General features: G+C 45.4%; 3 protein-coding genes and 1 pseudogene across 3 annotated transcripts; 2 read left to right on the forward strand and 2 right to left on the reverse strand.

Moving 5' to 3' along the window:
- Nucleotides 1-9,034: 9,034 nt before the first annotated feature.
- LOC8033954 (actin-like protein 6B) lies at nt 9,035-46,945 on the reverse strand. The gene is made up of 13 exons (XM_029971300.4): nt 46,781-46,945; nt 43,873-43,949; nt 42,061-42,241; nt 39,685-39,785; nt 38,566-38,758; nt 37,040-37,146; nt 35,243-35,332; nt 29,245-29,306; nt 24,010-24,124; nt 21,636-21,716; nt 15,846-15,941; nt 10,965-11,051; nt 9,035-9,244 (listed from the first exon to the last, which is right to left on the reverse strand). Exons 1-13 carry the CDS (start codon nt 46,803-46,805, stop codon nt 9,164-9,166), a joined length of 1,296 nt encoding a protein of 431 aa, XP_029827160.1. The 5' UTR covers nt 46,806-46,945; the 3' UTR covers nt 9,035-9,163.
- Nucleotides 46,946-47,317: 372 nt separating this feature from the next.
- On the forward strand, nt 47,318-48,445 carry LOC8033953 (protein TSSC4). The gene has a single exon (XM_002406920.5). The coding sequence runs from the start codon at nt 47,479-47,481 to the stop codon at nt 48,295-48,297; it is 819 nt and encodes a 272-aa protein (XP_002406964.3). The 5' UTR covers nt 47,318-47,478; the 3' UTR covers nt 48,298-48,445.
- A 4,956-nt stretch (nt 48,446-53,401) lies between these two features.
- Nucleotides 53,402-67,864, forward strand: LOC115312494 (annotated as a pseudogene).
- A 21,440-nt stretch (nt 67,865-89,304) lies between these two features.
- Nucleotides 89,305-135,401, reverse strand: LOC8051914 (kinesin-like protein KIF17). The gene is made up of 15 exons (XM_042289562.1): nt 135,327-135,401; nt 127,778-127,933; nt 121,137-121,428; nt 119,934-120,161; nt 117,574-117,963; nt 116,791-116,816; nt 113,712-113,861; nt 112,437-112,555; nt 105,829-105,873; nt 104,744-104,859; nt 101,953-102,062; nt 100,113-100,374; nt 97,942-98,039; nt 93,641-93,716; nt 89,305-89,737 (listed from the first exon to the last, which is right to left on the reverse strand). Exons 1-15 carry the CDS (start codon nt 135,399-135,401, stop codon nt 89,400-89,402), a joined length of 2,481 nt encoding a protein of 826 aa, XP_042145496.1. The 3' UTR covers nt 89,305-89,399.
- Between the last annotated feature and the right edge of the window lie 8,778 nt (nt 135,402-144,179).

The raw sequence follows: 144,179 nt of genomic DNA on the forward strand, positions 1-144,179 counted from the left end.
TCTATCGTCTCAATGACCCAGGCTAAATGATCCATGACCCAGAACGGTCATGCTGCATTCTTAGTTATTGGCCTCGAGATCGACCTAGAGGTGGCGCTACGGTCGCGCTATCATCATCAAAGCGGGGATAGCGTTCGCGCGCGAGACGGCGTAGATTCTTGCATTTATTTTGTCGCATACTATCGGTGGGAAAACAATTCTAGCGGAAAAGGATGCGGTACTGTTCGGTGCTTCAGTGAAGATCGAATCGTGTTGCCAGCGTGCGGCCTAAATTTATATAATCGCTTCCGTGGATGCGTCGTCTGCTCTAGGCAGACGACGCAGCTTCAATGCCTTTTTTTTAACTTCTAGCTTTTGCAGTAATATATTTAGAATGAAGATAAGTTAGCGCTGTATTGGAAATTACCATGCTACTGAGTTCCTCTGCCCTTTTACTGTGCCATTGTGTGGGTAAGTATTTTCGAGTCTGAACAAATCTACTGCATTGCGATGAAGAGAGTGTCTCTTCTAGTTAAGATCTGCAAACTGCACGGTTGGCAGGACAAGTGGAACAAACTGCTCTAAGATATCTGCCGTGACTGTAATAAACGGGTGTAACCGAGCAACGCAGCAATATTCCTGCTATTAAATGCTTTTCTCGGTAGTGTGGGTTCACCCGCTTCAATTTGCTTGGTGAGGGCCGCGGATGTCAAGAGGCCAATACTATAAATTTCTGGCTAAATAATTTTGTATTCAAACACAGTAGACTCTGCAACCCCAACAAACGACGCGCACCACGACAGACATCAGCCAGTGATACTCTTTTACTGATGAGGTTCGATTGATTGGGGTTTTATGGCGCGAGAGCAACTAGGCCTAAATGCGCCAGGTGCATACATTATTGCAGGAAAAGGGTTAGGGAGAAGACAGAGCTATAGTAACTGGTGATGCAATAAAAGTATGAACATGGATCGTGTAAAAGGATATGAATTTCAGGTAAGTATAAAAGATATCATCAATAAGGAATTATCTAAAAATAAAAAAAACACACGGTGAAAAAGGAGGGGTTATAACAGGTGTAGATAGCCTGTTATTTTAAGAAATTGCAAAACTTTACTGAAAGGTACAAGAGGTTCATTTCCTAGCAAAAATTTGGGATGAAATGTAAGATGGGATCTAAAAATAGTGGAAAAACATACTCATCGTTTTTGATCCAAGAACCTACAGTGCCACAGAATATGTAGGACAGTCAATGTTTTGCCACAATGCTCACAGCGCGGGGTATCATCATTACAAAGTAAATATAGATGCGTTAAACAAGTGTGTCCAATACGCAAGCGGCACATCAAGACCTCGTGGAACCGGTTCCTCTGGTGGGAACTCTCCCATAATCCTAAACTAGGTTTGATATTATGTAGTTTATTGTCTGTTTCTTGATTCCATTCTAACTCCCAAAGTTCATAAATTGATTTTTTAATAACTGGTTCAAAATCCTCATAGGGTAGGCCGACCGATGCTTTTAGGCCACCATTAACAGAGGCAGCCAATCTATCTGCTGCCTCATTACCTGGAATACCTACACGACTTGGCACCAGCATAGTTTTATATCAGGGCCAAGTAGGAGAGCGCGATTCATTTGGGCCCGCGCTTGTTGAACGAGGCGATTCTTCGTAACGGCAAGAGAACATACAGCCAGTAGAGCACTCTTGGAATCTACGAACAAAATAGCCTTCCTCACACGGTCTTCTAAGATGTGTTTAAGCGCCATGAGCACAGCGTAAAGCTCAGCAGTGAAAATATTTGCAACACGGTCAATACGTCTCGCACTACTGAAGTGTTCCGAATAAACTGCGCAACCTACGAAAGACGAGCTTTTGGCCCCGTCAATAAAAAATTTCAGTCTTGATATTTCTCTTGTAATGCAAGAAATTCCTTGTGAAGAACCTGGGCTGATGGTTAACTGACCTTTTATTATATTTTGTAAGCGACCAGTCGCATGACAATCTTACTGCCTTCCAAGGGGCAACAGTCTGTGTTTCCTTGATCAAGTTACTTTCAGGAAAAGCCAGCTGCAGGGAGGCAGAAATGCTCTGAAGCCGGAAGCTTAATGGGCGTATTATGCTAGGTTTGTTTTCAAAAAGCCGCAAAAACATGGAGGTGTGAACCGAATTGTTTGATGGATGCATAGGATCAGATTTCACTTTGTACCCATAACACAAGCTAAGATATTGTCTGCACATCTCTAGTGACATTTGATGTGTATCTACATACAGGCTCAAAACAGGCGATGTCCGAAATGCTCCTGTGGCAAGTTAAAGGCCAAGGTGATGGACCGGATCCAGCATTTTTAAGACAGATTGCCGTGCTGATCCGTACACAATTGCACCATAGTCCGGACGAGAACGGACCAGCGAGTTGTACAATCGGATGAGACATCGCCTGTCAGACCCCCAGGATGTGTGAAAGCACTTTGAGAATGTTAGACGACCACAAGCATTTCTGGTTCAGCTCCTTGACGTAAGCCAGAAAGGTAAGTTTCTTGTCAAAAACAACCCCTAAAAATTTGTGCTCGTATTTTACATGTATTGTAGCACTATTGAGCTGCAAACAAGGATCAAGCAACAGACTACGACATAGTGAAAAGGGCACACACACTGTTTTTTCAGATGAAAACTTAAAACCATTTTCATCGGCCCAATTGCTCATTTTGTTTATTGAGAGTTGAAGCTGGCACTCGCAACTTGAGAGATTGCAGGGCGAAAAGGAAATCTGCACATCATCTACATATAATGAATATGAAACTGATGGAGGTATCACTGCAGCAAGGCTGTTTATCTTCACCACAAACAAAGTGACGCTCAATACAGTCCCTTCAGGGACGCCATTTTCCTGAGGAAAACATCCGAAAGTGTGGAACCAAGCCTAACCTGAAAAGTTTGGTTAGTCAAAAACTCCCTTATGCAGCACAACATGCGGCCACGGACACCATGTGTGTATAAGTCCTTTAAAATCCCGTAACTCCAAGTAGTATCATATGCTTTCTCTAGGTAAAAAAATACCGAAACGCAGTGCTGTCGTTGAAAAAATGCTTCACGTATGAAAGTTTCCAGGCGAACAAGAGGATCCAATGTTGATCGCCCCATTCTAAACCCACACTGATTGGGATCTAAAATTCCCTTTGTCTCTATAAAGTGTACTAATCGTCTATTTATTAGTTTTTCATAAGTTTTCCCAAGGCAACTGGTCATTGCAATGGGACGATAACTTGCTGGTAGAGTAAAGTCTTTACCGGGTTTTAGGAGAGGAATTATATGTGCCCGCTTCCAGCACTGAGGAAAGGCAGAAGCCATCCACAAATGATTAAAAAAGGTTAACAAATGGCCTAGAGATTCAGGAGACAAGTGCCACAACATTTCATAGTGGATTTTGTCAGGACCAGGTGCCGACTGCTTTTTTGACCCAAGGGCCACCTCGAGTTCGCACATTGTGAAAGGCTGGTTGTATATAAAGGCCTGTTCACACATACAGTGGAGCGCTAAGTTAGCGCTACGTGAGCGCTCCAAGGAGCGCTCATGTGGCGCTTCCTGGCGCGTGACTTAGTTCTAACACAGCGCGAGATTAGCGCTTCTGTAGCGCTTTGTTAGCGCTCCAGTAGCGCCTTGTTAGCGCTCGAGTAGCGCCTTGTTAGCGCTTCAGTAGCGCCGTGTTAGCGCTTTAGTAGCGCTTCTTGTACCGCGGTGCTGCGGATTAGCGCGTGCACTGCGGTTCCGGTTCCTGTGCTTGGGTGTGAATCAGCAGCACCATGGCGGACATGTGGGATGCGGAAATAGAAATGCGACCAATGCTCTATACATACGCGATTAGTGCATATGTGTGTGGACGGCTTAACGCCCAGAAGAGCCTTCTGGGTGCGCGACATCTTTCGCCACCGAGATACCGACAGGTACCTAGTGAACCTTGTTCCTAGGCTGAGGGACCGAGACACAGAGCTCTTTCGAAGGCGGTTATTTTTAACTGCGTGTCTTTGAAACCAGGGTCACGCATATCGAATAGAAAGCGATGAGGTCGTACCCAATCAATTAGTCGCTCAAAGTCCATGACTCTGGGTCGCCTGCCCGACCCTTTGCTTGGAGAGCGGCTGTTTTACTTCCTCTTCTTTCGATGCCAGAGGAAAAACAACAACAAAGGAGTCGCCGTGCACGCGCTGTTCCGCAGCAGCAAGCACGGCACAAGGAGCGTGCATGAAAGCGCTAACAGAGCGCTAACAAAGCGCTTCTGTAGCGCTAACAGAGCGCTAACAAAGCGCTTCTGAAGCGCTAACAGAGCGCTACTGAAGCGCTAACCAAGCGCTACATCACGCGCTAGGAAGCGCCACATAAGCGCTCCTTGCAGCGCTCACGTAGCGCCACATTAGCGCTCCGCTGCATGTGTGAACCGGCCTAAGAGTGTCTGATCCTGACATAGCAATTGGCTGCTTTTCTGCTACAGCTTTGAACTTCTTAAATTTTGCCGAATAATTAGATGAGCTAGACACTTCACAAAAATGTTCTGCAAGAACATTTGCCTGGCCTTTCAAGGCTGGCGAAGCCGAGGGAAAAAGAGGCGTCCTAAAAGAGAAGTAGTTACCCCCAATTTTTCTGATTAGGTCCCACACCTCCTTAGTAGTGACAAAACTGTTCACCTTGGAAACATATTTCATCCATGAGCTTTTCTTAGCTCGTTTCCTTGTCCAACGAGCCTTTGCTTTACATTTTTTAAACTCTATCATGTTCCAGACCACTCGGTAGCGGCAGAAAGTGCCCCAGGCCCTGTTTTGACGTTTAAGCGTAACAGAACAGTTTTTGGTCAACCAAGGCTTGCAGCGCTTAGGAAGATTTCCCGATGTTTGTGGAATGGAGGCAGAAGCAGCATTTATGACATGGTCAGTAACATACAAGGTGGCATTTTCCGGAATCATAGCTAAAATTTAGTTCAGTTGGGTCAAGCACTGCTTCCAATGCAAAAAGAGCCGAGTCAGCTTTGTCTAATATCCACCTGGGGATACGTGTTGAAAGTGAAGGAGGATCTACAGTACTTTCTAAAATAACAGGAAAATGGTCGCTCTCAAAAGGGTTATCTAAAACCTTCCAAGAAAAACAGGGAAGTAAAGTTGGGGATGAAAGAGACAAATCGATGGAACTGAAAGTATTATGAGCTGCACTAAAAAAATGTAGGATCATGTCCATTTAAAAGGCAAAGGCCGGATGACAATAAAAAACTTTCAATGACACCACCACAGGAGTCTTGGCGAGCACTACCCCACATGGGGTGGTGGGCGTTAAAATTCCCCAAGATTAGAAAAGGTTGCGGAAGTTGCGCTACAAGTCCATGCAGGTCATGTAAATGCAGTGAATATTTGGTGGCAAGTAGTGAAACAAGCATAAGGCAGTCAAGAAGAATACGAACTGCCACTGCTTCTAGAGAGGTTGTGAGAGGAACAGAAGCACAGGCAATACCACTCTGCACATTCACAGCTACTCCACCAGAGGGATTGCCATGGGATGCCCGGTCCTTTCTAAAAATTTAGAAAGAAAAAATTAAAAAAATTATGTCATCAATATTAGGGAAAAGACCACGGCAATTCCACTGCGTAATACTATAGTTCTTTGCCATTTGGAGACGAAAAAAATATATATAAGAGGGACCTAAAAGGGAGATCCGTTAAGGTTTAAAATCTATTTTTACACGTGGGGGTACTCTGCTTTTTTGGAGGATCTTTCTTTTTCCAAGTGGGGTCACTGGCGACAGAGAGGCGACTCCGATCCTGAGAGGGGAGCATCCTCCTCGAACCTGGGCCCACTTACGTCCATGGGCTCGTCTGTTGCCGCCGGCAGTTGACCCTTGGAGGTCGACTGCATTGGCGGCTTCCCGGGCTTCCTCTGTGGAGCAGAGGTGTGAGGGGGTAGGCCTCAGCCTTTAGGGGCCGAAGTGCCAGGTGGAGCAGGGGGGGCGGGGGGGGGGGGGGGGGGGGGGGGTCAGCCCCTGCCCCGAGGTGGATGCTGAGGAGGCAGCATCCACCTTGCGATTCGAAAGTGGTGTCACTGGCACCGCTCCCGGGGACGCCAGAGATTTCGACGGGAGGCGCAGATCGTCTGTAGACGTCCGTGTTCCAGTCGAAACCATTGGCTGCACCGGTCCCCTATGTACGGCCTGGGCATAAGAGCCTTTGGAGACAAAGGCAAAACGCTTTTTTTGCATCAATGTAGGAAATGTTTTAACCTTCAAGGTGAGAATTTCTTTTTCTTGCTTCCATAACGGGCAAGATCTGGAGTATGCTGGATGTTTTCCATTACAGTTAGTGCACTAAGCTTCGTTCTCACACACATCAGCAACGTGCTTCTTACTGGAGCATTTGGCGCAGGTCTCGCTGCCCCAACAGCTCCGCGACCCATGGCCGAACCTCTGGCACTTAAAGCAGCGCTGAGGGTTCGGCACATAAGGCCGGACACAGCACAGAAGGTAGCCTGCCTTTACATTAGTGGGTAGAGTCGCGGAGTCGAAAGTGAGAATAACATGCCTTGTTGTGCGTTCTACGCCGTCTCGACGGATGGTAATGCGTCGTGCTGCAACAACTCCCTGTCCAGAGAGACCCTCAAGCAGCTCTGTATCTGTCAAGTCGAGCAAGTCATCATCAGAGATGACCCCTTGGATGGTGTTTTAACTTTCGATGAGGGGTCACACTGACCTTGTAGTCTGAGACGGAGTTCAGGGCTAAAAGTGAGTCACTTTGTTTTTTTGTATTTACCTCCACAAAATGGCCTGATGCCATCTTTTTGGTGCTAAAGTTTGCACCAATAACACCTTCAAGCACTTTGGAAACTAAAAAAGGAGAAAGTTTTGCCAGTGGCTTTTCGTCCACAGAGTGCAGAACAAGAAACTTTGGAAATTTGAAAAGATCAGGGGTCTTAGTGAAAATGTCAAGGATTTCGGTGCGAGTCCTTTTCAGGGCCCGATCAGTTGGTTTAGTTTTGGAACCCATAAAGATGGGAAGGAATTTCAGTGCCCGGGTGCACCGCCCACCATGGAGCCCAAGGGGGTAGGTAATGTGCCATAACAAGAAAGGCTTGGCTGACACAATTAACAGTGCTGCCTGGGCACTATAACCGAGTGTAGATGCAGGGACAGGACCTGTTTCCACTCAAGGTTAGCCCTTGCCGCCTAAGAAGGTAAAAAAGGAAGCAAAAGAGTGCAGAAGAAAAGAGAAAGAGGTGGAACGAAAAGTGAAAGAAAAAAGAAGAGGGTAGAAGAGGCGACTGACAGAATCATTTTGGTCGGGCCAAGCCAGGACACCAGTCTACGAGAAGCAGGGGCCAAAGCGGTGTATTGTCTCGCCCGGGGGGCCCCGAAGGGTCCAAACAAACCCCGGGCTCAGCTCAACCACCAGGGTGCCCTTTTCCCAGGACACGGGTACACCACGCACAGCCAGACGTGGGTGGGCGAACCCACATGGCTCAGGGTTCGTAGTGATGCCACTCACCAAGCACCTACTAAAGTAGGTGCCCCCTGCGTGCGGGTATGGTGGCCCACGTGGCTGGGGTCCGTGGTGATACTACTTACCAAGCACCTAGCACCTATGGTGCAGGCGCCCCTTGCGGGGCTCGGGATCTGTGGAGACGCCACTCTCCAAACACCTGCTTTCACAGGTGCCCCCTGCGGGGTTGCTGATGAGGGCTAGCAACCTTCACGAGACTTTCCGATCACCCTCCGCGCTCACCTAATGCATATCGGGACTGGGCAGTTCAGATGAATCAAGTAATGCTTTAATTGCAAATTTTTTTTTTTGCCGGTTAATTGGAGTCTTGTGCTGGAGAAAGTCAACAAGGAGTAAAAAATGCCTGCTTTAATATTTTCGACGTCTTTATTTCTTTTGCGACACAGGCTTGCACGGTAAACCACTTCAGCGTGCTTGTCATTTCACCGAGGGTGATTTTACTGTTTAAATAATAACTTAAAAAATACTTCATCCTAAAAGGCTTCCCGTGTTCATATTTATGTAGGACTCATAACGTGAAGTTTACAATGGGAATGCAATATGCCATTTATGACATAGTAAAACCAGTAAAAAAAATGTGTGGTTTTAACGTCTTTCACGCAATATGACCGACGAAAAAAATCAATACGGATTTATTGATTGATTAGTCTATTAAAAATAGCAATCAGTCGGGTTAATTTTCTAATCAAACCACAGACCCACTCAACATTCAATGCTTTATGAAAGCCACGGTTTATGCGAGATAACTAATACGTGGGACCAGCGATTGTATACAAACCAACACACTAAGATTATGGAAGCTTCCGACTTAATAATAATCGCTTTGCTGAATTTCTACGCATGGGAAATGATACAACACAACCTTTAGTAAGAAGAAACGGCAACAAAAACATAAAGCATTTAATAAGGAATGTCAAGCTCAGCCTGAAACGGGCTTGCGTCGTCGAGATCCATGCTTCTGAGCATGCACTCGTAGCAGACGACGCATGGCAATATCCCCACTTTCGCGCGTTTTCAATTTCGGCCGCACGGTGGCGACACGGTTCGATCTCGAGGCGAATAGCAAGACCACAAGAAAGGCATGGCACACGGCCGGCTGTACTTTTACTCCTCCTTAAGTCTAGGCCAGGTCCGTGTTTCAAAAGGGACTCTCACGAAAATGAATGGATGCGATTCCAGCGAGCGCCGACTTTATTTTTATGCAGTGCCGAGATGCACTACTTCATCAATGGGTCAATCGAAATCAAACCACACCACTTCTCTCCATGTCTAAGAGATCCCATGATGCAATGTGCAAAGTGTTGCATGAAGGATTTTTGAAGTAGTCAATTGACAATTTTACTGCTGTACATTTAATTTTCTTACACGGCTTTCTAACTTTTCTTATTTCCTCAACATTCCAACGTTGTACCACTCCTTGTACGGCTTTCAGTCCAGAGCCGCAGTATCGCTAAATAAATAAATAAAAATCTATAAACTTCATCGCTCACTTATCTCCAGGTAACACAACCGGACATCTGCAGAGAAGCTGTGGGAGCGGGCATGCAGATGCCCATACTTTATTTAAGGGAATTGCGTCGAGCTTCGCTCTATGTACAACTAAAACCGCCGTCTGCGTGTTTGTCTCCTTCCAGGGTCGGGAAAGCGGAACGCTCAGGGACACTTCCTCTCGACCTGCGACTTCCCTCCCTCCTCGTACTCCTGCTTCGAGATCCACATCTGCTGGAAGGTGCCCTGCAACACACAAATTTACAACAAGAATTACTATATTTTCAGACAAAAATAAAAATCACCTGACTTAGACATTGCATCAAGTGCAATACAGGTATGAAAGCACTTGATGGAGGTTTTAACGAGCAGCACTTCCTACTGGAATGATGTGCTACGTGACATATGCCGAAGGCACTGTGAATGTACAAGGGCCAATTGAAAAGTAATGAGACTGATATTTTTATACAGAATTGGATGACTTTACAGGCTCCGATCATTTATTTTTTTCAAAGCAGCATCGTTTGCATTCAATATACAGTCAAACCTCAATGTAAAAAGTCCTATGTAACGAAATCCCCGACATAACTTTTTCTAACCGCAAATGCATGCACGCCATGTATTTTTGACCTCTATGTAAAGAAGTCCCGTTTGTTAAAATTTCAATGCAACGAAATTTCATGGAAAATTCGGCACAAACTTTTCGGTCCCAAAGGAGATTTTGAGAAGCACACGCGCTGAAACAGGCCCCCGATAAAGCGCAAAGGGTGAAACGGGCCGCCCAACTGGCCCACCTGGCCCAATGCTGCGAGGGTGGCCTCTGGGGACAAGTATGCGAATCTCGATAACACCAGAGCCGCCGCCATTTCGTCCGTCGGTTTCGTTCACGCTGCGTAGATTGTTTCGAGGCCTAACTACAAGCGTGCGTTTCTCGTTGCCCAGGTCAGCCCATGCTTTCTGCTTTTGAGGTCTAGTGACACTTTTTCGTGTATTAGTGCTCTAGCACGTGGGAACTCACAAGACGGGGACGACAGCAAGCCTGACGAGCAAGACATTTGCGATGTGCCCCACAACCGTGAAGTGGTGGACGTGATTGATGTCTTGAGGCAGTTCGCAAACATACAGCAAGACGAAGACGTGATGCAGGCCGTCTGGCTATGCGGACGTAATGTGACGCCAATAATAATGTAAAGAGTGGCCCAGAAAAAAGTGTCAGACTACTTTCAACAGAAATAAAGGCGTCCTTGGTGAGCTTTTGCGCACCCGGGAAACATTTATGTAAACTTTCTTTAACGTTAGCCCCGAATTTCTATGTAGCGAAATTTCAATGTAACTTCGTTACATCGAGGTTTGACTGTATTGACTAAATTTTTCAAAAAACAATTCAAAGAAATGTAGAAGGATGCTTTGCAACCGCACTTTCAGTGTTGCAGCTGCAACTTTGTTTACTTCATTGTATGAAGCAAACATCTTTCCGTGCAGGTTTTCTTTTTTTTTTTTTATTATTGAAAATGCCCACATTTCACACGGTGAGAAGCCCGAACTATAATGTAATAAATAAAAACAGCAGATGAATGAGAAATTAAAAATAAACGTTTAATGAGGCAAACTTGTGCCTACAAACTTAAAGAGAAAGGTACAATGCATCTTGCGTCGGCGAAGGAAGGGGGACCACACCAGAGTAGCGCGTTATCGCTGCTTTTATGCACATGGCGAGTTGAGGAATGTTCTGAACCAGAACACTTGATGACAGAATGGTCTGGAACTTTCCGGGAGAGTGCAGAATTACAAAAGAAAGTTCTGGGCCAAGTCGGGTTAAACCCTTTTCCTCAGTTGATTTTTCGTATAAACACCGAAAAATTTATGATGTACATAAAGCACGTTTCATGTTAAAAAACTGCATGGTTACCGTAAAGATGGCAACTGGAGGACAAAGTCTCGTGTCTTGATAAAGTTCATGACTTACCAAAGAGGCCAGGATTGATCCACCAATCCACGCCCCGAATCTTCGTTCCGCGGTTCCATTGGTGCTGATGATCTTCAGGCGCATGCTCTGCGTAAAAGCGTATGCATGCATCACTTCACTACAACACTCGAGAAAGCAATCGCCAGCAGTTAAATCCTTGTCTCGCCCTACCAGCTGCAGACAGCTACCTGAGAGTGATGCAAAAACATTTGGCACATTAAAGGGATGCTGACAGGGCATTTATGCTAAGGTTTTTATTTGTACATAACATACAGGAGCCCTACTACTCCCAACACAATTTGTGGCTCGAAATTTGTTTTCTTTCCACCCGAAAACCGCCCATCAAGAACCGGCCGGTTCGAGTCTCGCTCACTCTCTTTTTCGTGGCTACGCACAGTTTTCTATGGTTTAGACACAACCACCAAAGATAATTAAAGTCGTGGGCCAGCAAAGGCACACACTCAATACTAAGAATAGACGGAAAATATGATACCTATTTTTTGTGGCTTCTAAGAAACTGCAAATAAGTATGTTGACTGAAAAAAAAAGAATATTGCACAGTCACGTGATTTTTTGTAACTTTCTCCTCCTCTATAATTTTTCTTCCTCCCCAGTCCGGTTTCGGTTTCAAGCAGTTGCGTTTCTTGACCTTATTCAAGATATATGAGACGCTGTAGCAAAATATTGATAGGGTAGTCTTCTGACACCACAATAAATCGCCAGGCAAAAAAAAAAAAAAAAAAAAGAAATTGGGGGCTTGTTAGTGTTTCTTTAAAGGGGCACTGACACCCCAAAGGTCGCATTTATTTTTATTGTCTAAAACGATGCAAGTTGCAGTCATAGACACGCAAAAAAAACCGCATCGCAAAAAAAAATTTTCCCGCGCGCGCCTTTTTATTTTTGGCGTTTGATTTTCCCGCCTTTCGCTTCCTCGCTTGTTTTGATCGGTGACGTCAAAAATCAGGAAATTTAGAAGCTTTGTAGGCGACATCTCTATAACATTTAATTACGGCAATCGTAAAACATGTTTTTTAACGCAATTGCGAACGCACTACGGCCCTTCTTTTTGAAATACCAAAAATCGGGAGTTTGTTGTGGTGCCGTCTCCTGGATTTGTATCCTCCAACGGAAAACAGGCGACACCGCTCAAAACCGGTCCGCCGTAACGCCGCCGCTCACTCCTTTCCTCCTCGCTTTGGGTCGCCATGGCAACAGCAGGGAGTGGTGAAAGAAAGTCGACTCTTAGGTCTCCGCGATTTTTGACGTCAAGGCACCGGCGCCGATCGCGCGGGAACTTCGAATTCGGCATTTGGAAATTGTTTTTTTACTTCACAAATACTGAACTCCCAAATTTCAAATTTTGAGGGTAATGTCCCGGCATCGTTTTCAATCGTTTCGGATAATAAAAAAAAAAATTATTTTGATGTGTCAGTGCTCCTTTAAAGAAACCATGCAAAGGGAAAAAAAAATTTTTTAAACAGTCTAGATGAAAGAAGAATACTATAAAATAAATTTAAAACGAAAATTACTTTTTTTCAAAGCTATTGGCCTCGAGATTGATTTAGAGGTGGTGCTACTGTCGCGCTATCATCATCATCAAAGTGGGGATAGAAACATGGCCGCCACCATAGGCTCTCCACGTTCGCGCACGAGACGGTGTAGATTCTTACGTTTATTTTGTCGCATACTATCGTTGTGAAAACAATTTTAGCGGAAAATGGTGCCGTACTGTTTGGTACTTCAGTGAAGATCGAATTGTGATACCAGCTTACGGCCTAAATTTAAATAACCGCTCATGTGGACGCGTCGTCTGCCCTAGGCAGGCATTGGGAAGCATGCATCACCACGATAGATGCCTGTCTCCAAGTTAACTGCACTATTTATGTTAATAATTTGTTTCTTTTAAAATAGATAGATCGGTTCACCAGCGGGAAAATTCAACAATACAATGAATTCCAATCCATAATACTGGTACTGTGGGCTGTGAAATCGCAGGTTCTATGCATTTTTTTTTTTTTTTTTTCACTTTTAGCTTTTGTTGTAATATAAATACTTTGCATGAAGAGAAGTTAGTGCTGCATTGGAAATTACCGTGCTATAGAGTTCCGCTGCAGCCGATGTTTCCCTTTATTATTGTGCCATGGTGTGGGTAAGTTTTTCGGAGTCGGAACAATTCTACTATGTTGCGATGAGGAGAGAATGCCTCTTGTAGTTACGATCCGGAACATATTCGTTGGCAGGACAACTGAAATAAGTGAAACAAACTATTCTAGTATATTTACCGTGGATGGAACAAACAAGTGTAACCGAGCAACGCAGTAGCGTGCATGTTATTTGATGCTTTTCTCGGTAGTGTGGGTCCACCCGCTTTTATTTTCTTGGCGAGGGCCGCAGATGTCAAGAGGCTAATATTACCAATTTATGGCTAAATAATCTTCTATTCAAACATAGTAGACTCTGCAACTCCAACAAACGACCTGCACCACGACACAGACAGCATCGGCCGCAGCGACACTCTTTTACTGATGAGGGCTAGCAACTCTCATGAGACTTTCCGATCACCCTCTGCCCTCACCTAACGTAAGACTGGGCAGTTCACCGATTAACCTTCAGATTATTCGAGTGATGCTTTAATTGCGATATTTCTTTTTGCCGTTTAATCGGAATCTTGTGCTAATTAAAGTCGACAAAGAGTAAAAAATATCTGCTTTAATTTTTTGACGTATTTCTTTCTTTTTAAGATACAGACTTGCACGGTAAACCACTTCAGCATGCTTGTGATTGTCATCGAGGGTGATTATACTGTTTAAAACGTAACTTAAAAATCACGTCACTTTAAAAGGCTTCCCGTATTCATATTTCTTTAGGCATCACAATGTGAAGTTTAAAATATGAACTTTTGGAATATGCCATTTATGACATAGTAAAACAATGTGTAGTTCTAACGTCTTTCATGTAATATGACTGGAAAATAAACAAATATTGGATTTATTGATTGATTAGTCTATGAAAAGGTGGCGATCAGTCGGATTAATTTGGTAATGAAGGCCCAGCTCCAATCAAGATTCAACGTTTTATGAAAGCTATGGATTGTGCGAGATTACAAAAATATGTAAGACCAAAGGTCCTACAAACCACAGCACTAAGATTATGGACGCATCCCACTTAATATTTATTGCTTCATTGAATTTCCACGCATGTGAAACGATAGAACACAACCTTTAGTAAGAAGAAACAACAACAAAAACCTCAAATATTTAATAAGAAAGGTCCCGCTCAGCTGAAAACGGGCTTGCGTCGTCCAGACCCATGCTTCTGAACGTGCGCCCGTAGCAGACGACGCACAGCGGTATCCCCGCTTTCGCATGTTTCCAATTTCGGTCGCACGGTGGCAACATGGTTCGATCTCGAGGTGAATATTTACGGCTCAAAACGAATTTGCAGTTGGCGCCTGCAGGAGCCGCAGCGGGTCAAGTGGTACACCTGTGCGCCATCGCACGGTGCCGTTGCCGCCTCAAAGTCACGCTGCCACCGCACGCCAAGCGTGGCGCGCCACCGGTTCAACGAGTTTCACCACGCCGCTGCCGCCGCCGCCGCCATCTCACTAGCGCACAGGTCTATCACGTCTGCTTGCACTTTCTCAGAAGCTTCCTTTGCTCTCTAAAAGTTACTTATAAATTTTCGTTTTTTGTTGCACTTCAAACGAAGATGAATAAGTAACTTTTAGAGACCATAGGAAGCTTCCGAAAGGACACAAGCCCCACGTGACAGGTAGCGGCCAATTTTTCGCGGCGCCCGCGGGCGCTAGCTACAAATTTGTATCACGCCGTAAATATAGCTATAAAAATTTTATTTTTTCGTAGTAAATTTGTTTTATGACTTCCTTTTCCCAACCAGGCTGTTTACAAAAATGTTTCTTTTTTCCTTTGCATGTGTCCTTTAAGGCGAGACACTACCCAAAAAATTCAATGTTTAAACCACATGTCTGATTTAAATGACATTTACAGAGCTTGTTTCTGTTGATGTTGATGTTGAGAAAATTTCTACCAAATTTTGTTAACCTGGGTGAAGTACAAAAAAATTGTGAATGTTCAAAGATGAAAGTGGGCGTGTCTGTGTAAGAAAACTATCGTTTTGAAATTACTTATAAATTTGTCGTTTTCATGTGTTATATTGCTTTAGGACGGTTCAGAGCAGATAACTATCAAGCTATATTTCTATATTATACAACCTTTCATGATAAAAAAGCGACATAAACACAAATACTGTTTTATAGATTTCTATCCTTTGTCCAAAAGTTTAGTTCTTGAGCATGAAAAATGACAAAAATAAAAAATACAAGCTCATAGCTATTTTTGTCTTAAAATTTCACCCCAGAAAAGCTCATAAAAATGAATCCAAATTACGTAATCAGAAAACAATAGTATTCCTGAAGTGAAATTTATGCTAAAAAGTGGAATGAAGAAAAATGTGTTCAAAGTGCTCCAACCTCTACCTTTTCTTTAGCATCGGTGGACCGAAAATAATTTATAAAAAAAGTAACTATGCAGTGTAAACTAATGAAACTTTCTGGGAGTACTCCCTACATGTTGGTGGATGTGTAAATATGACATTTTTCAAATCAACTTTTTTGCTAAAATAGCTTTTTGTGGGTAGTGTACCCTCCAGTCCCACGGTTTAGGATCTTCAATGAGCACGACCGCATGCCGGTACGACGCGTATCCAGATTGAAATGGGCAGGGGTGGGGATTGAGCCCGGGTTCCCCGAGTTCTGCAGCGCGAGCTTTCGCTCGACGTGCTCCGAGCTGCTGTGCGCTAGTCCACTTGGCTACCGACCCACCCCCCCCTCGCAGTGGCAGGGGGTTTGTAAAGAGCACTTACGGGAGGCGTCTTAGCAGAGAGGTCACGGTTCAACCGCTCCGTGAACCCTTGGAGCAGGGTGTTGCCTCCTGTGATGGTCACGCTGCCGTACAGGCTCTGCAAGAAAAGAAGGAACTCAGAAAAGCTAGATCTTAATTCTTTCTATAAATGTGGGAGACACGAACATTATACTATAAATGTGGGAGACACGAACAAGGTGGAAGAGCTAGAACAGTATATGAGATCTAATAACTTGGAGATCAAAGGTGCCCCTGTAATGGGCAACCCAATCGACATCGTAAAGAAAATCGGTGAACTGGTGGGTGAACCTGTTGAGAACACAGATATTGACATTTGCCATCGGGTTCCCACCCAAAGAAATGAAAAAAACATCATAGTACGCTTTGTTCAGCGATCCAAGCGAAATTCGTTGCTTGAAAAATGCAAAAAAAAGCGACTGACGACCTCAGATATTGATGCACTGGGATCCGAAAATCCTATGTATGTAAACGAGCACCTGACGAGGCAGAATAAGCAGCTACTTGGAGCGGCAATCGCCCGCAAGCGCGAGACTAGATGGAAATTTGTCTGGACAGCAGGAGGGAAAGTGTATGCAAAGAAAGATGTTACGTCGGCTGTCATCAGAATCGCGAACCAAAGTGATATTCAAAAAATGATCGCGTAATCGGACTGTCCCAAAACAGTTCCGATAAGCGTTGCTCTTATCTCATGACTTCCACTTTTACGGAAGGCTGTGTCTACTATGACGAGTCATCATTTAACCGAACATTTCAAAATACCAAAAATGCCTTTTCTTTAATTCATTTTAATACGAGAAGTATAATCAACAAACAAGATGACCTTAATTTGTTTTTCAATTCATTATGTCTAAATTTTGATGTCCTTCTTTGTACGGAGACTTGGGTCCCTCAAGATGTAGAACCGCCTGGTTTTGTTGGTTATAAATGTGCGAGCTTGGGAAGAAAAAATAAAAGAGGAGGTGGTGTTGCCATTTACCTTAATGATGATATATCGTGGTACGTACTTGATGAGTTTTCTATGATCACCTCTGATGTAGAGTGTCTCGTCGTTCATGCTGGAAGCGTCCTTATTAGTGTTGTGTATAGGCCCCCCGCGGGAAGTAAGTCTGTTTTTCTCTCGATTTTTGAAGACCTTCTTGATTTTCTCGGTTCGACTGCTAAACCATTTTTTGTTATGGGCGACGTAAATATAGATCTACTTGGAAATGAAAGTGACTCTATTGAAATAAAGAATGTCTTGGCTGCTTGTGGGTGTATAAATACGGTGACACTGCCTACCAGAGTGACTTCTGAACGGTGTAGCTCTATCGATGTTTGTATAACAAATCTAAATACTAATGAGGTCTCATCAGGTGTTTTTGAACATGATCTCAGCGACCACTTACCTATTTTTTGTCTCTCGGCTCTTCATAGAAAGATTGGTGCCTCTTACAATGAAACTTTCAGTTACAGGAAAATAGATGAAGAATCGTTGAGAAGGTTTCACGACAACATTTCTGTCATGGACTGGAACAGTGAATATTTAGAAGAAAACCCGAATCTTGCGTACGCCAGTTTCCTAAAAAAATTTCAACATTGTTACGACAGAGCTTTCCCACTGAGACAAATTAACAAGCGGAGAAATAAATTTCGCAAACCTTGGATGACTCCCGATTTATACACACGCGTTAAAGAAAAAAATAAAATGTACCACGACTTTCTTAAGTGTAGAGACCAAGAACTTCTTGCTGCATTCAAGAAATATAGAAACAAACTAACCTCTGATTTAAAAAATGCCAAACAAGAATACTACTTGCACCTGTTTTATCTCGTTCAGAGTGACCCCAAGAAGATATGGGAAGCCGTAAACACCTTAACAAATAAGCATAGTCATTCCCGGGATATAAATCACGTGATTATTGATGGGAATCATGTGAGCGGTATAGAACTATGTAATTCGATGAACGAGTATTTCGTAAATGTTGGTGCACCTTTAGAATCCGACAATGAGCCCTTACGCGGTGGCATAATGACCACGCACTCTATAACCAATTCGATAATGTTATCACCAACCACCCCACAAGAAATAGAAGGTCTTATAAATAAGATAAAAAATAATGTAGCCCCTGGCGTAGATGAAATAAAACCCACTCCCATTAAATACGTTTCTAAAATTATAAGTAACATCTTATCCCATATAATAAACTGTACTCTAGAATCGGGTATATTCCCAGACGCCCTAAAAATTGCTAAAGTTACCCCTGTCTTTAAAGGAGGGAAACCGTATCTACAAAATTATAGACCTATATCAGTCTTGCCAATATTTTCGAAAATATTTGAGGGAGTTATACAAAGCCGATTATATCAGTTTTTTATAAAGCATGATGTCATAAACAAATCACAGTATGGTTTCCAAAAGGGCAAATCATCAGAGCAGGCACTTGTTGAGACGAAAGATAAAATAATATATAACATGGAAAATAAATTATACACACTGGGAGTTTTTTTAGACTTTAAAAAAGCATTCGACACGATTCAACACCAAATTTTGTTAAGTAAACTTCAACTGTACGGAATACGAGGAGTAGCTTTGGCTTTAATAAAACACTATCTAACAAATCGCCTTCAATTTGTCAAAGTTAACAACTCTCTCTCAACCACGTTGGAAGTAAAATATGGTGTCCCCCAAGGTTCTATCCTAGGCCCCTTGTTGTTCCTCCTTTACATAAACGACATTACTGCTATTCCTAGATCTCCAGAACTGATTATATACGCAGATGATACAAACGCATTTTTCGCCTCTGCCTCCAAAGCATCCCTAGAGTCAATGGCAAATAGCTATCTCGCTGAATTAGCAGTGTGGCTCAATAAAAATAAACTGCAACTAAATTCTAAGAAAACCAAGTATATAATTTTTGCTCCAATAAACAAACATGATAATACTCCAATAACTCTGTATTTCGAAAACACGATTATAGAGCAAGTCTCCGAACAAAAACTTTTAGGCGTTTGGTTTAACCAGGAGCTTAGCTGGAATGCACATGTAAATAAGTTGACTGCTGAGCTTTCTCAGGCAGTTGGATGTTTGTATAAAATAAGAAACCTGATTCCTACATGGTTAAAAAAACAAATTTATTACTCTCTTTTTTACTCAAAGTTATGCTACTGTATTTTAGTATGGGGCACCACCACGCTCACAAACTACAATAAGATTCTTAAATTACAGAAGAAAATTTTGCGGTTATTTGAAAGTTACACGGGAAATATGCAAGACCTTCCAACTGAGCCACTCTTTAAAAAACATGGTATACTCAAGGCTAACCAAATTTATGATTTCAAGTTAATGCAACGTATCAAAACTGAGAAACTTTATGATAAAAATACAAGTGATGTAGAGCACAGATACACCTTTCGGCACTCTTTAAGACGACCCCCACAGATTCGAACAAATTACGGAAAGCAAACTAAAGATTATCAGGTGACCAAATTATTAAATTCAATTGGGACCTTCGTGGATTTTAATAACTCCTTTTCTAAATTTAAAAAAGAGCTGAGGACACTTTTGGTGGGCAGTGACACTGTTTTATAGCCATTTTTATACATGTACAATTTGATGGTTCTTATTTTTTGAACTTGTGAAAAAGTTTCTTTCACAATCTATATTACTAGTTTGCGATCCTCATGATGATGTATTATAAAGCTATGACATTATTTGAATTGCTGATTGTTCTACAACTGTATGAGTGTTTACTATACAGTGTACCGTATGTACGAACTGCAAAGGGGACAGAGACCTTCGTCAGGCATTTTCTGCCTTTAGTCTCTGTTCCCCTTTCGGTTGATCCGAAAGAAATAAAGACTTCAATTCAATTCAATTCAATAAATCTATCTCCCAGCACTCAAACGTCTGAAGGTAGTGCCACATTAAATAGATAAAAATATCTGTATTCCTTCCTCCATGGGAAATTTACGATTAGCGTCGAAAAATACATCTCCTTTTTGTCTACCGGATTGTTGAGTATCAATCCCACCAGACCAACCGAACAATACGGATAAAGCTTTTGAATATTAATTTCCGCCCAAGTAATACAAAACTAGAATTGATAATTTTTTCAATTGAAAGCTTTAATGCTTTCAATAGAATGACACATTTTCTTAGACTGCTTCTTGTATGCTCATGTTTTGCTTTGTGTTTATAACATTGTATACCCCTTCAGCCATGGCTTTCAGTGAAGCCTGCAGTATCTACATTAATACATAAAAATCGGTGCGGTCGCTACGCTGACTCTCGATGCTCGATGAACTGCGTCGGCATTTAGTGCGGGGGTTCTGACCCATCGAAGGATGGGGATGCCATCTTCGCAACAGTCCGCATACTGTTGCTTTCGGTCGGAGACCCAATCTGTCCTCCCAGGCGTCGGCGGTTTTGCGCAACCGGCGCCGTCGCTGCGCCTCGGTTTTACATTATCGCGTACGACTACGGCCACTCGATCCCCTCCTCTCCCGCTCCAGCGGAACGTCATTGGAAGAGGGCCAGAAGACTTTTTCTTCCTTATAAGAGAGAAAGTGGATCCAACGAGCGAACGAACGGAGTGAAAGAGCATGGCGGGAACTGCGAACCGCACCGTGGCCTCACCAAACCAGTCCCGTTTGGTCCGGTTCAGTGCAGTCCAAACCACAACAGTTCAATGAAAGACGACAGCATGCACCGGGGCAATAAATGCTAGCGCATCCAAAATATATATATATATAAATGTGCAGCAGGACGTGTACAGTTCTCTCCCCATAACTAACTATAAAAAAAAGACCTCAAGGTGGTAAGATAACAATAATAAAAAAAAAAAATCAAAATTTAAAAATATGCCACAGAATGTGGCAGACCAAAGTCTAGTTGTCTGAATTCAAACTATTGCTATGGCATGTTTTAACAACGGACAACAAATGTCTGAATGAAACGAGCCAGCTGAAGCGAATACTTCCAAAGGTAATTATGGATTTTAGGTCATTCACTTACTAGTTGTCACATTAAACCCATAATCTGACATCTGCTGCAGTTCAAAACATTATTTTGCAGGAATTGTTTCTTTATTTCTGGCATCATCTTTAAGACTATTTCCCCTCTTAGAAAAACTTATCTGTACATAATAAAGGTGTCCTCCTAAACTGCCTAAAAAAATGTTTTTTTTTGTTTTGTTTTCTGCAAAATAAACAACATGCTTAACCTCTGCCCAATGTTGCCCTAGCAATTCGAACCAGATGCCAAAGTTTCAAAAACTAACCATCATCTCATTCAAAATTTATAAGAAATTTTCTGAAAATTCCTATGAGGAAATGGGGCCTGTTCTTGGTAACTGGCACAATTTATCTCCATGTACAAGGGCTCCCCATTTTCCCACAAAAACTTTCCAAAAAGTAACTTATAACTTTTAAATAACATAAGGGTTAGTTCTGAAACGCTGGCATCTGGTTCGAACCACTAGAGCTACGTTTGGGCGAAAATTAAGCGTTTGGCGACGCAAAGTTTATTTTTGTGGCAAAAAAAAAAATAAAAAAAATTTTTTGAGTGTTTCTCATTTACAGCTTATATAGAAGAGAAACCTTGCATGTTTTTCATCACTCTTTTTTTACAATTCTTTTCAACTTTTCACACAATTTTCAGGTTGCAAATATCACTAATGATGCTTCTCATAAAAGAAAGTGGGAGAGGAGGCAGAAAATTCCGCAAGGAAACGAAGCACAAATCGAAAAAGGAAAAAACAACGGGGTCACCAGGCGGAAAGCGATCACTCACCGGTCGAATGTCGATGTCGCACATCCCCACGCTGGTTGTGACCACCTGTGCTGCTCCCATCATGGTCGTACCAGGGGCGCCCTGCAAGAGAGCAAGCTCGTCCTTCACGAACCACAGCCAAACCACTGCAGTTCCTTTCTGTTACAGTCAAGAGTCAATCAATAAGCTAAGCGAGGATACCGATACTCCATTCGCCGACTGTCTTGTCGGCACCAGCATTTCATTACGTGGTGCAGAGCCCCCACAGAGCCCTTCACTCTTTACACTTTAGCAGAGCGAATGCTCGAAAGGAGGGTCACCAATGATCAACCGGCTCCGCAAAATTTCAGCATATAAGCTGCAAAAATTAAGTCTCTCGATTGTTTCATACTGAAGAGATAGTTCTATTAAGGTGGGATTTGCTGCCAAAAAGCTGAACCGAGAAAATTGTGTTCGAAGTGCTCAAACCTAAACCTTTCCTTTAGCATCAATAGACCGAAACCTATTTTTATAAAAAAAATAACTGTGCAGTGTAAACAATTGAAACTTTCTGGGAATACTACTCTCTAGATGTTAGTAATGTAAATATGGCATTTTCAAAATCAACTTTTTTTGCAGAATTTTATTTTTCTGGGTAGTGTCCTCCCTTAACCCACGACAGACTATAGTCATGCAACTTGTTGCGTTTTCATGGGTAGACCGATGCAGAGCAGGTGTTGAGGCTACTCACACCAAACAGACGCACTCCAAGCACTGTATAGGGAGCGGCGTACTAAAGTCCCAATAGGTTGGTTGGTTGGAGGCAATGTTACTAGACGACACCAGCCGTAAAACTTCCCATAGACAATATACAACGGAGAGCACTTCAAAACAGTGTCGACTCCTAGCCGCAGCTTTTCAACTAAAGCCGGCTCTGCACTTTAAATACGCGGTGAAGCCCGTAGTAGAGACTGGCCGGTCGGCGACTAAGTGAATCTGGGCGAGTCTGCCATAAACGTGTTGCCCATGCATGAAGACGCTTCTCTTTCCGACTTTGGCAGGCGAGGGCTTTTGAATGTGTTTCGACACCTGCGGCACAGTTCGTTTCAGAACATGACGCAAACGACGAACTCGTACATTCTTTAGGGAGGACACTACCCAAAAAAGAAAATTTCTGCAAAGAAAAAGTTGATTTTGAAAAATGCCATATTAACATCCACAAACGTCTAGAGGGCATTCCCAAAAAGTTTCATTAGTTTACACTGCAATATTAATTTTTTATAAATTATTTTCGACCCACCGATGCCAAAAAAAAGGCAGAGGTTAAAGCACATTAAACACATTTTTCTATGTTCTACTTTTTGGCAAAAATTTCACTTTAGGAAAACAAACCTACAACACAATAGAGAATTATTCTTAGGTGGTTTTCTGGGATAACATGTTGTAAAAAACATGCCTGGCTGGTTAGTTTTCCAGCTTTAACATTATTTTATGCTAAAAAAAAACGATTTGTAAAAAAGTGCAGACATGAAAAAAAAACATTTTAATCTTCTTATGGAGTTATACTTATGAAAAACAATGCAATATAACTAGCTGGGTATGTACTATCGGTATTCCTATGACTATATTACACATAAAAATCACAAATTCTTATTTTATTTTAAAACGATAGCTTTCTTAAGCGAACACACTGACTTCCATATTGTAACATTCTTAACAAGTTTCAAAATGGATGTAGGACAATGAAGTTTGGCAGGGATGGTCTTGCCACTCATAAAAACTTTGACTGCAAATTTGATGGAAATCAAGCAAGCGGTATAGAAGTTGACTATTATGGGTAGTGTCACCCCTTAAAATAGTCTCGTCGTCCAGAAGCACCAATGTAGACGACAAAGGTGACAGCATCTCCTAATGCACAGCGTGCGCCCCTTCGCAGGCAACGCGCAAAGGAGTCCCGCTTCCACGTGGTCTTTCGATTTCTGCCAAAGCGACGTCATAAATGTGTTGCGTCGTCCCCAGCCGTGTCGACCGTCAAACGTCGTATCAGCGATGGTCGCGGTGGCAACAGTCGACGTAGCAGGCGCCCGTTCTGCCGCAGTTTGCTCTTCAGGACGACGATCCGCGGACACTTTGGCAGCCGGCGGTCGAGACGCTGCGAAGGCGGCGGCATTCACCCACACCTTTTGCCGAAGCTTCTACAAATGACCGTTCGGATTGCGACGTCCGACGGCGCGACACCTTGGCTCCTGCGACGCGATTTGTCGCCAGTTCGGGACTACTTTTGATGCACCGACAAAATGCGACACTAGACATACCGGTCGCGAAAGCGTTTCGGGCACCATAACGGCGGCATTCTATGACCGAGTTGATCTGATACGGTGGGGACAAAGGGAGGGTCGAGGGTCCCCACTGTTACCTTGATGGTGGTGGGGTCGAAGAGGGACTCTGGAATCATGAAGCGCTCTGAGCCGAAATCCAGGTTGTAGCCGTTGGGGAACTCATAGTGCACCGTGGGCATGTTCTCCACCGTCCTAAAACAAAAAGTAGAAAGCAACAACAAAACATTTTTTGTGTGCCTCGATAGAACACGTATGTCAAAAAAATCACACTCCCTGAAAAACAAAAGAAAACCTTCTTGCACAATATTTAGGCTGTAAGCCTCCTTTACAGCAAAGCTGTTAAGGGCTAGTTCCCCCACTATCGTGTCCGTGGACAAGAGGCGTCTCGACACAAAACTCGAGCCAGCTGACCGTCAAGCTATGTCATCGTCTCACCTACCAACCATGTGTGTTCTGTGTCCCGTGACATCGAGGTTGTGCTAGCGCTCTTATCAGTTGCCCTTCGGACTCACGATGGGTCGGCAGCATGCCGATCGTTCGGAGGAAGAAGAGCGGGAGTGCAAGCAGCGGCGACATGCGCAGCAGCGTGAATGGCTGCGCGAACGCCGCAAAAGCCGCTATCGCCTCGAGTTGCACTGCGTCGAGTGCTTCCGAATCCCTTGTGAAAGAAGAGCAGATTGCTCGCCTCGAACACTCCTAAGAGCAGAAGCGGCGATGTGACCCGCGCCGGCCGGTCAATGCCACGGACGACCATCGTGCCACGGAAGCCAAGCACAAGCGCGAGGCCCAGCAATGACAGGACACCACGCCAGCTGAACAGTTTTTATAAATACTTCTATCCCACCATAGTACAGCTTTGCTGGTCTTTCTTCTTCATCAGAAGAAGAAAGACTAGCAAAGACCAGCTTTTTTTTTTTATTTTTAGTATACTGCTCAAATTCATTTTTGCAAAACTCAATGTAACAAAGTGCTCCTTGAAAAAAATAAATGTAAAAAGAACCAATTTCGGGTGTATTTTGTTTAGAATGCGTGAAAGTTTGTTGCTGACAGCCAGCACAAAGGTAGCGTGACCCTAGCTTAGCTTTTCGCAAAAAGAAACTCAGCACTTGGGGCTTCTAGTAAGATGGCGCTAGCTGTTTCCTGGCGTTTCAGTCATGTCACACGCGACAGATGGCACTGACAAAGTTTTCCAGTCGTTCGGTTTCGATTCGGTTATGTTCGGCCGCATTCGGTAGTGGTCCGTCCTTAAGCACGAGACACATGCGCGAAAAATCCATCCGATCCGACGTCCGATCCGGCAATACGACTGCCTGATCCGAAAAATTTGGTCGCTTCAGACGTCGGATCGGCGATCCGACATGCGTCCAACGCACCAGATAGTTTCGCACGGCGGACGGATTGTCGGATGCGTCCAGCCAATGACAGCACAGCTAGCACAAACGTCATGATGACGTACTGGGTCTGGCGGGACGGGCGACAGGAAGCCGGACGCGTGGATCCCGCTGACCCATTCGAAAAAGATGGCCCCAGCAAAGAATGCACGCGCTAGCGAGAAGAAGCTCTTAACTTCGCTCGTGCGAGCTAAACCGTCAATATGGGACCAGAGATCTATGAACGAGGACCTCCGCTGGAGTGCTTGGATCTCCTGGGCGGAGCCGAACAGATCGTCGTGTCGCATGCAAGGTCGGAAGCGTGTGTCTCAAACTGTCGCGTACGGCGATTCGGAGCGGCGTTCGGACTGTCGGATCGGACGTCGGATCGGACGATTCTGCCGTCCATGTGTCTCGCGCTTTAGGCTGCCACAGCGAATATGAACGGCAGGACATCGCTAGGGTGTTCATTGCGAAGATGAAAACGGGAGGGGGGTTTTAGACGTCACACCTCCAGCTCGAGCTTTCTACTCGACACTTCCGCGTCTCGTCTCCTTCAAGTGTGCATGCACAACTGACACGCGACAGAATACAAGTGCACGCTGGATGCCAGGCATCAGAAAGAGACGACGACGTTGTGTGCTTGCCCCGTCGGCGACTTCTGCGTCGCCATGAAATGAAGTGCCGAAGATATGAAACGTGTTTACTCTGCAAGGAAATGTAAAAATAATTCATACTTGGATCAAAAAAAAATCTCTCTTTGCAGCTCTGGTGGGGTATGTGGACTTGATGGCGAGCCCTGGCTGACTCTCACAAACAAATTGTGGTGTCAAAAAAAAAAAAAAAAAAAAAGCCTTCATTTGTTTTTTGGTTTCAAAATTTCCTTCGGGCATTAGTGGTGCAGGTCGTCTTTATGGACTGAATTCATATGCATGTAATCGCATTCTCGGCACGTGAGCGCCACGGGAATGCAGTATTGCTGCAGCTCTCTCGATGCAGTTGCACATTAAAAGTAGGTTTATCGAACTTATTGCCTGAAAAATGCCATTTTCGATTTAAAGCTCCCGATTTAACGAAGTAATTCGCAGCTCCTCTCAGCTTCATCGGATCAAGTTGTAACTTTTTTCTGACTGCGCCCATACTGTCGAGACTGGTTATAACGAAGTCAACGGGAATCGGAAATCACTTCGCTACATACGGTATTTCGTTATAACTGACTTCGGTTATAACGAAGTATAAAAGAGAATGGGAAACCGTGATCGATTCGCTGTGGCCGCTATTTCGTTATAACCGAATTCGTTATAACCGGTCTTGACAGTAAAGAGTCAATCGCCTGTGATCAATGGGCGCAGAGGCCGATTTCTAAGCTCCTGCAGAGCTCCCGCGCTTGCTGCATCATGTCGGACATGGGTAAAGACTAAAGTTTTGGTTTCTCTTTCCGTTTCCGCGTGGTGGCGATTGCTAAGCCAAGTGCGAAAGAGACGGTGCGCTATCGCTGTTGGCAGCCATAACCGCTTACACAGGTCCAGCGTGTGCTCGCAAGTGTGACCACTCTTGCAAATCCTTCGTTGATTTTTCGCAAACGTGCTTAGCAACTTTGTGATTTTGCCAAACTTACGCCACATTTGTGCAAAAGATTGGTCCAAGTTCAGCTTCCAAAGATCCAAAGATTCGGCACTACATTTTCAACTCGGCCAGAGTTTGGCCCATTACCACCGTGTATCAGTTAGTAACTAACAAAACAGGCAGCACACATCAATTAAGTACATTCGTCAATTATGCATGCGGGGGTAATGCAGCCAACGAATGTGATACAATATATAAGGTGTTCTTTTCTAAGAGTGACACTCATTTATGCAGTTTGGGCAGATGAGTTATACGGCCAGCAGGACATAGTATATGGAACTAATTGTTGTAACGATCAGTCGGCTAAATAGGTCAAAATTGTTAATTAACTTTTGAATTTGTGAAAATAGACATACGGTTCCAATTAGAAACTTACTGAGCGTCATCAAAAACCACTTACTCAATCATTTTTGGAAAGACTTTGAGCGCGTGAGAAGCGTAGTAGTGCACTAAAGGTTGTGCAGCAAGCACAGGGTCGGGGCACTGATAATAACCGATTCACACGACGGACCGAATCGCAATTTTCGTCTGCGGAGAGTGTACGACGTGACCGTCACCATCACCGATTCCTGCAATCCGCTCCTCGTCCGCGGACGCACAAACTGATAAAGTCAAACGCCTTTTTCACTCGCGAATTTTTGGCGGGAGATTGACTTGAAAAGCGTTTAGTCTGCCAACGGTACATGGTTTCCTTTGTTTTTTGTTTCTGGACGATTAAAACAAAAATGGCACATCGTTGTGTTTTGTGCGTTCGCTGGCTCATTTTGTCGCGTGATTCTTGGTTCCACGCGTGAAATAAACTGCAGAAACAGAAACTCCTCCAGGTCCGCGTCAAGAATCTCCCGTCAAGACTCATCTAGCACGCCGCAATAATTCTTGCACGTCCAATCAGGATTTCACCGAGCAAGACCTCTCTTGTGGCTGTGATGTGCTTGAGTGTTGTGCAAGAGCGCGGAGTGCATGAAGGCATCTCCAAACGCCCCTCCGCGAGCCGAGAACTTCATTGCTTCTACGCCAAACCCTTATCGAGTATGGCCATGCCTGTGTTACGTTCATGTTTTGGGTTAGTAAAGCTAGTGGCGCTTCGCGTGAAGCCTATCACGGTGTTTTGTCTCGATCTGTACGTAACAGCAGCGTATGATTCTTTATCGCGGTAGCAAACATAGATTTCTCTCTTGGACAACTGTGCTACGGTGCAATATTGGAGTTTTGCGGCACTGTGGGGTGGCGAACAGGTTCAGTCCATCCTCGCTGGCGTCTGCCTGTCGTCTCCCTCGTGTGGATGCGCTTGGGAGACGGAAGAACCGCGGACATGTCGTCACGCGATCAATCCGTCCGCGGATCAGTCCGTCGTGTGAATCGGCCATAAGAGACGGAAAAATTGCGCAAGCACATTATCGCACCGGTAGCCTAGCTCCTGCAGCACAAGTGGTAATTTTAGAGCACTACTACGCTTATCATGCGCTCAGTCTTTCTGAAAATTGGCGATTTAGTGGTTTTCGATGACACTCAGCAAGTTTCTCACTGGAACCATATGTCTATTTCCACTAATTAAAAAGTTAATTATTAAATTTTACTTACTTATTTGACTGATCGTTACAATTAGCTCTCTAATATGTCCCCCTGGCCGTATAACTCATCTGCACAAACTGCGAAAGTGCAACTTTCATGGCTTTTTTTTGTAAATTAGTGTCACTCTTAGAAAAAACACCATGTAGTATAAGTTTTGGAATCGTAAATACAGTTACTGAGGGTCTTATTATGTTTTTATACACATTATGTTTATATTCCTACAAAAAGAGAGAAACACTTCAATTGCAGCAATGCTACCTTAAAAGTCGTTGGTAGGTTATGGAAGCCTGTCGGTGGAAAGTAGAGGGTTGAATCAGAAAATTATGCGAATTGGTTTTAAATATGATGGAAGACTTTGCGGACGTCAATAAAAGATGTTTCTAGAATTTCCGCAGCAGTTCTTAAGTAGTTTAATAAAGAAATGTTGATGCAGTACAAGGGGGTTCAAAATGGCATCGCATTTCAACGACAATCTGTGCAGCGATTTGGGCAACAAGCTTTCTTATAAAGTCACCTGGCTTTCTTATAAAGTTACAAGGGGGGGAGCTTGGCAATATTGACATGTTTTCAGAATATCCTTTCGTGACGAGCTAAGCTTAGAAACCAGCCTACAACACATTTTGCCTTATTAGCAAATGACAGACTGATGTAAGTAATAGGGAAAACCAGACGGGCGAGCTTTGATTACAAGAGACCAAAGATCCACAAGCAGACAAGATGTGAAAAGACAAGGGGCATGCTCACTCTTTGTCGTACGGAGAGTCGAGGACCTGAAGCACCGAGCTTTGAAAGTCCTGCACCACTTCCTGTAACACAGAGGGGAGAAAACAAAAAAATTGGACTGTGTTCATTCACTGAACTCATTGCAGCCAAGAATGAGTCGTCTTAAATTTCGTTTCTTTTGTAAGAGCATTATGAACATGTCGGATCAAACCGGCTCCCACGAGGCTCCGTTGAGCATTGTCCTTTTGCCAGCATTGCTTCTAAAGTCACTGACAAGGTGAGAACGGGTGAGAGAAGTTTCAGTTGCCTCCAGCGCAAGCTTTCTACTTTCGAGACACTTTGGCGTCTTGTGGACCTGGAGCATACGTGCACAACCGAAGCAAGTTGAGTGTTCGGAAGACGTGCCCTGCCGTTCTCACTCCGTCGGCGAACTTATTTCTGCTCATTAAGGCTAAAGCCTTATATGTCTCATCATTTAGTCGACCTTCAAAGTCCTTGAGCGAAAACACGTCAACGACACGAAAAGTATGAAAACACGTCGCCGACACAAAAGGTGCGAAAAAACATTGGCGACAAAAAAAGGTACCAAAACCCACGGTTTGCCACTGGACCACAAGATGTCGTTATTTGTGCCAGAATCAACGGAGGCACGCGCGCACTGCGTAAACCCAGCGGGAGAGGAGGACACTCTCGCTTGGGCAGCGGTGAAGGGCGGGCGTGTGACATGCCATGAGATTAACGGCACCAAGAGTGTGTCGTGAGAGAGGTTCGTTATCACCAAGATCGGCGCCTAGGCTTTCGCCTTCAAGTCGTCTTAGGGATAACATCAGAGACCCTAAGAATTTTTAGTGGCTCTTGACCTCTGGAATCGATGCAAACATTTTCATGGGCTATTTCTCATTTTTCGATTATTTTTTTCATACTTGCCAACAGAAAACGAAAAGCTAGAGTGTTTGTTTACGAGAGTCAGCAGACACTTATCCCGTTTCTCCACTTCCGTCACTCATTCTCGTAAGTGTGACGTTGGAGACAGAGGTCGCTCTTACCCTTTAATAGTGACTAACGAGCATCAAGTAAATGGTGCTGTTCTTATTAAAAGAATGTTCTTTGGCTAGGTGTTTGGCATTTTGTGGAGCCCAGGAGTGAAGCCTGGATAAAAGCGTGACGGCGAGGCTCAACACTGATTGGTTGACAAGTCGGAGACGAGGAGTGAGGTGCACAATGGTAAGCGAGGTGAAGCTCGACTATCTGTGTGCACTGAGGAAGAGGAGCTCGAGAGTATGGAAGGCTCCAGAAGATCGCCGGGTTTATCTGCCCGATTAGCGCTCGTATTGCTTCATTGTGGGAACAACTATCAAGTGTACACATGATACATGTTAAGCTATCAGATGAAGAGTGCCGCGAATGTAGGTGTCTGGGGTCTGGAAGCTCAGAGTACAGCTAAACGTTTGTGATGCTAGAACGTTTCACGTATGCAACATAATTGACTAGGAACTTGCCACAGATTTTAGTTGCACTCCGTTTCATACTCTAGCCACTAGCTGATATTTGACAGTGCCTGGAACGCGTCTTCGACTGGTTTGTTCAGTATCGTACGCCGCCCATCTACTGAAAATGTTTCCGAAATTAAAACAAAGTATGTTGGGCAGCCAGCGTGCCACGCCATGGAATGCTGCAACCCTGGTGCTCGGTAACGGATGCTCCGGCAAAAAGGATGTTCTAGAGCAAATGTCATCGTCATCACGTCCTGACTCTCGGCGGCCGCAGCTTCCATGGACCATCGAGCAGGAGAGCGACTCGCAGCAGACTGGGCGTCTGCCGCATACACTTCTGAAGCTGCGCCACCACCACGGTGCAAGATATACATAGATGTAGACACTCAAAACGGTGAAAGCCGCGACGCGATCGACCAGATAGTCCTGTTGGTGCACACCCCAGTAGCCTATTTTGACGGCGTCTCAACACACAAAAAAAGTGTCTTGTTGCCACGGCACCTCCGCACGTGCACATTCCGCTCGGCACGTCTGCTCTCACCTTGACGGCCGCCGGCTCGAACGCCGCAGCAGATCCACTTTGAAGCGTTCATAAAACGGTTCTTACTGCCGTCGAGACACAGGACTAGGGTCAAGGACAAAGCCGCGTCTAAGCAACATGCGTAGCGCAGGTACCAAGTCGTATGTGATGTCGCACACCCAGAAAACGATTTTAGGGAAAAGCTTGCCTCCCATAGAGAAGCGTGGGAAACCGGGGGGCCCCAGCAAGCAACTGGAAGTTGATCATCAAAAAGTAACTTGGTGAGGTTACTTTTCGATGATCGCCACCTGCGACGTGTGCAGTGTCCCCGCCCACATGTATTGTCACAAATAGAAGTGGGCGATGAAAGTGGAACTGAAAATAAACATTTATAAGGGCGAACCTGCGCCTACACACCAAAGAGAAAAGTCCCATACAACTTGCCTCTGCGACGGAAGGGCCACTGTTCCGAAGCACCGTGTCACAGCTACTCTTAAACCACAGTACATTCGTGAATGTTCTGAACCAAAATGCACGACGGTACCCGAGAATGGACTGGAACTTTCAAGGAGAGCCTCGATAGATAGAAGGAGAGAACCAGCTGGAGCGGAGTCCAAAACCCGCTCATATACGTGGCAACCGCCAGCGTCGTCCTCTCCACCACACACGCGCGGCAATATCTTATGTTGTGGCCCGGATCATGGCAGACAACGACATGACACAAGTGAGATGTCACCGGGTGGAAATCGAGGAACCAGAAACGAGGACACAATGAACATGGTAGTCGGGCACTCATTCCAGGCACTGTACCCCTACCTGGTGTTGGGGAATACTTTAAGTACAACATACTTAAAAGCAACTCTGCCTCATTTTCGTTTTTGAAAAAACAATGCAGTCTGCTTCAGTATCACCTAGGAAGACTATGCGTCAAATACTACAAGTTAGTTCTGTCTAAACATTTCTTAAACGGTCCGGCAAGCTTTTCAACTCACCAAGTTGCCAAAATCGGACAACTCGAGCGGGCGAATCGAGGCACACCTGACGGCGCAGTCGAGACTAGGGCGTGGGTGTAGCCAACGTTGAGCTAAACGTCGTCACCATTGCCCTTTTTTGCTTGTGTTTGCTTCTCCGGGTAAGCGTAATGGGCGACGTCAGTGACGTTTCCTCTCGGTGCCCGGCGGTGTCCACGCAACTGGCGTAACACGCCTCCGCAGCGCGCTTCTTGGGAGCCGTCCAGCTGTGATCCCATCATTACCGCCGTCGTCGTCTCACCGTTTGTATCGTCTCAAGGAGTTTCATTCACACTACAGACACTACGTGCGCAGACTTTTGCCGCAGTTATGCAGACGTCATTGAACGTTGCAGACACCAAAACGTGGTGAAGAGTGCGGTGCAGACAACACTTGCACCTGGCAAGCGCTCACCCCTGTCCCACCCGTCATAGTGTAGTGGATCACATGACATCTCGTACCACATAACGGCCATGTTCTTGGCGGCCCAAGGGCAATGTTGCCGGACGGGAGCCGAAGTTTTGGTTTCGATTTCTGCTCGTGTTTAAAATTATATTGAACAATTCTATCCCATTTCTTGCAAAGCAAATAGTGTAGTGTTTTTTACTACTGCTTTTTAATGTGAAATCAATCATTCTCACAAAATCTTCAGAAGTGAGCAGAGTTGTCTTTGAAAATACTATTTCAAGTAGGTTTATACCCGTTTTCACCTCAAGAAAAAAGGAAGTTTTGCGCATTATTCATATGCGGCACGAAGTAGTTCTTTCGAGATTTGGTTGTCGGAAGAAAAAGCGATGCTTTTAGCGTTTAGAACGTGGACGTCTCGATAAGATAACATGTATCTAATCTAAAATGTACCTACATATAGGTGCATTTTATATATGTAGGTGCATATAATCTAAAATGCACCTACATTGACCACATAAAGGCGGAAATTAGTAATGATCCGCGAGTAGCCAGACTTGTTTTACTGTGGTTCTTGAGGTGAAAACAGGTATCGAAAACTTGCACTTTACTTGAAGTACCTTCTCCGAGTGTGTACATGTACACCCGTGAACGATATGAAGGTGAACAGCCCTCTTCTTGTTTTTGACGCTCCTGCAAGTTTTGGAACAAGCTCTGTTCCAGAAGAGGGCTAGAACGCAAAGTTTAGACCCCAAGCCACGTACCATTTGAGACGCTGAGAGTTACTATAGCTTTAGGGAGCCGTAAAACAGGCAAGAAACCAGGTAAGGTGTTCACCTTCATATTGCCGGCGGGTGTACTTTTTTTACAAGTATTTTTTCCGGTACTTTCCAAGGAATGTACAACACCCGGCTTCAATGTACATTCCTAAAATTTGGTCTTGTCAAATTTGTATCACAAAATGATGCTTTGTCAACTTTCTGCTCTCTCCAGAAACAAGAGCAGACAAAACATTGTCCCATTTGTACTGGTGCAGCTTTCCTGCAGCATTTCAAACACTTGTTAATTCTCGGTCAGTCAGCACAAGCGAGGAGGTAAAAAATACAGAGGACACTCCTTCACGAGGATTGCTTGCGGAAGCTACGGGGCCAACGTCATGCTTTTTCCTAGTCCGTTTACTTAGCTGCAAGCCAGTGCGAGCAACGGAAAATTCAGAACTCGGAGGGACTTCCGAATATGGCGCCATTTTTGAAAACATTTACTCTGTAACCACTTGACTTCATCCAATATTCGCCGCCAGTTCCGAAAATGCCCGATGCACCCCCATCTACCTCTGAGCCACGCCAGATTAGAAAAAAAACAAAAAAGGAAATGGAAGGGCATCGTGAAAGATTGTGTAAAAATTACTTGCAATTTACTTTGAAACTATTTTGTATATACGGTATTTTCCGGACTATAAGTTGCACAGTTGCATAAGTTGCACATCCGTTATATTGAGCCGTTTTTATGGAAAAGTGCACGGTTCACGCGATGAGTTTTTTCGTTTTACGAGCATCGGTATCGCGAAATCGAAGTTTCGCACTATCGGCTAGATCGCACAGCAACTTTGACGTTTCGACTCGCAAGAAATGTTCATAGCACGGCGCTGTATGGTGGGGAAGGGCAAATCGAGTGTTTAGCAGCAAAAGGATGTAAAACGCGCAAAATGAGAAGGTGGTTGGCTTTTTTCCAGCAAACAAAAGTGTAACGAGCCGGACACTTGTGAACCAAGCTTCGGACCACTAGGCCTTGCCGCAGCTAAGTCACGGAGACGACACGAGCATCGACGCGCAGGGAGATAGTAGATAAATCTTGACACACTTCTTTTGAAGCCGCAAAAATATCAGCTCGCCACAATCTTTCCTTTTACATGTAGCAACATGGCTGGAGCATGGCAAAAAAAAAAGCTGCTTCGCAGAACGAAACAAAGAAAGACTTTAAAAAATTTTCTGCCTTTTAGTGTTACTGGACTGAAGCAAAGGAATACGGAACCATGGCTGAATTAGGCAATGTCGATCACACGCTGTAATAGCTTTATTCTCACTGTCTTGCCTATCCACATTGAGCCGCGTCAGGGAAACCATCTAATTTCTAGCTTTCCGAGTCAGTTATGAAAAGTGTGGAAGAGTGCGGCAACAAGAGTGCCTCCTGCAACACCACCTGTGGCTACATAGTTATGGTGCTCTACGAAAGATGGCACGCGGCGCATACAGAAATGGCATTGTACCGTGAATTAAGAAAAAAGGAATACAAGACGCATCATTGTATAAAACACACCAAGAAAAATGTTTGAAAACAAACGCAACTTATACACTGGAAAATACGGTATAGTACTTTACTTCAAGCACATTGAGCCTTGTGTACTTGCTACTTTACTTAAAACACATAACCTCTCAACTTTACACAACACTGCCCCTACCAATTCAAAATGGTCAGGAGCTCAGCTACATGCCACGGCCACGCGTCTGTGCAGCAAATGTGAAAACCGCCACTGGAGGAAGAAGTAGCGTGGTCGACAGACGTAAGAGAAAGAGAGGTCTCGTCTCCCTCACCTTGACCATGTAGTTGTGCCACGACTTGTTCACGTCGGGGAGGTTGTTCTTCTTGGTCCATCGGGGTGCCTCGCCTTCCTTCACAGCTTCCTGCAGCAGAGTTACGCTTTTGTAGGCGGCTGCGCAACCCGTTGTCTGTTCCGTCGGTTCCGACTTCCGAGGGTGTTGAAGCCACCTTTCTCCGTAGCACCCCTCAGCTTGCGTGCTGCTTGGCTACAACTATAAGCTAAGCTTAGAGGATGGAATCTCAAACTGGGTTCCTAGGAAGCCAGGAGATCCCAGAGTACCGTCAAGGTTTCCCCAAACTCCCAAATTTCCTCCGTCGTCCCTGCACCTAGATAAAGAGTTCTTCCAGTTTTAAGTGGCATTTGGGAAGATCAGAGCCATCTTGTGATGCATAGCAAAGGGCCAAACACTCTCGATAAAATGTTCATTATTGTGAACGTCGCTTGGCTGCTGCATCACATTAATGCATCAATGCCAAGACCAGGAGGTCTTGGCATTGGTGCGTTAGTCCGAAGACCCTGAATATTAATTCATCGAGGTTGGACAGTTTGAGAACACCTAGCTTAGAGTAACAACAATCCATTGCCCCGACCGTCTTGCGGGTGCCGCCATTTTGTTGCCTAGTACACAGCGGGTGCGGTCGGCGATGGTTACGATTTGAAAATGTGACTTCCCGAGGTTTCGATGCGGCGTCATGAAGTGCGGTCAATACCATCTTGTCGAAGAATGTTCTAACATTGCTAGGGCTCTAAACTCGTCAAACACAAAGTTGGGTTCGAAGTTCACGAAGCGCACCGATTGGACTATCTCAACGATTACTTTGCGCTTTTTTCGCCACCATCCCTTCGGCGTGCTCCGCAAACTTTCGGCTCAAACTTTGTGTTTGACGAGTTTAGGGCCCCAGAAGGATGGAAAAAATTTCCTGCAAGTTAGGATAAAGCTTTGATTAACTAGCTACAATAATGTTAAGCAGCAAGGTGGTTGAAGTGTCCTTAGTCTGAAGCGCAGCTTAGTTAGCAGCTCTAACTACGGTATAACCTCATTACAACAGCTCATGAGACATTCGGTAAAGCCCTACTGATTTGTGAAGTTTGGTTAGTCTTCCTATTTGTGCCATTAAACAAACTTCACTCATAAGAGCCCCTGTTACAACATATATTCTTATATAATGGACTAGTATAGCAAGTTTGTAGATCGTTCACCCTTCAGTTACAGCGGACTCTTTACCGGCAGTCATTATTTCGGGCGTTATGCGGTTTTGGTTCCGTACCAGTGGCATCCCTTTTGTAAACTGCTGTCATCGCGCTCAGTGCCCATTGTGAGCCTCGTATGATCCAAAGTGTGCAGTGCTGACAATTGTCAGAACAGCTCAATCAAAAATCACTACCTTTTAAAGTTCAGAAGTTTCAATAAACCAGTTCTTTTCTAATATCCCCCCACCTTTTTGTAAGTCTCACTTGGTTAGAGCAGACTCCAGTCACAATCCACCATTAAGTGTGTAGTAAGAGTATATGCATTCAGCATACTCTTTTTATAAAAGACCAAAATCTTCATCACTATCAAGATCTGTTAGTTTACACTGTACAACGACACTGAGAGGCAAAAATTCTCCGAACCCAGACACATCCATTAGGTTTTCTTAGCAATCAGATTGGGTGACTCCTAATGTTAGCCGTGCACTTATGTTGCTTCAATTTCTTCCTAGAAAAATCTTTCCCATGGCACAATGATTCCTTGATCTAGATCAAGGAATCTAAGGTCCGTGATGCAACTGAGAAGAAAAACACTTGCCTTGCTAGCCAGCATGTAGGTGGGCACAATGTCAATGCCTTGCTCCTCGAGGAACTGCTTGCACTGCATCGAGATGAAATCGCCAGCCAGGGGAGACTTTACCACGGCTGGAAGAGAGGTGACAACAGAAACGGCCTTCTGTTACACAGAGCTTCAGTGTGCACTTGACAACGCATCGGCCCCTTGAAGGAACCGGACACCATATTTTTTGGTGTATAATTATGTTTCTTTTACTTCAAAATTTCTGTCGGTGCGTATTATACAACGGTGCGACTGATACGCCTTGCTTTCTATAAGTATGGACCTTAACTGTGCAAATTTGCCACGGCGGTTGTGTCTTTCGTTCAATCCGTAGACAAGAATACTGAAACTAGCTCCCGCTTGTTGCGTATATTGTGATCACAATGTGCATATGCAGGCTTATCAATGCAGTTTCGCCTTGCGGACTCTGGAAATATATAAGTGTGACTTACGCGAAGGTGCGACATAAGTACCAACTTTTATGTCAAAGTCAAATTTGGGGGTTTTACGTGCCAAACCAACGACGGGCATCTGGCACGCCCCAGCGGAGGACTGAGGATTACTTTGGACCACCTGGGGATCTTTTGACGTGCAACCGAAAGATCGGTTACACGGCGCCTCCTCCACAATAAGCCTCCGTCAGATTGCGGGCACCTCGACCGGGATTCGAACCCGCCTCATGAGGATCCGTAGGCCAGCGCTCTTGCCTTGGAGCCACCGAGGCGGCTGCAACTTTTATGTTAAAACGGCTGTTGACAAGGCGGTGCAACTCAGACCGGAAAATATGGTACACCGGTTTGTTAACAGATCGCGATGTAGTCTAGTATGGACGTGTGACTAGGGGGAGCATTTGTTTTAGTAAAATATATCGAAGGATTAGTTAATCCAAGTAAAATAATACTAAGAAAAAAAACATTGTTTTTTTATCAGCTACACCTAGCCCGCATAAAACCGTCAAAGGGCATGGAGAGTCACGGCGGTGTACAGGTCTACCAAACGAAAGAGATAAAGCAAGAGAAAATTTTGTTTCCTTTTCTTTCCACCAGTCTTTCTGCCGAAATAAACGTCACAATGGCCCATGATGCCATTTGATGATTTTTTAAAAAAAGAGGCATCACTGAACCTTAAGTCATAAACAAAAAAATGTAAACTTGGCTAAGCTTATACTTTAAAATTGCAGTAGCAAATCCAGCACCCACAGGACACCTCTCACACTGTGGAAGAACCGAATGCTCCCTTCAAAGGGCGTCTACAGTCACTGACAAGGTAAGAGTGGCAAGGGGGTGTTTCAGTTGTCCCGCCTCCAGTGCAAGTTTCCTACCTTTTACAACGCTTCAAAGCTCGAGATTTTTCTTGTGAACAAACACAGCAATGTCTACAGCCCATTTATAATGCTTCGTAAGTGAACGAAGACAACCATCAATTAACTTTTCCCCGCACAATCGCATTGTTTGCAGAGAAAAACAAAGCGAAAGGTTTCTTTCGAGAGGTGCGAGGATCGTCACCCTGAGTGAGGACGTATCCGTCGTGGACCGGAATGGCGGACGTCTGGCTGGCCCCGCTGTCCACCACGATGCCCGTCGACCGGCCATTGGCAAAGGCCGCCAGCACTGCGTTCTTCACCAGGAAGAAGGCCGGCACCCCGTACTTCTCAAACATGATCTCCGTGATCTTCTCCCGCTTGGTGCGTGCATTCCACTGAAAGCAACAGAGGAAGGGGAAAACAAACTAAGGACAGACATCACGCTTCCCCTTGGAGTCTGGGCCACAGGGTCGAAGAGTGCCCACTCTCAAAATCCCGATAAAACACCCAGCCCCGATGGTCCGTAGCGCCAACTTCGTTCTAACCTTCAATTAAATTAAGCACACGTATACGAGTGACTGAAAATCAGTAAAGGGATGTTCAAAATAGATGTAGCAAATCTGGTCATGTAAAAAAAAAAAAACGTAAATTCCTCTAAAAACAAACATGGAAGCTGTGACACTCTCCTCCATTTTTAGTTTGGACATTAACCACACAAGCAACACGGCATTCCTCTTCGCCTCTTCATTGTCGCCTCTTCCCCTTTCTCGTTTACGTAAAATGTGCGACCAAGATTGAGCAGTCCTTCGTTAGTCCACAGTACAATCGCAGATATAATTGCGACACGTCACGGTGGAGTCGTTGGAGATTGGTGTTGCGTTCACGCACCTGAACAAAAGCGTTTGGAACAAAATAGACATTTGACTACTACATATTTCGTTCCGGAAGCTCTTGTTTCTTTTTTAATCCGGAGCGCATGAAAGAGCATCTTCCGGCACGAACTCTGGGAATTGACATTGCTAGAATGGCATTTTGTTATCGGCTATTTATTTTTTTACGGAGAGCGCGTGCAGTGGGCATTGGGTACTGCAAAAACCCAAAGTATCGAGAGGGTTGTTAATGCTGTGGCACTGCTCAGTGGTAATGCCTCCGCTCCGCACGCAGCGGACCCGAATTCGATTACCCTGGGCGGCGGGCAATCCTTTTCCAAGAGCAAAAACAATTACAACTACACCATCAACAAGGGGCATCCTTTCTGGTGGGGGAAAGAGCCCATAACAGCAATCACTGTTGTACTAAAATAAAAAGAGTGGGTAGTTACCGCTGCTTCGGACATGAGCACAGGGTGGAGGTGGGGCTCAGACTTGATGTGGCGGCTGTACGTGTAGTCCAAAAGCTTTTCAAACAGGTCCCAGTCCTCCACTGCGGCACAGAAAAAGGCGTCGGAAACACCACGACAATCGCCTAGCTCCGAAGCTCGAGCATTACCTGGAGGCACGAGCAATGACCCGACCAGACATCGGCGAAAACAAAGAGCAAAACGCTTCGGTCGTCGAGCATCTCGGTGCACCATGCTGAGACGCTCGTTTAAACTTCCCGAAATAAACTTTTCCCGCAAAAAAAAATGAAAGCCGTTTAGAACTCCCTGTAACACCGAATTAGAGCGCAGCTCTTGAGGAGGAGGAGGGGAAGGCGCGGAGAGAGGGCTATGCCCCTCCTGCTCTCCCACCATTTAGGGGAAAATTGTCCGCTAAATTTAGCGGAAAAAATTCCTCGCTAAATTTAGCGGGCAAATTTTTCCGCTAGATTTAGCGGGGAATTTTTTCCGCTAAATTTGGCGGGGAAACTTTTCCGCTAAATTTGCAGGGAAAATTTTCCGCTTAATTTAATGGGAAATTTTTTCCGCTAAATATAGCGGGAAATTTTTTCCACTAAACCGCTGAATTTAGCGAGAAAAAGTTTCCGCAAAATTTAGTGGCAAATTTTTTCTGCTAAATTTAGCAGAGAAATTTACCCATCATGCACCGCGCGGTTACGCCGATGGCGACGCCGCTCAAGCCGGAAACGGGCGCCTAAGAGCTGCGCTCTAAGAAGCAACGGCCGAAATTTGCTTGGTTTAGATATTTCATCAAATGCAGTGAAGGTGCAGTAGAAACTGACGGAGCCTTTAATGAGCAGCACTCGCTATTTTGGCAAAAACCATGCCACGCGACATGTGGCGAAAGAATTGTGATTGTACGATGGACGTCTCTCCTCCTTCGTTTTTGGAGGTATCACATCATTTTCTCTGAAATGCCGTCACGCGTACAGTCTGACCCTGAAATGCTTCCACGCTCGCTCTAGCCACTGACAAGAGGAGAACGGCAGAGAGGAGCTTCAGCTGTCTGGCATCCAGCGCGAGCTTGCTAGCCTCGACAATGTTTCTACATCTCGTCCACCTCAAGTATGTGCATGCAACCAAAGCACAGCGGAAAGCATGGAGCACATGCAGGAGGCGGGGTGTTCAAAAGGCACGCCCCGCTGTCATCATTCTGTCGGTGACTTTAGCAGGAGCGGGACAGATCAAACTGCTTTGGCAGCAATTTTGGGAGCAGAAAAATTTGCATTCCGGTGCAGACTGGGAGCAGAAAATTTCCTAGTTTGGAGCAACTCGGGGGCAAAAAATTTGCGTTTCAAAGCACTGACAATAGAGAAAATCTTCCTTTCGGAGCACCTAACAGGCAACTGTGATGTTATTTTATGAAAGCGTCTTAGCCAGTAGTACAACGAGCTACAATTCGAGTAAGCTAGGTTTGTACGGGTGTTGGAAAGTATTAAATATGTAATCTTACTGCGAGATATCTAAAATTGCAAGCAGAAAGATGTGTTAATTTAGGAACAAGTTTCGATTCAAAATGGAGGCGTACGACTTGTGAACCTTAATGCTGCATTATAGTATGTACGCAATGTTGGCATGTACGATGTATGGTGCAGCAGTACGACGGCAAGGATCTATGGATGCATCGGGATGTATACATCGATGCCATCAGATGGATGGATTAATGGACAGATACGACCGAACCAAGGAATCGGGTGGCGGCGGCTTGTGCCACCCGGCAATGAAATAACCAAGGTTGTTAACTGAGCTTTCCTTTTCTGCTAAATCTAGCGTCACCATGATCTTTGGCACAGCGCGGCGCAATCCAGGTTGATTTCCCGACTTTGGGCGCCGCCGGGCGCAGAAAATTGAGAATATATCAAAATGGCACAATTGGCGCAGCTGTCCCACCCCTGCTATAGCTGTGTACACCATGGAAGAGTCTCAGCCACAGAGAAAAAGCCAAACATTAAAGAATATCGGTAACTGGGCTGCTCTACATTGCTAACACTCCCTCCACTGTTTAACAAATAGCGCACAATGGGAGAGGATGTCAACAGCGAGAGAAAGTCAAAACACAGAAAGAGCGTCGGCAATGTATTAGCTCCCACTTGCCGACACTTCTTCCCATAAGATGACGTCATAGCATGCCATGGAAAATGTCAGCCATGGCAGAGTGCCAAACACGAAGAGTGTCAGCAACACAGTTTCTCTGAGACGCTGACATTCTTTCCGTGGCCTTGCTTGCTATGGCCAGGCCAATGCGAGCAAAGAAGTTCCGTGGAGGGTTCCGATGTAAAGCCATCGCTTCGAAACCTATGAAGAGTCAAAGGCCCCCACCCATGCCGTCCTTCAGGAAAGTGGACATGTCCATGTTTGCCCGTGCCACGTGAATGCTCGTCGTGTCCAGGAAGTACTTCTTCTGGGACTGGGGCGTGGCAGCACCCAGCTCCTTCGAGTCGGCCTCGGGCCCATCGCCGATCAGCTCCTCGATCACACCTACCGCACTGGGGATCTCCGCCTGGGCGGAGAAGGCCAATCAGTCAGCAACGAATCGGTCACCAATATATTAATCAGCAACTAACTAGTCAATGATAACCGATCGGTCAGCAAACAATTTTATCGGCAATGGATTGGTCAGCGGCGACCGGCAAGTTGGCAACCGATAGGTCAGCAACGAATCAGTCAGCAACAACAGATCGGTCAGCAACAGATCAGTCAGCAACTGACTATACTCGTGGACCACTTTCCGTGACTATGCAGCAAAGCTATGGGTGCATAAGCGCTCACGCAACTGGAGTGCCTGCCAAAGCCGTCCCCACGCACTTTTCGCTACTCCTGAAATATCACAAAAAGTACTCTGTGAGCATAGTCACTGATAACCAATTGGTCAGCAATGATTGGTCAGCAACAATTGCTCAGCCATGAATCGGTCAGCGACAGCCAATCAGTCAGAGACAGATCAGTCAGTGACAGAAATTAATCTTCAGGTGTGGTATGTCTATTCTGCTTTTAAGATATATAGCAAGGTCCAGAAGTCCGCTTAACTCGCCGGAAATAATATAGTTGCCCCGATATTTCTTTTTCCTTTGAAAAATAACTTATTCAGAACATTTCAACGTAATTGCCACCAATGTGAATGTGTTTTTCCATACCAGCGGTTCTCAAACCTTGGTCCGTGGACCCCTAGGGGACCTCGAGGGTGTTCATGGGGGCCCCCAAACAACCTCCGAGTAGGTCAGGAGGTCCGCGACAGCCAAAAGTTTGAGAATCATTGCTCCGTACAATGAATCTACCGAGGTTCGACAAAAGTTTGCGGCATCCCTAGTCATGACATAGTTCCAGGAACCGCTCGATAACCAATGTAGAACAAGTTTAGCGAGTGCTATAAAAACTCTGTATATCGTCCAAAAAAATGTGCCGACATTAGAGGTGACGACATCAAAAAATAAAAATAAATAAGGTGTTAACTTAAAAAAAAAAGGGAGAAAGACCAGGGTAGTTATATGTTTTTCCGCGGGATTAGACAAACTTTCGGCTAGAACCCCACAACTTCAAATCCCACATCTTCCAGATTCGTCGAGGACGGGGAGTCATAACCGACAAGAAAACCAAGCCGCACCGCACACTACTTTGGATTTGGGGATGTTCTTCCGGGGTTTATTTGTTCACACAAATCCTGTGTTTTTCAGTGTCGACGTTTGGCGTCAGACAAAAAAGTGCTTTTTATCGGGGCTTATGTAGAAGAGAATGGGATACGAGCACTGGATTCCCCAATCCCCGGAGAATGTGCACACGACCCGAACACCTGGAAAACGCCCTGGTACCGGTGAGAAAAGATAATTATAAGCGATACGGTTCCCGAAGAAAGCAGCAGCCTCGCGGACAGTTTAATGGGGGCCAAGTACTGGGTGAACATAAAATAAAGCTGCAGACGAAGACTCTTTCCTGTGAAGCTCGTTTTTTTTCGTTCAAGGGCAGCTCCAATTTGGGTTTTTCTCAGTTTTCCCAGACTTCGACAAACATCGGTTCGAGGGTTACTTCTCAGGGTTTAGCGGCATCTACCGAAAACACGGAACCCTACTTATGGCCTGCCGGAAGAGAATGGTTCAATCGCATCAGCGGTTTTGAGCAAGAAGTTTCCTCACGCACCTTTGGAGAATCTTCGCCCGCGTAGCCGGCCCGCACAGAATAGTGGCCGAGGTCAAACACCAGCGCTCCGACCTCATCTAGAAAAACGAGACACAAGGCACCACAAGTGAGCGTCACCATTAGAATGTCGTGGTGTTCTAGCCCTGGCCAGAACATTTCGGGATGAGCGATTCCAATGCGTACTTCGGTCGTCCTTGTTGCCGTGACAACAAGGACAGTTGTTACGAAACGCTGTCCCCCACCGCCTTCTACTCCCGAGAGCAAAGCTAGAAACGGAACAGCGCGTGAGTGGAGTACAGCAGACACTATGGTCGCCGACAGGGCGAGAACAGCAGGGAGGAGCTTTGGTTGTCCCGCCTCCAGTAGGGGCTTCCTACCTTCGTTGACGCTTCGGTGCCTTGTGCACCTCGAGCACGCACGCACAGTCAAAGCACTGCGGAACGCACGAAGCATGTGAAGGGGGCTGGGCATTCGGAAGACATGCCCTGTCGTTCTCAATCTATCAGTGACCATAGGTTTTATTTGGTGCATCATCTATCCGTTCAGAATGAATTCAGATGTTTAATTTACTTATTTATGCAATGATAATGCCAGCCTTTAGTAGGGCTTTTACAGGGGTGGGTGAGCACAGAAACAAAAGAACAATCATAAGCACACACATTGGTACGAGGTGACACGAAAGAATACTAGCACAAAATAGGACTTAAACAATGCTTACACCAATTCGAGCAAATTAGATAGTCACACTGCGACTGATTTAGCCTACAGTCATACAGCACTTTTGTAGCAACACCAAAAATAAATTCAGGCACTTGGATAGGACATATGTACGTCACAAAATAAGCTTTCCTCGAAAAAGAAAAAATTTGTTAGGGCAATATTAACGTCACGGGACTCATTTTCAGTTAGGAGCGATTCCAAAGTATGCCGCTATGGTGAGAAATTTACCCAGATATAGAAGCATGCTTCAGAATCATTTAAATGAGCCTCACGACAAAAATATTGCACTACAAATTCTCTTTCATCGAGGAAAGTTTGTTTTGTCACATAAGAGTCTTTTCGAGGCACCTGTCCTACCAGGGGTCTTGAAAAGGCTCATAGCACTGTGTCGGCCAATATTGTTGGTTGTTGTTCACCTAATAGGAGTGCATCGTTCTTTGAGTGAGAATAAATATAGTGTGGCTACAGTGCATCTCAAGCCATAAAACGAGCAGGAAAAATCAGCGTATGCATATAGAAAGTTCAAACTTTCACCCAAAGTGCGTGCAGATTGTTGGTTTTACCTTTAAAAATTTCAAGGCGTAGTTCTCTTCCTATAAGAAATGAAACCAACAAAGCTGCCAAAGTCAACGCCAGTCGTGTTCACAGACAACCGAGTTAGGGACAAATGCACTCTGTTGTCTGCTAGCTGCATCTATTGGGAGATGGCACCACAAGTTACATTTGACAGCTTTATTGGTCTCATTTCTTACGCGAAGAGAACTGTGCCTTGAAATTTCACTAGGCGAAACTGGCTCTGCTGTAGTCACCCTTTATTATCATCATCATTAGTGCCACACAATCAACCAAGACCTTCCACTCTTAGCGTGCACACGAAATTAGAAACGAGATCGTCGACTCGACCTCGCTACCTGCTCATATACCAACTAAAGGCTGGTTCATACATTTACGTATGAGTGTGGAACTCTGCGTTATGACCGCTTGGGACAGCCTGCGACGATGTGGCCACTACGGCAACCAATGTCTGCGCAACGCATAATTGTGAAACGAGCCGTAATGCAGTCGGTTGTGCCACGATGCCTGGAACGCGGCTTCGACTGGTGCGTTTAGTGTCCTGTCCCGCTCATGCGTCGAAGAGATCCTAAAGTGGCAACATTGACCTCACAGAAGCCGGCTTTTCGTGTTATCCGACGTCGAGATAATTGCAATGGTGCTAGAAGTACCGCCAAAAGGCACGAGCGAACGAGAGTGTCGCTGTCATTGCAGGGTGCCAGCTCCTCGCGTCGGACGCTTCCGTGGATTGTCAAGCTGGACAGCGACCCACAGCGGAATGGGGGTTCGCCACTTCCGCCACCGCTGTTGTGACACCGCCTGGATCGCGACCGGCGACATGACACTCTTGTGAAGAAAAACAGCACAAAACGCAAGGACACAGAGGAGAGAAACAGATACAGGACAAGGCGCTGTTATACATACAGGACAGCGCCTTGTCCTGTATGTATTCTTCTTTTCTGTGTCCTTGTGTTTCGCGCTGTTTTTCATCATGAACGTTTACCAACTAGCCCAAGTGTCCATTCTTGTAATGACACTTTTATGACGCCATCACGCGGAAATAGAGGGACCAATTTTTAGGACGCGGTAAACACAACAGTCACAGACGCGTCACAGGCACCATAGTCGCTCTCGTACGGAAACGTCTCAATGGCTGGAGTGAACTTCTCTCGCGCACATTTCAAGACCGAAAGGCCTTGGTGGTGTGGGCAACCTTCACTGTTGTTTGGACTCTGAATTCTACTGCGAGCAGAAGAGGGAACATATTACACAAAATGCTGCTTATGATCAGAGCACTACGATCGCAAGTAACAGTTAGCTCCTGTAATCCGCAATCAGAAAGCGTCTGTTCGCGAAGCTTGAACTGCAGAGAACGCGCGGGCAGTAGTACTACGGGCGCTGGCACGAGCCTCTCGCTTGAAAACCTGCTGTGGGTGCTCGTGGGTTCTTGTAAAGCGAAGAGGTTTATCATTCCATTAATCTAAAACCAGGATTTCGGAAAAGGAAAAAGGTAAATAGAGTTCGATGCTTGGAAGCCGGTACGTCACATGCGCGGCCTCTAAGTAGGCGCTGTGTCTGGCGGTTCACCGAAAACTGGACCTAATACGGGAACTGCAGGCTGGCTTCGTCAACTCACCTCCGCCGTAGACGCCACCACTCATGGCTTTCTTATGTTGTTGTTTTTCGATTCGTGTTATATCGTGAACGTCGGCACACCCCGAAAAAGAGAGTTCGAGCTCCTCGCACCACGCAACGTGAAACAACAGTGGAAGCTTCAACCGCGTCACGCTAGATGGCGAAACAGTTTGTGATATCGATGACCCTCCTGTAAACGTAGATGTGTTGTAAACTTTAAAAAATGAATCTTTATTTTGAACACAAATATATACATACATTTTGCATTGTTATAAAACATATTTAGCATTTAGTTTTTCGTGCGTGAACTGTAAGTATTAGATAGACTAGTGTTAAATTTAAATGGAGATGTTTAAATGATTTTTGCGGCAATTAATAATTCTAATACGTCAAGTAGTAATTTATTGGTGACTGCCCTTGCAGTAAAGTCCAAGTTTAAAATAACACAAAACAATTTGAACTATCATCAACATCAAAAAGTGTAAATGTTTTTAGGCTAGGTGGCGCAAGCTACCGTCAAATGTAAATAGTTTAGCCACTGCTGTGTGTCCACCCGCCAGTATTTAAAATGGCGCCGTACGAGCGTACTGATGATCGTACGGTGGATTCGTAACTGTTACGATCGCCTTTAACCAAAAACCTCCGGTAGCCTTCGGTACTCGTTCAAAATATCTTCCCCGTGACAACACTCTCGACGAGATGACCCAGCTAAACCGTGGCGAGCTTCGGCAGACAACCAGCTTCCAGCTACAGACGGGAGACGCAGGTGGCTTCTCCAACCGCATGAACTCCGTGTTCGACTCGCTCAACGGACTGGAAGCGAAGCACAGGGCCTGGGAACGCGACCACGAAGGTTCAGCGAGTGCCGCATCGCTGCTCAAAGACGACCCGGAAGCACCGGAAGAGATCACAAAACGGTCAGAGCCCCCAGCAGCGTTTAAGCGACCCTGGAGTAACGCTTGCGCGCCTCGCAAGCGCAAGCCGCCGCCGTTCGGTGTCGGCGGCGGGACACCGGATTTCAAACTGCATCCCGAGAAATGGACCAAGTACAGTTTAGAGGACGTGTCCGAAGACGACATGTCGGAGGCCACCAACAAAGCGGCCGCTTTGGAGTATCTTCGGGAAAGACGGTCGCAATCCGGTAACGATGCCGACGTGGATCAGGCCGATGGTGGTCAGGCGCGGCACGTATTTCACAGGCGTTCGAAGGATGAAATGGACGTGGATACCGGCGTCAAGCAGTTGATTTCCCGTCCGGGCAAGATTGTGATGCCCGAGTGCGTGGTTGGAGCCAGGGCGCCCGGCAGGAAGCCAGCACTTCACAAAATCGGCGCCCAAAGTGTGGTGGCGGCGTCCAGTGCTCTGTCCTTTAATTACGACTACGATGATGATGATGGTGATGATGATCCTCATGCAGTTCAAAGTGAGGAACCGGGTGCGATGCAGCCTGCTCCTGTGGAGAAACACACAGCAAAGAGCAAGCCTCGCTCTCTCCGTGCAAGAACTGACGACGACTGATTTATTGCACTTTGTTTTATTTGGGTTAGATTTGTCGAACAATGAACGACCAGAAAAATGGGGCCGTAGTAGAGCATGAGGCTGAGACGAGGGAGGAAAACATTCTGTAACTTGTTTTGCCGATATAAAGTCCCAGTCCTTCGTGCCATTCGTTTTCTGATCTTCGCACAAACAGACATCCCAGGATTTGAGGGGAACTGGATTAGGCTGGGTAAGTGACTAGCAAGTGATACTAACTGCTTGAAACCAGTCTAAAGAAGTGCCAAAATCTGGCAACTTTCCCGAAACCTGAAAGGCCATGCATCGAACAGGTTCTCCAATTGCAGCCAACTCGAGCAAACGAGAATCCACATAGATGCTGGATGAGAGATTCCTTCCACGGCCATAAGAGGTCTCTAGTTTACGAGCTCACGGGCAGGAGATTCTACAGCTGCGAGAGATTGGACGTGCAGGTTGACCTCTGGAAGTGCGAAGGTGATAGGCAAGGGGTTTGGGCCACCGTCGCCCCTTAAAGACCTCTCTCATGTTGGTCTTGCCAGCATTCTGAAGCCATCCGAGCGAACAATCCCAGGAGTGTTTTTTTTGACAAATTAGAAGGCTCATTACAGATAACCAGCACATGCATCCTAGACACAAACCCGGGTTAAACACACTCGAAAAATTATGTGCCAATGACTTCTGCATCCTTTGCTGTCAGTTTTTTGCAGGAACCTTTTGTCCCTCCTCATGACATGCACGCACAGCTTGATAAGTATTGGCGCTTTTTTCAAGCAAACTACATGAAGTTGCCATTGTGGGAGTGCCAAGAACAGGCCTGCATAGATGATGATGATGATGTGTCCATTGCAGGTAACTCTTGCAGTGGCATAGGCAGGGGAGGTGGGTTTGAAAAGTCGAAACCCTCCCCCTCCCCCCCGGGCCCGCTCGCTCCCCTGCTCACACAGTCGGTTTTTCACGGGGTACGGAGCAAAGGGGGAGCGTCGACTATTTCCAATGCGTGGCTACGCTGATTTGTTCTGTTGGGATTTTTCGGCCACTCGTGGTAGAAGACACTCTGTCCTGTCCCTTTCGTTGTTAGTGTAGTTTGCTTATTCCAGCAAATTGCTGGGTCTTGCCACCGTACATAGCAGGCTTGTCTTTTTTCTTTGGTAGTCAAATATCTACTGCGACGCCACTTACATTGGTGAGACTGGTAAACGAAGAAGCACCCTTCTGCAGGAACACAGAAGACATCTTGCCAATTCAACACAAGCTGCACGTGCGAAGTCTGACCTGGTCTATCATTTCTTGACGAAGGGGTCATGCTTAGGATTTCAACTATGCGTCGACCTTGCCACGGGAGCAGAGATGGGGCCGTGAAAGTTTGTAGAATCCTGGTTTATCCTCCATGAGTCAACAGCGTGCAATGTCAACTGTGGCACCTTACCGTACGCTTACAGGGTTTTATAGGATGGGTAGACTGGCTGGCCTTCTCCATTGTGGCCAGTGCATACTGAAGAAAGATGCCAACCGCATAGGTTGCAAAATGTCTGCGTTCTTGTAATCTGTTTCGGTACGTTAAGCTGGAGTAAACTTTTTTGAAATATAAAAAAAATGGTTCTTGATTGCAGAAAATGGGACACTCTGAAAATGGCTTCCTTCACTGAATCTTTACGTTGTTGTCCCTAGTTTGAGCTGTTTCTCTGTTAATAATTGGCTGTTTTCCTGTATGATGGGAAAATGCAGGCAATAGAATCCGGCAGTTTTCTCTAGACTCCCGATTTATGCTACTGTATGAATATGACAGGGGATGACAGCTCCGGCAGAAATTTGGTCGTGTAGCAATACCCATAGTACACAAGCAATCCCAGGCGCTTTCTTTGTGTGTGTGTATGTAACTTATATGTTTTTGGGAAAAGTGTTGGTGGGGTAGAAAATGCTCACTTTTGCTGCTTAATTTCTGTTGACAGTATGTCGCTATCCTTGTGTTTTCTCTGGATGGAACACATTGGTAATGTAGTGGTACCTCAAAAATCGGAAGGAGTTGTGTGCTGGGAGGAAGCTTTTACAGTCAATGGGCCAGAACTACAACAGTAAAACAGTCAGCCACTACGCCCGTATTCTTGTAAATAAAGCCTGTTCAGTTTTTAAACATGCCTAAAATTTGCATGAGCGTGAACGTCCGTACCGCCGAGCTCACCCTGCTTTGTCATTAAGCAAGGGAGAGGGGAGGGAATTGGGGGAAGGGGGGGGGGGGGGGGGGGCCTCCGCCAATTATTTATTGGCCGGAGGCCCCCCCTTCCCCCAATAAATAATGCCGTTGAACCCCCCCCCCCCCCCCCCCCCCCCCGAAATAAAATCCTGGCTACGCCACTGAACTCTTGTGCACATTATTGTGAGCTGAGCCTCCGGACACTGGCCAGAAAAAATGCGAAAAAGTGATGAGAGCGTGTACAAGATATGAAATTGGTTTAACCTCTGATAAATGATTGATTCCCTTTGAACCTGCAAGCATTACATGGCCTATGCAAAATTATATTTACACACTATTTGACAATTCAGACCAATTCCAATCATTTTGTCGGCGCATATGTGTGACTCCGTCATAACTCCCAGGAGGCAGTGCACAAGACAGCTCCCGCCATCTTGCGCACGCGCGCACTAGCGGCGTGGTCGCGTGGTTGTCGCACTCGCACGTGGGGAAAGACTATGATCATAATGCAATGAAATGCAAAGGTGCAAGCGAGCTGGAGAAGAATGACGAAAATAATCCCTGGAGAAGGGGAACAAGAGGGACAAAGGACAAACACAAATCTCCAAACACAGCTAGGTGACTGGTAGGCGACCGAAAAAATCCGCCTGGTCTGGGTATCGAACCCGGGACCTACTTGCCTCGCTGCATTGCGGCAGCGGCGGCGTAGCCGAACTCCCTGGCAGGGCCGGGTCCATATCAGAAGAGCGAATGACATTTTAGCGAAAGGCGACATTTGAGCGAATGGTCGTTTTAGCGAATAACTGGGGCCCGCGTTAACCCATCCGTCGCGCTGCGCTTTACGCCGCTTCGCGGCGACAGTCTACGGCAACTCATTACAAAAATATGAACTCACTTGGCCCACCCGAAAACGCCGCTTCGCGGCCTCTGACTATTCGCTAAAGTGTCGTTCGATGAAACGTGGGCGTTCGCTAAAACGTCATTCGATCAAGTGAGTGCCTCCCGCTACCGGGTACCAAACCGGGACCGGTTCTTCGGTTTGCTATAACTCTCCATTATATGCCACCGATGCACATGATTCATAGGCGAAAATAAGACAAAATGGCCGCCGTTGTCCCCGAAAACCCCCCCCCCCCCGAAATTTTTTTCTGGGTACGGCCCTGCTCCCTGGCATGATTGGTCTACTGATTCCACTGATTCTGATGGTCTAGAGGGACCACGAAACTATTTTGAAATCGAATTTCATACATCGCACGGATGTGAAAAGATAACCAAAACAGAAAAATAGAGAACCTAAAAAATGTTTTAGAAAAAAAAAAAAAAAAAAAACCGAAACGAGGGGAGGGGGGGACAACACAACACAGTCTCAAACACAGCTGAAATTCATTAGACAGAAACCAAAAGGAGGGAAAAAGGCAGAGGATTAACTTCGTTTTCCCGAATGCGCAAGAGAGGGAGGACACTGCTCAAACAAAAGGAGAGAGGTGAAAGATCTCTGTACCGGCGTACCCTCTCTGGTGCATTCGGGAAAAGAAGTTCATCCTCTGCATTTTTCCTTCCTTTTGGTTTCCGGGGCACCTGTACCCTGTAAAACCACGATATTCTGTCCAATAAATTTCAGCTGTGTTTGAGAGTTTGGGCGTTTGGGTTGTGTTGTCCTTCCCGGACCCCCGCCCGCCCGCGCCCGCCCGCTTTCAGTCTCGCGGTTTTGTGTTTTGTCTTTAAGCCTTTACCAGCTTGTTCGCGCCTAACGTTTTGTTCTCTAAAAAAATATTTTCGGCATAGAATTTTTAAAAGAAAAGCGGACTATTTACATCTCCTTTCCTTTGAAAGCTCTGTGCCTTTTTACTACGATGCATGTGTCTCAACGGTCCCAACAGAACCAGCAGCCGGCGAAAAGTTTCGTTGGATGGATGGATGGATGAATACGGCTGAGCCCTTTGGATCGGGCGGTAGCTTACGCCACCTAGCCATTTTGTTTTACCATTTAAGCTTAGAATATTTAAATGTGAAATCTATATTCACTCCGCAGTGCAAAGAAAGTGAGGCTATAAAACCCCCTTGCCATCAGTGATTAAGAAAATACCTAGTTTTCTCTCGATTTCTGCCACCATTCACTTAATCTTTGCTTGGTAATCTCTACAGTCTTGAAATCCACTCTCCCTTCGCTGTCTCTAAAACCCAATGACTTTATTAAATCTATGTTGTCTTCGGTAGGCATAGGGTGAAGCCCTTTACAGTAGAGTATCAAGTGCTCAGCCGTCTCGTCCTCCTCTCCACAAGCAGTGCACACTGTATCAATTTCCTGGTACTTCACTCTGTATGTTCTGGTTCGCAGAACACCCGTTCTTGCCTCAAACAGCAATGAGCTTCCCCTAGAATTGTCATAAATGCTTTCTTTGGCAATAACTCTTTTGTTTAATCTATAGCTTTCCAGAGCAGTCTTTGTCTGCATTCCCTCTAGCCACCGATCTCTTTCTGTGGCCTTAACTTTCTTCTTAACTGAGACTTGCTCTTCCGTATCTTCGCTATAGCCCAAAAACCTTCCTCTTAATTTCCTAGTGCGCTGTCTCCACTTTGTGTCTACACTCCTCATGTATAAATAGCTGAAAACCTTTCGTGCCCATTGCTCCCCATCCATTAGCCTCAACCTATCCTCAAATTCTACCTTGCTCACCGCTTCCCTGTTAGAGCTCGGAGCCAAGCGCCATCTATCATGTGGTAATCGAAGCAAGAAAAAGATTCGACTGCGCCTGTTGCGCCTGCGCAGCGTCGTCTGCTGAAAGGGTTTGCTCCTTTGGTCGCGGTGGCGCAAGCTGCCGCCCGGTACAGCCGTTAGCATCAGCATTCATCTATCTATCTGTTTTCTCCACGGAGCGAACTGGAGCAAACTCTCGTTGCTCTCGTTTCCTTGCTGCTCTTTGAGTATTTACATTGTGATCGGTCGCTTGGTCGGCTTGGTCGCTATGCCGAAAGGCTGCTGTGTACTGAAGTGCCCGAATTACAGTTTCTGCAGGCCGGAGGTTAAAGAGAAACAGTTGCAATTTCACCGCTTGCCACGCGAGGAACCACGTCGAAGCACGTGGTGCAGACTCATCGGTTTGAGGGACCCCGGGTCAAATGTCATGCGTGTATGCTCGGAACATTTTGACGCCGAGCGTGATTACAGCCACATTAAAAGTGTTCTCCGCGAATGCGGGCGTGTTCCGAAAGCCCTCCGCCTGAAACCCGGCACGGTTCCGACGCTTCGCCTACCGTCAGTCGCCGAACAGGAGAGTGTCGCCAAGCGTCAAAGGAACACGGTGAGTCACGTCGCGACTCGCCAGCATCAAACAAATTTCACCATGTTAAGAATAGCAACTGCGTGAAAGGCCGACCTACAGAATCATCTTCTGACGAGGCAGGAAACCGGTTGCCAGTTGCCTTCTCTCCGTTCCCTCTTGCACTCCTCTCTCCCCCTCTCCACACAGGGGTTAGCACTATGCCGGTGTGCGGTTGTGCGTCACTACTGCGCGATGCACGTTAAAGAGGGAGAGGGGGGGTTGCAACGATTTTATGATTAAAATAATGTAGTGTCTAGAGTACCGTCCGACCGCACTCTTGCAGAGCGTTCAAGTGCCGTCCGAAAGTCTCGTATCAAACGTGTTCTCAAAACGAGTTTTTCGAAGTAGTGGTAAGATGTCTGACTCGGAAGCAAGTGATCCCGGGTTCGATCCCCAGTGCGGGGTACTTTTTTGTTTTTGGTTTCTCGGACATTTTATTTTGCCGGCGCCTTTGGTGATATTTACATTTATTTTTTTACGATTTACACAGGAAAAAAATTAATGTTGCCGCCGAAATTTCGCTGAACGAAATGGTATGGGACTTCGTTTCTAGAGGTGTATGGGGTACAGCGGGGCTTGGTTTGCCGGCTCGATGCCGCGAAGCGGCGTGTACGACAGGCCAAATGGGTCAATAGTTTTGTAATTAGCAGCCGCATATTGTTGCTGCGAAACGGTGTGAACGCAGGCGAGGGGGGGGTGTGTTAACGAGCTCCCCAGTGATACACGCGCCGTCCGACTCTTTCGGACGGCACTTGTAGGCGCGATTGGAGTGCCGTCGGACGGCACTGTAGACACAACCTTAAAACAATTTGCATCTCGTCATTTTTACGTTGTTTATCGGGTCCCGGAGGATAGAGAAAACATATCCTTCATTAAAATATGTTGCGATTCTGCTGCCTAATCACAAAGCGAAGGTCGAGCTTCTTCCCTCACCTGCAGCCGCAAGTGGCAGCCGAAGGAACTGCGGCGAGAAGATTACGTGACCTCACTCGGCTCTAAGCTGCAGCATAACGCCCGGTAATGTCAGGAAAGAGAGGGAGAGCAAGCGTCCTCCGAGATAGCACACGGGAACCTACACGGCACTCCGAATGACGTCACTAGGAGTGCGACCAGGTGGGACCCTGAAGACTGGGAGTGAGTTGAAGGGTGCCCGAAATGCCAATACTTATCTTTTTTTTACGCAACAACTAGGACACGCAGGAAAAATCGGTTTTCTGTTCTTTACTTCAGAAGTGTTAGTGGACAACTTCCACAAATTTTTGACCAAAGTCCGGAAGTCGTTGCACCCCCCCTTTAAAGACCCCAGTCTAGCGGCTGTACTGCGCTGGCTAAATTTCTCGTCTACAGCTGGGAGACTCGTCACCCATTGAGGCAGACCAAGTTAGAGGCTGTGTAAACATACACACAACCCAATTTTCCTTTTTTTTTTTTTCCACACAGTAGTGGGTTTTTGACGGTGAATTACACTGGTAGATCCGGGGTGCTTTCCAAAATCCACGAGGGAGGCGAAATTCTGCTCCGTGGGGCCCGCTCCAAATCGACGAGTGGAAGATGAACTCGCACATTTGGAGCAACCCACCGACCTGGTCGCCCATTCAAAATGGCCGTTCAAAATGGCCGCTGCTCCAACTTGACAAGCCAACCAACGCCTCAGCTGACTGATCTTTCCGACGACCAGTGACAACTATCAGTGCTTAACTGCAGGAATACCATGCGACACAGGCCGGACGAAAATATCCGTACTACTGAGCCCATGTCACAAATAACAAGAAAAACGTCAGCGTTCGCCACCGTCACATACCTTTCGGCCACTTCGAAGCGGCTGACGCATGGTGATCGCCATTGGTGGAGTTCAGATTGCTGTGCGACTTTAATAAACACAAAGTGGCGACAAACCATCACCTGCACGGTCGTTGCCTAATCTGTTCTTGCTTTATTGTACGAGAAAATGCCAGCGGCATGAAGTGTAAAAGGGTAAACAATCAATGGCAGCAAAATGAACAGGCCTAACTTTGTGTCTGCCTCCTTCCTAATTTCTGTCATTAATTTTTTCGTTCTTCCTTTCACGATCACACATGTCAACGCTTGCAATTTGCCATGCTCGAGTCCAGTCTTTAAATCCATATCTGCGCGAGGTAGAAGCGTTCGAGCCATCAAACTCCTGCGTAAATTACCGACGCATCCGAACAGATCCAACTCAACGGCGGGCCGGTTACCTCGTCGCGCATGCGCACTGCCGAGTAAAAGGAAATGACGTGGTGCACTTCTGTCAACTTCTGCCAAGATCTCTGAAATTCGGCGGATCAAGTTCGGCGGTGTTGGAGGCGCTCCATGGGGCGGGCGCTGCCAGAGATCCATGGGCGGAAGATGACCATCTTGAGCCAGATCTACAAGCGGAATATGTGCGCTCCTAATGTAGCGCATTTGGAGTGCTCGAGAACTCCGAGCGGAATTCACCATGAGCTACCCCATGCCGGAAAAAGGGGGGTTTCCCTCTTTCTCAAATGGAAAGGAGGATTTGAGGGAGTGTTTCCTCCTTTTTGACCGCTCGTCGGTCTTAAGTGTAGACAACTCCGCAGTTTACAAGCAGTACAGTCTGCATGTGCTAAATTACTGCAGAGCCATTGCGGGCCTGCAACTTCGGTAGGTAGCCAAGGACGCGTTTTTGGCACTGTGCTTTGACAAGTTTCTGTGGGTATGCAACCAAAGCTACGGCTCGCGCACATACGTTGAGTGTCGATCATTGCTAAGCAGAGACATGCTCTTTCCTTCTCCTAAGATCCCACAGAAAGTTGCTCTCGAAGTACATGGCACGAGCTTGAGACGTATAAAGATGAGGTGCTCGCGCATAAAATTGTTTTGGACAGCGGGGCTGTTGGTCTGGCTCGAGTGGACGACGACTTCTGCTGTAGATGAATAAAATTTAATCCGTTAAATACCACTGTTTTTTTTTCTTCTACCATATGTGGTGCCTCACAAAAGCACATCTATTATAAACTAGAATAATTGAACTTAAACGCAGCAAGGAATAAACAAGCTGCATTTTGGACTTGGATGAATATGTGCCATGTCGCTTCCCTCTAGGGAGAAGTGGGAACTCAGCAATTTTTAGTTTTACTTGTGATTTACATTTATAGAACATAGTGATGTAACCTACTAGAGATGCACAAACTTTCAGGTTCTAAAATGGGGTCAATTTTCTTTCACCAGGGCAATGATCCAGTATGGGCTAATGAAGCACTTGTGGAGAGCTCCCGTCATCAAAAGTGCTGGTGCTACATTCCCAGGAAAGCGGGAGCGGTCGCTACATATTGCTGCGCACAAAAGAGGCCAGCAACACATGTAGCTCTGCAGGTTGATAGGCAAGGCAAGGCAGCTATGAAGGATGCGTCTGTGCAAGTTTCAGCAGAGACTCAACAAGCAGCTACACACATCCAAGGTTCTTTGCTTGGTCGAAGAGCAGTCAGTAAGCATTCCAGAAAACATCAGCATTGGCATCCATAAAATAGCTGTTTTCAATTAGTTGAGACGGTTTGTTTCTGGAATACATTTGTTGATAGTCACTGCCATATGCGAAAGCCCAATCCCCGGGGGATCCAACAATACTACCGTATTTTCTGGACTATAGTCCGCACCTGGTGCATAGTCCACAGGCTCAAATTTATAGTCAAAAATAAAAGTTTTGCTTAGAAAGTGTGCACCCGGTACATAATCCGCACCCCTTGCATAGTCTGCACCTAATGCCTAGTCCAAACGTAAAAAGTATCATACACAGCACACCTTGACAAATGCCTACTGTATTAGCTCACAAAGAAGCTTTATTATACATAAATCAACATTAACATTGTCCGTTACTTATAAACTCCTTCACAACTTGTCACAGTGAACGATCTAAAAAAGAACAAATCGTTGTATAATCCGCACTTGTAGATAGCCCGCATCGGGTGACTTTTCAACTTTTAGACTTGTATAGTCCACGGACTGTAATCCGGAAAATATGGCATGTGTAGTTACTAAACCTTTCTTTATGCCGTTGCACGTTCTCTTTGCCTGAAGACACGAAACAGAGATGTAATAATGTTTTTATTGTTTGCCCGGGGTCAGGCACGCAGGTCAACTTTCAGCAGGCGTATGCTGCGAGGACCTGCGCGGTGCAAACGGAGAGCTGGGTGCCTTCCTCCCCCGTGCCCCCTACCCCCTCACTGCTTTCAGCAGCCTCAGTTGTGACACTGCCTGTCACTTCCCTCCTTGAAGATCTTAATCCCGGCCAAGAAAAGGACGAAGACTGGAGCCCACTCAGCGAGCAGTCAGAAGACTACATGTGTTAAAGGTATAGGTGCCTCCCTTTCTCTTTTTTTTTACAGGCTCGGCTCAAGGAAATATTGAATAGGTAAACATTAGTATCTGTCTTTGAGACAATCGTAGACACTTTATGCGTGTTCATGTGAAAGAGAAACCGATGTTCCCTACCCGATTTACTTACAAACAAAAATATATACCGTATTTTCCGGGCTATACTCCGCGGACTATACATGTTTAAAAGTTGAAATTTCTGGCTGTGCGGACTATCTACGCATGCGGACTATGCCAAGAATTATGTTTTTCAAGATCGTTTATTATGACGAGACGTGACGAATTTTGTGCACGAAAGTGTATGTTATTGATGATTTATGCACATTATAGGCTTTATTGTGAGCTAAAAAGCTGACATTTGTAAACGTGTGCCGTCTATGAGAAGATTTTCGTGTCGACTAAGCACCAGGTGCGGACTATGCACCGGGTACGGGCTATGCACCAGGTGCGGGCTATCTAAGCAAAATCTGTTATTTTTGACCTTAAATTTCCCCCTGCAGACTATACACCGGGTGCGAACTATAGTCTGAAAAATACGGTACATATTTTCGCAACCATCCAAGTTGGGAGCTACCATTGTTTTCAGCAGCGCAACCTCCAAGCTCTACCTCACTTACACACTATTCTTTTTTGTCCGCATCTGACAGCTAGGGGGCACTGTATAAAGCTACACACAGACTTAAATTTTACTTTTGTTTTGTTTTCTGTAGTTGTTTCTTGCCTTATAGGAACTCTAGCCATCTGTTGTAACAGGTTATTTTAGGGGCGAAGTTCCTTAGGGGCTAGCCATGTCCGTATGTCTGTCTGCCATCGGGTGCATGTACTCCTGCTCGTGAGCTCACATGCTCACGAGCACGTGAGCACGTGCTCTCGTGCTTGTGTAGGTCAAAAAAAAAAACAACGCATCTCCACGTGGTGAATGATGTTGATTGGGGCGAAGCTCTGGTGGTGCTTGTCTGCGTAGACGGTGAGCCGCAGCATGCCGAGCCTTTCGTTCGTTTTCATCCATGCCAGAAGAGAATGTGTGGTATGGAACGTGGTTATATACGCATTTGAGCATTGGACCGCAGCATGACATGGATGAAAACGAACGAAAGGCTCGGCATGCTGCGGCTCAGCGTCTACGCAGACAAGCACCACCAGAGCTTCGCCCCAATCAACATCATTTACCACATGGAGATGCAGTTGTTTTTCCTTGCCTTTTTCATTGTTGATAAAAAAAAAAGATTTAGGTGTCATTTGATTATATATTCATTTATCCTCCTTCTAGGAACGAGGCCATAGAATCTGGGCTGCCACTGCAGGATGTGAGAAAAAATATTTTGTCTGCGAAAGCTGCCTACTGGAACTCTTCACCGTCTGCCGGACTTGCCTCATGAAGTGTGAGCCCAGCCTAACTGTGAAAGGCACCCTGGTGAAGGTGGAGACCATCTGCAAAGACAATCACTACCACACCTGGAGCAGTCGGCCAGTCATCAAGGGCAAGGCTGCTGGGAGCTTGCTGCTATCCTCAGCTATCTTCTTTCCTGAAGCCAGCCCAACAGCCACATCACGTGTGCTGCAGCTAATGAACGTCCAAGTCATGACGCTGATGATGTATTTTAACTATCGGTCGGCATTTCTCACCGCCACTGTGGAGAAGGTGAGAATTGAACCAAAGGACTGTTAAGGTAAATACAACGCACAGTAAGAAAAACAGGGAGAGGAGCACACAGGCCGAGCAACAAACTAACAACTGAAGTTTCATTAAAAAAAAAAAAGAAATAGCTCAACGAAAATACATACAAAGCAAAATAAACTTGAGACTCGTTCACACATATGCAACCAAATAAGACTGAGAGAGACCAGACCGGTTTTTAAGCCTTTTGCGACGTCTTGGGACCAGCTCCGCTGCAGTGCATCCGGTCCTAAGACGTTGCAAAAGGTCTGGTCTCTCTCGGTCCTACTCGGTTGCTTATGTGTAAATGGCGCTTTAATGATGATGTCAGTGTTACCACATTTTAATAAAATCAGTTTGTCTGTAAAACCATTTTAACCATTTTTTATGCACAAGTGAGCACAGACATTACCACGGACAGTTTATTTAGCTTTTTTGTTCGCTTTTTGCTTGAGCCGTTTATCAATAAAAATTTAGCTATTTGTTCAGGGCACGTCCTATGAGCCTCTTTCAGCCTTCATCCCTCTGTGCACTGTATTTACCTTAATCAGTCGGGAACCATTTTGCCTGCATCTCTACTTTAAATGTCGGTGCCATTTACTATCCCAATAAATTGAAAAATTGTAATCTTGGTTGTTATAGCGTAATTGTGCAACACATGTGCTTATCTTCATTATTAGGTAAGAACAGAGCACCAGGATGAGCTGTTGGATTAATTTGTAAAGTGCCTAAAGATATGTGGACATGAGGAAGAAGAGGCAGGACCAAGTGCTAACTTACAACTGAACGTTTATTGAAAGCACACTTACTAGTATTTGTACACAAATTAGGGTTCCCGACAGAAAAAGGCGAACTCTTTCTCAGTTAAGTGCACTGACGGTACACTCACATAGCTATCCTCTCCCTTTACTCTTATGCAGTGGGCCTCAAACAATTCTCTCTCAGTTTTGTTTTTGTGTCAACACCTGGAACTGACTAGCCTGGCAAAAAAGGTCCAACAAGTGGAAAAGCTCACCCTAAGCGTGTTTTTCACCACTAAAACGCACAAAGTAGAATGTCCGCTCAGGGCCATCATGACCGGAAGAGGCTCGTGGCAGAAGGAAGTCGGAGGGTACCTCAGCAGGCGAGCTAGCCACCCTTGCCGTCAGGGGCCCATTCCTAGTCCGGAACTCCGAGGTGGTCTCGCAGCTTTTTTCTGAAGGGACTTTGAGCTATAGCGGAGGCTTTTCAGTGGACGTGGTAGACCTGTTTTATTCAATGCTGCATGATCACCTGTTCCTTGCCGTTAGGCGTTGCATTGAAGAGAATGACGAGACTTCCTTCAGGGGCTCTAGCAGTCTGAGCCGGAAGTCTTTTATGGAAATGCTAACTTTGTATTTATCCTCAACTGTTGTGTCCTTTGATAACAATTTGTTTGTCAAAAAGCAAGGGATATGCATCGGGTCACGAGTTGCGCCAATGTTGTTTGACATATTCTTAGCTGAATGTGACAGGGGAATATCTGAGGGCTTATACATGGGAGTGAACCTCAAGGTTTTCCACTACATGGATGATTTTTTTATGCTTGTGCCACATTCCCATGTTTCTAATGACGACATTATCAATAGAACAATACTAGATGGTTTTTCCTCTAAATCACATGGCCTCACCTTCACCTACCAAACTATGGTGTCAAAGCGGCTGCAGTTCTTGGAAAACTTGCACTTGGACAAGGACCACATAAGCTGGAAATACCAGCCACGCTTGAAGAAAGGTGTTTTTGCCTTTTTCGTCTGCCCACTCCAAATTAATGAAAGAAAACATTGTGTCGTTTTTGAAGAGAGCCTCCCTAGACAAGTCGTGCAAGCATAACATGGGCGAAAGCTTCCTTGGTCAGGTGCGAAGCCTTAAAATGGCAGGCTATCCAGAGCATTTTTTGCAAGAAGTTGCAGAAACCCTGGTTTCAAAAAAGAAACAGAAAAAGCAGCCAACCAGAGAAAAAAGACGAGACTGGTGGTAATCCCCTACGTCCACGGGCTGTCGCACAGCCTAAAAAGAGTCGCCACACACTTTGAGGTGCCCGTGGTGTTCTCTGCGCCGTCAAAATTGTCCAGTCTGTGCTCAAGAGTTAACAAACAAAAAAGAAAAAATTGAGGCTTGCGCCAAAAACCATGTTGCGCAGTCCAGTGAATGCGCAACGTCAGTTGTCTATGAAATACCCATGACTTACGGAGAAGTGTATATAGGGCAAACGGGGAATTTTGAGGCGATAAGTATATGTGTGGTGACAGCATCTCCGTAATAGTTAAAAAAATAGGGTAACCTCTTCATGCTCTTGCAAAAAGTCCCTTAACATAAATGAACCTCTCATTTAGCTAACAGCCAAGGAGCCTGCTGCAGAGTCTCAGAAGTGATAGAATAAAGCGGTGCAAAAGCCTACGGACTTGGTAGATGTGCCCGAACTAGGGAGTATTTAATAGCTCTGTATTTATGTCTGGTTCAGAGGTATTGAAATAACTGCTAGATTGGAACAAAAGCTTTACTTGGAGGCTGGAACAACCAAGAAAGTGTAAAGACTGAGTGTGCAGGCAACCTGGTGGTAGCTAATGATGTATTTTAACACACAAAACTGGTGCGGAAAAGAAAAAACCTTTAGTCGAAGTGACAGACACAGAAAGTCTGTTCCTTTGACTAAGAGTTTTTCCTTTTCTGCACGACAGTCTCGTGTGTTAAACGACATGACAAGAAAATGTAGAAGCTTGCGGAATCACTGAGTTTCTAGGTACCTAGTCTGAGAAGACATAATTCAGAGTAAAATTTGGGCATTTGTATACCTTATGCAGTGTGAGGAAGCACGGGCCAGTGTCCAGATGGAGAAGCAAGGACTTATCGGCTGTCTGGAGTTTCTGAATACCAAGGACATCAAGGTGCACCTTTTGACCAGTGTCCGACAACGTTCTGTAGCTGTCTGGAGTTTCTGAATACCAAGGACATCAAGGTGCACCCTTTGACCAGTGTCCGACAACGCTCAGTAGCGAAGCACATGAGGGAGGTGGAGATTGAAGTTGTCCACTACTTTGATCTCTGGCACACATTAAAAAGTAAATGTAAAGTGCATTTTCTCCCCAGCCTAATCAAAAAGAAACCCCGAAAGCTCTTTATCTGACGGAAAGTCGGAATCAGCAACGACTAGGAGCTTGTTGTCACTGCAGCTTGTTCGGACACGCCAACGGTGGTTGAAAAAGAAAGACTGGGCACATATGGCACTACTGCAAGCTTACTGACTGATTGAAACACTTGTTTCAAATACGAAAAGAGGCTGCATGAGCAAAAGTTACACGAGTTTCACATCCCCAAGCTTGCTTGCTGGCTATAAAAATCCCATGGAACCATAGGGTCGCACGTCAATGTAGTCCTGGTTGTGGTCACACTTTTGCTGTTGTTTGTGAAGGGGGTCAGTTGGCCACCATCAATGAGCACCATTTTGTAGTGATGAGTTACACTCCAGGTGTAAAAAAGGCTATCACAGTGGCAAGCAAGGCCTTTGGGTGCAGCATACTTGATGTCCGGGTCTAGCCAGCTGCAAACAACATGCACTGGTGTGCCGCGGCAAGCAGGGGCGATGGGGACCTGCTCGTGGAAGCATGGGTGAGCATGGCATGCCACGTTGCTAATGTTCCTAACGGGCCATGGCGGTTTTTTTGCTACGTGCTTTGGCGGACCCCTGGATGACATAGCTTGGCTTTCTCCAGGTGAGAAATAAGCCTACATACTTATTAATGCCCCTTTCAGACGGGCACTTCAAATGAAATTTACCCCAAATGACATTCAGTGTAAATGTCATTTACGCAGTGTCACACGGCAACTTGAATATCATTTGACCTAGATGACATTCCAGCTAAACTGAGTTCTCCCAAACTCATTTACGGCTTGTAAATGTGTAGTCTCGTCAACAGTGGTCTTCACACGTTCCGTGAATTGAAATAAAAGATTATAAATAATATAAATACATTTGAAAACAATGCTTGTAGCAATTATTTAAAAAAAAAATGCTTATAAAGTGTATATCTCGCAGACCTTTTACGATATAGTTGTTTCACATACTCGCGGTCTCAGTTGCCCAGTAGGAGCCCAAATTGTCTGCTGCCTGCTTGCTCCTCTGTTCGCTCATTTACCTCGGTTTGGTTTGCTTTCCCATTCCTTTTGCCATTTATACTTCTCATCTTCTATTTCTTTTGTTTACATTTTATCATCGTTCGATAGTCTTTTACTCTTGTGTTTTATATGTTTAATCTATTTGTTGTACGTACCGTACTTAGTCGCATAATGAATGCACCCCCAACAATGGGTACCAATATTTGGACTTCTTTTTCCCCTCGCGTAATGAACGCTCCTCCAATTTTCGGCTCCGCGAGTCTCAAATTGCGTGCAATTTAGCTAGCCACCAAGCCAATTTTCTTTTGCCGCCAAGCAGTCAGGCCAAGTATACCCAAGCCAAGCCGCTCTCGTAATGGCTGCGAGTGCTTAGTGGCGTAGTTACAGAAGTGAATAACAGTGAAACCGAGTGTCGCGCACACCTGACGAAGCTAGGGTCGAGGAATTGCCCAGCCTTAAACATTCTTCGCCTACAGATGCATTGATGTCCACAAACACACTGTCGTCTGTGGTCCGCTTTCGGACAGTGAATTCGTGAAATGGTTAAGCTTAAGAACGGTCGCGTTGCTCTCCGTGCTGAGTGAGCTTCGTAGGGCGCTTTTCCTTCAGGCAAAAGGCATGCCGAAAGTGCCCTAAAAAGGTTACCAATTTATAAAGCATGGATTCTGTGGTGCGGCCCCAACCAGCTGTGAATGTGTTTCCATCAGTGAAGACGTGCCACAGTACCTTGCCATGTTGTATTGGCCCCTAATATGACATTTGAACCAAGTCTGTAAATGCAAAAGTTTTACCCTGCGTAATTACCCCCCCCCCCCCCCTCACAAAAAAAAAAAAAAGAAAAGAAAATATGTGTCAGTTTTTTGGGAAAAAAAGTGTGTTCAATATGCGAGTAAATACGGTATATATTTTTCTGTGTTTTAAGTTGATTTAAGAATGCGCGCAAGGTACGCCATGTCAAAAAAAAACAAAAAACCTTCAACCGCAAAAAAAAAAAAAAAAAAAAAACGCGTTGTGTGGGTTTTTTAGGTGACCTGGACATTAATCTGGCTCTGGAAGGGCCAGATCAAAGACCTCTGACGCTCCAAGCGAAACGGAGGCGTCTACGAGGAGACCTCGAACGGGCTGCAGTGTTGCAGGATCGTGAAGAGCAAGGACCAGGTCCATTCCAAGATCGAAAATTTGATCAACACGTACCAGTAAGATAGTTTTAAAGTTGCATGCTACGTGAGAGTAGTACGAGTCAGGGCGGAGAATAAACATTAAGATGACTTAAATCATGGTTTAAATCATTGTTTAAATCGTGATTCAAATATTAGACAGATTTTACTATAATGATTTAAATCAACCCTTTTCCGCAAAGAAATTTATTCCCAAATTATTTTTGTTTGCTGTCGTGATGTGATGCTTTCTGTGTGCAATTGTATTTAAATCAAAACATCAAGCAAGAACGATTTACATCAGGCTGAACATAATCACAGTGTTATTGTGAAAAAATCGGAGCATGGAGCTTGATTTCTACTTTCCACTTCGTCACTCATTTACGCTACGAACAACCTGTGGCAAGAAAATTTCAGAACGCAAAAGAATGGAAACGAAAACTAGATTAGTAATGCCTTGTTGAAAGCAATGAGAATGCGAAAGAAAAATAAAGAAAAAAGATTTTTCACTAACTAAAGAAAAATCACCTTTTGTTTCTTCTACGGTGCAGTTTACATCAATTAAAAGTTGTTAATCCATGAGTAATTGAAAGTTACGGTAATTCTTCTGTATTGTTTTCAGTGATCGGACGGATTGATTGATCAATCAATCTTCCATGTTTAAAATATATATCTAGTGATAAAGAATCACTATTTGCGAGTTTCAGTCAATTAAATAAAAATATTTTGATTCAGATTGAATAAATCTGATTTATTTGATTCTTTTTTCACCCTGGCATGAACCAACACATTAAGGCAAGTGGCAGGATGGAGGACTACTATATCTCATTAAATGTCAGTTTATAGGTCCCCTAATCTGATGTGGGACAATCTTGTATCATTCAAATGCTGAATCGCCACTGCTTCTGGTTACATATGTAACCACAATATAGCTAGTAGCATACCTCTTTATTCTCAGAATGTTCCAGAAAATCGTTTGTTATACAGGGTGTTGCACATACATCAATAACTTTACCATAAACTTGCCACTCACTGCAGTTCCATTCTCCAGGAAACATCTGAGGGAGGGGACCACCACAAGGTTCAGTGCGGTGAAGTGGCCATCCTTCTGGGACCTCAACCGACTGCTGTGGTCCCTACCCCTCAATGACATGGCCCTGGTGGATGAGAGCTTGGCCTCCAACCATTCCACACTATCAGTAGTGGGGGTGGGTTTGGTGGTTTCTCTCATAGAAAAGTTTCTGCATTTTTGGATAACAAATCATTTCAATGTAAAAGTGGCAGCCAGTGGCAAATGCGTGAAATTGTTTTTGAAAATTGCCCACCGAGCAGAGTGCACCAAGCTAATCGAGGTGTTTCTCTGCTTAGGCTGCTTTTTCGACAAGTCGGTGCAAAGCGACGAAACTTTGCACGCGTGTGACGGTGAAATGCGCTGAAGCTTGATGCGAGAGTTGCAGCTCAGGTGGACCATTTGGGGCTGCTTTAAAAATTCGGGGTTCTGCCAGTCTACAGCTAAACTGTAGAAAGGGCGCATACTGTAGGTAGGGCACCTGCCCTACCTTGGGCCTTTTCTGTTTTAGAGCGCAGCTCTTAAGTGCCCGTTTCCGGCTTGAGCGGCGTCGCCGTCACTGTCGGCGTCGGTGTAACCGCGAGCCTCCGCCCCCCCCCCCCCTCCCCCCGAGGACCTCGGGAGGACCTCGGGTTCCTTTGGGAGGACCTCGGGTACCTTCGGTGACTTCGGGGAGGGGGAGGGGTCACGTAACTTCCCCCCCCCCCCTCAGTACCCTTCCGTCCTCCTCCTCCTCAAGAGCTGCACTCTAATTCGGCGTTACAGGGAGTTGTAAATGGCTTTCACTTTTTTTCTGCTCTCGGACGTAACAATCGCCCTTTCTGATGTTTTTGCGAATATCTCCAACTGTTTTGTGGGTGCCTGCTCAATTTTTTACACTACACTCCTTTCCATGCATAGTGTACAGTGCTGTCAAAGGTACTTGCACGAGAGCGTGGCTACGTATATCGAAAATTTCATTTGCACGGGAGCATGTCCAAATGAATCGCTAATAGAAGTCCCGTGCTCATGGTAGTACCTTTGAGTGCGTTGAATGCTGTCTCTGAAACGGAGTATAGAGCTATAGAACTTTTGCACACTGATGCATAAAACTGCGCTAGCGATACCTGGCATCGTGATTCTCAACTACAAAGCGTTCATACACAGGGTTGGAGTTCTGTTAGTTTTGAGTAAACCCTTGTATAATGGCTGTGGGTGGCACCTAACAGCTTGCTGCAGTCTCTTGTAGCTTGACAGGAAAAGTTACTTGTGTGGTATTCCTCTCAGTTGCTTTCAGACATGCAAGGGAAAAGCATCGTGGATGCAGACTACTTGGAAAAGCCCATGGAAGAACCAGGTGAGGCGGTGCGCGGTGAGGAGAGCGAAGTTACCAGACCCCCTGTCGCTGCAAGTGTCAACCCTGACAGGCCGGGGCCCAGCAGCATCGGTGGCACAAGCAACGTGCTGCCGTCGAGGCCACAGAAAAGGAAGAGGCCGCAACCTCCGAACGCCGCGCTCATCAAAACGGTGATTGACGAACAGAGACTGCTCAGGCAGAGCTTCGAGGCTTCCAGAGGGAGAGAGTTTGCCCCTACGCGAGCGGGAACTCGCCCTACAGGAAACCGCAACCAAGGCGCAGCAGGAGCTTGCGACTGCGTTCATGACTTTCATGAGTAAAAATGCCACATAAACTGCCGTGTAAGCTGTTCCGGTGTGCACTCATATTACATTTAAGAGTGGCTGCCTCCGTGGCTCCAGAGCAGAACATTTGCCTACAGATCCCCGGTTGGTGGGATTTAATCCTGTCCGTGGTGCCTGCAATCTGACAAGGCTTATTGCAAAGAGGGTGCCGTGTATCCAAGCTTTCGGTTGTGCCTCAAGGTCCTTAGGTGACCTACACTAATCCCCAGTTTTTCATTAAAGGGACACTGACAGGGTATTTATGCTCGCCGAGGTTTTTAGTTGTACGTGACATATGAGAGCTCAACTACCCAGAACAGAATTTGCGGCTCGAAATTCGGTTTCTTTCCGCCCGAAAACCGCCGATCAAGAACTGGCCGGTTCGAGTCTCGCTCACCCTCTTTTTCGCGGTCACGGGCCGTTTTCTAATAGCGAGTTCGTTTCACACGCACTGGCACCGTTCGAGTTCTCTCCCAGAATGCATCGCACTCACAGAGTGTTGCACGGAAAACTGGACTCAAACGAACTCGCCAAATGCACCGAGTGCAGAAGACTGATGCTGCCGCCACCTATGTTGTGGTAAAGGCAGTAACTAGCGCCTTTCTGTTCGGAGTGATGCGTGGAAATGCGAGAATGCAGTCGCTGCCAACGTTTATCTACAAACTTTGGTCGCTGCAACCTGTAGTTTATAGTTGCGATGACTTCAAGCAGCTAGGCTGCCGTAGAGATAATTACAGACGGCGTAAATTTCCGCGACCAGCTGTCTACAAAGCAGCTGGTTGCGATCTTTCAATTCTTATAACCGTTTACACTGAAGAAAACTGGTGAGGCTGTCCGAGCAGAAGCTTGATCTGTTTGAGCATAGTATTACGCATGAACCACTGAAAGGGTACGGCTTAAAACTAGCCTGTTGGAATATCCAGCAAAACTGAGACTTTCGATTTGGATCGGCATTATAGGTGGACTAGATATTAGCCTTGGTGAGGGCGTTGAGAACGAGAGCTTTCTCGAACAAAATACGACGGGGCAAGTTAACTGACGTAGGTAAATGTTAAACATGATGATGTTGCCCAATCCTGGGGTAAAGTCTCCATCTTTAGATTTCTCTTATGCTTATTTGGCAGTCAGAGGTTTCTGCTGGGGGAGTTTTGTCGACAAATGTTAAATTTTTCACCCGCACACGGATGGTGATAGACATCTCGGGGGCCGCTGTAGCGTTTGTTCTGAGCATTTCTTTACACACTGGTATATTTCAGCGTTTGTACGGCAACAGAGCGATTTAAAACCTGCAAATAAATCACGGGTTGTCAATTGCTTCCTTCGGGAAATAGCAGACGCTCACAATTCAAGCTCGCGTTTGATTTCGTGGTCCGCGGGACGCGATTTCTATCAGAAAATCTACTTTTTTTTTCCGTTCGGTTCCGCAACACATCGTAGCAGACGAACCCTCGTCGTCTGCTCCCGCTCCACGCCGGCCCCGCCGGAGCGAGGCATGACGGGATTGCATTTTGGCGCACTCCCGATTTTCTCGGTGCGGCGAGTGCATGCACGCGTGGGGTGTCAGCGCTGAAACGAACTCGGAGAGTGCAACCACTCGTGGAGTGCCGGCCGAAACGAACCCGTTCCACGCTGCGAGTGGGCACGCGTGGGCACGAGTGCCGTGAAACGAACTCGCTATAAGGTATCGATGCGACCACCAAATTTAATCAAAGTCGTGAGTCACTGAAGGCACACACTAAATATTAAAAATAGAAAAAAATATGAAACCCGTTTTTTGTGGCTTCTAAAAAGCTGTAAATACGTTGATTGAAAAAAAAGTTCCACAGACAACCGGAAGCATTCTGTGCGTTCGTCGTTTCGCGTATCGTGGGGCTTGCGGGGACGGCGATGGCAGCGGATGACGGGCGTGGGACCTCTATTTCAGAACTATCGTTCGTTTTACCGGCGAATTCTGTCTATCGTTAAAAGAGAAATTTGGGACTGATCAAAAGAATCGGTATTTATCCCGTACGACACGCCCGGCCACCAAGCCTATTTGCACGAAGACGTCGCCGAGCCGTCGCTCCCTTCTCGTGGCTGAAGACATCGCTCGCGCAAACGTCAAGCACGACGTGTCTACTTCGAGTTGAATATGCACGCGTACGATTTCTTTACTAGGTGCGAATGTCCCCAAAGCGTGGTGCTTCCCGACTTCGACTCGGGAGTGCATTTGCTAGAGAAAAATCGGCAGCAAACTTTCCAACTTGCAGTTTACCGGCTGAACTATTACTACGGAAAGAGATCCACCAGAATATAGATGCCCCAGTAGCTCGGGAGGAAGACGAAGAAGCCGTCTGGAACGGCTGCTATATAATGAGTTCTGGTGGAAACACTGCATCGGCCACTGGCCGAGTTATTATTGAATCGTCTGATATCGTCTCAAGTGAGTACAAAGTCACCCTGCCACGTCTCCCAACCGGTAACCTCGTCCTTAACTCGGTATTCCTTCACGCTGACATGACTGCGCGGCCATACAATGCACCCGGCTTCCGAGATGCTCTCAAAGATGTGCTGGACTTAAAAGATATCAAAGCCACCGGTCAATTTCAGATGGGCCATGTGTGGATGGTGACCTGCGTCAACGCCCTAGCCAAAGAAAAGCTCTGCCGCCGCGGTGAGCTCCTCGTTAAAGGCAAGAAATGCCTGGTGATCGACCCTAACACACGTGATCTTAAGATAAAACTCCTGTGGCTTCCTGACCATCTTGAAGATAGACGCATCGTCGACGCTCTGACGCCTTTCGGCGTCGTTCATAACATACATCGAGAGAAGTGGCGCTGTCCAGGAATGGAACACATGGACACCCTGAACAGGGAAGTAAACATCACCATGCACGAAGGAATGACCATAGAACGGATTCCTCACCTGCTTCAGGTGTTCGGAATCCAGACACTCGTCATTGTCCCCGGAAGACCTCCATTGTGCCTTAGGTGCAACAGGGTCGGTCACATTCGACGGCAGTGCAGAACACCACGCTGCTTTAAGTGTGGCATCTACGGACACATCGCGGACACTTGCGTCACAACTTACGCAAGTAAACTCCGTGGCAAGGTGTCGCGCGAGACAGAAGAACAGTCGGAGCTATTGATGGATGTCTCCGAGATTGTCGACGCTTCGGGTCAAGCACCGTCGGCCGCAACATTCGAAAAGTACACTGAACGAGAACTTCCAGTCGCGGTGCCCAGCACCAACCAGGCCAAAGACGACCCCGGTGGCCTTCCTGAGCCACCTCCACCGCCTGGCGAGGACGATACGTCATCTACGACGTCAGAATCGACCATCACTGTAGAAGATGCTGCAAGCCGAGATCAGGCACTTGTTGAGGTGGACTCGGAGCCCGATGTCAGTGGATCGTCCGTTGAACCATTACAGCCAACTCAAATGCCAGAGGCTGCTTTCGAGGCTGACCCGGACAACATTCCCTCCGTGGATGTGACTGCTCCAACAAGAGCCATAAAAGAACGCAAGCAGGCTGGCACTCGACACAAGCCGTACTCAAAGCCATCGGCAAACCTCAAGGTCATTGAGGACAGCCAAAGTGGCAACTTGAGTACACCCTAATTTTCCTTACATTTTGTAAGGAAAATTACCTTTACATTTTGTAACCTTAAATGTGAGAGGTCTATGCTCTAGAAGGAAACAATATCAGCTGTTGCGCCTTTTTAGAGAGGAGAAAGTTGACGTAGCAGCGGTGCAAGAGACGAAGCTATCTTCAGACGAAAGTATTGCTGAGGCTTTAGAGCCTTTTATGAAGGAATATGAAATATGCGTTAACCAAGCTATTGGGGTCTCCGCTGGGTGCTTTCTCTTCTTTCGAAAGCAGCTTGATATGTCATCAGTCTCCGTTTTTATCGACCTGGAAGGGCGTCTCATTTCCTGTGACCTCAGCTTTAGACAGATGAACTGGCGCTTCATTTGTCTATATGCTCCTAATACCCCGAAGGAAAGAACATCATTCTTTGAAATTTTAGTACCACTTCTTAGGACTGACAGAACGATAGTCCTAATGGGAGATTTCAATTGTGTTTGTAACGTAGACGATCAATCTGTATCAGCAACTAGGTATGACAGAAGTGCCACTGTCCTTCAGAGCATGCTTCAAGAGCATAACCTTGCTGATGTTGCTTATAGGAAAGGGGAACCGATACGTTACACACATTTTCAAGGCATCTCGCATGCGCGATTAGATAGGATTTATGTATCGGGCTCTATAATTGACTCTATGACCGACTACCACGTTAAACCAGTGTTCTTCTCCGACCATTGCCTAGTAACAGCTTGTTTTGGTCCGCGGAGACACCGATCTGTTTATCAACAGTGGGATTTTTGGAAGCTAAATGTGAAACTTCTAAAAGACAATTCTTTCTCAAGAAAGATCCCCATGGTCTTGTCACATATTCTAGAAAAAGTCGACATGCATATATTTGCTAAATGGGACAGTTTCAAGCAAGAGACGAAAAACCATGCAATTGAGCGCTCCACGATAATATCATACATAAACAAACAGGAACAGCGTGAACTGCATAAGAACCTAACAACGCTATACGAATTGGAATGCCTTAACCCAGGTGAATATAGTGACGATGTCAATGTAGTCCGAGGTCAACTACAAAATTATGAAACAGAAAAGTATCGAGGAGCCTTGATCCGCTCTCGAAAGAAACGTTTCTTCCATGGTGAGCAGCCTACGAAGAGGTCTCTGGACGATGAAAGGCGATATGCCTTGACGAAAGAAATTGTAGAGATCAACAACAATGGATCGACGCTCACTGACCCAACAGAGATTGTAAAATCATTCCATCAACTTTACACGAATATTTTTGGAACACTAATACCTACGAAAGAGAAGTCTGAAGTTGAACATCTTTTGTCTCAAATGCCGATACTTGACGAAACAGACCGAAAGTTAATTGATGGTCCTATATTATTGGAAGAAATCAAAGCTGCTATTAAATCTCTCCCTAATGGTAAAACGCCTGGGCCTGATGGGCTGAGTGGAGAATTTTATAAAGCGTACGCAGACATTATATCTCCTGTTCTGCTCGCTGTATTTCACGAAGCCTTTGTGCAGAGCGCTCTGCCGCCTTCCTTTTATCATGGTCATACAGTACTAATCCCAAAAACTAAAGACGCAGAGATGCTTAAAAAGATGGAAAATTACAGACCTATATCCTTGTGCAATGTTGATTACAAAATTTATGCAAAAATACTTAACGACAGGCTACAGTGCGTAATCGAAACGCTGATAGGTAAACACCAAACTTGTGGAATACGAGGCCGAGCTCTTCAAACGAATATTCATGTTGCTCGTTCAGTACTGGAGTGCGTGTCCGACAATAACGACCAGGTAGCGTTCGTACAAATAGATCTTACGAAGGCTTTCGACCGCGTGAGTCATTCCTTCTTATTTACACTGCTAAACCATATCAACGTAGGGACAACACTTTTAGATGGTATCAAGCTTTGCTACTCAAACTGTTCAACAAGACTCGTCATCAATAATATTCTCTCCAACGAAATCAAAATAAAATCTTCCGTTAGGCAGGGCTGCCCGCTATCCCCGCTACTTTTTGCCCTGTACTTAGAACCTTTATGTCTGAGCATCATAAACAATGAAAGTATTCAAGGATACTCCCTGGGCAATGTTGAAGTAAAAGTTCTTGCGTATGCAGATGACGTGGCATTTTTTTGCACAGACAAGAGAAGCGTCGAGAGAGCCCTTGATCTCACAGCACGTTACTGTGAGGTCACAGGAGCTTCCGTAAATCCTGCTAAATGCAATGGCTTCTGGTATGGTTCCTGGGCCACAAAACCTTCATTGTTTGCTGGTATAGCGTGGAACCGGAATCCCCTTACATATCTCGGAGTACCTCTCTCACAAATCCGTAGCAACGTGACCTACTGGTCCTCCTTGACAACCACACTGAAAAAGAAAACAGACGCGTGGAGAGGAAGGGACATTTCAATTTTCGCTAGAGCTAGTGTTTGCAATGTATTCCTAGCTTCTAAGCTTATGTACGTGCTCCAGGTGCTTCACTGCTCTCGGACCAACATCCAGAAAATCCACAGAATATTCGCTACATTCATATGGTGTTCAACTTGGGAGCCCATAAAAAGAGACAATCTCTTTCTTCCTCTTGAATGCGGCGGTTTAGGTCTTTGTCATATATTTGTGCGACAGCTGGTCTCGCGATTCTTTTTCTTTAAAAATGTTAATCACGATTTCCTCAGAGTAATGCTCCAACGACGTCTTTCTGGTAGTTTAAACTATCTGATTGTTTCAACCGTCGAAAGCTCTCAAGGCACACCATGGGGCTTTTTAAAGGAAGTGGTTGACACACTTAGCTTCCTCAAAGCAAAATTTTCGTTGGAATATTTGTTTACTATATCCAGAAAGGCACTCTCAAGGAGCATAAAAGAAAGCTTGTTTCCTCTGCCACTTTATCGTACCCGTTTGACACTGGAACCTATCAACGACGTGTTTAAAAGGGTCAAGAAAATGGGAGTGCCTCCCTCAACTAAGACGTTTTTCTTTAAATTACACACATCCACTTTACCCGTTAAAACTTACCTCGAAGAAAAAGGAATATTTGTACCCTGGAAAGTAAACTGTAGATTATGTAACAAGCCAGAGACAATAGAACACTGTTTCATATACTGTAATGATGCGTTTTTGTTTTGGGATGTGCTGCAACGCACTCTACAAAAAGACCTAGTTCTTAACGACTACAATCTTCGCTTCCTTCCTTTTTCTGAAAATGAAACCGTACCGTACGACATGTTTGCTCTTTTAGGTTTGCATAGTCTGTGGAAGTGCCGCATGATCGATAGGCATGCGGAGAAGCCGCGTACGACGAAGTCGCTCTTTCTAGAGCAAGTGGCGCAGGTGAGAAGTGTATATGCTTCAAAGTTTAACCAGCCTGACTGGTTCCCTATGTTTGACAAATGCCTTGGCTTACCGAATTTCTGAAGAAAAAGAACTGCGAGCGTAAGTGAGACTTGCCCGAATCTTTCACCTTAGTTTTGTCATTGTCTGCTAATAAGTCTAATGGCCACATGTTCAAGATGCCAAATGTAAAAATTTGTGTAATAGTTGTTTGTAAATAGCTTTTTAAAGGTGTGCATGTTTTAATGTATATACAGTACGAATGAACGTGTTGTGGTAGTTACGGAACATCATGTAATAAAGATTAAAAAAAAAAATGCCCCAGTAGCTCAGTGGCAAAGACGTCCGGTTGACACACGGTAGGACCGGGTTCGATCCCCCGTGAAACTTTATTATTTATTTTTTTTTTCAAACATTTTCCGATGTTTACATACCTTTTTCTTTTTTTTTTTTTACAATCATCACTGAAGAAACAAACAAAAAATAACAAACAAATGTTGTGGACGATACTTCGCTGAATTAAATGGTATGGGATTTCCGTTTTGACACCTGCGAACTCAATGTAATCACTTTCCACAAAATGCAAGGAGCATATATATCAGGTAGCGTCCGCTTTCCGAGGTGCCCGTATATGTTCTACAGGAATTGCAGCCAGCCATTGGTCTCGATCCCGTTGATCTTTCGGAAACTCTGTCGCACAATGCCACTTTTTTTCGGATGCAGGACATGTGAGCCAGCTCTTCACGCAACATCTTGGGTGTATTCTTTTCGGAGCCGATCATGGAAATTCACCACGGGCACTCACTACTCATCTCCAACTCTTCAATGTACAAAACAACTCATCTTGAGTACAGAACAACGAGCGGAACAAACATAACTGCAAAAGAATCGCACGCCGCATGTCGTGTCGTCTGCTACGGAGAGGAGAAAAAAAAAAAAAAAAACGCACGGTCGGGTGTAGCCACGTGACTTCCGCCACTCACTCTCTTCTCTCCACTTCTCCGACCTCCGTCGGGTTTCGGTTTCGAGCAGTTGCGTCTTTTGACTTTATTAAAAAAATACGCTACTCTGTGGCAAAATATTAATTGGGTAGTCCTCCGACACCATAATAAAGCGCCTGGCAAAAAATGAAAAAAAAAATTTTGGGGGGTGTCAGTGTCCCTTTAAGTTGTGTCAGATGCCCTTCATTGGTTCGGCATGTAAAGCCCCCAAAATTTTATCTAGAAGCAATGAATCGGCACGATGTACTTACCTAGCAGTCAGACTCTCCCACCCATTAAAAAACTGGTTGGCCAAGTGCATTAGGCATCACAGCTTGGAGCAGTGCAAAGAATATGCTTGCACTGCAGAGAGCAGGGATCCAGGATGAGTACCGTATTGTGCTGCCGTATGGTGGTGGTATTACCAATAAGTGACCAGTAGGGAAAACAGCTGCGTTGCGGTTACACTGCACTGGCTAAATTTTCATCTACGTACAGCATGAACCACTGTTGCCCTACAACTTGGCCTGAGCTGACGCCATTGGTATAACCAATTTCTTACAAATTTTTTTAGGAATGTGCGGATATTTGAGTTTCAAATTCGAATCGTATAGTGACTTCCCGACCAGTTATGAAGAGGGAAACAGCGCCAAGAGTATGGAGGACAAAGAATGAGGAACACACTGACCGAGCGCTACTATGTGGTCTCCAACGGTGCTACAATTCACTGAAATTTCTTTATAATATACCACCACCTTGTTGATCCCGTGGCGGTGGTACCTTGTAAGGGGCTCATCGCTATCCAAGAGCACGAAAAACTCAAACCCCTACATACGCCCTCAGAAAAATTAAAACTCGTGCAAATTTTTCATGAAGTATATGTGCCTCATATACTCAACTCTTGATTAATTATAAGCTTGACTCGATCTATAGAAACATGTTGTTTGTAGTAATATTTCTTCATTTGATTGGCTGAGAGATAGCCATTGTGGTTGCGGACAAAGTTTGCTTCCAGTCCGCCCGCTGCTCTTCGGCCGTCTCGCTCATCCTGTATCTTTCAGCTCTTCGGCGGGGCCCTGGTGGAGGCAACTGATATGTTTATTTTGCCACTTTGCCGGTGCTCTTGGATGGAGTCGGATATCCCCGGTGCTTTGCAGGAATCCAAGGTTTAGGAATATGATTCGCTTCTCGCGTCGTAGCAAGAAACCAAAGATCATTCGAATAAACCAGGAAAGCACGAGAGTGTGTTGTGCATGCGATGCACTGAAACCAACTTGTAGCTCCACTTAACCAAAGGTCACAAGTAATAATGCGCGCATAATGCACGCACGACGGATCCTCTGCTCTGCGAGTTTTTCAGAATGATCAATCCAACGTTTTCATATACAATTGTCCAAATAATAAAATAACACCTGCATATATGTAGGGTTCCGTGTTTTGGGATAAATCCGAAAAACTGAAAAACACCTGTTGGTAAAATTTTGGTTAATTCGGATTTATCCGATAAACTTCGAATTTGGATGTGCCATTGCACCCCCCCCCCCCTCCCTTCCTCCCAAATAAACTAGATAAAGACAGTATTTTACTATCAAGTTTGATCAGTGCACAGGGTCAATGGTCCCGGGAAAATGCCACCACATTTATCTTTCAAATCTCTGATCATCGAAAAAAGAGGTCTTACCGCTTATCTCGTCAGGGTTCAGGAAGACATGTCATTGTAATTTTGGGTCACGACAAAAGCCTCTGTATTGGTTTCCAGTTTGGGCCATACTATTTAAGGAGGTTGTGTTTTTGTAACAGTTAAAGCTATGGGCTATGTAGATTGCATCAAATTGGAAGAGGGGCAGTTGAAACTTCCCTATTACATCCTTTACTACTCCGCCTTGCGCGGCCACGGGGTAGCATGGAATAGGATGGGATAAATACGTGCTTCCCTGCGACTAAATCCAAGAGTTTATTTTTAAGGTATCAACGTTTATCGAAGCCAAACATGTGTGCAACGTTTGCCGTGGGACAAATTAGTATTGCCAATGGCAATGGTACCAACACCAAATCCAGCTTAAAGGGGTACTCCGGCCGTTTTTTGAGCTACCTAAACAAATTGCATTTTCGGACTACCCGGATTTCAGTCGTCACGGTATGCTATTTATTTTCTCGAAATTCAAAATAGCAATTGAGAAAATCGTAAATGAAAATGATGCCCAAACCAGCATTCAAATTTTCGCGCGCTCTTTGGTGGTGTGACGTCACACATGGTACAGACTTTCAGGTCGTGCATGTAGTCTTAAACAGAGTATGTCGAGTGTTTTTTGCGTGCTTCTCAGTGAATCAGTTACCAAACATTCTTTCCCACCATCAAACGTCTTGTAATCAGTTGGGAACATGGCTTACTGCTGCTTACTGCCCACTTCGTACCATTTCTGTCCTCCCGGTTTGAGAAACACGATGAAAACGAAATTTGAAAATTTAATAACTTTGCGAATTTTTTTTCTTTTCACACAATAGTTGGGGAACTCGTAGAGCCACGTCTATCGGTGTGTTGAGCCAATTTCGAGGCAAATCAGCGACCATGAAAAAATCGCCGGAGTACCCCTTTAAGAAATATTGATTGATTTAAGCGCATTTTATTTTTCTTTATCTAGCATACCTTTACACCCGGATATTATTTATTTATTTTTCATAGGAAGCACTGCGAAATTAAGCGCCGAATTTCGGGAGATTTTGAAATCAAACCAAAACAAACTCCGAATTTCGGGAAAAAAAATAAACTCCGGAAAACACCCCCCGTTTTTGACGAAAAATAAACCCAGGAAACGCAAAATCCTACATATAAGGTTAATATATTAACTGTCGCAACAGATTAAATGTAGACAAATAAAAATATGGAAGGCAAAATGGTTTATGTATAAAAACGAGCGACTTCATAAAAATGCCGTGCAGATGTTTACCGGTGAAAGTTTTAATGTACTTATAATTTTCCCACGTGTAACTTTATTATAGCCAGAATATAAGCATTCACTCTAGCTTTCAAAAAAAAAAAAAGAAAACTTGATTATGCAAAAAAAAAGATTGTTTGATAATCTTTTGTAGTAACATTTTTGTTGTTTACGAACAATTTTGGAAATCAGTTGAAATGATTTATTGTTTAACCGCGATTTCTGACATTTGATTAATTGCTTAGTATCTGCAAGAGTGCTAAGAATAAGACAACATGCAACAGTGATTTCAGACTTTTTATTGACCAACATTTTGCTTATCAGGCAAGTAACACTTCCTTAAACTATCATTCAGAAGCAGACAACAGCACTGAAAATCCACAAATTGCACGCAATATAATGCACTTATTTTAATAAATAATAAATACGTTAACTTTCATTTCTGCTCCCCAGGTGCCTATAAATGTTTCATAGTTGACATGACATGAATGCGATTCTAGTGAAAAATATACTGTTTGTTTAGTTTTTCTGCAATGTTAAATTTGTAACGCGGTTATTTATTTACTTAGATAAAAAATTGATACTATATTTAGTCATTCTTTTTACTCTAACCTAAGATGCATTTTACTTAGATGACCCTAGGGTATTTCGTCAATAAGGAAGATAACATAGGCTTGGTCGATTTGGTGGGAAACATGGTGGTACTTTACACAGAACCAGTAGCGGATAGATAATTTCCAAAAATTATAATTTAAGGGGGGAGGCTGGTCTTTAACTTCGCGTTTTTTATCTTTCAGTTATCGTGCTGCAATTTACTATACTGATGTATTTCTCAGTGGTGATTTCAAATATGCAATTAGTTTTCAGATAGCTTTACTACATCCTGAGTTATAAATAAATTAGTCATTTTAATTAGGTCTTCTTTACGGGTCGTTAGCGTAAAATTCTTCAAAATATATCGGAAATTTTTATAGAATTGCATTCCCCCAGACATGTTTTGTGCGGTGATGCTATTTTTGTTGCTTTTTATCTCATACAATAATTTTAACTAATTAGTCTCAAAAAGATATAACCTCCCGTTTTGTGCAACTTGGTTGCAGATGTGTTTTACCAATGTAATATAATTAGATTAGACTTAAAATAGCATCACCGCACAAAACATGTTTTGGTGAATGCAATCCTATAAAAATTTGTGATATATTGTGAACAATTTTATGCTAAAGGCCCGTAAGGTTGACCTAATGAAAATTACAAATTTGTTAATAACTCGGGATCTAGTAAAGCTATCTGAAAACTAGTTGCATATTGGAAATCACCACTGAGAAATACATCAGTATTCTAAATTTCAGCAGGATCAATGAAAAATAAAAAACAAAAAGTTAAAGACCAGCCTCCCCCCTTAAGGCAACGTTTTTGTTAAAGTGTGCCTTAGATGTGCCTCCATCGTTTTCTGCAGTTGCTTTCGTAATGTTACTTGCAAGTACATAAAAGTGTAGAAGGGAATTGGAATCTCACGAGATGGAACTGCTTCTGAGAATAATATGTTTCTTTTCTTACAGGGTCCCATAGAAAGCGAGCAGAAGGGCTTGTTGATTGAAAGTGTATCTTTAAACGAAGGTTTACACGTAAATAACACGCACAGATTTTCTTTCTTCTTCAAATTGTTTTTTAGAAACACTTTCTTGGCTGCAGAATATATTTCACTCTTTAGTGATTTGCTATACATCTATGATTTCATGCTTTGAAGTCGTCGTATTTAGAAAAGCCTCAATAAACCGAAGATCCCGAGGAACTTTTATATTGTGGTTCGGCAGAACTGGACAAACAGAAGGCTACAGCCATGACAAGCTACCCAAAGTGCCGGAGCTAATCACGTTGTAGCCTACTGCTGGACGACACTCCATAGAGTTGTTCTAATGCACGCTAGGGGTTCAACTGGCGCTAGCGTGCTGTTGCAAATTGAAGCAGACAGAAACCCGTCCGAAATTGACTTCCGGTAATGCATTTCTACGGGAAAAAGTGAGTACATTTTCTCCCTGCGCATTTTTATAAGAGCAAATATCACGAATAATTCGTACGTGGTAGCTTGGAACATTTCTCAGTCACGCAGACAATATAATTGGCCAGTTACGGTGTTTATTTTGAATTCATGGCATTAAATGCGGTGCTAAAACACCTTCATACATGCCATTAATATTCAGTTCAGTTAAGTTTATTATACCTTAAAGGCATTTAAGATGAAATGCTTTACATGAGGGAGATCAAATGACATGTAGATAGCAGAAGAGTGACGGCGAAAATAATAGAAAAATGGCAAAAACTACCAACTAATAGAACAAATAACAAAACCTAACATGTAGAAAAAGTAATTAACAAATAAACATTAAAGATCAACACTTTTCAGGCGTGCCTTGCAGAGTTCACGGAATGTCTTCGGGTTAGATTCACGTACTATGGTTTCAGGAAGTGAATACCAGTCAGTAATAGCGAGAGAAAGAGGGCAATTTTTGGAATTCATTAGTTCTTGAGAATAGAGGTTTAATTTTTAGGCTGCGGTCGTGACGCATGGAGATGTGAAATGGCTGGTGCAGTTGGTGCTTCGAGAATCAAAAGAGGAATAGTAAGTTTTGTGAAAAAGGACACGGCGAGCAAGTTGAGTTCTTTGAGATAGAGGGTATAGGTCGAGGTTGAATTTTAGTGCAGTTACGCTTGACCTTCGATCGTGGGGAGTCGTGTTATAAAATGTGATACCTTGTTTTGCATCGATTCAAGTTTAGTAATGATATGTATATGATTAATGAGGCCACCAAATAAAGTTGTCATAGTCCAATTTTGATCGGACGAAAGTCTTACAGGCAGTTTAACACAACGGGGAGTGAGGTATTAGCGATGTGCGCGGCTAAAAGCGTCGCTGTGGTCAGCTTTCCACGATTGGCCAAATCATGGGCATATGAGCACTGTCAGATTGTCAACTTTGACGGTGTTAGTTTCGGATTGCGATGGCCCCTAGCTTCTACTGTGTTTTTTAAACACACCACCGAACTCGTCGTCGCACCTGATGGTAAGTAGCCAGGATAACAACTGGTGACGTCATGGCGAGGCGAATCCCAGTCGTGACGTCACGGAGAGAAACCATAAGAGGGCGCCACCGAAACATCTCGGCGCTAATAGGTTAGGTTTTATGTCTTCTAGAGATCTGCATGCACTAGCCACTGAGCGCGAACACTGCGTTGGTGCTTTTCAACATGGGAGATATACGTGCTAAACGAACGAAGGTCATCTGGAAAACCAAGAGAGACGGAAAGGACTGCACAGTAACACTCGATCAGTAACTCCCTGGGCATGTAGACAAAATAAAGTGAAGACCACGTGACATAGTTCAATTTCCAATCAATAAGAACGGGTTTATTGTTTCTGCTCATGAATATGTGCGAAGATGCTTGTTTTTCGTTTAAAAACATCACCCGCAAGCTCGAAATCTTTGAAGATAAAGTAACGCCAGAGAACAAGTGCCCGATAAAAGTTGCTCGGCATAAGAAATAATAAGCAGAAACACCTTTCATAGCCCGCATACTTTATTCTTTACGTTTGATATGTTTTAACCGCTCGTAAAAATGCACAGCGAGCTCATTCTCATATTTGTGACAGGGCTGGCATACGAACAATATATAAGCCTTACCGAAATGATGGTGAACCTTAAATAAACTCTACATTCCTTTCGATTGTTATGTTGCTTAGATTCGTCGCTCGTCTTGCGACACCTTCTGTGGAACGCAGGTTTGCGCCTAAAATGTAGCGCAGTTTAACATCGTTCACTGACGAAGAAAAATGCCGTAACTGAAGCAGATAAACTTTTTAATGTTAATGTACATACTATTCGGTACGACCCCAAAAAATAAAAGTCCACATTATTTTTCGGCAAAAAGGCAAAATGTATGCACGTTTTCCCGTAGGAATGCACAAGAGCACCGCAAAAATAGACTGACTGCTGCCTGCTTCAATTTACAGCCTGGACGTCGCATAGAAACTAGCGCCAGCTGAACCTCTAGCGTACATCATAAAAACTTTATGGGACACCCCTCCTGCGGAGCGGTCACGTGCTTCGCTCTATCGTTTCTAAATGGCTCATGAGGCAATGTGGAGCGCAAGTTCGTCTGCTTCTTTTGCATTGGTTGTGATGACGTCAGAAGGTAGAGCTCCGATTGGCCCTGATTGAAGGATAGTGGGTAGACCCCGAAGCAGCTTGCTTCGAGGTCTACCCGCTATCCTTCAACCACAGGCAATAGGAGCTCGTCGTTCTGACGTCACCACAACCAATGCAAAAGAAGCAGACGAACTTGCGCTCCGCATAACTCTCGCTCTTGGCAAATTGTGCTGAAACAATTAATTATTGGAGCGCGCGAGAAGGTAAGTAAAGAGGCAGGCACGTAGCCAGGATTTTGTTTCGGGGGGGAGCGGCCGGCGGCGCGTCGCCCAGGTCAAAATGCTGGATGAGGGGGAGGGGGTAGAGGAGGCTCCAGCAAAATGGCAGATTTCGGGGGGGTTGCCGGGCCCCATGGGCCACCCCCCTGGCTACGTGCCTGTAAAGAGCTAAGGAAGCTGTCATTACGTTTTAACATGTATCCCGATTCACTCGCTACATTTCTTCTTTTATTTTTTATTTGAGTAGCACTTATATTTTGTTCCATTTAAAGTCCGAGCGCAGCCGACGCTACGATCCGACGGGGCCAACGCGGAGCGCAAGTTTGTCTGCTTCTTTTGCAGGGGTTGTGGTGACGTCAGAGCGCTGCCGAGCTCTGATTGGCCCTGATTGAAGGATAGTGGGTAGACCTCAAAGCAAGCTGCCTTGAGGTCTACCCACTATCCTTCACTCTGAGCCAATCAGAGCTCTGCGTTCTGACGTCACCACAACCGCTGCAAAAGAAGCAGACAAACTTGCGCTCCGCGTCAAGCAGCACCAAAATTGAATCGTCGCAGAGCCCTTTGTCTTGGTGGGTTTGCTGTCACCGTGTAAACCGATCACAGGCAGAAAAAAAAAGCGTGGGATCACGGCGCCCTCACTGGGCGTAATTGACTTTTTCTTGGTGTTATTAAAGGAACAAGGGGAATGAGCGCAGTGACGAGGCATTTTTTTATGTTTCTTCATCGGCTTCGTCAGACCCCGTAACACCCGCTGCGTTCGGACTTGGTGTGGAACGGATTCGAAGTTATCACGAGCCAGCGGTATAAATCACGTTCTCACAGTGGAGCGTTAATAGTTTGCGCTTGAAGGGCCTTGTAATCAGATACTACGTGTTACGACATCTGTTGGTGACGCCGTGGATAGATCAATGAGGTCCTTATCCATGCCACCTTGAGCACTATTTCTATTCTAAATATCAGAATAACCTGTGAAACGGTAGGTCTGATAACTTGTACGTAGCTTCCTACGGCCTTCCGCATATGATATTATGCAATCTAAGTCCAAAGGTCAGAGTTCTCTTTTATATAGATATATATGGTATATATATCTATTTCGGGAATTCATCGTTCCCGGGACATTTTTGTGTTATTTGGCACGTAATTGCAAGCATGTATGTGTCAGCAAATACATAAATAAAACTAAACTTTTTTTTGTTTCTTTTAACGCAAATATAAGGCCGAACATTCAGCCTTCGCCCAAATGTAGCGCTAAAGGTCCGGACCAAATGCGAAAGTTTCAGCGCTCGCCGTTATCTGAATAATAGGTAATAAGCGATTTTCTGAAAACTTAAATTGGAAAATGGGACCCTTTCCGGGTTGCTGAAACCACCCAGCTCCAGGTAATCGTGGCTGTGTCGGCCGCCATTTTCCTAGTAATTGTTTCTTAGAATAGCTTTAACTTTTGCACCAGGTAATGGCAAGCCTTGAGACGTTGGAATTTGATCTAGACCTCTAGCACAACATTGCGGCAGAGCCTGAGCGTTAAGTTATGCCTAGTTATTTTTTTCTTTCGTATATGACGCATTGTTAATATCTTTCAGGGACACCTTGTACAGTGTATCTATAAGCGAGTGCTCCATTTGCGATATTTAGAATGTTAAATGGGCTGGTGTGCCTTCCAAATCTGGGCTCGACTTGTCTACCGTTAGATGAAAATCATTAAAAATGGTGTTCATGTAATGGTAATGAATGTTTCACAGGATGCGGTTTTTGGGCAGTTGATGTATGTGAATCACCATTCAAGTAGAAAAGGCTGTCGATGAATATTCCTAGATAGCATCACACGTCCGCATTTGCAAAAGAAAAAAAAAAGGCATGTTTTTGAATCAGTCATTTAGGTAATCAGTCATTCTTGTAATGCGTGTAATATTGTTGCAGCATCGGCAAGATTAGAGGAACTACAAGGGGAGGGAGAAAGTTAGACCGGGAGAGCATTCCGAAATGCGCACGTCCCTCGTAAGCGCAGATCGCTATGCCGAAATCTCAAAACTGGCAGCTGTACGAGAAGCTGAGAAATATATTTAAACCTCCGATGAGTTTTTTTTTTTTTCTTAGCTTTTTTTGTGGGGTTTTATCGGCTTTTGCTGACCCAAGAAAACTTGTGATTAGACTGTCACACTGACTCTATTCTTTGCAAGATTTCTTACGTTGTTGGTGTTCTCAACCAGTTTTTATTTCAACCTTCCGATCAACATCACCCTGCCAATATACAACTTTCTACTTGCTTCACATAAAAATTATTATTGGGTCGTTTGGGGAACCACAACGGCCCCTAACATAAACAAACTTCATGTTCTTAAAAATCAAGCAGTTCGGAGTAAAACCGATGTGCCAAATGACGCCTTATTTAAACGCTGCACCTCTTATCTGTCATCGATCTTTATGGTGCACATTATTTCTAAGATAATCAACAAGCAGCAAAAATTTATGTTCGCCAAATTGGCCAGAATGCATAATTAAAACAATATTCAAATTTTATAATGTTCGGAAGAAACGTCAACAAAAATACAAATGTTTGGAAAGTACCCAACAGTAGAAAAAAACGGTGCAAAACCAAATGTTAAAGCATAACCTCCGATCCTTACTAAATTATCAATTAAGAAACAATATAACTTTTAAAACTCTAGCACCAGGGAATAATTGCTTTCTTGCGCGAGTCGATTCTCTGTATTTGCTGAAATACGATCATTTTTAATACGAAGTTGCTACATTTTAAAAACATTAAAAATTTAAAGTAAAAGATCGTAAACGCAGATTATTTACACGATTGTGCCTGCATGTACAACATGTGTCACAGTTGATTAAAGACTATTTTGAAGATTTCACTTTGTGTAGAACACACCTTAAAATATCATCCTACAAACATTCCAACATAATGATTCAATGATATAAATGTCAGACTATAAAGCGTGTCGTTGTCGCCACAGGTTTTAATATTAATTATTAAACAAGCAGAAAAGAAGTGCATTTATACCAGACTATATAAATTGAACTGAAAAATACATCTCAATATTGATTATTCAAAAATCAGAATTAAAATGGGCATACCCGGCTTTCCATCTTTCTCAACAACTACTAGGAAGTAAACTAAATAAAGTAAGAAAGCTAGATACATAGGCATTTTATTTGATCATGCAATTAAAATCTAACACAATTTTTAGATTTGCCGCTATTGCACTGATCAGTAACGCATTAGGTATGTCACGTGTTCGCTCTTCAAACACTGAAATATCACTTCCTTTTTAGATTTACTATTATATATTTAGATAACCTAATCTACTGATAAATGCTAGTCGTGGATGAGCAACATACAAAAATACCGCCACAACATTTGTCCAACTGACACCGCTATCAGCTCAAGGTTTATCACAACATTGAACATTTCAACTAAAGCATCGCAGCCGCAGATTATTTACACTCTTTATTTTCCCGTGAGATTATACTTATGTCGATCGTGCCTGGTTGAACAACATGTGCCAAAGTCATCAAGTTGACTAAAGACTATTCTGAAGATTTCACTTTGTGTAGAACACGGCATCTTAAAATACTGGGGGCTACATTCCAACATTTCTGCGTTTGGAGACCGCTATTTTTTGCAGACGTGACACCGCCTTCTTTGAAGCGTTGGGTGAAGATGCACCTTGGAGACTGCTGTGCAAGCATTCAAGAGAGAATGATATATTGGAAATTACAAAAGGTAGCTAAGGTTTTGTATATAGCTGGTTGGTGGTGACTTTTCAGTCGCTTCGAGTGAATCGGTTATGTCCTGATTCTTTTTTTTTTTCGACGATCATAATAAACGAAATAATACAAATGGTAGTGTCGATCATATAAACGCCACAAGGCGTTTCTGCCTCATCCTATCGTCATTAAAATTGTAATCCAATAAGTATTTCAAATATTTCGCCAAACATGCAAATCTGACTAAACTATATTACACTATTCCTATGTACATGATACTTTATGAGGTTCTTTATATGACCCTAGTTTTACATAAGAAAAGTTATTATCGGGAAGAATGTTTTTGACTGAAATTAAAGTTCTAGATATCAAGTAGAGTTTGTAACACTGCATACAAATGGAGGTTAACGCTTCGCACAACAGTGAAAATGCTTGCTGTATATGTCCCCTATTCACATGATGGAAATGGCTATACATTCGGATAGTAGGGCTGGAGCGAGGTTAGCGCGAAAATCGTTGTACTGACTGATATAAACAGAAAGGTTAAAAGTTAAACTAAAATATATACTAAAAGATTTGAGTACCTTTAATTAAATGTATAATTAAAACATCCCACTATCTCGATATCAACACACTTTCGCTCACAACTGCCTAGCTTTGACCCCTACAAATAAAAATATTTACGCGAACGACAGAAGTTGATTTCTTCTTAAAAATCGGTATTTAACGTTATTAAACTTTATAAGAATAATGCATATGAAGCATGTCCGACTACGGATGATTGGAATTCAATGCAGAGTTCACTCGATGCGAGAACGCGAGATTTGCGATGCGAGAACGCGAGATGCGAGATTTGCGAGAACAAAAGTTTCACGGTGATATATTCATTTGATCATCTGTCGGACCAAGGTGGTTTGGTCTTCTAACTCAGAATTCTGATGAATTTGGGTGGCTTCATAAGTTATTGTAGGCTCTTTCCAGACAAAAGACAGTGTTGAGTGAACGAGCTCCTTCTATACCAAACGCAGGCAATCGAGCCTAGATACGGATTTTAGAAATCGACCGCCCAGTAGACCCTCTTCAAAAGTGGATGTCACATAGTCACCACTGACCAACAATTAGTGGCAGTGCATATTTCGCTTCGTTAGAACGAACAAGCTATTGCCATTTTCACGATCGGATTCCGCTAAAGGTATCGATCCGGGAGAGCGCCATTACACAATATTTCTCCTGCTAACAGACAAAAACAAGCACAGAGGAATGTATATAACGCAAAGCCACTGGTCTAGGAACGCTATGTGGTCCCTCTCGTTGCTTGGAAGTAGGTATTTATCTCATCGATTCAAAACATTATTGCATTTCTATGATGTTAAATAACTTTGAACTTCGGTAAGAAAGCCAAAAACGCCTGAAGTGGAAGGAATGGAAAGAAGGAGGACAGTCCACGTTTCTGTGTTTCATTCTTGATGTAGCTGCCTGGCGGAGCTGCCCTTAGATCCATAATCTGGCCTACAGTATCCATAACATGACGAATTTCTTTGGGTACTTTGTCTAAGACACATGGCATACATAATTTAAATGCTGCTTGACGTGTGCACTGTGCTGCCCGGTGTAGTGTGATTAAGGTGCTCGAACTCCAGTCTTCTGCTAAAAAAAAGCAAGCAACACAAATTTTGTACATAAATCGATTATTCAAAATAACCGAAAACGTGCAACTCTTCTTAATAAACTTTACAATGACTCTTCATATTGTATAACAGATGGCTTAAGGAGGCGAAGACGCAACAATGGCCTACACCTCCTCGATAACGAGCCAGCAGTGCTAGATATTCTACGGCACCTATCGCGGGCCAGCGCAGGACACCTGATGATTGCGAGTGTTGCTTCAGCGTTCGGCTGTGAGTTGTGTCCCTGATGGTGAAACGAAGCATAATAGAGCGAAGCATGGGAAATGTTGCTACGACCTACCCAACTAAAAAAAAAAAAAAAAAAAATGCACTCATACGACCCATATCCCGTAATCCCGTAATACCATATGAACTTATGAATAAGTGAACGCACCGCTAAATTTGAATTTTGGCCGGGGTTGTCCCCCCCCCCCCCCCCCCCCCCCACCACACTTTCCCTGCGAGACTTTACACAAATGGCATTGCTTTCTTTCCCCTGTCCATAATATTTTTTTTTTTAATTTTTCATATTTTAATGTGCATGCGATACACAACACCGACGATACTCTGGTTCATGCGCATGTTAAGTGTTTAAGTGAAGGTAGATTGTCTTGAATCACTTAAAATTCTGAATACCTTTGACAGTAATACCTAATTTTTAGATTTTCTTCGAATGAGTCTTTCGTATGGTAATGTATAATATAAATCCTATAGGGGCATTTTTTTGTTTTCTTTTTAGACGGGTATTCTCTTCATTCATAGCGACTTTTTTGTACGCGGTAAAGACATCACATGCACTTCTGAAAAGGGCCTACATAATCATCAATCACTGCTGAGCTCGTCGACTGCCTTGATCGGTGGCAGACGAGTGAACACCCTGCACTGTCCCGAGTCGGAGCACTCTTGCTGTCAGGCGGGCCAGTCGAGCAGCTCGGCGAACCGTCGCCTGGGAGGCTCCGTCCTTCCCGTAGACAAATGAAGAGTCTCCAAACGCAGGGGGCTCGAGCTCTGGGGCCCTTCGTCCAGGTTCAGAGACTCGAGCCTGAGGGGTTTTCTGTTGAGAGCTTCCGAGCTCAGGGAGAGGTTCGCAAACTTGCCCGTGCTCGTCGTGGGCAGGGATCGGCTGGTGCGGATGTCTGTCGGGAGGTTGACGCCGTTGGCGAGCCTGTTAGAGATCTGCTTGGCCTTCAGCAGGCTGGAGAAGGAGCTGCTCGTTGAGGCGGGCGAAAACCGATCCGGGATTTCGTCTGTGCGAGAGATAGGCGGCATTATTAAAGCGTTTACGCCCTGTGTGTACTCAACCGGGCGTTGTGCGTTTTATCAGCATTTCCTTGGACTTCGGTATGATCGTTACATTAGACGGATAGCTTTTTTATGAGTATATCCGTCTTTTAAACATCTCTGGTCTTTTGCCCCTTTCAGATAGACGGTTCTCGATTTGATGTTTCTCTGTAAGGTACTAAAGTAGTCATTGGAAGCTTTAAGTAGTTTGGACAGGAACGGTTTGACGCCGAACGATTCGCCGACGCCAATACGCATGCGTGCGCGAATCGTTCGGGACTTTGAGAAAATGGAGGCTTAGTGAATCGTTTCGAGGCTATCGATTCGTCCCCGAAGGTGCTGGGGGAAGGTTCAGCAGAATAGTTATGATTTGCGGCATTTGACTTGAGTCAACGAAGACTCAAAACCTTTCAAAATGGCGGATGGAGCACGACAAGCTAGCTTGGGTTGGGCGAGCGCTGCAAGTCGCATCTCAATGCGGTTCAAAGATTCAGCTGCGGTTTCGTTTTAAAACGATTTGCCGGCGTCCTCGGCAAGTTTACAAACTTCCTAAGGACTGAGTGTAGATGCTGTCGCGTTTGTCGCGAACGCGACAGCGGTTCAGTCACTACGCGGTTTGTTGAACATTTCTATTTGAAAATAACACCGACTTAAGTACAACATGACAGTGTACGCAAAGAACACCATCGAGCTCGCAAGTCCGTATGTTATTATACTAATCTCCAAGCATTGGCATGTGGTTGTCGGAGTAGATGTTTGACGGTGTTGGACGTTAGTTTTCAGTGCTCTTGAGGGGAAGCACCCCATTTTAATTTCAGTTTGTACGATGCCGGCCGCCAGTGGTTTCTTGTATAAATTAAAGCACCACAACAGCAAACTAGGTAATGACCTTCAAAGATATATTCAAAAGATTAGTTATCAGTAGGCACCATTTTCAAGATCAGTAGACTCTCAGGTAGATAAAGGTTTCTCAAAGATTTGCCGCTGTGCGACCCGCGTCGGCCATGTCTACGCTCGCACCGCCCTTCTTTTGTCGTCGTTCCAAGCCCGCTTGCGTGCCTAGTTTCCCTTTCTTCCGCTCTCCCGGGGTGGCGGTCCCGTCGCGCGTGTCTAGTTTCCTCCGACTCTTTGGGGCGGGTCTATGTCGTATATATATATTAGTGGTTTTTTAGCCAGCGTTGGACTGGTCCACATCAGAGCCTTTTATACTGGGATCTGGCCAGAAGGCATCCAGTATAAAAGGCTCTGGTCCACATAACCTGTACCTTCGGAGCATCATGACGTGAAAGAGAGCATAGCACATTTGGGTTGTGATTTTTGTAACCATTGGACTGGCTCTTTTTACTTTACCCACCCGAGGCGTGTCATAGATTCGAGTGCCAGATCATCCTTCGGCTTGGACGCGCGCCCATTCAGGCGGAAGGCGAGTTTGAGCACTTGCGTCCAATCTTCACACTGCTGACGGAGCATTCGCGCCTAAGTTAACGTAGAAAATCTCAACTCTACGATATTGGTATTACTATGTGATAGTTTTACATTGCGGCCCGTTTATTTCGCCTCACTGCTCAGCTATCTAAGAACAGGTAGATTTCAATTTATCGTTTTATTTTTGTTCTTAGAACAGAAGACTCATGTCACCTTCTCATCGTGTCCTGCGTATCGACATGTCAAAGTTTTTGTTTTGGGAATGTCCATAGACGTGCCTCAAAACCCGATGGTTTTCTCCAAAATTTTAGAAACCCGTAAAAAAAAAAAAATGCTACAAAAGAGTAATCTCGCAAGCCCAAGAATGACATCCTTTCGGAAGGTATGCGGAGAACAAGTCGTCTGCTTTTTGTGCAGGGGGTTGCGGTGACGTCAGAAAGACGCCGAGTTCTGATTGGCTTTGATTGGAAGGATAGTGGGTAGACCTCAGTGCTATAGATGCGTTAGGGTCTGCCCAATACTTTTTGTTCTATCGTCCAATTAGAGCTTAGCGTTCTGAAACCAGCAGCCACCGTTCCAGAAGCAGACGAACTTGCGCTCCGCCTAACCGGTAAACTTTCTTATACAATATTCTCGTGACAGCGGGGAATATACATTAATTTGTGCTTCCTTTGTACCAGAACGGAATATTTTATAAGGAAAAACTTGGAGCAATCCGAGTGTTCCACTCGAAGATAAAATAAACTTGGGCTGTTCCACTCAAATTCACATAAGTATGCCTAGACTTCAGAGTGCCTCCAAACTTCTCCACCGGGGTCACGTGGTTTGTGTGCCGCGTTTGAAATGCGAGCTGCGAGGAGGCGACGAGAGCGTCGATCGTCTGCAAGCGACTTTGCCTTTCCGGACGCTTTCCTCCTCAGCACGCTACAACGCAGCGCATGCGCGCTTATGACCAATCTGGGCAGGAGGCGTCCACCATTAAATTGCAAACGCTTTCTATTATTTCATTCGCTCCCTCTTTGAAATCTAGGCACACTAATCGACATCGCTGAAGCAGCTGCGCTGCTCGGATACAGGTACAGCAGCCGCTGTTAAGCCGCGGTCATACCGCTCAATCGTCGTATACAGAAGACAGTCTCAAGAAACTAGGGAGTTTGAGGGAACCGTTTTCGCACACGCGATACGGTACGATAGGCCCTCCGGTACGATCTGCGCATCCGCCAGCGCAGAAGACTCTCACACGCGCAGTTCGTACCGTTCGGGTGTGCAAAGACGGTTCTCTAAAACTCTCTTCTGTCAGGCGTGTTCCTTCCTTGTACGACGGTCATTGGTCTGCAGACATGTTCGAAGCTTGCACATATATGACGCAAACATCCCTCGAACATGTTCGAGGCGTGTCCGCAGGTAATTAGGGAGTTTTGGAGAACCGTTTTCGCACGTCCGATACAGTACGCCGGGCCCTCCGGTACGGTCTGCGCATGTGCTACTGCAGAAGACTCGCACACGCGCAGTTCGTACCGGACGGCCCATCGTGCTCGGATGCGCAAAAACGGTTCCCTAAAACTCCCTACTGTCTGCAGCAAACACCGTGTCTTTTGTTTGATGAAGGAGCAGTGCGCCCCTGCGGTTTTTGAGTTACTGAGCGGTGAAAAGAACCTATGCGGAGAGCAAGTCGTCTGCTTCTTGCGCAGGACTTGCGGTGACGTCAGAAAGGCGCCGAGCTCTGATTGACTCTGATTGAAAGGCTAGTGGGTAGACTTCGATGCTAGATGCCTTAAAGTCTACTCACTTTTTTTTTTATTCAGTCAATACGAGTTTGGCGTTCTGACATCATCGCAACCCCTGTGCAAGAAGCAGACCAACTTGCGCCCCGCATTGCTTTCTGTGTTTTGAGCGACACAGGCCAAGCAGCGTTATGGAGTTACCGAGTGTTCTACGGGGATTACTTCCCTATTACCGTATTTGCTCGAGTAACAGCCGCACTTCTTGGAACAAACGCCTGTGGGTCTGCTTTTCCGCAAAGCGCAATAATAGACTGAATCACCGCTATCGGCAGGAGAGAAACAAATTGAAGCGATTTACGGGACAGAGATAACGCCTTCGCGCAAAATTGCTATCTGCTGTAACCGATTTTTTACGGAGAATCGTGTTCTCGACCTTAAAATTCGCTTCGTTTTTTTTCGTGTCTTTTTTTTTGTGTGATGCAAAACGCGATGATTGGTTGTGTGTGTGCTCTGTGGGAAAGTATAGACGCAAAGGCCTCGTTTATAGGAAGTGCAGTTATTACTCGAGCAATTAAGGTAATACTCCATTTGAAAAACAGCGCGAAAGACACACGGACAAGAAGGAGAGACACAGGACGAGGCGCTGAAGTCGCTAAAGGTAATACCTTTAGCGACTTCAGAAATCTACCGAGAGCATCTGGGTCAGAGCCGTCTACTTACTGAGCAGCTCTTCTTGTCTGTTTGTTTTCTTGAATATATGGTTGACGAAGTCTTCCTTTCTACTCTTTCCTGGTCCCTGCGAGTGAAATGAAAAAAAAAAAAAAAAAAAGGAGAGAATGCCATTTTGTCATTTTTCGGTAGAATGGGGAATTGTAGTAGGCCGTTTCCGCAGCCCGCTAAGCACCCGGATAGCGCTCCGTAATCCGCCACAAGACCTTGAACTATGCAGACAAGGCTGGCGGCGCGCATGCGCAGCTGCGGCCTTTTCTTTACGGATACCGTAACGGAGGAGAAAAACGGTCTACTACAATTCCCTAATAACTATCGTTAGTTATTCCGTGTTCTTATCAGCTAGCGCTGCGATTTTATTGACTGGGGAGGGATAATAAGATACTCGGCACGGCCGTGCGAATCTTAAGTTGTCAGTGACTACAACTATAAAAGAATCCAGTGCATCCACTTTCCCGCACAGCACTCGGGAAGAGCCAATCGCTGCAATCTAGGGAGGAAGCTCGGCGAACGAATCATGACGAGGCCGATTTCTGGTTGCAATGATTAGTGGGTAGGCCTAATACTAGCTGCCTTTGTCTCCACTGCACTCGTCGAACAAGTTCGAATGCAAAACGCCGAACGCCGGCGTTCTGCCTTCTTACGCGGTCAAACAGTTGAAAACCAAGGCACCTAGCTTCGCATCTACCCTCTAATCATTCGAACCAGAACTTGGCGTCCCGACGTCAACGCGCGCTCTCGTCTCCTCCTCTCCCTCACTTTCTGCCCGCATAAAAAGAGTCTGCACTGTGACACTAGCACGACGTTTCAAGCGCACTTACGTCGTACTTTATGTCACGGCGCAGGCCGTTTGTTTATAGACCGACACGTTGTTTACAAACAAGCCCTCGTTTGCCCACTCCAGGCGTGGGCACTGCGCATGCCCCGAAACCGAAATCGCGTGAAGTGAATCGTCTGCGATTGCGCAGTGCCCTCGACAGCGCCACCGCAGCTGCGTGACGTCACGGCCGCGTGTTGGAGTTTGCGTGGCGCCCCCTTACGGCGAACCGGGGTGACGAACTGGCGAGGACAGAATTTTTCCCTGACTCGCCCCGTTCGCCCTGTGGAGGCTGTGACGACGTCAGCTGTCGGCGCGCTCGTTTCTATTTTTTTTTTTTTGTGCGGGTTTTTTGTAGGAAGTGTAAATTTTCATGTGTGGCTTTATTGAGGTATGGCCTGTAGCTGCAGGCGAAACTTCAAGCAGCATTTCAGGCATGGTTGAAAGGGCAGGCAATGCATGAATCGCAGCTGGTATAGGAAAATAAAGAAATATGACAAAAATTGCTGGGGCATTACTATAGATTTACGTCTCACACAATCAATGCTGCTGATGGTCTGAACGAATTGGCAGGTTATGTATGCTATTTTCTTTGTATCTCTGTTTTTAAGCGAAAAAGCCGATGCAGAAAAGCTGCATGCTGCTCAAGCAACATGATAAATACAATCTGGGTCATGGAGATAGAATCACAAGTGAGACAGCCTAAGTACAGGGGCGAAGTAAGGAAAGAAGGAGCATTTATTTATATATATTGCTTGCATTTGACCTTTGCTGGATTCGGATAGTATTTCAACGGACTCCACTGGTGGTATCTGTGGACTTGTTAATAATATATCTCGGGTAATGTACAAGAAACGTAAGCTAAGGTGTCTAGCCTGTTATTAGTGCCTTGGGCTCTAAAATTGCGATTTTAGCTAAATCAAATTGTCCTGAACCTAAAATACCTGAAGCTTTTCTCACGCAAGCCGTCATTCTTCACATGTAATACCTAAAGCTTTTCTCACGCAAACTGTTCCCCGTCACATGTTCCACATTTCTTGTGCTACTAGCGCAGCATCTACCATTGGACAGCCGTTCGAACCCTTGCTGTTCATCCTGTTTTCCTCTGTTTTCAGAGAGTCCAGCTGCAGGGAATTTGGAGGCCGAGGAAGCTTTTGGCGACCTGCAGCAGTGTCTCTTAATTAGAAATGAAAATTTAAACTAAACGGTGTATTTTCCCAATACACAAGGCTGGACTAAAAAAAGAATGTCAGGAAGAACTATATAAACATTCCAAATTACGGTATTATTGCTGTGCATATTTGTGGCAGTTGCAGAGTGGCGCATGCAGAGTGGCAGCGCAGAGTCGGGGTCGCGAGCTAATTTGCCGACCGCCCAAAGGCCTTTGATATAAATGCCATTTGAAATGCCTGCAAAGCGGGATGTAGTATTCCCTAGGGTGCCTCAATGTCCTGTTTAGGGTGATGCCACCCTTTGTAGTACCCGATGCCGACAGCACGCGCTCACGGGGAAAATACAAAGAAATCGACGAAAACAAAATGTCGCCGTAGCACAGTCAGCGCCACGAGCGCGTGCAGGGACACGTTCTTTCACGCGCTTCTGAACAAAAAATAAAAGTGTGAGACAAAATGGCCAGATGTCTCCACCCTAAGCAAAGCGGACATGAAGGCACCTATAGTATTCTCGAGTTAAGGCTTGAGCGAGTTAGTACAAAGTTCGGAATTAAAAACAGCACGAAAAGACGAGGACCAGACGTCTGTGTTACTTCTTTGTCTGGTCCTTGTTTTTTTGCGCTGTTTTTAATTCCGGTGTAGTATTTTCTTAAATCATGAACATGCAAGTAACAGAATTCCAGCGCCTGAAACACGCCGTCGCTTCACCGGCCCCTTACACGATTGCCTTATGCCGTTTGGACCGACAGGGAAATTTCAGCGATTTGTAACTCAATTTTAAGGAAAAAAGTGACAAGCACGCTTAGAAAAGGTACGGAAGCACGTCAACATCGACCTACACCCAGCGTCTTGTACACCGGGTAAACGAGGTCCCGCTCCTTGGAGTGCTTGCGGCACGCAACGGCCAAACCCGGGCAGGGAAGCGAGCCGGATGCGAGATCGCGAAGCGGAGTCCTTCCCCTGATGTCACGGTGCGCCCCACCCAATCAGAGCGCGGTGAACGCAGCGACGCTTGTGTTCGCTCTCGGGGCTAATACGTACGATTTTTTAAGCTCGTCAGTTACCGCGCTCTCTCCGTACGTTGCCGCGATTGGTTCTCCCAAGTGCTGTGCGGGAAAGTAGTCGACGCCTCTTTTTAGGGTGTCTATATTGACTGCAGTTCCTTCTGTTAGCCCGACACTCGCGTTTTTTTTTTAAATACCCGATATAAAACCACATCGTGATCTCAACGAGCCGCTTCTACGCTTTATGGTATCATAATTTGCAACATAAATAAAGGGCGAAACACTTTCACCGTTTTATCGTTGCCGGCACTTTTACGTCGGCATTAAAAAAAAAAAATGGCATAGAATAAATAGATCAATCATGTTTGTCTAATTGGTACAGCCGAAATCGCGCTTGATTCCCTCTTTGTCAATAAATAACGAAAAAAAAAAAAAAGATAGCAGCAAATTTTGTGGCACGAAATGGCGCCTTTGAATTAACCGTCCGGAGCTGCTCGCCACCGTTTGTTTCATAAAACATGCACCGTCACGCTGCCCGTGCCTAAACAAAAAGAGTTTGAAGGTTTTCGTACATCCGATACGGTACGATGGCCCTCCGGTACGAACTGCGCATGCGCCACCACAGAAGACCCCCATTTGCGCAGTGCGTACCGTATCGGATGGGCAAAAACGGTTCCCTCAAACTCCCTAATGTCGCTACTAAAATAAACACTGAGTGCGTTTTTTTTATATATACTCCGTTTTACTTGAAGTTTGTACGAAGTCAACGCTATATTCCAATGGAGCTGATCAAGAGGCGCCGAAATTGTTTTATCCTCATGGCACTCGTGGTCTTGGCGCGTCTGCCAGCAGCGAGGTTAAACCAACCGCGCGCAGATAAAAGCGCAGGGTTTCGACGGATTAAGTGTGCTTGATTGGTTGCAGCGGGTGACCGCAAACGCACAAAGACAACAGCGCCATGACATGCACATTTTATGTTTCTTGATTGGCTCCATTCGGATCCTAAACGGAGCGCCCGCGTTCGTCTGGTTCTTTCTCAGGGGCTGCGGTGACCTCAGAAAGACGCCGAGCTACGATTGGCTCCAACTGAAGAATAGTGGGTAGACCTCGAGGTTGCTTTCTCTGAGGTCTACCCACTATCCTTAAGTCGGAGCCAATCGGAGCTCGGCGTCTTTCTGACGTCACCGCAACCTTCGAGAAAGAAGCAGACGAACTTGTTCTCCGTATAGCGACGGCCGCGGTCGGACTTAATATTCTGAAACGAAGTATGAGGACCGTCGTGTGCGTAGCCGGTCGTACCTCTCGGCCGTTTTCATCGGAGGTCGCTTCGAAATAATTTGTCACGATGGTGGGCATTTCTCCGCCGTTCTGCAACACCCGCCCGCCGGGATGTACACCTGTGGAATGCATAAAAAAAAATTAAAAACAATTGGTAAACACTTACGCAACCCGTAAGGTGCAGCACAGCGACAGTTGACGTGTGATGTCGGAGCCGCTAAGGTGTCATTTCGGAGCAGATGGACTGAATGAACGGTAACGGTGCCAGTGTGCGCCACAAAGTCCGCATGGGCCGTGTCGTATTAAACCGAGTAACACACCGGACCAAAAGTCCACAGCGTTTTGGAACCAATGATGCTGTATTAAGTAAAGAGCATTTCGTGAACGTGCTAAACAATTTTATTGGACATAAACTATGACTGCCTCGTGGTAATTAAAGAACACTTCGAAAATCACGTGCCCAAGTTTGAAATTTAGGAAACTACGAAACTGCGTGAACATACATGAACCGTTCCCTGTCGTTGGTGTGGCTGCCTGACCGTCTTACGCAATGTTATGGGACGCAAATTAATACCGCCTTGTGGTCACTGACGAACGCTTCCAAAATCAAGCACTCAAGTTCCAAGCGTTGTAGGTCCACCTTATTTCACGCCCGTGGTTTTGCCGGCTTAACACCCACGTAATTTTTGTTCGTTTTATCGCCCTGAGAACCTCTCTAGCGTAATTAGCGAAAACGCTTTGTTTTTATTGTTTGCATTATCAGCAGTCTCGTGTCTATGTTCATATGTTCCGCCATGGTGTCAAGTGACGTCACTGTGTCATTATGTCACGGTGTCACCTGACGTCATTTAGTCGCGTGGCGTCACTGTGCGACGTGGCTTGATATCAGAATTTCATATCATGGCATCAGCTGACGCCATGTAACAGGTGAAGTGAAGAGCGGCGTGATGTCAGAGTCGTCTCCAGCGGTGTGACGTCAATGTAGAATCTTTTGGCGGAGTGCCGAAAACGGACCGCGTCGATATGAAACGCGGTCGACGTCGCGCAACCCGCGAAGTTCCTCACTAACAGCTATCGCTGTAATATCGCTGTAAAAATAAAATTAGCTAGTCGTCCATTCTAAAGTCACTTGATACTCTCTTTTACGAGCAGTATACCAACTATAAAGACGCATGACGAAGCACATTCGGCGAGAATAAAATGGCGTCTTTCGATTAATTCTTCTGCTGCGATCTGTTCCAAGCGGATGTATTTTATAAAGCACATCCGCTTTATAAAACCGCACCGTCACGCAGTCGGAGTTTCCGAAAATAACGATATTTGTTAGAAGCGCGAAACGCAGATTTTATTTACGGGTTTTTTATGGTGACATTATTCTTGCAAAGTGATTGGGACCAAACTGTTATAAGTTCTTGAAATGCTCCATGGCAATTGTCAATATGTTTGAGACGTTGATCAGCTCTCTATATAAATCCTAAAACGCTTGCATAGATGTTTTTAGTATACACGGTGTCCTCGAAAATAATTCGAAGATTTTTATCACTTCTAAGCGAAACTAAGAGTCACCGAACGCTCACTGTTTGCCCAAATGTATATGCTAGCGGTCCGAACCGGATGCCAAAGTTCGAGAGTTTGCCACAATTTGGTTAAAAAAGTATAACCGATTTTGTTTTACATGTTCAATGGGGAAATTGCGGCCGCTGAGGCCGACGAATACATGGAGCCGAATGGCATCTACAACCGGGAACGAACCCAATTTTCCCATTGAAATTTTTAGAAAATCACACAACTTTCGAACCAGATATTGGCAAGATCTGGGCTTTTGGCACCTGGTCTAAACTGTTAACTTTATATTTCTGCGGAGGCTGAGCATTCGGCGATGCATACTTAATTTTTGCAAAAAAAAAAAAAAGGAAAAAAAACATTTAGCATTTATTTTTGGGCACACTGTACATGCTACGTACACGTTAGTGCTCCGAAATCATGGCACTTCTGTTTCGTGATGTCTGGGTTTTCGAACTAAATGATCGCGTCACTTGCTAGGAACCACAAGAGTTTCCGCTGAGTCTTCCAGATAGTGGGCACACATTATTTGTTCTACGCGTCTGCCGTAACATATGTTTTCTCACAAGGTCTCCTGAATACTGAATGAGTTTCTTCCCCTAAAACGTGCATGAAAACCAAGACCCGACCTGTGGGAGGCAGCTTGGTCCTCTGGATGCTGAGCTCCGGTAGCCTCCATTTTTGGGCATCCTGGTCCCAGACGCTTTGGGCCTTGACGAGTTCCAGATTGGCGTAATTGGAGTCCCTCCTGATGCACGGCTGCACCTTCTCGAGGATCTGACCCAGCAGCCTCAGCTGCTGGTCCTGCCGCCTTATTGTTTCCAGGTAGTCGGTGCGGTCGGCCTCGAACTCCGTCTGCAAGTCCCTGACTTCTTGCTCCAGGGCCTGAATCTGTTGGGTAGATAAATATTTGTTTTGAAAAATAAAAAGATAAGCCGGAGTTTATTCTCTGTCTGGACTCTGTAGGGGAATGTAGAGGGGAGCGCAAGCGTTGAATAATGTGCACTAATATATCCGCGAGTTGAGCATGAACTGCAGCCAGATTGAAGATGGAGCATCAATTCTACGTCAAACTCTGAAAATGTGAAACAGGGACCTTGAAATCAGTCGGCAGGCTTATAGGGCGTAAAAGAAATGAGTCGTGTCAAGTGTTTTTGGGGTCGCTCAGGCTTTTCTAATGGCTGAACATCTCTGGAAGACGAAGAGAGGTCGGGGAAGGTCGTTCAACTTCTTTTCGACTTCCAATGTTATTCTGCTATTCTTGAAGCGTGGGTGAAACTGAAAATCCCTAGCACGGCTCCTTGCTTTTTTGACATAAGCCTGTCGATTCATTTCAATGTACCTCTTTAGGATTTGCCGAGTGTTACGCAGAATTAATGTTCGCTCTTCGCTCTTGTAGCAATTCACGCTGAAATCACCAATGCGTTTTTGCACGTGGTCATAGTAACAGGCGTAGCGCAGCTCCAAATTTCCACAGAATGACACCCTTTGGCATAATGACACATGGTCCCTGCCTTGAACAGCTGCGCGTGCATAACCGTGCTGCCCTCTATTTTCACGCTACAATACCAGTCTCGCAACTTTTCGGTTGCACTTTCTACATGCACCTAAAGTTGACCTTCAGGATCTTCGACCTATTTTTTTAGTTCATTAAAGATGTGCTTTAATCCTCTAATTACTGTTTCTTGGGCCGGGGCTTTTGCCGTAGTAAAAGTGGTGGGTCCAGCTGTTGAAGCGCTCTTTTCATTTGTTTTTGTTGAGTCTGATATTTAATGCATACGCATAACAAATGTTCAACATCTTCCTTGATTTATTGCAGTTTGAATTATCAGTCCCGCCAAGAAGAAAATTGTAGCTGTTCACTCTGAGTCGCAGTCTATGGTACAATGTATTTAGCTTTCTGAAAAGACTACCCGGTAGACGTGTAAACAGGTGGCCAAATAACGCGAACATTTTGCCGATCTGCAATCTTTTTAAACTACTCAAATGTACGGCTCATGTTGACACGAATAAAAAGGGTAGACTAATGTAAATCTCAAATTCAGTGCTTAATCAGGCGTTGTCGTGGCTGTAACTTAAAAGAAAGGGAATTGTTTATTCTGCATAAAGGTTTACAGTCGAAGGGGTGGAATACGTTTTTTTTTTTTTGCAATAAACTTTTATGAAATAGTAATACATGTCCCCACAACGGCACCAAGCTTCTGCAAGACTGTTTCTTGATTTCCACAACACGTGGACCAACACATGAAAAGCCTCTGAACTTTCACCCTTTTTTGTGGGTATTTATGTACATATTCAAGCTGCTCTCCCCTCATTCAGCAATGTTGAGAGAATTTATGTTTTCGGGTCTTCGGCACGGGCCTTCGCGCAACGCGCTGCTGTGCTGCCGCGCACTATCTGAAATGTTTTGCAGAATACAGCTACTGCGATTGTTTTTCATGTGATGCAGCGCTTTGTTCTGCGCTTTACCTTTTTCTTTGCCTTCTTGACCAGCGAAGACTTTATCTTGAGCTCGGCGTTGATGTCTTCGTAGTCAGGAAGCAGCGTCCGGTCCTCATCATCGACCTTGGCTAGGGCTTCTGGAACACACAGTAAAAAAGTCACTTTCTCAGCAGCTATCGACCAGTATAGGCTCGATTTTCTATTATGTCAACGATGCAGCAAATGCTATGAGTGCTAGCCTATGGGCGTCCTGCGTCTGCTAGGAGCTGCTACCGATCGCCCAGCGAACAGCGCCGCGCGCGGAAACTTTTGAGTCAGCCTAGGGAGAACGGTAGAGCTCCACCACTGCTCCCGCTGCTCCCGCTGCTCCTGCGCTTCCGCCAATGTGGTAGCCCAAGCAGGCATGTCGACCTTGCAATGCCCACCGCTGTACCACTGCAGTCGAACTGCGACTGCCGAGGTCGCTTCCCGATGGGTACGCGCGACGCGGCCGCAAGAGGCGCGCGTATCGCCCAATGAACTAAATCTGCAGGGTGCCCATAGAATTGCACGCAGCTCGCAAAACATATACGTAACACAAAAAGTCTGTCTTATCTGGTGGAAGCGCTTATCCTGGCGGCAGCCGAAAGATGAATTCATAACGCAGCGTGCGATGAAACAAAAAGACCAATGGCGCGCAAAAAAAAAACAACAACAACAAAAAACGAAGACAAATGAGCAAAAGTGTACACAGGACAAGCGCTGTGTGTGCACTTATTTTTCTTTGTCCCTGTTTTCTTTATTTTCTTTTTTTCGCGCGCTGTTTGTTTTGTTTTTGGTATGAACCAACTATGGGCACCCTGCAGTGGCCGATACACGCGCCTCTCGCGGCGGCGTCGCGAAAGAATACCCCCCCCCCCCCCCCCCCCCCCCGCGTAAGACGGTGCATAAGTGACTGCCGAAACCATCAATTAGATTGTTCATTCCCTTGAAGCGTAAAAGACCTACTGTTCGAGCCGCGCCAGGCGTCCGCGGCGAAATTCGGGGTTTGTGGCAAATTCGCGGCAACCAGCATTTGTGCCTGGGTAGACTTTGTTGCGACGCAGGTTGTGGGCGCAGTATTCTGCACTCACAGTGCTTACGTGAGTATTAGCTAGTCAGTCATGTCTCCTAAAACCTCTTTCTTTCCTTCTCCCTTTCATCTACCAATCCTCTTCCCCAACTCAGAGTATCCAGAGGCAGACCGGTTAACCTCCTTGTTTTCTCCTCCTGCTCTTTTCTTCTTCTGCGCCGCGTACTTTCGATATGTTGCGAATTTGCGACAACCGGAAATAATTACATTTTATTTTTCTAGGCTATTCTTTTTTTATGAATTTCCCATAATTCTTCAATTTGAGCATCTCTGAAAAACAATGTAACCATTTAATTTCAGCCGAACAACTGCAGAAGGTTACTGCGGACAATTTCAAACGAATTATGCGCGGCAATAGTGCAATATTAATTCACACCAATTATAACCTCAAACATGTGTACGTTTCGATGCTAGACCTGACATAGGGTGTCCCCCCAAAATATTTACAGCGCTTTTTTCTTCGCAAAAATAAACTACGCCTCGCCCAACGCTCATTCTCCGTCGAAATGCAGCGCTTGAGGCCCGAACCAGGTGCCAATATCTTGTTCAAAAGTTATAAGTGACTTTTCTGAATATTTCATTGGAAAAATGGAGGGCCGATGAAGCTCTCGAGTGCATGGGGCTCTACGGCTACAGAAACCGAAAACAAGCGAAAATGAGCCCCATATTTTCCCGTGGAATGTTTTTTTTAGAAAATCACCTACAACTTTTGAATTAGATATTGGTTCGTGCTGAAACTGACATCTGGGTAGGACCTCTAGCGCTATCTTAAGGTGGAGAACGAGCGTTCGGCCATGCGTAGTTTATTTTGGCGATAAAACAAGCCCTGTAATTTTTGATTTTTTCTTGAGGGGGGGGGGGATTTGATGCAAATTTTTTGCATCGAGTCCCTTATGCAAAATATTCGATGCTCTAAATGTTTGCCCAGTATAGTGAAGAATCGTAATACTACCGAGGATTGTAACAGTGTGTTGCATAGGGCCCGCCTCAATTCAACTTGTATTTGTTGCATAAAAGTTTTTCGTTCTCCAGAAAATGTAATCAAGTCCATGCAAATTCTTTGCGAATACACGAAAGGATAAAACATCGAGGACGGGGACGGAAGCAAAACTTCCTTCATGTATTCGTAGCTATACACCAACACGCTCGTTTTCAATTTTCAAAGTCTTTGTTGCGTTGTTATCACTCTCTCTAGGACTCGCCGTCATAGAACTTCCAGTGGCAAAGCCAGGAGGAGGGGGCAAAGGCCTCAGCCTCCCCCTTCCCCTTTCTGAAATGTAGCTTATGCATCGTGCGGTAAACATGACGCGGCACAGGCGCTTAATGACCGACGTTTTCCCCTTTCTTGAACGCCATCTCTTTCTCTCTCTTTCACCTTAAAGGCCGACCTAGAGAATCGTCTTCTGCCGGGAAGAAAACCGGTTTCCGGCTTCCTTCTCTCCATTCCTCCTCGCACTCTTGTCTCCTCTCTCCCCGCAGGAGCAGGTCTCTGATCTACTCCCCGCAGAAAGGAGGAGGGTCTCCCTCTTTCTCGAATAAAGAGAAGGCATCGAGGGAGGGTTTCCTAATTTCTGGCTGCTCGTTGGACTTTAATTCTGGACGTCGCCGACGCTAAAGAGCACCCCCCCCCCCCCCCTCCTTTTTCTTTCTCGCAAAATGTCCTGGCCAAGCCCCTGGCAGGTTCCGGTGAGTAGCCGGCACGCATACCTGCCAGTGCACGTATCCTCTTTTCAGCGAAGCTCTTGCGCTTGGCTCGCCTCTCTTTGAGCTCGGCGTCGTGCTTCTTCTCGCCGCCCAGCATCTTCTCCTGCAGCTCCTGCAGCCTGAAAACGACAGCATCGTACGATCAATCGTGCTGCCAGGTAGGTGCGTTGATCAGACGCTAATTTGATTGCTTGTCTAATATGCTAGCGGAAAAACATTCAGTTGTGAACTCCTTAGGCCCAATATGTATTGTATTAAATAACTTGATTGCGAAAAAGTGGAATTCATTTAATGATCGCTTTTGACAGTAACCGTTATTTGTATAACTGTTTTACTGAGCACTGTATAGATTGATAGCGATCGTTATGATTTTATTTGTATCGTTTAACTGATAATGTTTTTTTTTAGCCCATGTGCATATATTGGATACATCAGGCACTGATTTATTTTATATTTTGTTATGTTTCTTATATTTATGCGAAGAGGCTATATGGGAAACATTAAAAAAAATATTTTACGTGTCTCATTTTGAAACGAAGCGAGCTTTTTTAGCTGTTTTCGCTTCTGCGTCGGAGGTCGGCAATTGATGTAATAGATGAGTTTATAATTAGTACACTGTCGCCGTTAGCAGGAGTTTTCCTAAATATTTTTTGCGTAAGCGAGGCTTATATTTTATATTTACACCTATGGGCGGTAGAAACAGTGCGCTGAGGGGCAAGCCTTTTCACACCCAATTTGTACTGACGAGTAAAGTATTTCCGAAAATCCTCCGAAAGTCGTGATTAAATTTGAAATTTTACTTCCAAGAGTTTTAACCTGCTGGCATGATTACACGACGAGTGATATAATAAAATAATTAGTAATGTGAACCGCCTGTTGCATGTTAAATAAAAGTAGGATTATTTGACATATGTGCGTATCTTCCTTACATTCTTTTAAATAAATAAAGAGCGCACATACAAAGGTGAACATATATCTATCCGAACATGAATTGACTTGTATGTTTGCCAATAACAATTATGAAATATTTTTTTTTGTAAATTGAATGGTTTATTGGATAGATGTGAGTATTTTTTTCTCCAACGTACCTTTCAAGGGCTTTTGCTTGCATCTGGGCCATTGTTGTGGGGCTACTGAGAAAGAAGAAAAAAAGAAGAGCATTAAGGTCTCTGTTTCCTAATTCAGTTAAAATATGAAACCAATAAAACAATTGAAAAACACAGATAAGCACACCGATAAACACACCTGGAAAGCACTTAGCAGTTTATGTATTTCGGTACAAAAATACTTGGGACCAGTAAAATGGTATCATTATAGGAAAGGTTGCATTTTTTGTCACATAATAAAAGCTTTTTTTTTCATTCAGAAAGTTCTAGCTAGTGACATTCAAACGAGGTCAAGTAAAATTGATATAATTAAGAGAACATTTTTTTCTTCTTGTGGGACGATCGCAGAAGAAAACATAACTTTATCGATTGCTTAACCTTTCAAACACGTGCGTGTCCACTTTGATCTGCAAAATTTAGTATATCTATTCGGGCAATATATTACTCTCGATCGAAAATAATGCTTTAGGTTTGTAAGGTTTGCCTCTGTGCACTTTGCGGTGAAGGGTTATTATTATTTTTTTCCTTCCCGAGGGCTTGTTTTCTTTTATATGTACGACATGCTAAACTGCTTCACAGAGTATCGCATGTCGTCATTTTTATGTTTTGAAGGAATAATGTATCACCAGTCTGGATAAAGGCCCGTTCACACTCTTGCAATCGAGTACGACCGAGAGAGGCGAGACTTGTTGGAACCTCTTAAAATTTCTTAGGACGAGAGAACACACCGGCACGCTGGCGCCATCTTTGCAGTGACCCCGGAACTGCATTTCACAAGACTGAAGGTTTGGCGGTATTTCCGAGGTCAAATTTGCGTAATACCTATAAGAAAGGCTCGTTTATGACGTTGACAAAAGTTTTTCGAGCCAAGAAAGAAAGGATAATGCGCGAGAGAAATAGAAAATACGCCGGACCGCCAAGTTCACACTGCTACGCATTAGATGGCGCCAGTGTGTCCTCTCGTTCAAAGCCGTTTATTGAGAGAGTTTGGCCATACATTGGTTTGGATAGACGAGCATCTCGGGGCCAACCACAGGCCGAGAAACAGCCCCTAGCGGTGGTCGTGTGCTCTAAATATGTGACATGACTAATTTAAGCCGTTTTAGCGTCGCTGTGACGTGAGTTGCATGCAGTTGTGCATGTGAGTTTTTCGTCATGCCAATATTCAATTGTAGAATAAACGAACGTGCGCTTCAAACCAAGGCCAGCTTGCTAGAAACAGCGTCTCAGCTGAGACGGGGAAAGAAAGCACTGCCAAAGCCAGCGCACGAGCCGAGCGGGACTCCCCGTCTCAAGACGCTCGCGCGCCCCACCCTTTGCACTGTTTTCTTTCAGCCAGTCTCAGCTTATACCCCTGTCAGACGGGCTAGTTTAGTGTCACTACAAGCGAGTGCACTTCGCCCTTAGTGTCATTTCTGTAGTGCGCCACACGGCTCCTTCATGAGGAACACACTTCATTTGGAGTGAGTTTGACGAACTCACTTCGCTCGATCGAGTGCGTGGCATCAATGCGGAGGGCAAGTTCGTCTGCTCCTTGCGCAGGGGGTAGCGGTGACGTCAGAACGCCGAGCCCTGATTGGCTGATCGCGCCCCCCTATCTGAGCGTCGTCTGTTTCTTTGCAACGTTGTCTGCTCGCAACGTCGTCTGCGTCTGTCTTACGTTTCCTGCGACTTTCGGAAGTGCAGAGGCCAGATTCACGAAACGATCTTGCGCCAAAAATGTGCGTAAGACAAAACTTAAGAACAAATTCGTATTCACGAAACGAAATTTTCGTAAGTTTTGCGCAGGTTACGGCGAAATCCTACAACAGCTCCGAAGCTGTCTTACGGACTTCTTACGATCAACTCAGCATGGCCGACAGCGTCGCGGTCGCGACGACCCACGGACGTTTATTTTTCTACGTGAGCTTCTCACGCGTCCTGACTTCAAGCAGCAAGAAAAAAGTAAAAATTACTTGAAACAGAGCACGACGAACAAGAACGCTGGATCCACAGACACCGGTGAAAAGCTCCAACGGCCACCATTTCGCCGAACGCGACCAAACGAGCCGGGCAGTTAGGCCTAGCAGGCACTCCGCGACTCGGCGACCGTCTGCCCACGACCGGCTGACGTGCTGAATGGAATATGCCCGCGCGACCCTTGTGAACCCTTCCCGTGTTATACTTTGATCGCTGACCTCAATTTTAGATTAAGAGGTCAATTTCTTCCTCTTGTTATTTCCTTGTTTACCGAGGCAACGGTGACTCTCGCCGGTTAAAAAGCGGTGAATCTCCGACAGACGCAGGAAAGGTAAAGCAGCCATCGCCAGACGTAAAGCAGACGACGTTAACTGCGCCAACCCGCCGGCGCCGTTAAAGAGTGAGGGGTCTCGCCGCACATGAATGGAGGGAAAAAGTGTTCGGGAGGGAACTTGCGGACACTAACACGCTCACTCTCGGTTCTTAGCAAACAAACCTCGGCGCCTCGGGACACCTCGCCGCCAGTGAGTCCTTTGACTTCCCTCCTCGATGCGCGTCTGCTAGTTGTTAGACGAAAACAATGTACCGCTCGAGTTATTTCGTCTGCCCTCTCTTAAAGGCAAAGTCGAGTTCGCTCCGAAAGTCGCAGGAAAGGTAAGACAGACGCAGACGATGTTGCGAGCAGACGACGTTGCAAAGGAGCAGACGATGCTCAATAGGGGGTCGCGATCAGCCAATCAGGACTCAGCGTTCTGACGTCACCACTACTTCCTTTCTCATGCGCAGAAGACGAAAATGAGCCCACTTGCGAGGCGTATAGGAGTGTTTCAACAGCAAAACATAACAACACAGAAACCAAAAGCGTGGCGTAAGTTTTATTTTATAAAGAAAAAGAAAATCGTGAAAGCGACGACATGTAGAAGAGTGGCATTGCAAGAAAAATAGTGGGGTGGACTTGGAGTTTAGGCTGATCTGAATCAAGATTAGCGGAGCGCTGAATTGATAAAAGACGACGACAAAGTCAGTCATTCATGGCTATCTTGGTTAGCAGCGAACGATAGAGCCTACTTTTGTTTCAGCATTTAACTATTCGAGACAACACGATAATTATGATCTGATTAGGCAGTGTCAGGGCGTCCTCGTATACTTCCGTGGGACGAAGCGGAACGCCAAAGTTGGATGTGCTTCATTCTTTATCTTGGCTTGCGATGATCGATCAGAATCATCCGATTTGCATAAAAATCGTTCATTAATGTAACGTTGTTTTAGAGCACAGCTCCTAGGCACCCGTTTCTGGGTTTAGCGGTGTCGACGTAACCGCGCGCTCCATTAAGGGCTGTTTCTCAAAATGACGTCACACGTGACGGTACGTGTGTCGTCACGAGTGACGTCACGAGGGTAAAATTTTCCCGCTAAAATTTGCGGTAAAAGTTTTTGCTAAGTTTGGCGGAAAATTTTTCCGCTAAATTAAGAGGAAACATTTTACCCATGTGACGTCACACGTCAATTCAGCGGGAAAATTTCCCGACTGAATTTAGCGCGAAATTTAGCGAAATTGTTACGCTAAGTGGGACGGGAACAGGAGAGGAGGATGGGAGGGTACGGAGGGGGAGCAGCTGGCATACCCTCCCCTTCGTACCCTTCCTCCCTCCTCCTCAAGAGCTGCACTCCGATTCGGCATTACAGTGAATTGTAAACGTCAATTTTTTTAACGTGTCTTTATTAAGTAGTATCGAAGCCGAGTGGGCTAGCGCCCACCTGATCGGAGTACGTGGAGAGAAAGCTCGCGCTGGAGAAGGAGAACCCAGTGATCCTGAGCTCAATCCCCAGCCCTGCCCGAAGAACACACTTCCAATGAAGTGAGTTCGGGGAGCACACTACGCTCGCTCCGCTAGACCAAGTGTGTAACCTCGATAGCAGTGTTCAAGGAGTTAAAATAATAGAATAAATTAACGCTGCGTAAATTTAGTATTATTTTGATAGGACTAATATTAGATGCGCACTTGTTTTCTGTTGGCAGGAAAGTAGTGCATTGTAGAAAAACAAGCGGCTAATCTAGTTTCCAGCCTTGGCCCCTGCGCGACGGCCAACGACGGCCAGGAGGCACCTGCACGACTCCACCAGGAATCTGAAGGTGGCAGGAGAGTCGCGAAAGGCTTGCTTGAAGTAGAACTCGCCCAAATGGGGCAAGGTGTCTTCGAACCACCGTTCGTTCCTCTGGAAAGTCCACCGCAGTCGACTGATCACGGGCACGTTGTCGGTCATGAGAGTGGCTATGGTGAAGGCATTGGCCTGCAGCCTGCTGATCGATGTCACTTGAAATTCTTGTCTGCGCGTCGGCATCCAGGTCCAGCTGCCTCTTATCTGAAAGGCGTTGGGCTCTCACGGAGAAAAGTGCCCCAACCATGCGCTTCCACTGTCCAACATCGCGGATATTGCCCTCCAGCTCGTCCTCCACACACTCCATGATGTTTCATTGTGGCGAGTGGCGAGTGGCCGAGTGGGCTCGCGCACACCAGCTCGGAGCACGCGGAGCGAAAGCTCGCGCTGCAGAACCTAGGAATCCTGGGTTCAATCCCTACTTCTGCTCGTTTCGATCTGTACTCCGTTTCACCTTATGTTGTACCGCAGACAAGGCTAGATGCGCGAGCTCATAGCGTTGGGAAATACTCTTAACGCACGAGAACTTGTGCCGCCTTGATGTGCCCTAAAGCAAGGAGCTCGCGCTTGTAGCCTTTTCTGCGGTACATCATAAGGTGAAACAGAGTATCGTACCGGCGTGCGGACGTGTATCACTGGCTTGTAATGACTGATCGTAATGATCAAATTGGATTTAAATTTGAATTAGAACTCGTGACTTAGCGCAACAATGTGTGGTAACGTGTTTTTAATAAAACGAAGACGTTATTTAGGAAAAAATGCGTATGCACTGTAATATGTTGCGTGCCCATTACTTACCCATCGTTATTGCCATCATTTTGGAGTGCATGCGCGCGACACAAAAAGGCAACGATAAATTAAATCTGACAGGCGCATGGTTTGTTGATTTTAATAGAAACAAGTTTATTTATCGATTGCTTAGAAGCGAATGCTGTCCCCCACTAGCTCCAGCTGTCTTGGTAGATCTCGATGTACATGCAAGCCCTCGCAAATATTTCTAAGACGATTCTGCAGGTGCAGAGTAATTTTTCGCTCCCGCTTTACTGTAGGCTCACCTCTCCGGGCTTTTGTCAATGCCGTGGCAACGAGCGCCTGATTTTGCTTTAGGTATTTAATCAGCCTCAAGACGCTTGGATGGGCGTGGCCGACGAGCTTCTGGAACCCGGTACTCTATCTTTCGCAGGTGTTCATCCGGTCTTTATCTTGAAGAGTAGTGCCGTACATATTCCACGTACCGGGGAAAACTCCGGTCGCCGTCGGCGCAGAGTCAGGCGAAGGGAAGAATTCGCTCTGGATGCCGCCGCAGATGGAACAGAAGCATAAAGAAAGCGGCGGTTGACATACGTGCAATCAAAGTAGTCCAGCAGGTAGCCGATGTCACCGGTAGACTTTTCCCTGGTGGTTAGTTCTTGTGGAACAAGCTGTGGTGGAAGGAACCCGAGCCTATCTATAATCCCGCACAATTTTCTAAATTGGTCATCTGTCTTGTACTTTTCCAAAAGGCCGAAATCCTGTTCTTTCAAAGTATTAAAAAAAATCGTAACTCAATGGTGGATGAGGTTCAAGTTCTCCTAAAAATGGTCCAATGTCCATTGCGTCTGCCCTTTATTTCAGCCCGTGTTTCGCCCGGGTATGAAAAAAAAAAAAAAAAAAAAAGAAATCGAGGTGAGCTTTTGCCCGGGTCTGTCAAAAAATGGGTGAGCTTTTGTCCGGGTCTGTTAAAAAACGGGTGAGCTTTTGTCTGGTGAGCTTCTGTCCGGTGAGCTTCTGTCCGGTGAGCTTTTGTCCGGTGAGCTTTTGTCCGGTTACCTAGCAAGCCAGCCCAGAGAAAAGTGTCACCGATACTCCATCTGCACAAACATCAGCAGTGCAGACAAAGGCATGGGCACGAGCGCATGGCCTTTAGAAACTGCCTCCTTTGCACGAGTTTTCGTACAAACAAAAGCATTTCGCTGAGCTAAGCTCACGCGCCTGTGCCTTTGTCTTTACTGCAGACATTTCTGATATGGAATTGAGAGGCCGAGATCGAATGCTTCTATTTCACGCTTTAAATGTCGTTTGCAATATTGTGACGTCGCGGTCTCCTGATTGGCCGACGCTGTGTCGTACCTTTAGTTTACGCTCGAACCGCGGGGGGAGTTTTCGGCGCTGGTTGCCTTTGCTCCGCCGATTGTCCAAACTCTCCTAATATACGGCTCTGCTCTCGTTATAAGAGGTTTCAAGGAACACCGTTTTAAAAGGTCGCAAGAGTGTGAGCGGGCCTTAAGTGTTATGTTTTTGCACGAAATTGGTTGTACTGTTTCTGGTCGCTTCTTTGTATTTGCATGCTTGCTATTGATGAGCGGTCAGTGTGTGTCAAATTGAAACTCACAGGGAACTCAACAAAGGAAAACGTTATGAAAATTCATCCTGTTGCTTGCGTCACTATATGTTCAATAAAGTTTATCTAAGTATTGACTGGAACGACATACGGTTGCGTGTCGTCCGAGGGTGAGGCATTCGGTGCCCTGATGTCGGAGGGCTCGGGCGACAAGGCAGACACAACGACGAGTTCTTCCTCTTTCGACGATTTTATGTCGTTGTTGTTCATCTGTAGAAAAAGAGTAAAGCAGAAAGAAATATTACGAGGTTCAGAGATGTAGAGTCGAGGAATGCTTTCCCCCATCTATGATCTTGAAATGTTTTGCGAATAAAAACAAAACCTGTAATGTACTGAGGGTGTAGTAAGAAATGTTTATTTTTACCACAAAAGTAACCTACGCATCACCGGACGCTCGGTTTACGCCCCAATGTTACGCTAGCGATCTGGACCAGATGCCAACATTTCACAGCTTCTTATGTAATACAAAAGTTTAAAGCAATTTTTGAAAAAAGTGAACTAAAAAATGTTGGTTAGGGAACTTATCAATACATTGGCATAAATGGTGTCGGCAACGAGTAGTGGACTACATTTTCCGTATGGAAACACAAGCACAGACAAGAAGGGAAAGGGCGAGAAGAAGGTGTTGACGTCCTTCGTTCCATTGGCCTTCCACCTTCCGTGGTGCGGTCGGTGGAGTAGCGTCCATCGTTCTTGCCCCCCCCCCCCCCCCCCCCCCCCCCCCTCCCCTATCCTTGGGGGGGCTCTTTACTTGAGGGGACAATGAAGAAAATAACAAGACGAAAAGAGGAAAGATATGATAGAAACAGCTTCTTTTTATTTTCTCTTGTTTCTTTCTTTGGTCCTATCATTTTGATTGACTTTTTCATCATGTTTAACTATCCTTAACAACTGTGTCAGTATTAAGCAATTTTTTAAACAAACACGAAACGGGCAAGGCGAATCGCAGGGTTAACACCAATGAGATTGTATCATTTGTAAAAAAAAAAAAAAAAAAAAAAAAGCGCGTTCATTGGATTGGCAAAACAAAAGTTGTCTCTCTCTCTGGCATTTCTGATCAGAGGCGTTTTAAAAGTCATAGCATCTAGAATGCCTCTTCGTGACCCTCCTTTTGCGGGCACAGTAAGGGGGCCACTGAAAGGCACATTGCGAGGGTTTTCTGAATATATAAAGCCACAGTGTCACCCGACGCAGCTCAAGTAATGTGAGGCTAACACTATAAATGCCATGCGTCAAGAAAGAAAAAAAAAAAGGGTTGCGAACAACAAAACGGCGATAATCAAACCCTCGGAGTGGGGCTGTTTGTTCCAAAGCTCTCCCTACTCGTATCAAAGCTCTCCCTACTCGTATCACTTGGGATCAGTACCTCGGGTTTTTGCCAGGCGTTCTCCCGCAGCCCTCGTAGCTGCGACTCGTACTGACTCCGAAGTTGCTCCACGTGCATCTCCAGCTTGGCCTTGCTCTCTTGTTCCTGGAGGCACCTGTTCCGAAGCTCCTCCATCTGGGCCTCGTATTGCTGCAGCCGCGAGAAGGAATTTCGTGCACACATTATCCACGCGCGGACCAATCGGGGGCGTATACGAGGACACGGCTGCTGGATCAACGCCTCGTCGATACACAGCCTGGCGCGGACTCGCGACGTCGACGAAAGTTCTGCGAGAAGTAATCTCCAGAGAAACGCCGCCATGGATCATTCGGGTAATCGCCTTCTGTTCTCCGCCATCTTTGTCTTTCAAACTCCGTTTCACCCTCGACCGCAGCCAACGCTACAATCCTACAGAGCCAATCAACCAGCAGCAAAAGTGCGTCGTCACGAAGCTCGACGTCTTCGTGCGTCTTCTACAATCGGCTAAACCAACCCCGCACAGAAAGAGAAAGAGCAGCATGTGCGTGACTTAATGCGGGACGGAGTTTATTCTGTAGAATGCGTTGCGAGCAGGCGCTAACGCTCTCCTCAGCTGAATATCAGTCTCACTGCGCATGCGTCTACAACCCAGTGACTCGGCACTTTTTTGTTTTGTTTTCTTTCGCCCGAGTGATAAAAGCCGTAAGGGTGCTTGTTAACGCGTTAAGGAACTCTGGGCGTGTCGAGTTCCCGTCATCCTGTAACCTCTCGGCAGCCAATGAGAATGAGGTATCGGTACGAAGCGGTGCGTCTGCGTTCGGATAGGACTCGTATCCTCGCTGATTTATCACGAGTCCCGGCCGAACACTGACGCAGCACTCGTGCCCAACCAGCGCCACACGCCGGCATCCCAGTAGGTGTCGTAAAAAATCCATCTTTATGGCGTTGTGATTCCGGAGGTCTGTTGAACTGGGTTGAATTCGCACATGTGTTTGGCGGTGTTTATTATATCGGAGTGGGGCTGTTTGTTCCAAACGTTTTCGATTTGCCCGCACATCCTGCACCGGGGCAGACAAGTGTAGGGCGCTACTTCCAGTCCTATATCAATACACATACCGGAAGTACTACACTGCCCTACACTTCTCTGCACCGGAGGTAAATCGAACGAAGCTACTAACAAGGAATTTATGCTTGCCGGGTTTTTTTATTTGAACATGACCTATGAGAGCCCGACTGGCTATAACACAATTTGCGGCTCAAAATTCCTTTTCTTTCCGCCCGAAATCCACTGGTCGATAATTGGCCGGTTTGATATGCGCTCTCTCTTTCCGTGGTCCCGTGCCGTTCAAACTAGCGTACCAAATGTATTCAAAGGCTCGCCATAAATATTAAAAAAAACAAAAAAACAGTATGAACCTAATTTTTATCTGGCTTCCAAGAAACTGCAAATACGCTGATCGAAGAAAATAATCTGCACGGATCACAGGAAGTACACGTACTACGTCATTCTCAGCATGGCGACGTACCGTGGGTTCTACGCGATGGCGGCTCACGACAGAACAGCGTTGCGACGGACATGGGACCGCCACTTCGGAACTGCCGTTTGCTGTAGTGGCCGATCGATCTTCAAAGGCAGAAAAGCGAAACGATCGCACGACAAACGGTGCATGCAACGTCATCGTCGTCGTCTGCTTCACACGCCGCAGAGGCGAAGTAGCAGAAAACAAATTGTAGGGAGCGATAGCCACGTGACTTCCGGCCACTTTGTCTTCCTCCACATTTCCCCCTCCTTCTCAGTACGCTTAGCCGGCCATAAATCTTCAAGTTCATGTTTCGGTTTCGGAGCAGTTGAGCTTTTTTTTGCTTTATTAAAAAGATACGTGACTCTCCAGCAAAATATTGAATGTGTAATTTCCTGACACCATTAAAAACTGCAAAGCAAGAGGAAAAAAAAAAAAAAGGTGTGTCAGAGTTTTTTAAGCACTTCCGTAGCAGGTGAACCAATTGACTACTTCCATAAATCCGTCACCGCGCGCGTTGCATTCTAAAAACTTGTGGGCCAGGTGCGATGTGCGTATGTAGTTCGCTGCCCACTTATTCCCACAATGCATAACGTGGCATTACGCCGCGATGAAGCGGTTCACTTTTTAGAATAAATTTATTAGGTTACTGTACTATAACGACAAAGTACACAAGACTAGCATTTCATCTTTAAAACCAATGAAATCAAAACTATACTTACGCTTTTAATCGTGTCCATGACCTTGTTCGTGTCCTCTGTTGGTCAGAAAGGTACGACATTATTATAAGCCTTTGTATTACTACGAGCATCTGCATGTACACGCGCGCAGACGCGTGCATTGACAAGCACATCTTTCTATATTACAAGCAAGGCACCCTTGAAACTTCAGTAGAGAAGGGGGAAAGGGGGGGGGGGGGGGCGGAACTCAAGGGGTTCTTTACTAAACAATAAGCATAAGAACACAGACAAAACAAAGAAAGATTTAGACGGGACGTTTTTTGGCGTATTATCCAGAGATGAGTAAGAAACTAGCCCAATTAGCCATCTTGGTTACTTTATTTCTTCATCAAATTGCTTCAGTCTGACGGCATTCCTGGGGTATTGGGAGCAAAAAAAAAAAAAGACCTGATTAGCAATAACAAATTCAGACCGATTTGTAAAAAAAAAAAAACACATTTATTGACGCTAGTACGTTAGGATCAACATTAAGTTGGCCAAGCTTGAAACATCGAAATTTCGTAAAAAGAAATCGCTTGAGTCTACGCATACATTCTTGGATCAACGGTCAAATGTGGAATGCTAATAATTAGGTCGTCACAAGTTGAGTCACTCAGGACAGATGCTTACAAAAATTTCGTTGTAGGGTAAAAAAACAAAACAATTGGGATCTAAGACAATAACCATACGAGAACCACGTACGCGCTTTAATAACCGTTCGGTCTGTGCTGATTAAGGAAATAGTTGGGTGATCATTAAGTGTCCGAACAGCTCCCCTTCGGCCTGCTTTCCTTAGGAAAAAACGTAGGAGAGCCATTGGCTTTATAAACGGGAACCAATGAATTGTAACACAGGAGTAACTTTTTTATTCTGTAGTGCAATATTCGCTACGTTTATAAGCATCATAATTACATGCTTAAAATTCCAGTGTTGACTCGACGTTATTTCATAAAACAGTTAGGCAAAGTAAAAAATCATGTCACGTTTCGCTTAATAGCAAATAGTTGCATTCATGCAGACATGTATGTTGATTTAAAAGTATATTCGCAATCACCCAAACATTGGTAAATTAAAAGAGAGAAGAAATTGTTCTCATCTTCTTCCTCATACAGGACGCGAAACTTCATTCATGCTGAATAACCATCAAAGCTTAGCAAACGACAGGCCAAAACAATGGCCTTTAAACCTAAGACTGACATATGAACAGCCATATTTCGAGTCAATGGAAATTTAAGCCATCTAGAGCTTTCCAGCCATTTCAAGCTTTAGGGTCATTGAAACATGGCGTTCCTCATTGAAATTGTTCTCGTCCCCTCAACACTGGTTCATGATTTGCCTTAGCCACTGTCACTGGGACGTCACAGGCAGGCCATTAATAATGACAAAACTAATGCTGGCAGCGTCCTGTCTACTGTAGTTTTTACTTTTTATCGACGGATAGAAATGTCGTCGCAATAAATGTCAGTCGTGACATTACTGACATGATGTACCCTCATGCGTAGCTTTTGTTGCTGTGGCGAGCTAATGGGTTTGCTGTTCGAAGTCAAAGCCTTTTTTCGAACACCAAGTTCGGCCAAAAGCATGAAACGCTTTCAACAAACACAAATATATTCGTGCTTAAAAAGCAGCAAGCAAGGCCTCTACCTTCATCGGGCGGAGTGTGTTCCCTGGATGCTCTGAAGTTCCGCCCTGTCAGCAGCTGCTTGAGCCTCTCTAGCTCTTCTCGGTACTCCCTCAGCAGAGCGTCCTTGGGATCCTCGTTGACGCAGGGCCTGTTCTGGATGTTCTTGGCTCGGTTCGCGTAGCGGAGCGTGCTCAGCGTCTCGTCGTAGTTGGAGTCGGCCGGTGACAGGCAGGCCAACATCAGGGTGCGGGTATTGCCCCCCAGGGAGTCTTGCAGCAGCCTGGTCAGTTTCGAGTCCCGGTATGGGATGTGCTTGCTGCGGCCGTCCACCAGGGCTGAGATTACGTTGCCAAGTGCCGACAAAGACAGGTTGATCTTGGTCGCCTCTCGTAGGCGTTCGCCCGTTGCACCTGCCATCGAAGGAGGTCAGTAATGACTAGGGTTATGCGTTTTCGCTATATACCTATAAACCTCGGAAAGAAACCCTCGAACCGGTGTCATCAAAATCGGGGTAAGAAAAACAAAACAAATAAAAGCTCTTTTGAATAAAAAATAAAAAAAAAGCTTTATAGAAACATTTGTATATCCTAAGCTTTAAGTTGATCCGCAAAAAAGCACACTCTGAACTGTTCGCGAGGCTGCTTCCTTCTTCGGGGACCACGCCCGTTGTGAAACATCAGACATGCAGGTTTGCAGGAGTGCATATAAGCTGCATCTGATCGAAGCATAGACAACCCACTGCTTCGTTAGCCACATAGGTACATATTACCACCGATACAAACATTTAGCCAAACATTTTGACTATATGCTTAGTAGCAAGACTGCTATTGTATTCTTTGACAATGAGCACATCTTTATTCATTCCCTCTTTAACTCGTTTCCTTCTCTTATTTGTACCGGAAAGTTTTCCGAGTTTCCTGCCTATTCGCAAATGTTTCATGGAGGATAAGAAATCCAACGGCCGCACACTGTTTTTTCAACGTAAGCCGTCACACAGAAAATAAAGACAGAAAAGCACCAAACCCCCCCCCCCCCCCCCCCCAAAAAAAAAAGAACACTGAAAAAAAAATTTGCCGAGTTTAAAAATTAAAAAAAAGAAGAAAAAAAAACCGGAAACACGGAATCCTAATAATGATTAACTAAATCTAAATCGATAATTATATACAGGGTGTTTCTCTAGACGCGTACAGCATCGCTTCTACGTAAAGTGCGTTGCGTACAGAAATAAACGTTTTATCTCCTATTGCTGTTTGCCAAAACACCTATTTAGGAAAGATAAATAATGTTAATTATAATTAGGGTCTTAATTATGCTTGAGTAGCTAAAGTTTAATTTGTCAATCTGAAGGTAGGTGTCTAATTATAATTTTTCAGGGCGTCGTCGAAAACCACTAAATCAGCGCACTTCACAAAACCATATATGGCAAGCAGAGCATTTTACGAAGTTCTGAAAAAAGCTCTAAATTTAACGCGTAGTTGAAATTTCGGTGGCGTCACGGTCCTCTCTGATGTAACGTGATGATGTCGCTATGTGACCCGTGACATCACGTGACACCATGACATCATATGACGCCACAGTCATGTTACCTCCTGACGCCACGTGACGTAACACACACAGCTAGCACGTGCTCCCAGTTCATTTGCGATAGTCTCTGCTCCCCGGTCTTTGTCAGCATGATCGAGTTGGTGTAACTATTTTGGCAGTATTACCGTTAAACGGCTTAATCTTAACGTTTTGTGTATTAGGTAGAGGTCACCTGTTGAAATTAAAAATACAGGAAAAGTGGCGCAAGCCAGAGTAATTGAATATGCTCCGCTTGCGAACAGAATTTCGCAACGGTCTTAAATTTCTGACGCTAAGTAATGCTGGAGAATCTATCGTCACTCTTACAGGAAACGTGACGGGCATGACATGAGGTAGTGGTTCACCGCGGATACGCCGGCGACTCCGCGTGTACGCCGTCATGCCTCTTCCGGGTCCCTCAGAAGCGCACGCGCTACGTTGCTGGGCGTTGTGTCGTCTGCTTGTAGATGGCCGCTTTCAAAACAACGCTTGCGTTACAAAAAAGGACGCAATTGCACACGTCTGACTGCACACGCAATCTCTGAAGATTCACAAAGCCTCAGCTTCGTCAGGCGTCAGTGCAATATCTACATTTAGCAAATGTAGAGCTAAAAGTTTGCCCCATCCCGAACCCTGCTCTCCGCAAGCGCTGTTGTCAAATTTGGCCATGTGTTGCCTTCTCTACCAATGAGGAGTTGGCGGGGAAAGGAAAAGGAAGGCGATGTTCTGGCTCCGCCATTGAGTTACCCTAGTGCAAGCGGCAGTCCAATTGAGAAGATTCAGTCGTACATGCACCCGTAGGTCTGCTGGCACGCACCTGTCTTGGCTTGCCGTTCACTTCCCGCGAGGTCGACGAGGTTGAGCTTCCCGGAGCGGATGCACTTGCGGCCGGTGAGTTCCATCTGCTCCAGGTGTATGGTGAAAACCGAGTGACTCCGGGACGAGTCCGCGTTCATCAGGGTGGCGCCCACGGACCGGTTTTTCCAGCCGCGCTCCATGACTGCTTCGCACGACTGCACGTCTTGCACCGGGTGCAGCGAGAGCCCTGCAGCACGGACGTCGATGATGCCCTCAATAGACCTTTTGCAAAAATCCCGAAAAGCCGCAAGCGAAATCCTGTAGCCTCCACAGCATCTGCCATGTGACTATATATGGTGCCAGGAAAAGCGTCTCAGACTGGCGTGTTTACCGCGTCCTAAAAAAGTGCTCCTTTGATTTCAGCCTGACTATGTCATGCTGTCGCCGGCCGCGAGCCTGGCGGTTTCGCAGCAGCTGTGGTAAATGCGTCAGGCGATTGCTTTGCTTCAAGCCGCTTTTCAGCTTCACAGTTCACGGAAGCTTCAGGCAGCCAGGAGTTGGGACGCTGCGACGACAGCGACGCGCGTTCCCTCGTAGGTTCTGCCGGGGCTTCTATCCGCCAACTGCCGGAATCACGACATCTAACAGCATGACACGCCGGCTTCTGTGATGTCCTTTATTGCCGCTTCGGGATCGCTGTCGATGCATGGGCGTTATAACATGTTAAACACACTAAACAGAGACGCTTTCCAAGCACCGTAATATGACACTGAAGAAAACGAGAGGGCGTCCGCTCTTGCCCGCTCCCCGAGGCCTCCAAGGTCGCCTCTGTCATCTACTCCAGGCACACATTTCGGCGCCGTGTTCGGCGCTGCATGATTTGCTAAAAATTAGCAAGTCTAGTATAAATACTAAAGACACTATATACTAGAAGGCGGCGACTGCCTTGCACTAGAGCTATACTAATACGCTACGTTTAGAATATCGACAATCTATTCCCAGACAGTCTTATGAACTCCGGTTCGGTGCCAACCGTGCTGACTGGCAACCGACAGTAGCACTTCTTATAGTCTGTACAGCAGTAAAGAAGCGCAAGCATTTCAAGACTAATTCAGTGCGTTATATTTCAAGCACTCTTTTCAGATAACTTATATACGAGGTCGTTCGTGTATTTCACAAGACGTTTTAGTTGCAATTCAATTATTAACGTTTTCTGACGCACCCGGCACGTAGACTCCCTTGTCCGGATGTTCTTTTAGGTCTACTTTCTTCTTGGGATCATCGGCTAGAAGGTCCCGGATGTCTTCGTTGTAAATTTCAAGGTAGGACGCGTGCACCAGGTACTTCGAAGCGTCCGCCGCCGCGATTGCTTCGAAGATGTGCTCGAACGCTCGTGGTATGATGCCCTTCTGTTTGGACTGCTGTGGGAGCCTGCAGCCTTGCATCGAGAACGACTTGCCGCAGCCTGTCTGCCCGTAGGCGAACACGGTGCCGTTGTACCCTTCGCTGACGCTCTGCAGAAAGATTAAATCGAGGCTGTTGGGATACCTTCAAGACGACGCACAAAAACTGTGTAATACCCTATAGTTACACGGGTACCAACCGGGTGTAACTAGGGTATTGCTCGCTACTACTTTGCATCTGATAACTGCCATAGTCACTGTTAAATCTTCAGCACACGAGATTAAAGAAAAAGAAAAAACAGAAAATCAGCTTTTTTTTTTTTTATTGTGATAGTTGTAAAGTAGACGAGAGGAAGGAATTCAGAAGCACGTTTTGTCTTTCAATCTAATCAGTTGCTATTAAACTACCATCATCAAGAGTCAATCTTCTAGCTTTTTCTGACCACGGCAAAAGAGTTGAAAATTTTTTTAACAATTACAGTATACTCTGTTTCATACCTAGCGTGCAACACTGTCAAAGCTACTGGCGCGAGCGTGGGGCTTGATCTCGTTGACCATTTGCACGAGTTCTCGCGCAAACAAAAGCATAGATGAAGCTACGGACCAGTAACTTTGACAGCGTTGCACGCTAATTATGAAACATAGTATAGTAGCGAATACTGTGAGAGGCTTGCGACCGATATAGTGAGTCCAGTAGAGAAAGAAATATATTTTGTGTAAGATTGCTATGGGTTCAAGCCACTTTTGCACATTTTACAACCAAGGCGCGGAGAGAAATGAACGCGTAAAGCCTGGATTCCCGGGAGCTAATGTGCTGCGAACAACCGACGAATTTTGTTCAGCAGTGTTCGCCCTGCGATTGCCGTCAGGAGAGAGGTGGTTGCGTCACGAGCATGCAACGTCAATCCAGGCAAAATATGTCGCTTGCACATGGCATTCTTGCTTTTTGGATTCCAGCCTTCAGGATGCAAGGGGACCGTGCCCTGGCAGTTTAGTGGCTGGCGTGAAACGTCGCTTTGTTTATGTTATTCATGAACGCAAGTACCACCACAACCTAATCATGTAGAGCCATGGGTGTACCAACCGGAGGGGTAAGGGAGTGCTTGCCCCCCGCCCCCCCCCCATCCTCAGAGGGGGGGGGGGGGGGGGCAAGGCATCTGTTTTGTCCCCCCCCCCCTGAAACAGCCGCCACTGGGCAGGGCAAACAGTGGCCGGCGGTGCCTAAGGGATACGGAGGGCACCGCCCCCCGATCCTGGGGAGGGGAGGGGGGGGGGGTCTGATTCCCCCCCCCCCTCTCCCACTCAAAAACGGTACGCCACTGTGTAACCCTTTTTGGGCTAGTTTCAGTTTTCTTGGTGATATGCGGTCACGAAACAGCAGATCAAATACAACTTAATTTCAAAATATTCCAGACACCACTCGCCGATGACGAAACTCATCTTTTGAACCACGAGACTGCAGGAATCGCCTGAGCTGAGGAAAAACCTTTCCAGACACAACAATCGAAGAAAGTCTCGTGTGGCTACTTTCCGGTGGAGCAAACGTTCAGCGGTAATCATTGCCCTCATTTGTTAACACGGAAGTTCGGACGAGTTGATTGCTCATGATGTAGAGGGGGAACAGGCGCTCCCGTAAAAAAATGAACAAACCCGTAATACAAAACGAAGTGAAAAAAGTGTAATAATACAAGAGAGTTGTTAGTCAGCGCTGCGTAAGTGTCTTTTTCTTTTGTGTGTGTGGACTTAAGTGACTGTTTTACGGGTGCGCTGTTCCCCGTGTTTATCATCGCTCTCAATAAGGGAGGTTGTCTTAACTAAAGCTAAAAGTCTGCGATGTATCACTGAAGGCGCTAGGTCACATGTTTATGCCAGGATGAATGCAACCTCGCAAACGTTATGTTTGGGTTCAGCCCACTTACGAGTGGAAATTAAGGTAGAAATGCAGGCGAGTTGGTTCATGACTAAATAAATTAAAAGGAGCGCGCTGGAGAGGTTCTGGATGCGCATGCAACAGAAAAATTGGTCGATGGATGGATTTACTATGCGGCATAAGTTTCCGTAGAACTACGGCCGCTGCCGAAGAACTCTAAATTGCCTGCAGAAACCACTAGTGTTGGTTGTCTATGAATTGCGATAGCATTCGCCATGACACTCACGACGCAGGTAACTGTGAATAAAACAACGCAAATTTTGAGTAAACACTACTTTATGAATGGTTTAGGACGCAATCATTGACGTCAACGCGACTGCCGCGCGCCACTTCGAAATTGAGTGATCACTTCGTCTCTGTGTAACCGTTTAATCTTCTGTCTTTGTGTAATTGTTTAACGTGCAAGGTATTTCCCCGCCATCATTGCTGATTCGTGTGCGTGTCTTGTCCTGTCTCCGTGTAATCGTTTAATGTTCAAGCTGTTTCACCACCTTCATTGATTATGTACCAACTAGCTCAACTCAAACTGATAATTGCTTCGTAGCTTGGGCGCAAATGTGAATGTGTGCGCACTGCCGCTCCGTGTATACACGGCGTGGGTATATCTGCTTGCTAGGACGACGTCCAAGACGACGTCTAAGGCAACCTCTAGGACGAGCTCCAGGGCGATGTCAAAGGCGACCTGTAGGACGACGTCCTAGGAGACTACCTCAAGAACAACGCCTTGAACGACCTCTGGAACAACTTCTAGCACGACGTCTAGAACGACCTCTAGGACGATCTCTAGGACAACCTCTAGAAAGACCTCAAGAACGACGTCGAGGACGAGGTCCTAGAGGACGACCTCTCGGACGACCTAAAGGACGACCTCTAGTACGATGTCGAGGATGACCTCCGCATACGCACAGCACATTAGAGGCCAGATTCGGTACCGCGAAAACCGGGTGAAAGAGCTCTAAAGAAAGAAGCAGGTGTTTTTAAACAATGAGGTCAACTGGCGCCCATTCCCGGTTTGCTACATTACGAAATAAACGGAAATGGAAATCATAAGATAAAAGAAAGGCAACGAGAGAAAAATACAAAGAAAGAGAGAGCGAGCAAAAAAGAATAAATGACAAAAAAAATTTTTTTTTTGAATAAATCAAATAAAAATACGATTTAAAGTTTGTATCTGGAGCATGTTGCTTCCATTTTGAGCTCACCTAAGCAGGCTAAAGTGTTTTTTTTTTGTAATCCAGTAGTTCTTGGAAATTTCAGGGGAGGTTCCGTTGTTACATAACCATCAGCTGCAGATATCCATGGACAAAACAAAATAGGAATGGTCATCTCTTGTTGCTCTTAGTCTCAGGTGGTTCTTCATCAACTCCCTTTTGCAGTTGTATTCAGTGCATTCGCACAATACGTGTTGAATGGTATCTGCGATGGCGGACGTTGAAGGTGAAGTATCTCAAGGATTCTATCGCATTGACAACTTCAAATTTATTTTGACGTGCGTGACGCCACTTTCTTGACCAAATTTTTGTAACATTCCTTGACTATGTTTTTGTGACATTTCGTGCCCAAGTTTTCGTGACATCGACTTCTCAACTTTGCGCCCCCTTCCAAGCGCGGAGAAAGGAAAGGTGTAGTTCTACATCAAAAACAGGTGCGAGGCACTGCGTAAGCCAGCCTTGAATTTATTTACATAATAAATTGATAGATTTTATCGACGCCTTGTGAGCGACACGCCTCGTGAGCCACACGCCGTCGGTGTACGGTGTTGTTTGATTTTAGGATGGTTTCTCGTTCGAGCCGTTTTTTCAATAAATGTTCAGTTGATAGTTCAGCGCTCGACCCCTGTGCTACTCTCTCTGTCCCTGTCTTTCTGCGCGGTGATTTGGATTTATTACAGGCTCACTCTGGTACCAAAGGAGATCAAAATGTCTGGTCTTTCCAGTGCCTTGCGGCAAATTAGATGCGCAGGGAAATTTTCGAAGTTCGCAAGGAGGCGCGGAGACGTGTTTTTTTGTTCGCTTTTTGCGTTGGGAGAGTAACATTACCTACATACGTATATTTCAGGCCCTTCGTTTTTGTGCTTCACATTGCAAAAAACGAGACGTTTACAATCTCCTGTAACGCCGAATTTGAGCGCAGCTCTTGAGGAGGAGAAGAGGAAGGTACGGAGAGGAGGCTATGCCCCACCTCCTCTCCTGCTTGCCTCCCATTTAGGGGAACATTTTCCGCTAAATTTGGCGGAGAATATTTCCCGCTAAATTTAGCGGAGAAAATTTCCCGCTAAAATTGTTGGGGAAACATTTCCGCTAAATTTAGCGGGGTATTTTTCAGCTAAACTTAGCAGAGAAATTTTTCCGCTAAATTTAGCGGGGAAATTTGCCCATAATGCACCGCGCGGTTACGCCGACGGTGATGCCCACGCCGCTCAAGCCGGAAACAAACGCCCAAGAGCTGCGCTCTAAAAAAAGAAAAAGAAAGCAACAACAAATCGGGGTAAAACTGAGGCCGTATTTTCTGAGCTCGTAATAGGGGAGAAATCGAGTGTTTCTAGAAACTATTACGGAATTCGGGATTTTTTCTGGTTACATATAAAAATCAATAAACTAATTAAAAATAAAATTATTGATCAGTTTTAGGACATGGAATTTTTTATTGACACAAGAATGTAATTAATGTGCACATAACCGGATTAAAAGATCGAAGTACACCTAAGCATTCCTTACGAGTTGTGAATACGAAAGCATGCAAGCCACTCGTCCGCTCCCTTTTTCGTCTGCTGCGTACTTTTCGTCGCCGGTTGGCGCGTGTGCTCCCCTGGTTACCTTGGACGCTTCGCGCTGATGGACAAGCAGCGCCGTGGGGTGAGCGGTCGTGGAAACTGACGAGCGCAGTGGCCAATGGGAGCCCTGTGGACGCGCGCCAGGCAATGAAACCGTAGGAAACTTTCTGCCGTTTTCGCGCATCAGACTGATCACGTCAGCTCGCTCCATGAGACCCAGTTTATGCTTTCGCATTAAAACGAAGATTAGAGCTCTCTCTGTCATTTCAATTCTCATGATATTGTTGACATGCATAATCATCTGCATGCGCACCTTTCTGTTACGATAGTAGACCTGTCCAGTCTTGAGACATATTTTAACTGAGATGACGTTTTCTCGTCATAAAAGCTTACGTTTGCAACCCACAGCAACGTCAGCGAGGCATTAAGTTGTGTAACGTAACGCTCGTTTATCAAAATTGCCTTCGCGAATTTTTTTTAAGGCATTAATCGAATATCTTTTTTGTGTATTGCTCCTGTTATGCGGGCTCGCAACAAACTTGTTAATAGGCTTCACATATCTACAACGCCAAAAAAAAAAATGTGAAGATGGTAAACATCTTGTTCCGAATTAAAAAAAAATATTAATTTTACCCAATTAAAACAATAAAAAAACGTGTTCGGGGTTTTACCAGAAAACGAAGGGCCTTGCATATATTCTACAAGTCACTTGGTTCGTTACGGAGTAGAGAGGCTGATTTTTGTCCACTACTTGTGAGAAAATGCTACGACACAGTCCGGGCTCGCTGATCTTATGGCGCTTGCCCGAGTGGAGCTCCAATTGCGCACTCACGCACAGAAATTTAACTTTTACTACATAATTAGTCTCTAACGGAGTCTGAGTCAAATATCGCGTGCGTGCGTGCGTAGAGTGAGTGTCACAAGCGGAGAAAGTAGCAGATATAAAAATGTTTTTCCAGATTTGCGCCTCAAAAGAACATTTAGACACCCTACATTGGCCACTCGTCAAATATACCTGCACTGCCAATCACCTGCGCGTGTTGACGTGCGTGTCATAATGTGATCGATCACTCGTCACCCTACACAACCCTCCGTTGCCTCAGTCTGGGAATCCTCTGCGTCGATGCAAGAACGAAGAGGTAGGAGAAGACGGCGAGTCGACACGCCGACAAGACTCGACGGCGCGTGTCAGGAAGGCGGACATTGATCGTGAGCGTATAAGCTGCGCATTTTCAAAAAAGTTCAATTCCTTTCTATTGTCTAGATAATTGCGTGTGCACAGTCAGCATTAACAAAAGATTAGCATGACCGATCGATTTCCCGGTCAGTGAAAGGGCGACACCTATCGCTGCAATCCATAGATACAGCGAGAAAGCTGGAAAAGGCCTAACAGCGGAGATGTAGGCTCCACCGCGCCCCACTACTCTGGCTTTATGAGTCTTCGCGAAACCGCAGCGCCTTGTAAAGCCGCAGTCAAATCGTCCATATACCATGCAAGTGTTCGCCGTACACATGTATGTGTGATATATATGTATGATACGGTTTAAGGCTGTTTTCCGCCTCCAGATGTCGATCATTGTGCTCGCCTCTTTTAGCGCGGACGTACCCGCAAATCTGTCTTGGAATTGTGAGCTTTGTGGTTATCGGGTTGTTACAAAGGAAGCACGCCGAATGCCCTCTTTCCGATTTTGCTTTGGTCGTGATTTCCGATAATTTTTGGAGAACTATAAAGTCTCGAATGCGTCGGAGGAACTCACCTCTACGATGGGGTACACGATGTCGAAGTAGATCTGCTCCGTGGTCGAGTCGACGTCGTAAGCGCCGTCGAAGGTGAAGCATTTCGGCGGCGCTCCACGGTCTGCGGGATTCAGCAGGGAGCACTGGCCCGCAGAACCGTCGATGCTCACGATCGTCTGAGGGGAAACCACACAGAGCTCAGTTTAAATGGGACAAAAACTGCGCACACCAGCTCGGAGCACGTGGAGCGAAAGCTCGCGCTGCAGAACCCAGAAATCCTGGGTTCGAGCCCCACCCCTGCCCGTTTCGATCTGGATGAGCATCGTACCGGCGTGCGGTCGTGTACCACTACTGCGTGGTGCACGTTAAAAAGACCCCAGGCTAGCGGTTGTACTGCACTGGCTAAATTGCTCATCTACAGCTGGGAGACTCGTCACCCCTCTGAGGCAGACCAAGTTCTAGGCTGTATAAACATACACACAACCCAATTTTTTTGTGACAAAATCTCAAGTGGCGCTGCGGAATCGCGTGTTTTCTTCGCAGAAAACGATATTTCTGGAATGTAATTAACAGATCGAAAAGGATAGAGGTCAATTATGCAATATCAGTTTAAATCGACACGCAATGCTCGAGTACCCCCAAATGGTAATCGACTGCAACAGCCCATAAAAATATTTATCCACTGTCTACAGAATTTCGAAAGAGCATAGTGTATAGAGGCAAAAAATATTCTAAAGAAAATGTATCCTCTTTTCTATCTACTCTCTATTGGTTTATGGCCGTTTCTTCTGTAGACATTCTATAGAGCTTAGGGAATACATATGGGATAGAAATTGTGCAGAAAACAGATTGAGATTCTAACAAAGTTCCTATCTCATTTCGAATACCAATGGGACTGTTTTTCGCTAAAAAAAATTATGTAGATTAACTTTAAGTTTGTCTCAATATATTCATGAAAACATGCACTCTCCACTTCCCGTGTGCACATACGCCAACCATCACATATACACACGCCACGGGGCACTCATGACACTGGTAATTTGGTTGTGTTGACTGATCCATCGCTATGTACACTCCATATTTGAAAGGCAATCGTTTGAACGAGGATTACAGTATGTTAATGTTTTTGCCAATAATTTATACTAAATGCGGTTTATAAAGGTTAGTGAACTGCATTTGCAAATACAAAGCACTGCAAGAGGCGATAACTATAGATTGTCGAATAAAGCAGCCTCCGCAAGGAGGCTCAAACTGTGTCGCTTGTCTGCAATGCAGTTTATTCTTCTACCAAGTCTACTCTATAAAAATGCTATAAGCATATGGTAACAAAATTATGTAGATTAACTTTAAGTTTGTCGCAATATATTCATGAAAACATGATCTCGCCACTTGCCGTGTGCACATATGCTACCATTACAAATACACACGCCACGGAGCACTCATATATCGATACGACGTTACTAGAGAGGAAGTTCAGAGTCGTTAAAATGTGGATAGGGTTTCTATAAACTGCCTGCTATATTTTGTAGGAAAATCCTGATGACAGGTTTATTTTTTTTAATTAAAACAAATTGAAATTTTAAATTAAAATCAAAATAATGCAACATGTTTTTTTTTGTTTTTTTCAGATTTTCAATTACCGGTTGTCAGGGGTCCGTCGGATGAAATTAAAGGATAATCGAGAATTGTCATCTTTTTTTTTTATTTGCCGTACAAATATGGCACAATTTTTACTTTTTCGATTTTCGGCCAAATTATCGGCGCATTGCAAGGACCACTAAGAAGAAGAGAGAGCGCAAGAGGTTAATTAAAAGTAAACAAACGATAGAATACTCTGCACAAAAGGTTTCACCTAAAAAAACAACAACATAATTTTAATGTTTTAAAAGTTACAATAAAACTGGCTTACTATGAAAGCCTTGCTGGAAAATATATATGTATTTTTTTAATCTAAAGTAAAATAAACTTGATTTAATTATCTTCTACTGCACTAATCACGTTTGCGTGCGTCATAGTATATTTTTTTAATTTCTGTTCGCTTCAACCTCCTCTCAGACGCAACATTTTTTCACGAAAAAAAATTGCAAAATAAGGTATGTTTCTTTGTGTGGGCACGTTTGGCTACCTCATAAAATTTAATTAGAAAAATACACATGGACACCGCTATGACTGTTGAGGCCATATCTAATGAGCAATCGTTTCAGGGAGAGTGAGAATAAACTTCATTTATCAAACAGTGGGCGCTGTCTTCGTCCCCCGGTGGGCGGTCTCCTTAGGCCAGGAGACCATGGTCCTTGGCTGCCCGTCGGGCCATGTCGATCAGGACGATTTGTTCGCCAGGATCCGTGCTGGCCAGCCGACTCTCCCATTGCTCTCTGGTGGGCTCACCACGGGTTGTAAAGCCGTGCTGCTCTAGCATCCCCATACCATCTGCTAGAGGTTGTTGGGAACCTTGCAGGCCTTGCAATCGGCATCCCCATACAATTTGGTAAAGGTTGTTGGGTTCCTTGCAGGTTTTGCAGGCCTTGTAGTCATATTTATAGCAGGATGGATATCTCGGGTGATAGAGTGTAATATGTGGATAGGTTTGCGGCTGCTTCCAAGAGACTGGTTTTCCCTAGATAGCTTCGGGTGTAGTGGTAGATAGACCCTTCTGCCGAGTTGTTAGTGTTTTAGTGTATCTGCACTGCTTTGTGGACGCCTTCATCCAGGCTCAACAGGGCTCGATCGATTGACAGGGAGACCCGGAGAGCAAAATCGCGAGCCAATGCGTTGGCCGCCTTATTTCCCGCCAGGTCCTCGTGCCCCGGGGCCCGGACTATCTGGATTTCAGGAAGTTTTCTGTTTCTTGTCAGGATCTCGAGATCCGCTGCTGTCACTCTTCCCCACTGGAAATTTCTGCATGCTGCCTATTAAGCGCCGTGCACACTCTTGCGACCGAGTAAGACCGAGAGAAACCAGACCGGTTTTTAAGCCTTTTGCGACTTCTTACGACCGGATGCGCTTCAGCGGAGCTGGTCCTAAGAGATCACAAGAGGCTTAAAAACCGGTGTGGTCTCTCTCGGTCTTACTCGGTCGCAAAAGTGTGAACGGGCCTTTAGTCTGTGACCATAGTGAGGCGTTCCCTGCTCGTCGTAGCCACCAAAGCGATGGCCGTTTCTTCCGCCGGTTCTGTCTTATGGGCCCTGACTGTCGCTCCTGTCAGCTCCTTTCCGCTGCCGTCCACCGCGCAGACTGCGTACGCTCCTTTCTCTGCATACTTGGCTGCACGGGTGTATCTTGCGGACTCCACCTTCCCCTCGTATCGTTTCACGAGAGCTTCCATTCTGGCTCTCCTCCACTCTATGGGGTGTTCCGGATGCATATTTCCCGGGATGGGCGCCACCCTTGTTTCTCAGGTCCAACGGGATACTCTTTCTGTCTCTTGCCTCCCCCTCGGTCCGGTAGCCTAGCATTTCCAGCGTGGCTCTACCCGCGGCTGTGAGGCTCAGTCTTTCCAGTTGGCTTGTTTTTGCGGGCCTCCACCATCTCCCCCAGAAGCTGCGGATCCCAAGCTGGATGATCTTTTCCGTTGAGGTTGTTGGAGGTAGTCGCAATGCCAGCTTGTAATTCTTTCTAATGAGCCCGTTGATCTTCTCCTTTTCGCTTTTCCTAAGTCCCCGGTATGGAGTTCCATAGGTGATCCTGCTGACCACGAAGGCTTGCATCAGTCTCAGTATGTCCGACTCCTTGAGTCTGTGCTTACGGTTAGCCACCCTCCTCACTAGATGTGTGACTAGGGAAACCGTCTCCTGCAGCCGCTGCACTGTGATTTTTTTCGCTTCATCTCCTTAGACATTCAGCCCCAGGATCCGGATCGTATCGACCTTCGGAATGGTGACTCCGTTCAGGGTCAGCTCTAGGTCCGGCTTCTCCGGCGGTGGCCTCCCTCTTCTTCGTTTCTTCAGGATTAGCTGCGCTGACGTTTTCAGGAACATGCCAGACCCCAGGCTGTCATGAATGCTTCAGTCCTGTACACCGCCTCCTCCAGGCGTCCTACGTGGCTTCTGCTGAGCCGGTCGTCGACCACATTGTCAAATAAAATCACATTGTCAAATCATTATTCCTGCAATGCCCTTCAGCCTCTCCGGTAGGCCCCTCGTTGCCTGTTTGAAGATGAGTGGTGAGATCACCGACCCCTGAGGAGTCCCTCTCTGCGGAACCTTCAACTTCTTCGTCTTTAGACTCCCCAGTCCCAACGTCGCCGTCCGGTCTGCCAGAAAGTCTCGTACATAATTGTAGACCTTTCCGCAACCAGTCCCTTGTAGGCTTCTCAGCACCGCCGCGTGAGAAACATTGTCAAAGTTGCCCTTCACGTCCAGGGCTAGGATGGTGTTCTTGGTTCTAGAGCTCAAGTTGTTGATGACTTCCTCCTTCATCTGCAGGATGGCGTCTTGCGTCGATTGATGTGGTCTGAAGCCTTACATGGTGCATGGGAAGTGGCCTTTCTCATCCAGAAGGGGCACCAGTCTGTTATGCACCATGTGTTCAACCAACTTCCTCACGCAGGATGTTAGAGATATCTGTCTCATATTATGGATGGCTATAGTCTTGCCAGGTTTAGGAATTATCGCTACATCTGCATGTTTCCAGAAAGACGCAATCCTCCCAGTCTCCCAGCTTTCGTGGGCATGTTTTAGTAGGCAATCGACCATCTTGCCATCCAGGCTTCTGAGAGTTTTGTTGCTAATTCAATCCCGCCCTGGTGCCGTGTTTCTCGTCAGCTCTCCCAGAGCAACCTCCATCTTAACTCTGGTGAAAGGTTGTTATAGCTCTGGAATGTCTCCTGAGTAGGTGGCCGTGCCTTGTGAAGGCTGCTCTCCGAATGCCTTTGTTTTCACCGCCTCTAGTATCTCATTATTCTTGCCCGGGAAGTTGTGGATGAGTTGCTGGATCTGCTGTCGTGAGGTTACCTTGGACTCCGCTCTGTTCAGCATGCCTCGAGGATTTCCCAGGTTTTCTAGTTGCTCAAAGTTCCCGGCAGCTGATAGTACACTTGGTTCCAGTTTTGACTCCCCAGTTGTTTGGCGTACTCTTCTTCCTGCCTTGTGATCCGGGCGGTCTTGCCCTTGAGTTCTGATTTCTTTTCTGCCGCTTCCATCTTTTCAGCAGCTCTTGCCTCACCTCCCAGAGGTGAAACAAATGAGGATCCACCTCTGGGTTGTCTGTCGTGAGCTGGATTGTCTTTGTGTGCTTTGGCCACGGCTCCAGTCACTTGCTGGGTCCACTCCTCAATGTGTGCAACCTCCCCGGCGACCTCCTCCTTCCCGAAAGCCGCCCAATCCATGATATTTGCCTGCCCCAGCCTTGTCGGTGCCCTGTGATGTCGGACGTGCATCTGGGCAATATACTGGTCGCTGCCCAGTGTCTCTTCCATCCTCGACCACTCGACTTGTGGGATGCCGGCCGAGAAGGTCACGTCCGGGCTGGTGTCCCTCGAGACGCTGTTCCCAATGCTTTTAGCGACCTGAGGATCATTCAGCAGCGTCAACTGGTATTTCTGAGCGGCATTGTGGATATCGGTTCCTTTCGTGCTGTTTGTAGGGTAACCCCACACCACATGTGGGCATTGAAGTTCCCCAGCACCAAGAGTTTTTGTCCTTTCGTTACCTTTCCAACCTTCATTAGCGGCCTGTCCAGGTCCCCCAGAGTCTCTCCTGGCGGGCTATATATATTCGGAATGAATAAACTACCCTGCGGTTTCTTTTGCGGCACAATTTCTACCAGCCCATGTTCTACCCTGTGACTAATTTGGTGCTGCTGTCATGTGAATTGTTTCTTGACCAGTATCGGAGTTCTGGTCATGCCCTTTGCTATATGTATTTCGTATCCCTTTACTCTCAGCTCATCCGTCTCTGTTCCTTGAAGTGCTATCACATCCGGCTGTTGGACAAGGGTAAGCTGTATTAGTCCCTGCTTCTTCCTATAGATTGACCTACAATTTCACTGCCAAATCTTGATTGTCTCGAGCGCTTATTTCCGCTCTCGGTGCCTAGTTTTCATTCCGGCTACTAGCTCTCTCACCTCTAGCGTTTGTCATATTAGCCCGCTTTCTGATCTGTTACTTCTATTTCACCACCGCCCTAACGCGTTGGTTTAGCGCAATGCTAATCTTTTCCATCTGAATCTGGAGAATATTTGCCATCTCCTCCTCTATTCTGGCCTCAAACGCGTCCTTCAACGATCTACTGATCCTGTTTACGTTCCTTAATATGCCGCTCATGATTGCTCCTACCTTTCCCTCCACCATTTTCATCACGTTTTGCGTGTTCTTTGGCGTCCTCGAACCTTTTCAATCAAAAGTCTGCGCCAACGCCTGGCCTTGATTCATTGCTCACATACTGTGAGTATGTATTGGACACGAGGCCTGCGTCATCGTTCGGCGTGAACTCGGCTCAGCTCGTATTGAAAACGAGTGTGACGTCAGCGTTCGGCGAGGACTCAAATCCAATCAGGCGCTTCGTGTCCAACCAATGGTGACCGCCAAGGTTGCTTGATGGACTTTTTAAAAGGGGTTATCGGTAGGGGAATTGGCGTGTCACGTACGTGACGTATATTTTCCCGCTAAATTTAGCGGGGAAACTGAATGGCTGTATAGGTCTCATGATGTCAGATCACGTGACGTCAATTTCCCCCGCTAAATGTAGCGGGCAAACTGGATCGGTGTCTGCGCCACACGACGTGAATTTTCCCGCTAGATTTAGCAGGTAACTGACGTGGTCTATAGGTCACTTAACGTCGATTGAACAGATGGACGAACGAACGAACGGACGGACGGACGGACGGACGGACGGACAAAATTTAATGATTGGGGAGCAGCGTTAAAAAGCATTTTATGTATTAAAGAAACGCCTAGGCCCCTTTGTTTTTATTTGAGCTCCGAAGTCTGATTCGGTGTGAGGTTTTATCCTTCCAAGTATTGCTAAGAACTTTCTACCCATTGAAGGCTGCGCACATCCTCGGCGTTTTCTCGTACATATGTCACTTCGTCGGCTTCCCAGGCTTTCTTGTTTTCTACTGGTGCGCTAGTCAAATCCAGAGGATACCCGCGTTTTCCATTTTACTCTATCGTCACTGACAAAGTGAGAACGGCAGGGCATTTTTTTTAATGCCCGGCCTCTAGAACCACTAGAACGCACTCGTTGCCTTCCGCTGTGCTTTGGCTGCGCTTGCATGCTCGAGGCTGAACGGCCACCGAAGCGTTCCCGAAGGTGGGGATCTGGCACTGGAATTTGTGCAATTGATGGACCTCCCTGCCGTTCTAATCCTGTCAATAGATAAAATAGTATATTTCCAAACGCCTTTTTATCTAGTAGGAAAGCAATCTTGGCTCGTCGATGATTTCACAAGCGAATGTAAAGCACCGCTCAATTGTCAAAAACAGTTAGTGCGAAAGACCAGGACAAGTAGAAGACTGGACTGGACGAGCGCTTGTCTTGTTCAATGTTCTACTTGTCCTGGCTTTTTGTGCCAACTGTTTTTTGAGACGTTTAACCAACTAGGACATTAACTTATATTGTAACTGCTCACTTGGCACTTTTCCTCCTTTTCTCTGGCGTTCATGGGCCGGCAGCGAACCACCACTTTCACACTTTCCTGCGCCATCCTGGCCCTGCGAGAGAGAGAAAGGAGAAACAAACAAGATTGGTTAAGAATATTTATAATTTGATACCTGAGTTCTAAACACGCCCTATTAAATCCCTACTAATATTGTTTTGACTGTATTTTTATGGTTTTTATTTAATATTGAGGCTTAACATTATTTTTGGTTACAAATCGGGACAAATAAAGTTAGCATAGAATGAAGATAAATTTCTATAATTATCTAAGCTTCAACACTTTTGGGTTAAACATGATGAAAAACAGCCTAAGATAAACAAGGACGAAGAACGGGTGAAACAGGAAAACAGACACAGCCGTTGTCCTGTTGTATTCTTTACCCGTTCTTCGTCCCTGTTTATCTGAGGCTGTTTTTCATCATGTTTAACTATTACCAACTGGCCCTAATCACCACCCTACTTCAGGCTTTTAGGCTTCTAAGAAACCAGATTGATATTCAGTTGAAATTTAAGGCTATCTTAACCTTACGAACAAGGTTTGCAGAGCAGACACAGAACGAGCAGCGTGTTTTGAGCTGCACTAGGTGTGTGTTTACGAGCTTTTTTGAGTTCAAGAACCACCTTAAATTTCGCCAAATTTAGCGGAATTTAGCGTGACAGTTCACGAACTATGCTATGTATAGCGAGGAAACGCATTTCAACAGATTTAAGGGGACACACGTCCATTAGCATGTTGCACTTTGCGTGACACTTTTTGGACATTTTTTTTTTAAATTTTGTTTATGAGACCCTATAGCTCCAAGCACATCGTGTGTAGAATTGTTGGCCTCCATGTCCAGGTTTGATGTAAAGTGCGTTCAGAGCAGTCTTATGCCCGTTACCAAAAATAAGAATCGAAATAGTTATATTTGTTAGTTCTTCGGACATTAGAGAGTTTTAGCGCACGTTAGCGCTAAATTTAGCGCTTGCGTTAGCGGACTCTACTCAAGAGAATCTTAGAATAGCGTTTCTCCGCCGCGACGCAAAGGCCCGAGCATCTCGCGCTAGTAACGCCACCAAAATACAGTCACAATATTTATTTCACACACAAAATGCTGTAACTTGCTCTAGAGCAACAATTTAGATTTGTTTAAAAATGAGAATCTGACGCAAGCGGTCGTTTGGTCGTGTCCGCTTGCGTCGCCTCGACAAGAGGTACCTTCGCCGAGAAATGTTCCTGCGTCACAAGCATCAATTTGCCGGTGATCGTTGCCAAACCGAGTGCAATGTCGTCCCGTACTGAAAATCGCAGTCGCGAGGATGCCGCCAACGTCGCCCTCAGTACGCCGCCAAACCGGCAGCTGCCATGGTCCTGGGCACGACCAACACTCCTGGGGGCTTTAGCCAACTTTTCATCACGAATCCTCCTTGGAGAAGCGGAAAGACTCTTTGCGTACGCAGGCAATTTCCGAAAAGTAGCGTACGCTAAAATAGCGCACGCAAAGAGCAAGACGTGGTTAGCGTTGGGAGTATGCGCAGTGGCGATGACGCTATTCTTTGCGTGCGCAAAGCTTTAGCGTGCGCTATTCTAAAACTCCCGATCAACGCGTTACTGAGATTCGTTATCCTCGTGCAACTGTAACGATATACCGTTACGGTTACTTCCAAAGCTAACGAACGTTATTTTTTCGTTGACTCAAATTTCTGAATATGGCGAGGAAATGCCGCGGTTGCAAACTTCGAGTGCGATTAATGGTTTACAAAGCGATTTTATAAAGCAAGGTCCCGAAGGTGCGTTAGACCTATAAGTGCCTCGAAATTTGTCAGAAATTTTAAGTAAAAGCAAGGAATAACGAGTAGCGTAATTTTATAAAATTGTCCTAAAAATAGTAAACTCGTTGATACTTTGGAATTCTAACGCGTAAGTTTGTACGTTACAAAAAAAACAAAAAAAAAACCTACAGCCTTACCAATATGGTCAATACTTGTAACGCGTTACTTCTAGCACTCTATCAGAGTCAGAGTTGCGACAAGAGCGTCGCAGTAGAGAGGAGGTGCGAGAAAGAATCAGTGAAGCTTGGTGAAACACGTTTGGCTCACGGAAAGGGCCTGTAAACCAACAGCACGCGACACTCGAAGTTCGCACCAAGAAGCGGACTCCGTGCCACCTCGATGCAGGGCTAGTAATTATCACGAGCCCAAATCGAGTGCCCATGCAAAGCTCGGGTCCAATATATGAAACGCATTCAAATATCGTCATTGGGGTGTACTGCGATCCCCACGTTACGTCATGAAATTTTGCAAATGAGAGGTTGGATGAAAATGATCGCTTTTGTCATTGAAATTACACCGCAACAAAGTAGTTTCTTGGCCACTGGCGTTGCGTGCGAGTGACGTTGAGCCCCACTAGTGCCAGTAAGCTCGTCTAAAGTGAAAAACATTCGAATTGAATATCGTTGCACCGCCCCTACTGCTTATAGGGAGTATTCATTGGCGGCCATAGCTGTGTGCGCGAATTTTGAGCGCGTGCTGATGGCGAGCTTCCGCAGTTCTCTTGCAACGTGCATTCCGCACCATCAAGAGTGGCGGTCTTAGCAGCCTATTGATGTGAGCTCGTTCTGAGCATGCGCTCTAAACAGCACCCACAAATATGGCGTCCAGTGAATACTCCGTATTGGCGGCGAGATGTTTTGGTGGCGCCCTCCTATGGTTACCTTTCGTGACGTCATTACCTTGTGAACAACAAGTTTGAAGGTGTTTGTAAACAGCCTGGTAGAAGCTTGAAATCATAGCACGCTCAAACCAACGCTGCCAACACCGTCAAAATTGAAGTTCTGCCATTCCTCTTATTTCTGTCGATGAGAAATCCTTTGCTGACGTCATAGTCAGCATTCGGCCTATCGTGGAAGACCGATCACAGCGACGTTTTCGATCGCTCACGTCGCCAATACATCAAACAAAAGACAGTCTATCGGACATCAGTCACCGCGATATCCGCGGTTCGAATGCCGCGTGCCAAGTTCCTCCTTCAGCACGTTGCCATGCGGCATGTTGCCATGCGACATTGGAAGCTCATATCTCATGGTGACTTGCGTTCGAATCTGTTTGCAGCCTGTGTTTAGTACGATGTAGAAGCAGTGGGAGCCCCTGCTTTAGATATACAAGGTGCTTCTCGAACGCTGTTCGGTGGTAAAAAAACAATTCGTTTAAATAAGTCAGTGCTCGCAGCTGGCCAAGCCCACCTCTCCTAACTTCCCATGCGGTATCGTAAGTACGAATGCGTTCTGCGTTAATATAGTTTACCACAAGTAAGAATGTATTATGACTTGCTGCTTATAATAAACTATTCTACAAAATTCATTCATGTTAAGTTTTCACGGAGTTGATTGGTGATGTCTAGCCGCGCGAAAAGACAGCGAACACTGCCCGCAAACACACCGCATACACCCTGCTGGCAACCTGGGTGAATAGATAGATGTATATGGCTGAACTTCCTAAATCTGACCGCGGGTCGCGGCATATAGCAATGGATTTCGCATAAATATATAATACTCAATATATTTTTTATTATTTTGCATTCGTACAAATGACGGGGAAATAAAGAAAGAACACTTAAAAAAACACTGTTGCTGTAAAAAAAAAAAAGCGATATTTTAATCATATTTTTAACTTTAGAGCTACCCCGGTCAGCGGCGGCAAATGAAGGCACGACTGAACAAACGAATCTACCAAGGTTGCTCGGATACACTATTTTTGTTAGGTTGATTTACGGTCTCGGGTGTGTGTTGGCCTAGTAGAGCTAGGAACCCAACCCTGTCTTGTGTCGCTGAACCGCAAGCATTTTTTTTTTCTCCTTCGGCCTTGCGTTTGTTGTGAAAGCCACGGAATCCTCCTCACTTAGATCGATCCGCGCTCAATGCGAGTCGATACATCCCCAACTACCCTCTGACGTCATTGAACTCGCATATTCTACGTTTACAGGTTGCACCTCTCGCGACTGCTATCGTCCCTTTCGACGTGAGCGTCGTGATCGTTGCGATTGCCGCTGCAACAACAAAGGAAACAACGCTGATTCGTTCTTGACCTTCGAACAGCGTTGCCATGTCGACGCCACCGCCCTGCCGAACAAAAATAATTGAAACGAACAAAATGAAAGAAAAGAAAGAAAAATGGTAAACGACGCGGCGTGTACCGACCGGCCGTCTGCATCGATCTGTCCACGGTTCAAAACGACCCTACGTGGAAGCGCGTGCGTGAACGTTATAAGGTCGCCACAATCCGCCCTCGTCACGTGATCGAGCGTGTCGGCCGGGCAATAACTCAGCGTTGACGCGTGTTTGGACCGGATGCAGTATCTCTATATACTTCCGTTCACCGTAACTTGGCAAAGAGCGAAGACTATGGACAGCCCTTACCAGAGGAACGGGGGCGAGAGGCTATCCCAGGCAGTTGAAGAGGGCAGGAACTTCCTTTTTACACGGACCTTCTTTTTTGTTTCCCAGACGTCGCTTTTGTCCACCTGGAAGATTAGCCCCCTCAAGATTCGCACAAGAGCGGCTTTCTTCTTCTCTCCCCCATTCGTGACTTTGACAGCACTGCGCGCAACTGGTGAGAGAAAGCACTGTCACGTGTCTCTCCCGGACGCGCTGATTGGCTAGCTGGGAACGTAGCCTTCGCCGCTTGCCAAGTTGCGGTGAGACCGGTTATAGGTACATGGGAGCCCGCATGTATTCTTTTTCTTTACGTATAGCCTCCAAATTTAGCGCTTGTCATTGTGTATGATGTCTATATGATGCGGCTCCGTACGCTTTGTTTTTGATATTCTGAGTTTATTTTTCCATTGAATGCGATACTTAATTCATGATAATGGTTTATCGTTGTATCTAAGTATGGAGGCGAATATTCCCGTTGGGAGTCGGACACCCATTACTCACTGTTGTACCGAGGCACAGATATATCAGTGGACATTCATTTGAAAATGTGGAGAGTAATTATCTCGCGGATTGTACGCATACGCGCATTCAAGTCGTTTTGAAAGTTGTTTGCAAAAACGAGTCACCGATAACGTGTTCTTATTTTGGTGATATCACCGAAAATGAAATAAAAAATTGTTTGTTTGATACATATCTTGTCGAACTAACCATTTACTTTATTTCCTTACGGGGGGGAAGCTGATGAGCACTTTAGAAAAGTTAATGTTAGGAGAATTGAACAGTTACTTGAAGTTAGTCTTGACAGTCGACGATGCTAACGGAATATATTATAATATACCCAATAACAAGGCCGCTGCAGGGTTTAAAAGTCAAGAAGTTAAGGAATATAAATGGTACAATATGTAAGTTAGAAACGTCAATATTTGCTGCACCGAGGGTTTTATACGAGTGTTATTTCCGGCTCATTGAACATGTTTGTATGGTCTGATTAACAAAGAGGGTAAGAGAAACTTGCAAAAATTGCCTGGAAGGCGGACGTAAACATTTGACCTAAATTCAGGACAATTAATGCATCCACAGAGGAATTTAGAAAACAAAATTATATCTTGCTCACGCCGACTTCAACTCAAAATAGGAAACTTGTAATGTTGCAAGAGCCTGATATATTCATAATAAACAGTGCAACCGATATGTTGCATAATAAGCTTGCACCACCTCGCCTGTACTTTGACTGCTAATTTCTTTTTTTTTTCTTTCAATACGCTATGCAATTAATTAAGACTCTCCACGACTTTACGAAATGTGCAGACACTATAAAAGATAGGTCTACGTACATTTCCTGAATTTCTCAAACATGCCTGACCGCATTTCACGTGTCAAAAAGTTCCGAACTAGCTGGGATTTGAAACTCGAACCAGTCTTAATAAAATCCGGAACTTCCGACGTTTCGGAACTGTCTCGTTCCTCCAATAAGAGACGGGTGACTGTAGGTAAGTGTTGTACACCTTCCTCGAAAAGCAGGAACGAAAGCTCTTTCTCGTTCCTCCTCAATCTTGGAACGAGTTTCCAAGTTCCAGTGGTTTGAAAGGAACACGCGTTTCCGTTACCTTTATAAGATTGGAACGTGTCGTTACGTTAACGTTACTTTTGCGTGTTTTAATAAAAATATCGAGTTCGATAATCCGTAGATACAATAGAGCAAGTAAGTGAAAATATCAACATCGAACTACGTGTCCAGTTGCCACGATCGCATTTGTTCCAATTCTTTGTTTTCGACAATCTTTTGGACCCCTTCTATCCCTTGATATTGGAGGTTGAAATACTCGATTATAAAAAGCCTAACTGCGTATTAGATTCCAGCGAAATTGTAGATAAATACACACACACAAAAAAAGGAACGCCGTTCCTCTTTTTGTTCCCTCGAAAAAACAACCAGTTCCCGTTCCAGTTTCACCGTTGCAAGATGGAACGGCCGCGTTCCTCCGTTACTCCTGAAAGGAATTCTTCCAGGAACATGGTTCATTGGAACGCCGTTCCGTACAACACTGCTGTGGCTCAAACTCAGGGGGCGCTGCTTTCGTAGGCTGGTCGCGTCCGGGTTTTGACGTCACGATGCTGCTGCGGCGGCGCTGTTGTTGGAACAGCGCATGCACTGATGCGTAACTCCACGTAAATCTGGTTTCTGCATAAGTGCAGTGCCCACACCCGTTCTGTTGACAACGCTGACTTGTTTGTAAACACCGCTGTGGTGTATCCGTTTGATAGATTGCCCGCGGCGACTGGTTAGGGAGATATGCAAGTCTGTCTATCCCGCTAGCCAACCAGATCTCTGTCAAGAAGTTCGGCATACAGTAGTCCTGAAGCACTGAAACACATTATGAACGAAGGATCGATCGTAAAATAAAACGAATAAAAAATTGGGTGGGTAAACTGAATTTATGTGTATGTCATGTGACGTATATTTTCCTGCTAAATCTAGTGGGGAAACTGAATTGCACCTAGGTCACTTGACATAAAGTCATGTGACCTGAATTCCCCCGCTAAATTTAGCGGGGAAACTGAATTGGTGTTGAGGTCACGTTACGTAAAGTTTCCCGCTCAATCAAGTGGGGAAACTGAAATCATGCCACGACACAAGCCACGGCTCCACGAAACGCGGCTTCACAATATCCAGAACAGCTAACCAAAAAAAAAACAAAAAAACAACAACAACAACAACAACAACAACAACAAAAGGTTCACGTTTATATTTCGAGAAATGGCGTTCAGTTTGTTGATTGCGAAAGATACGCACCATGACCAGTTGCAGCGGTATCAGGAGTTCCCACAATGATCTGATCATGGCCACTGTCAGCTTGAAAAACGCGGGACGTTGGCGAGTCTAAAGCATTTTTATCGCCTTCCAGCCAACGAGTGTGCGGAATTAGAAAATAAAAAGGCCTGCGAACGAAGCACAAAGCAAAACACGGGAACGGTATGCGAAGAGCAAGACGTCTGCTTCTTTCGCAGGAGTTACGGTGACGCCAGAATGACGCCGAGCTCCGACTGGCACTGATTGAAGGATAGTGGATAGACCTCAAAGCAAGCTGCCTCGAGGTCTACCCACTATCCTTCGTTCAGAAACAATCACAGCTCGGCATTCTGACCATAGAGTTATTATAATGCACGCTAGAGGTTCAACTGGCGCTAGTGTCTATGCGACTTCCGGGAGGCAAATTGAAGCAGGCAGCAGGCAGTCTACTTTTGCGGTGCTCCTGTGCACTCCTATGGGAAAACGCGCGTGCATTTGGTCTCTTCGCCGGAAAATAACATGAATCACTTTTGTTATTTTAGTTGTACCGGATAGTATGTACCTTTATTAATATTGTAAAAGTGTAATCGCTTTAATTACAGCATTTTTCTTTACTATTGAACGATGTTACGCTTCGCTCTATTTCAAGCCCAAACCTCTGTTCTATGGCAGGTATGTAATAACGAGCGACGCTTCTGAGCTAAATAACGATCGAAATAAATGTAGAGTGTGCTCAAGGTTCGCTAGCATTCTGGTGGCGCTTATATATTGCTAATATGCCCGTCCTGTCACTCTATGAATATGACTCCGTCGTGCATCTTTACGATCGGTTACCATTCGAATGTCAAAAAATAAAGTACGTGGGCTACAAAAGGTGTGTCTTTTTATTATTTCATATGGCAGGCAGTTTTTATCGGGCACCTACTTCCCCCTACTTGTAAAGATTTGAAGCGAGCGGTTGATGATTTGAACCCAGAACGATGCATCTTCGCACATTATCACGAGTAGAAAGAATAGAGCGGTACTTATTTATTGCAAATCGGACTATATTACGTGGCTTTCAATATATTTTTATCGCTTGTATGCACGAGGAGTTACTTATCCAGTGTTACTGCGTAGTTTTTGCCGTCTCTGTTGGTTTTCCACATGTCCTTCGTTCGTTTGACACGTATATCCCCCATGGCGGAAAGCGCCGCCGCCTGCCGACGCCGTGTTCGCGCTAACAGTGTCCGACAGTGCACACAAATACATGTACGAAACGGTTTTAGCACCGTTTTTCATGCCACGAATTTCAAATAAAAACGCCGTAACTGACCAATTATTTCGTCTGCGTGACCGAAAAATGTTTCAATGTGCCTAGTACGTACGCAATATTCGTGATATTTGCTCTTGTAATCGAGCGCAGCGAGAAAATGCACCCGCGTTTTCCCATAGAAAAGCATTACCGGAAGCCAATTTCAGACTGGTTGCTGTCTGCTTCAATTTGCAGCAGCACACTAGCGCCAGTTGAACCTCTAGCGTACATTATAATAACTCTATGGTTCTGACGTCACCACAATCACTGCAAAAGAAGCAGACGAACTTGCGCTCCGCATAAGGCCACGTGCTGCGTTTCTTTATC

Source organism: Ixodes scapularis, unplaced genomic scaffold (genome assembly GCF_016920785.2).
Source record: "Ixodes scapularis isolate PalLabHiFi unplaced genomic scaffold, ASM1692078v2 PGA_scaffold12__126_contigs__length_90152505, whole genome shotgun sequence".
NCBI classification, from domain to species: Eukaryota; Metazoa; Arthropoda; class Arachnida; order Ixodida; family Ixodidae; genus Ixodes; species Ixodes scapularis.

What these genes read in the sequence shown, in the direction of transcription:
- LOC8033954 (XM_029971300.4), bottom strand. Translation starts at nt 46,805, where the DNA reads ATGAGTGGTGGCGTCTACGGCGGAG. An exon ending in CGGATACGTCCTCACTCAGG is followed by an intron (nt 37,147 to 38,565) that starts GTGACGATCCTC and finishes CCTCTCTTCCAG; the next exon opens with CCGTGGTAAAGTCTCCCCTG. An exon ending in TCTCTGCTAAGACGCCTCCC is followed by an intron (nt 11,052 to 15,845) that starts GTAAGTGCTCTT and finishes GCTTTTACGCAG; the next exon opens with AGCATGCGCCTGAAGATCAT.
- LOC8033953 (XM_002406920.5), top strand. Translation starts at nt 47,479, where the DNA reads ATGACCCAGCTAAACCGTGGCGAGCTTCGGCAGACAACCAGCTTCCAG.
- LOC8051914 (XM_042289562.1), bottom strand. Translation starts at nt 135,401, where the DNA reads ATGGCGCAGGAAAGTGTGAAAGTGGTGGTTCGCTGCCGGCCCATGAAC. An exon ending in TCGTGTACCCCATCGTAGAG is followed by an intron (nt 121,429 to 127,777) that starts GTGAGTTCCTCC and finishes ATCTTTCTGCAG; the next exon opens with AGCGTCAGCGAAGGGTACAA. An exon ending in CAGACAAGAAGAGCTGCTCA is followed by an intron (nt 89,738 to 93,640) that starts GTAAGTAGACGG and finishes TCTCTCGCACAG; the next exon opens with ACGAAATCCCGGATCGGTTT.